The sequence below is a fragment of the Galleria mellonella genome, unplaced genomic scaffold, assembly GCF_026898425.1.
Source record: "Galleria mellonella isolate WM207_F2 unplaced genomic scaffold, CSIRO_AGI_GalMel_v1 utg35, whole genome shotgun sequence".
NCBI classification, from domain to species: Eukaryota; Metazoa; Arthropoda; class Insecta; order Lepidoptera; family Pyralidae; genus Galleria; species Galleria mellonella.
In genome coordinates, this window is record NW_026442082.1 from 2,015,057 (window position 1) to 2,153,057 (window position 138,001).

At 31.1% G+C, this 138,001-nt stretch overlaps 8 protein-coding genes and 1 non-coding gene across 10 annotated transcripts; 1 reads left to right on the forward strand and 8 right to left on the reverse strand.

Moving 5' to 3' along the window:
- Positions 1 to 2,917: 2,917 nt before the first annotated feature.
- LOC113514275 (golgin subfamily A member 7) lies at positions 2,918 to 9,851 on the reverse strand. Its single transcript, XM_026898315.3, has 3 exons — positions 9,483 to 9,851; positions 7,552 to 7,704; positions 2,918 to 6,644 (listed from the first exon to the last, which is right to left on the reverse strand). Exons 1-3 carry the CDS (start codon positions 9,639 to 9,641, stop codon positions 6,462 to 6,464), a joined length of 495 nt encoding a protein of 164 aa, XP_026754116.2. The 5' UTR covers positions 9,642 to 9,851; the 3' UTR covers positions 2,918 to 6,461.
- Positions 9,852 to 19,656: 9,805 nt separating this feature from the next.
- On the forward strand, positions 19,657 to 20,978 carry LOC113514541 (uncharacterized). The gene is made up of 3 exons (XM_026898630.3): positions 19,657 to 20,221; positions 20,296 to 20,442; positions 20,694 to 20,978. Exons 1-3 carry the CDS (start codon positions 19,714 to 19,716, stop codon positions 20,873 to 20,875), a joined length of 837 nt encoding a protein of 278 aa, XP_026754431.2. The 5' UTR covers positions 19,657 to 19,713; the 3' UTR covers positions 20,876 to 20,978.
- A 32-nt stretch (positions 20,979 to 21,010) lies between these two features.
- On the reverse strand, positions 21,011 to 24,329 carry LOC116412812 (uncharacterized). The gene is made up of 2 exons (XM_031908093.2): positions 23,977 to 24,329; positions 21,011 to 21,637 (listed from the first exon to the last, which is right to left on the reverse strand). Exons 1-2 carry the CDS (start codon positions 24,028 to 24,030, stop codon positions 21,011 to 21,013), a joined length of 681 nt encoding a protein of 226 aa, XP_031763953.2. The 5' UTR covers positions 24,031 to 24,329.
- A 276-nt stretch (positions 24,330 to 24,605) lies between these two features.
- On the reverse strand, positions 24,606 to 29,878 carry LOC113514517 (uncharacterized). Its single transcript, XM_026898607.3, has 6 exons — positions 29,823 to 29,878; positions 28,988 to 29,231; positions 27,871 to 28,116; positions 25,898 to 26,040; positions 25,630 to 25,774; positions 24,606 to 24,968 (listed from the first exon to the last, which is right to left on the reverse strand). Exons 1-6 carry the CDS (start codon positions 29,840 to 29,842, stop codon positions 24,606 to 24,608), a joined length of 1,161 nt encoding a protein of 386 aa, XP_026754408.3. The 5' UTR covers positions 29,843 to 29,878.
- A 4,654-nt stretch (positions 29,879 to 34,532) lies between these two features.
- LOC113514516 (uncharacterized) lies at positions 34,533 to 85,374 on the reverse strand. 2 transcript variants are annotated; one of them, XM_052896895.1, is made up of 12 exons: positions 85,262 to 85,374; positions 78,088 to 78,122; positions 60,360 to 61,118; positions 49,071 to 49,286; positions 48,220 to 48,473; positions 47,532 to 47,659; positions 46,848 to 46,948; positions 46,354 to 46,465; positions 45,406 to 45,487; positions 42,775 to 42,930; positions 41,261 to 41,433; positions 34,533 to 37,948 (listed from the first exon to the last, which is right to left on the reverse strand). In XM_052896895.1, the coding sequence occupies exons 3-12, from the start codon at positions 60,886 to 60,888 to the stop codon at positions 37,804 to 37,806; spliced, it is 1,896 nt and encodes a 631-aa protein (XP_052752855.1). In that variant the 5' UTR covers positions 60,889 to 61,118; positions 78,088 to 78,122; positions 85,262 to 85,374; the 3' UTR covers positions 34,533 to 37,803. The 2 variants fall into 2 exon arrangements, with proteins under 2 accessions (XP_052752855.1, XP_026754407.2); XM_026898606.3 differs by lacking the exon at positions 78,088 to 78,122.
- A 2,518-nt stretch (positions 85,375 to 87,892) lies between these two features.
- Trnae-cuc (transfer RNA glutamic acid (anticodon CUC)) lies at positions 87,893 to 87,964 on the reverse strand. Its single transcript has one exon. It is a non-coding gene; the product is annotated as a tRNA-Glu (tRNA).
- Positions 87,965 to 95,068: 7,104 nt separating this feature from the next.
- Positions 95,069 to 96,815, reverse strand: LOC113514515 (uncharacterized). The gene is made up of 2 exons (XM_031908341.2): positions 96,052 to 96,815; positions 95,069 to 95,480 (listed from the first exon to the last, which is right to left on the reverse strand). The coding sequence occupies exons 1-2, from the start codon at positions 96,620 to 96,622 to the stop codon at positions 95,191 to 95,193; spliced, it is 861 nt and encodes a 286-aa protein (XP_031764201.2). The 5' UTR covers positions 96,623 to 96,815; the 3' UTR covers positions 95,069 to 95,190.
- Positions 96,816 to 103,333: 6,518 nt separating this feature from the next.
- LOC113514550 (uncharacterized) lies at positions 103,334 to 110,959 on the reverse strand. The gene is made up of 2 exons (XM_026898641.3): positions 110,401 to 110,959; positions 103,334 to 104,015 (listed from the first exon to the last, which is right to left on the reverse strand). Exons 1-2 carry the CDS (start codon positions 110,900 to 110,902, stop codon positions 103,762 to 103,764), a joined length of 756 nt encoding a protein of 251 aa, XP_026754442.1. The 5' UTR covers positions 110,903 to 110,959; the 3' UTR covers positions 103,334 to 103,761.
- Positions 110,960 to 114,223: 3,264 nt separating this feature from the next.
- Positions 114,224 to 115,396, reverse strand: LOC113514570 (uncharacterized). Its single transcript, XM_026898674.2, has 2 exons — positions 114,922 to 115,396; positions 114,224 to 114,243 (listed from the first exon to the last, which is right to left on the reverse strand). The coding sequence occupies exons 1-2, from the start codon at positions 115,394 to 115,396 to the stop codon at positions 114,224 to 114,226; spliced, it is 495 nt and encodes a 164-aa protein (XP_026754475.2).
- Between the last annotated feature and the right edge of the window lie 22,605 nt (positions 115,397 to 138,001).

Here is a 138,001-nt window from a genome sequence, read left to right on the forward strand (position 1 = left end):
GCTTGCAAGCCGCAACTTATAGAACGCCGTTAGTACATTAAAGTTGTTACTATTATTGAATTCACGGTAGTGTCATTTCTACCTACATGTTTACTCCTATAAGAATTGTGACAGCAAGCGATGTTTAGTTATATGTTTACAGCAAAATTTAAGATAACATAATCAGATAGATATCTTTCTGTAGTGCAATATACCTACCTATAAAATTTTGTTACAATACAAAGTACAAATTGCATATGTATTTGTATTATTTACTCTATCTCGATACGCACTTTTTTGAATATTGTATTCCAAAAAATAAGCATGGATAATTTTTTTTTATTTACGCACTGAATCGAAATCCAACGTGTCTTATTATGTTAATTATATGTAACAGAACAAATAGCGTATTCTTATGTTGGATGCTCATGCTAAGAAAAATACAGTTATCTTGAGTATACACAATTGCAATTTGATTGTCAAACACCTAAGACAGTTTTCAAACCCCTTAATTTTTATAGCTAGCTACAGTTCATCCTTGTTAATGACATAATAAATTCAAATATACGTGTAAAGTGTAACGTGAAATGACCTTTATATTTTAAAGGCCTGTGATTAGATCACGGCATTGTTAACACGAATGAGCAGAGGTGTATCAATAGACATAACAAATGAGCGTCAAATCTAAGTATATATTAGAATCTAAGTTATTCAAAATATACACACATTAAATTCTCAAATCGACTTTGAAAAATGTCACTCAATAAATAAATTATTGACACACAAATACTAGTATAAAATACGATAATGAATTATATAAAACTATTATTCAACCATACATCTTATATTTCATAAATGCCGACTGTGTTGACCACAAACTAATCAATTAATTAAGAAACGAATATCTACTTAAATATTAATGCTAGTGATGTATATTTAAAGGTGCCATCTTGGAAATGTAAACTTATTCATATTGGGCAAAAATGGATACAATATTCGCTGGTGATCATCTTGTTACGTATTGGCTCTTTTTCACAATCGTTCGTAATTGTCGATGGGTAAGCAGAGCCGTTAGCGATAGGTCAAGTTGACAACCGGGGTATCGGGAAACAAGTTATCGAATATCGACAAGATTAGGGTTTTATCGATATTCGATTCCTGTAGGTATCGATTACATTCGGGATTATATAATTATCAATTTGATTCATGAAGGACATTTATCAAATTGACCTGACGTGACCTTTGGATGATTTTTAATTATGTTCGTGCTTTTTCGGTGAGGTGGTTGGAATATTGTGATGCACTATAAACATTTTGTCGTGAAGTCTTTTAGTAACGCCTGTCATGCTTGTGAACGGTATAGACAGCCATTATACAATTTAATCTATATTTCTAGCATTAGACGTATAATATTTTTCTGTTTTTCATCTGTCAAAAATGTTGTCAATTTTTAGTGAATGATATTAAAAAATGAATGTTATATTAACTTATATAAGAATTAATATTATATAATTTATATATAAATAGACCACGCCTTAACTACGTTTTGTGAAATTTACTATCATATACTTTGGAACGATTACTCGTACGTACTCATATAAAAACGTCATACCTACTAACTGTACATAAATCAATTAACTAACTATAATGGTTAATTTTAGATATTTCATTATTTTCTGTCTAATAAACATATATCGTACTGTCTATTTTCATTTTGTTTATTATGTTTTCTATTTCTAGTAAATTTGTTATAAGAGAGGAAAAACAAGTTACTTTTAGTAACTTATTTTTAGTTTTGTTAGTAACTTAATAAATTATATTCATGAAACCGATCATTCTCCAATTATATAATTGACATATGATTCATAATAAACTGGAACGAGATCACTGAGTTTGTATAAAAACACAAAAAATTACTGAGTTATGAAAAAGGTTTTCTAAAACCTTTTCCCTGGAGATAGTTACACAGCGTCATGAATATCACGAGGTTTTCGTTTTGTGTACTTTTCTTAATCACAAAACTAATTTTTAAATAAAAATACATCGTCATTAACATAGTACAGTATAATTAAACTATGGCAAGAAGTTTTAATGGGAAATCAACTAGTATAAGGTTTGTTATAATCATATTTTACGTTTCTCCTTATTATTTGGGTCTATCTTAACAATTTTAAGAGGAGAGATTAGTATTTGGCCCAGTCACTGTACAGTATCTCAAAAGTTAGGGAAACATACGAGAACTATAGGAAAAATAGAATAAAATTAATTTATTGAATAGTTTAATGGCATAAACATGTTATTTTTACGATTGGTTACATACATTGATTATTTATTATATAAACTGTAATAATACAAGACGTTTATTTTTAATGATGGTAAATTGTACGAAGCAAGAATATTAATCTCATCATATCATCATCATATCTGTCACGCCTGTCTCCCATTAGGGTAGGCAGAAACAATGGAACGCCAAATGCTTTGATTCAAACAAAGAATATACATCATCAATCTTGTCATACACGCTTATATATCTATGTTCAAAAGTTAAACTTAGTGACATTTTTAATATTAAGCAAACTCAACCAAATGACATTTATGTTCCGCCATGTTTGACTTTGTGGCGGAAATTTTGAATTGAGAATTTATTTTGTGCCAATAAACATAGCCAAATAATAAAAAAAGGATATGTTAAATTTTCTTTAGTATACATTGGCTGTACTTAAGTTTCTGAAATATCTCCTTTTATTTATATTGAATATAAAATTATATATACTTTTTCACTATATTGTTGATTGATATAGCCAACAATAGATATCAACAAATTTGTATTTACTATTTTATTGAGATTATGAGCATGAATTACATTAAACCTTTCATAATTATTGACTACCACCTACTCCTCCTGAGAAATAAATAAGACGCAAGTTATGTGAATGTGACTGTATATTGTGAAATGAAAGCTGGCCATGCGTACGTTACAGTATTTAAAACTGCGCCTTATTTCCAAATAATATGTATGAAATTAGAATAGAATAGTAATATGTGCTTATAGTGGGACATGGTTCTTCTGCTTGCCTAAAGATAGACTGATATCAAGCAAATATGTCATCAGTTTACCTCAAAATTTTCCATAATTCCATTCCATTCCATTATAGCCTTCGTCCTTTGCTCTTTGTTCCATTATCAAAATCCACCTTCAGGCGCTGTATCAATTGTGATAAAACTACTATAATAACTTTAATGAAATATCTAAAATTGTGCCATATTACAATCATATAATTATAACATAAATTACTTGAATCACAACGGCAAGTCTTCTCAACACACCGAGTTCTACATCTAACTACATTAAGATGTCCCCACATTAATTTTGGAAGAACATTTTGGCATAGGGAGTTATTTCATGCATGTTTGACAAACTTCAGTCGAAATTTAAAAGTGAGTCAACATTTGTCTACAAATAGAGGTGATTCAACGGAAAATTATACCTTTTTCTCATTAAAAATAATATAAATGTCATTTACTTCCCACGGACATATTAAATGTCAAAGATTTTACATATCAAATTATTTATAATAGAATAAATATTTGTAAATTTGCAAATTAATTCTCGTTGAGAAATCAGAACTAAGTGTAACTACTGAGTGTGATGTTGTATGCAGTGGAAAAATAGGCTTTAAGATTACAATCATAAAGATGATTTCCGCTTAACTCGCATTCATTGAATCAATAAAAGAAAAAAAAACCCCTAAATAAGAATCTCAAAGCCACAACTTTCTATTTTGTAATTGTTATAATTATTTTATGCTTTTATAGTTATGCTAAAATTATATACTAATTGTGTCCAGTATGAATATTATGTTTCCAATGGATATAACATAATGTAAAAAATTACTTCATGTAAATTGTCTCTAAATATTCACTGCAAACTACGACTTTTTATTTATACTACATTCAACATATATAATTTTAGTACGACTGTAAAATAAATAAAAAAAAAAACGTAAAGGTCTTACACAGTATAATTTAATATAATAATAATAATAAATAACTTGACAAGAAAACGTGTCATTGGTATTCATATCCAAAGGGCTTTATATGATATTCTATTAAGTTCCACTTATGAAAAATATGTATCTCAAATCCCATTGCAGACTTGTACAGTTTTTAAACATTTTTAAACTCGTTCCGTTTTCTAGAATACAGTTAAAATGGAAATAAATTACCTAACTCATCAACTCAGACAATATACAGTAAAATAGTTATAGCATAGTAAATTATTAATAATTTTCAAGTTACAGTTCTTATATACAATTACTTAGTGATGGTGCTTACAAAAACAATATTGCACTAAAAGAAAATAAAAAGAAATGTGTTATTTGTTCTTCTCTAAAACTTTATAATATAGACAGAAAGTACAAAGATTTTTCAGAGTATGCTGGGACCAACTCTAGGGTGTTATTTTCTCAAATTAGGTATCTCTTAAATATAGTGAATTTAGAGGTTTAGAGAATATTGTTTTAGAAACACAATTATTCTTTATTAATTTTACTTATAAGTAAGTACATTTAGTAGAACTTAATTGCTTAAAGATCAATTGAGTATCGTAATTAAATGTAACTCACTGTATACACTTAGTTGAAGAAGTGTACGGTTTCAGGTGTGATTTTCTATAAAAAAAAATCTCTAAAATTTAAAATTTTCAGAGAACATATTTTCACAATTGTTTCTATTAGGTCAAATTCGTTCTAAATAATTAAATTCACTAAATTTTAAGAAAGATATTTTAATTAATCAATCTGCTAATCGAATGATTGGTTGATTGAATGACATTTCAGAATCGGCTCAAACATTCGAATATGAGATCCATAGTGAAAAAATTGCAATACAATTCGAAGGTAAAAAAAACCTAATAAATTAATTGAAAAGTCCGATCATTGAAATGAAAAGGTTTGTTAAAATAAAAAGATTAAATATACCCAAAAGATACATAATAGATAGGATCTGTAAGCACCTCGATATATATTTTATCACAAATCATTTGATTACATTAGCTACAACTTTATACAATTAAATGGAAATTATATGGATACTAACAGAATACTATTTGGGTACAAAATTTACAAAATATTTTATAAAAACAACGATATAGGTGTCTAATTAGTTTGTTTTTAAGTATTTTTAAGCCATGTTGATTATGATAGTTTAAAAATAAAAGTATACCTAAAATAACATTACAAGTCTATATTTATTATGAGGCTTATATTTAAATACTTAAAATCAAACCAAACTATCAATTTGATGACAAACTGAGAGCTGAGTTCAATATTATATTGAAAAATATATACAATAAAACTTGTTTTATATTTTTTAGTTATTAACTGTAGATCTACTAAACTTATTATAACTTTATTTGCCAGTCTTTATGAACTATTAAAAAAATTATAAATTAAAAATATTGGCAGACGATTTTATATATCTTTTCTACTATTTTGACATTGCAAAAAATCAAAGTTCGACAGTAACAGTTGAAGTGAACGTATAAACTAAGTTGTAGTAATATAAATAAGTATAATTAATCAATTATTAGGAATGTATTTTTTAACTAGCTTAAAAAAGGTTTTTTTGTTTTGGAAGTTTGTTTGATTTTTTTGTCTCTCAATTAAAAGGGTTCCCTTTCAGAATAGTCGAGCATTAATTTGTTAGAATTGTTGTAGGTTTTTATGTCAAAAATAGTTATTATTTATTTGTCGTATCGATCTCAAGTCACAATTATTTGACTTACTAATTTAGACGGATAATGGCGTGGGGCATAAAAATAAATATTACAGAGAAGTAGAGAAGAAATCACGGCAAAAGTCAGTAACGCAGTTTTATGGATTGTTGCATTCTTTAAACGCATATTGGAAACAAATCTATTTACCGATATGTTTATACTATCATCCTTATTACCTATAACAGCAAACACTGCGCGAACAATTGCTAATTGCAAAAAAAATTATATTAAGTAGCACAATTGCTTCCTAAGCGCGCAATAGGTTAAATGCATTCTTTGCCAAACAGCGTCATTTGTGATCTAGTGGCAAAATATAGAATTAATGCATAATAGTAATTTTAGTTCCTTAATTGTTCTGCAGAGGCAGCATCAACATCATATCAGAAATGAAGTTTAACAGTAAATATTGTGCAATTTTTAGATGTCGCAATTGTTTGCGATTATAGGTAAATCCCCCGCCCGCGTATACATGAGAAGAAACGAGACAGCAACACCCCGCATTTATTCGTTCTCGTGTGTGATAACGTAAGTGTATTTAGAAGATTTGTTTGGCACTTCGCGCCACGTGTCACAAAGTGTGCCCGACCGGTCACCACATGTATGTTGGAGTGTTAAATATCAGCGTCTCACCCTCAGTCTCTCATCAAATGGCTTAGAACCAATACCGTGATTGTTACATGAAAAACTCCCTGTTTTCGTGTGGTGGTCAAGTGTGTCGCATCTGTGTGTTTGTTGAGTTACCCGTCGGGCTCTGACAGTTCGGTAGGTCTATCACTGTGATCTCAATAACTCTTAGTCCTCTCAGTATGGGATCCGTGATATGTACACCTCGAGGATTATACACCCTCTCGTTTTGTGTTGCTATGAATTTGGACACTTTCCGTAAGTGCTGAAATAAAAAAATAAAAGTAAATATATCAATAATTATATAAATATATGACATAATACTTTCTCAATATTATAAATGTGAAAGTTTGTTTGTAACAAACTCTTGAAGCCTAATGGTTAACTCAATTGTCATGAAATTTGGCATACATAAACTAATATTATTTAACGTTAACTGTCCACTGCTGAACATAGGCCTTCCCCATAAGGGGGAGCTTTCCCAGTACTTGCCGCACTTGACAAGACTGGCAAGTGCAGATAGACTTTTGGTAATCTTTTAATAGAGACGCTGCTGGCTATTCCTTGTACATTAAATTTCCTTAGTCGCCTCTCATGATACCCATGGAACTGAAAGGAGTAGCCTATTTTATGCCGAGACCACGCGTAATACATAAACTATATGGAATGGAAAAGTTATATAAATCAATTCACATATCCCGGTCACGCGACGAAGTTGTGGATAAAACCTTATTACGCATTGTCGAAAGTAACTTTTTTAATCTCACAAAAAAAAGATGGTTCCATACAAATATTACTAAACTTTAATTTAATTTTTATTGCACTAAACAAGTATTAAATTATTAAAGAACGTTACCGAAAATATAATTCATAATGAATGATGATTAATCATTCCATTATCACAATTATCAAAAAAAGTTTCCACAAATCAACCATTGGACATTTTATCTAATACAAATAGGGTACTACAAGATAAAAAGATAATGTCATTCCCATAGTATGTAATAACTATTACTATGTAACATGTTGTAGTAATTCACCAAAGAAAAAGAAATTTTTACTCGACGACTGACGAAAGAAGGGTTTTTAATCTTTAAAAATATGAATTTGTTATCTTATGGCAACTCTATGGGTGGTTTATTGGCTAGACAAAAAATAGACAACTAACAAACCTTTTCATAATGTGTTTCTGTACAAATGTAAATGAAGTAAGCTGTAAGACAAGCTAGGCATCCTTCGCAGTAAGTACTGCAGTCTGCATTTTCCGCCATCTCAAAATGTTCATTCAACCGTTCCATTGTATATTCAAATGATTGTCTGTCTATCTGTAAATGCCATAAAAATATATATTAATAAAATTATCTATTTAATGTCTTAAATAGTTATGGTAACTTTGTTCCCAGATTGGCAAATTCTATAACATTTACTAGTACATTAGAGTGAGGGTAGCTCCTTCTAATATCAAAAATTAAAGAAAGATGAAAGAATGACTTAATTATACCCAAAGGATCACCAATAAACTATGTCAAAGTTTGATAAATTGCCATATTACAGCTTTATGTTACAAGAATTTTTAAATGATATAAACGTAAATTCTAAAAATTCAGTGGTTTACATCAAGATCACTACAATTCTTTGAAAAAGTAAATATTTTATCATAATAATTGTAGATGATTCTTAAATAACTAATGGAAAATTAAGAGAACCAATGATTACCTGAAATAACAACTACCTTGAAAGAATGGTTAAACCAAATTGTTATTTGTTATGAAAACACTTGATACATCAGGAAAGGGCATGACCCCACACTGCCAACATAGCTACAATGATTTTTCATAGATTTTACAGTGGTGGTTTTATTAAATGTATAAAAATAGAATGTTATACTGCAGGAGAATAAGTTAGATATTAAATTTATATTCACCACATTAGCAATCCTTCCTAATTTATAAGTTTCGTTGTTTATACATTACTTCTTTACATTACCTTGAAGCTCTATGCTTCAATGGCTAAATCAATTACTATAAATTTTAGATATATAATGTGGAATTGTGAAGGAAATAGACTACTTTATATCCCAATTAGTGAATATTCCTGGTCACGCAGATGAAATGATGAAATCACAGGTAAAAGTTAATAGTCAATAAATATACCTAATGTTATTAATCTTCATAAAACTTATTGCCTTTTTATTTTCAACAATATCTTCAATTTTAAAGAAAGTAACAAAATATTCAAACCTTATAGAGTGTCTCCTACAAATGCTTCACCAAATATAGGTCAACTTTTTTATCCATGTGTGCATAAATTGAGTTAGCAATATTACAGTTATATTAACTATTAATATATATTATAAATGTAATTTATATTATAAGGTTAAATTGAAAAATAAAAATGATACAAAATTCTTATAAATATGAGTATATTTTAAAGACTAAGATAAACAGTGCATAACAATACATAAAGATATTTCTTTTTACTGAACACTTTGATTTTTATATTGACATAAAGTATGTTTTGTTTTAAAAGCCACCATTTTAATTTATAGATGTATATTAATTTAAAAACAACATGTACATATGTATATTTATATAATATCAGATAAAAAAACCTTGCCACATTAAAAAAAAAAGTTTTGGTCTAAAAAAATTTTAGTCAGCGAAACACCAAATTTGCTGAGTAAATTTTAACATGTTTTAATATTTGATGCTATCTATAAAATGTAAAAGTAAAAGAATTGGTTTTGTTTTTATAAAGAAGACCATTATTTTATTAAATACAATTAAGTACTACAAAAAGTTAGGTATGTCAGCTGAAAATGTACTTGGATAACACAATGGAATCTTTACTAGGTCATACACATTCACATGTTTCTCGTTGAATCTAAATTTTAATTGCACAACCTAATTTTAGTGTGCAACATGCCACACCTACTTTTTAATATAACCAATCTAACTAACTTAATCATATGATCTCATTTAGATTCTTATATTAAATAAAATTACAATGACCGTAATAGGTATAAACTAGATATATTCAAATTCATAGATCACCTCTACTAGAAGAAATCAAAACAAACGCCCAAAGATGCACTTTCACTTACCCTATCTTCTAATTCGGGGGGAAATCTTGTTTGGAACTTGACCGATGTACCTTCAGAATAGTCTCTCTGGATAAATATCTTTATACCTTGCTGCGTGGGTGTCTGCTGACTTCCAGGCGTATTAGGGCCAGAAGGTATACGATTGTTTGCCATTGTCATCAACTTTTAAGTCAAAGTCCAAGTTTATGTGAAATCTTCAACACTATACGTGTTTTAATAGTATATCATAATTTCTGCGTATTCAATAACCACAATAAAATGACGTGAGATATTTTATTTAGTATTAATATCACGATTTTCGATTTCTTCCTGTAAAAACTAAGCAATAGCGATACATACGTCAGCGTGCGTTATGACAGCTGTCGTCAGTGTTGCTAGCTCCATTTCAGATTTTCGGACTTAACCATATTAAAAAGGGCTAAATGACTCGTATGTCATGAACAAACGACACTTAGTCTATTTAATATAATTATTATTCAATGTTATATTCTAGAAATGTGTTCCAGCAACGACTTAAACAAATTCATATGTAATATAATATTACCAATAAACTAACAACGAAATTGACAAATAAATATAATAATTATTATAATTAATAGCTCAAATAGATCCAAAGGATTTAAAAAAAAATGAAAAACAATATGGATGGGAAATTGGCTGCTTTCAAATCTTTTTGGTGTAGTAAAATATTTAACTTGAATAAATCACCTCAATTTTGCGCTATGATATAATTTTTTTTAATAGATTTTGGGTCGTAACTAAATAAATAAATATGAAGCTAGATTAGAATTGGCTAAAACTTAATTAGAGTGGGCTAATTGGCAATAATGAAACTGTTTGTCGACCTCTTGGACCATAAACAAGTTCCGAAACATTTTAACGGGAGTAAGGCAATCAAAGTAGTTTTTAGTTATGAAGTTCGGCGACACACTCTCTAATCTATGAATACAATTAATTATTATTACCTAGGTAGGTACTTACATTACCAATGGATAAGACAGTTGACATGTTTTTACAGTATTGAAATACAACCTTCTTGGAAACCATCATGTTTAATTCCTGGAGAATTTATCACTACAGGTCAACTGACGTAACATCATCTTTACCTACCCTGTACAATATAAACATTTATATTCATAAATATGATATTTAATGTTGTTCTGAGTGTTGTTGTTGAGTGTCTATGTATAATTATGTACTTAATAAAAATAGTAACTAAAATATTTATGAATTAAAAATAAGTATTTAAATATTTCTATCATTTTCCTAGTGTCTGTAGTATAAGATTTGCTTAATTTGGGACTGGATGGAACTATTTAATATGCTCAATTGTATTAATTTATTATTAGCTCATGCTCGCGACTTCGTTCGCGTGACCGAGATATGTTCATTGACCGGGATAAAAAGTAACCTATATCCTTCTCCATTCCATGTAGTACGTGTATACCAATCATAGTGATTGGTTGATCCATTAAGGATCTATGAGGTAACAAATAAGAAACTCACTTTCACATTTATAATATTAGTAAGGAGTAAGGATTATAATAAAGGTTCTATATATATGTACCTATATACGTTATCTTTAGACATAATGTATGTTTGGCGTAAACATGAAATTAGATTATACACCTATCCCCCGATTTACACGGTACTTGTTTTACACGTTTTCGCTTTTACAGGGTTTTCCAAATAAGTTTTTTTTTTTTTGTTTTTATTGCACTCTACTAAATGCTACTGTGTTTGAACACGTGCGCTGTGTACGTGTGCATCTCACGGGGAATCCCGAGTTTATGTGCTGACTTGCTGCACATGCACACTGTGTCTGTATTTCTTCGCATAAAATTAAAGTTTTATCTACGGAAAGTTGTATTTGAGTGAAAGTTTCACAGTGTCAGAAAAATTTAATTTTTTAGTTTAATGTATTGTAATTAAATAAAAAAACAGTGTTTCCGTAATATATTACATATTTTAACCTGTCAATGCATTTTATTTTTATTTCTGTGTACATCTAAAAATATTGAAAAAAATCACAACTGTTAAATAGAAAAATTATGCATTTTCTGCAAGCTTTTCGATTTACACGGTTTAGACTTGAAAATTTTTAGTTTTCGATTTACACGTTTTTCTCAGGAACGTATCTACCGTGTAAATCGGGGGATAGGTGTACGTAATATCTACTATATCTGTTCCTGCGTAGAATTGGTCATAATAATTTTGTTTGAATACTATTGTGTTATCTCGTAAATAATATACCTATCTAATGTCGTAAACCGAGGGGAAGGGATTGTTAGTAATTCCTACCAGTTCCATTGCTAGCAATATACCCTGTCAGGTCGATCTCCACGTGGTCCCCCTGGAAACCATCATGCTAAATTTCAGGTGTATTCATCACAGTGGGTTTACTGACCTGCTTTTTCATTTCACCTATTATCCCTCAGTGGTGGAAATATAGTTACAGTAGGCGGGATTACTACTTCATTATCATCCATTAAAAAAAATGCCGTAAACAAAATTCATACGAAGATATTATAAGCTACTATAGAACAACAAACGAGAGTCTAATAGACTTCGTAAACATGATAAGGTGATCTATGTAGATAGAGTATAAAGTGTCAAAAAACGTTACGAAAATCAGTTTTTTTTTGATGGGTGAAAATGGTATGGTAGCCCCGCCTGCGCTAACGGGATACGCTGGCGGAGCACCAGTGAAGGGTGATAGATGAGAATGAAAACAGGCCAGTTAGCCCATCATCATGAATTCATCAGGAATTAACCATCATAGTTTCCAGGGGGAACCGCGAGGAGGTCGACCTGGTTGGGTATATTGCTAGCAATAGAATTCTCAGTCTCCATTACTAACAATCCCTTTCCCCCCTACGAAAATCAGTTCGCTCATAGTATATTTTCATATCTATTGAGTGTTTGAATATTTAATTTGTTATCAAGACAAAACAAAAGTTTGAAAATTCTTGCAATGAATCCTGACCGTTTACGATCACGGAGACCAATTTGACTCCGCTATTATTAATTAATTGTCTACATTTAGGGGGCCATTAGGCTATTTGTTGTTCGGGTTGGCGTGCTCGAATGTGGCTTATGTAGCTAATCTTTTTAGAAAAGTTTCTTTAAATATTGACAGTAATATTTAGACACTTGTATTAATTTTAGTATAATGGTCGAGAGATGGGCAACAGCGTCCCTTTCAAAACATCTGTAAAAGCCTAACTGCGGTTGCCAACCCACCTACCAAGCTTGGCAACTACTGGCAAAACTTCCCTTATAGGAAAGGGTTATGTTCAGCAGTAGACAGATAAGGGCTAGAATAATAACAAAAAAATTTAGACATATGTTATATTCTAGCAGTAAATAATGATGGGGAGGGGGGATTGTTAGTAAAGGGTTCTAACAGCCCCATTACTAGCAATATATTCTATGAGGTCGACCCTCATGCGGTTTCCTAGAAACCATCATGGTTAGTTTTTGTCGAATTGCCTTCATTCCTACTTATCGTCTATCACTAGTACCACCACAGTAAACCGATACGTAGACGGGGCTACCATTCCATTCTCGCCCATTGAAAAATGAAGAGTAAATATAAATAAAATGTCCGTTCGTGTATTAAAACTTTTTAAAAGTTATGAATTATATTTTATAGGTTTATAAAATTTGGAGATGTTTTCCCTTCCTTTTTTCCTCAATCCTTTCATCCATACCGCAGGTGGCGGAAACCACTAATAAATGCATTCCCAAAGAGGGTTGACGTCAGGCAGGTGGCCGGTCGTAAAACTAAAAACCAAATCTTTTTGTAATATGGATAAAACCATATTATGCCGAACCCAAATAATAATTGAGATAAGGGTAGGAAGATGATGATGATACAATTTGGAGGTGCGCGCTATTTTTAAAAGCTGAGCCGTTTTTGTAGAAGTATTTGTAAGGAGATATCATAGAACACTTTACATTCTTTTCCCAGTTGTATATTATTGTTGTCTGTGCCTGTACGCAAATATAAGACCGATTTATCACGTTTACTGCAGCTAAGTGTTTGATAGGGAAGAAATGCTCTTGAGTGGTGACCGCGTAGGTGCAAACGCAATGTAGGACGACCCCTCCCACTAGATGAAATGATGACCTCAAATTCTTTGCAGGGAGTCAGCGAATACAGGTGCCTTAGGCCGTTACTTATAGCAGTCTATAGAGGAGGCCTATGTTCAGCAGTGGACAGATAATGGCTGTTAATGATGATGATGAAGGAGTTGATTATGAGGCGTCATTTCTCTAAAATTAAAATTTCAATTTGAAATCACAGCGAAATCTTGATGTTTAGAACCAATATGAACTACATTTAAATAATGAATATATTTAAATAAAATTGTTATAAATTTAGTTTGTTATATTAGATTAAGATACAAATATAGAGAAACAACGCTTCAGAATCTAGTCCAGTGTCTCAAATAATTCTATAGTGCAAACAAAAAAATTCATAAAAATAAAAAGCTATAGAAATCAAAACTATGTATTATTGCATATCCATCGGCTACCGATGACAGCTATTCAGGACGATTTCGCTGCGAGTGTCCAGTGAATATTAAACACGGAACACTTTGACGTTATATCAATTAAACTGACGAATGTGTGTTGCAACACTTTTATAATGAAACTTATATCCGATCGTTATAACTAAACGAGGATATACTTTGGCCCTTTTTCTCCTGTTGGGTAGCAACAAACGTAAGAATTTTTTTTATCTCAGCGAGGACGTTAGAATCAAGCGAAGGTATAGTATTTTATATTATCTGTGACAAAACGCCTGATCAGCAGGACAAACTTTTGAAGAGATAAAAATGGAATGGTAACCGCTTGCGCTGTTGGAAAGCACTAATGTGGCGTGGTCAACTTCATAGGATTGAAGCTCCAAATATAAATTAAATTTTGAAATAGTAACAGCAATAACATGGTAATATACCTTAGAAAATCATAGCAAGTAAGGATTTCTTAAAAATTCATTGAAATTACGAGACGGTCTTTCCCTTTATAATTACTTTTAATATCTTTTCAAAAAGTCCCAAACTCCACTAGAGTAAAGTCACCGTAACAGCTAGTTCTCAACCAAAAAGGTTGCAACCAATAAATCAGCTGTTATGCATACCATAAACCTACCACCGTACACCGTCTGTACTATAGCGTTCATTTACTTTTATAAATCAACTCACGCGCACACGCATCCGTTTTGCACCGACATCTTTCACTTGATAATGTGTGAATAGAATGTAAAACATAATGAAATGTGCCCTGTATTACGTAAGGAATGCGAACAACAAAGTTTATCTTGGTGTTTTGTGGTATCACTTTCTTTTGTATGGGTGTGGGTTTGTTCGAAAAGGGCGCAGCAGGGGTCGGTTACATGCATAACATACACTCGGAACAGCCCTAGGGCTGCAAGCGTCCAAAGGCTGCCTCCTATTAAACAACTCGTATTTTATCCTACCATTATTGCAGTATAAAAAGAAATTGGTCCTAGTACTTATCTACTATGGTTACAAGTTTCAATCAGGTGAACCGTTAGCTTGTTTGCTTATCTAAGTCTCATAACTAATGAATGAAAAAAAAACAATGTAATAGAATTTGATCCTATTTATTGAAAATTAATATTCATCATCATTATCATATGAGCCATTAACTGTCTACTGCTGATCATAAGCCTCTCCCTTTGGGGATTTTGCCAGTAGCAGCCACGCTTTGCAGGCGGATTGGCAACTGCAGTTAGGCTTTGGAGATGTTTTAAGAAGGACGCTGCTGGCCAACGCTCGCCCACCTTTATTCGCCTCTTACGATACACACAAGTAAGGAAGGCCTATTCTATTCCGGGACCACATGGCTAAAGATGTATATTATTATTTTATGAAAATTATCATTAACTATTTATAATTAACTAAAACACCACGTAACACCCTCATAGAAAATATACGGAAACACTTTTTGAAGTACATTAAAAATACGGTACAATTGAGAGCCTCATAAAATTTTGGAATTATATAAAATCTAGCTGTATCTCACGGCTTCATCTGCGTGGATAAATAACATAAAGTATTCTATGTGCGAAGTTAGATTATAACCTAATTGTGTATCAAAGTTAATTGAAATCCGTTCAGTAGTTAGTGGCGGACTCTCGGAGACAGAAGGAGCAGCCCACCCCGTATATGATTTTAGGAGGCCTCCAAACACCTCCATTTTTCTCATCCATATTTACATTCTATGTATGTTTAAATTAAACTTCACTTACAAGATTTTAACTAAATAAACATAAAAACTTATACTTACAAATGTGAATTGAATAAAAAGCTTGTAGGTTTACATCAATTTCTTCAACTGGGGGTCTTATTCAGTTTTGCCGCCCTGGGTTTTTAACGGACTTAGTGGGCCATTGTTAATAGTTATTGTGTAAAAGAGTAACAAACATTCATACACCTTTTTATTAATAGGATATTATCATCATCATACATCCCCCTACTTTGCCAATAGTTGTCAAACTTGGCAGGCAGATTGGTAACCTCAGTTAAGCTTTGTTGATGTTTTTAGCGCGATGCTGTCGCCTATCCCTCAACCATAAGGTTCCTTTAGCTGCCTCTTACGACACCCACGGGAATGGAAGAGGTGGCCCATTCTATGCCGGAACCACAAGGCGACTTTATTAATAGAATATATGATGGTGATAATCTTTTTATTACCTTTTTATTACTTACCATCAGTTGAGTTAAGATCAAACATAAAATCACCTTGTAATAAATAAAAGTATAGCACAATTACGATTCGTTGAGTTTTAAAAGCGTATTTATATGTATTAATTAATGTTAATAAGGATAAAGTGAGATAATAAGTGATGTGAATGAAAATTATAGGTGTAATTATTATAGGTATTGAGTCAAAATTTATCTAGTATTTTCTGGTCATGGCAGAACATCTGTGTTTTACTCTTTTGAGGATAATGCCATGAATTGAGATGTAACTATTTGTTACCATAATGTACACACGATTTTACTTTTATGGCCTTTTTATATTATTTCTTTTTCTATGCATGTAAACGGCAATAAAAAAATTAATAAATTAACATTTTTGTTGTTAGGAGTACAAATAATTTGCTTCCATTCTAGTTGCATATTTGAGAATTATGTGGCCGTTGGTCAAAGTATAATAATACTTTTAAAAACGTGGTTCCTTTTATGGGCTGGTAGGAATGTTCGTCTGGTATCTTGCATATTGATATTATTTGTGTTATAAGTATTATGTCGACTTTTAGCATGTGTAATAGCATTTACAAATGTATTATATAAAAAAATTAAGAAAATGGTTATATTTAAGCCTATATATCGTCATAGTCGTAGAATACTGACGGATCTTTATATGTAATCTTTGTCAGATCCGTCAGTATTCTACGACTATGACGATATGTTTATAAATGCAGACTTCATTGATATATAATATATATACTTGAAGTAAATACATATTTTGATTCCACAGGCAGGTAGCACCGATTATCAAGCACTTCTATTTCCAATCCTATTTCTAATAGACTTTTTATAGTTAATGCAAATTAATAAGTTACGAGTATGAAGAATGCGACGTAAACTTTTTCAATGAAAGTTCCCAAAAAAACACGCATTATAGTGACCTATCACAATAAATGCGTAGCAAAAGAACAAAATGAGAAATTGCCACGAACGAAGCTGCGAACTTGTATAACTGTGTCTATAGGACGGCCATAAAATTTTAATGACCTTGCATTGTTACATAAACCGTATTTTGGTTCCTTTGCTCTTTGAATCCTAAATGCCTATATTACAATACTATTATAGTACTGAATGTTTTGACTGCTAAGATAAAATGCAATCAATTAAATAAATGTCTAGATAACTCAATTATATTCCTTATAACTTCCTTAAAATAATCATAATAAAGTTGTCTGATAAAATTACAATATATATATATATATATATATATATATATATATATATATATATATATATATATATATATATATATATATATATATATATATATATATATATATATATATATATATATAAGTATAAGTATGTATGGTGTTTATTTATATTGTATACTTTGAATTTAAGAAAAATAATAGACTAAGAAACCAACTAGCCCTTTAGGAAATCACATTTTTCAAAAATATAATTTTTAGGAGTTTCTATTATTGATCTATTTTAATACATAAAAAAAGAAGAAAAGTTTATTAAGTTCAAAAGAAAGGTAAAAGAATTATTAATTAATTAAAATTATTACACTATAAAAGAATTCCTAATAGATAAACTTTTATAGTTATCCGTTGGGTACTAAAATACAAAAACAAATTGAAGAATAGAGTGACCTTTCACTGCCACTTGAAATCTATATAAATTTATTGAAAATATTTATAATTATTTTAAAATTGTAACATACTGTCATCTGTCAAAATAACTTCACCCTAAAAATAGGGTACCTGTAATAATAATAAATAAATAAATGCCAGTGCTAAGAACGGCGTTTTATTTATTTTACGTGAAAATGAAGGAACGTTCAAGATTAGATAGTAGTGTAAGAGAGATATATAATTCAAAGAAAAAAATGTTATTGGAAATAAATTTAAAATCGCATCTAGCAATACTAGACATACTGCTGCTGGGAATTGCTACCATGGTGCAATGGTGCGCGGGGGGAATTTTAGAAAAATGCATGGTGTTCGGGATGGAAATAGTTTATGGAGGGTTGCACGATGATGAAAAACCGCAGCTGGTTTTAATCTGATTAATTCTTTACACTCCCCATAATATATATACAATCTTATAATTTTGCCATTTAGAAGCATTACGCACGATGTTTGTGTGCCTAATGTGATTTGTACAAAGATTTATGTTTCGATTGCATTCACATTTACGTCAATAAACTCGATATTGAAAAGAGAATTGCCTCCTAGTGATAGTTTTGAAAACTCAAGTTTCTTAATGTTTTTTTTTATACCACTGAGGTGGCAAACAAGGTGGCTAGCAAGTGGTACCTGCTGGTAAGCGGTTACAGTAGCCTATGAATGTTTGCAACATCAGGGCATTACGCGCGCATTAACGACTCTGAAGAAACCTCTTTATCTCCCTTTTTTAAAAAATCCCAACTTGTAATTTCTTGGAAAAATATAACGTTGAACTATACATAACTCACTTCAGGAACTCTAAAGCATACAATAAAAATTACCTTAGGAATGACATGGAAATGATGCATGAGGTGTAATCACAGACATATTTGGGTTTAACGGGTTTGTTTCATAAAAATAGATATCTGCCAATTACTAAAATATTTTTTTAGATAAAAACAACATATAAAAAAAAATTTGGTAAAAATGACATATTTTTAGCAGATTTAAAAATCGAGGATTTTTTTTTAACTCATTTTGATGAATTTCCAAAACTTTTTTATACGCATACTTATGAAGTGTATTTTGAAACATATTCTGATAGTCTTTTTTATTTAAGCCAGATTTGATGCATCTTAAAATGAAATTTCACTTTTTATTTGAAAACAATATACATATTTTTTTTTATAATTATTTACTTTTAGATTAATGTTATAATAATACAATAACCAAAATAATGAATTATCAGCCAATTGTGAGGAATGATTTCGTAATACAGAAGGATATACACCTACTATTATTATTATTAAATAATATATTATAATAAATGTATATTCGTAGGGGTTAATACCCCATTGGCTAGACGGTCTAGTATAGTATTTTACTGTAGGTTTTCTGCAACAATTTTATATTTTTTATTATTCGAAAATAAAATTAATCTAGATAAAGATTTCTATCTCTTACATGATATTATTAAAATTATTTGTACTTTATTTCACTATTTTGATGAAATACGTAAAATATTATTTTTCAATGTATCTGTTAAAAAAACAAATGAGTTCGTTTATTTTTATAATTTTCTGTAATAAATCTACAGATCTATCAAAGTGATAGTTTTCCAATACAATGTCACTTGCAAATACAATTAACATGAACCAGGGCTTACACAGTACCTACTCCCTCATAATATCGCCGAAGATAGTACTCCGGCGCATTCTGCCATCACGTCACGTATTAATGCTCGTATATAAACCAAGCCCTGACCCACCTTAGCATACATTGTGACCGTTAATCAGACGGCAGCAAGTCGTCTCTGCCGTCAACAAACACATGGTGAAAATAAAGTGCAACATGGCCAAACTTTTAGTGCTATTATCTTTAGCAGCTATTGCTAGTGCTAACTCATACTCCGCGAGTAAATTAGTCAAAAACATTTATAACGAATGTTTGAGCCAATATTCGGTGGAATGTGTGAAACCGAGGACCCTGCAGTGGATTTCGCAAGTTGCCAACGAAGATGAGATCAAGATTACAGAAGACCTCACCATTGTGAAGACCGGAATCATTGAAGATGATGCTGAAGTAGACCCTAGGATGGCTAAAGAGCCAATGTATGCGATGTTCGATAGTTTCGACAAGTTCCTTCAAACTCACACCCTGAGAGTAAAGGTCCCAGAAGAAGTTACAAACAGTGCTGCCTCTGAATATGTACCAAGGTCTCTTCTTACTGACCTTCCTTCAGAACTCAATATGCCTTTGGATGGCGAAGAAGAGGTTGAAGAGTTTGAGGGCAGGAAGAAGAAAATCAAGCTCCCCAAACCCTTAAGAATCAAGTCCAGTCAGTAGTTTTCATGCAATTTTAATTATTAACAATCCAAAGAGCTTTAGATTTAACAGTTTTGTTACTTGCAGAACACGGCTTCATCAAGAAGATTTTGCTGCCTTTCTTACTCGGTCTGAAGTTTAAGGCTTCAGTTCTAGTACCTTTGGCGCTGGCTCTCATCGCTCTGAAGACCTGGAAAGCTCTGACACTTGGCCTCATCTCCCTTGTCTTGTCTGGTAAATTTCAATTCGTATATCTCTAGATATTTCAATTATTATTAACATATAAATTTAATAATAAAAATAGATATATATATAATTATAAAATATATATATCATATAAAGTTCTTTAATAATAAAAATTAGAAAAAAATAAAATAATGTAAAAATATATATATTACATGAATAAATGATTTTTGAATTTTGAATTTTTTGAATTTTGACAAAATTTTCCAATTTATTAATACTGATAATTTTTTTTTCTCCAGGTGCCATGGTCATCTTCAAATTCACGAAACCCAAGGTCGTCAATTACGAGGTGATCCACTACCCACAGCACCATGTTGAACACCATGTTGATCACCATGCTCCAGGCTGGGATGCGCATGGTCCATATCAGGCACGGTCGTACGAAGACGCTCACGAAATCGCCTACTCCGGTCAAATATAAAGGGAAATAAGCTTTAACCTAAGATGGAACTACGACTAATTTATTTATTTATTTATTTAATTTCACTGTAAATAAAGTCTTTATAAAATAAGTTTCAATTTAATGGACGAGTTCTTTATTTAAAACCTGAAATTATCACATGATAATAACACCAGCTTCGGAGAATTTCATATTAAAATCTTTATTTAAATACTTCGTATCAGCTGTAATAGTAGTATAAATTGAACCATCGGTAGTTTTTACGTCAGTTTTATTTGTCATATGTAATTTATTTTTTAGTACATTTAAAGTTGACGTAGCCTTAATAGGTTTAAAAACAGAGTTACTGTCCTCATTACTTTCTGTGTCCTCGAATAGATAATTTAATTTCTTTTGTTTCATTTCCCTATCATGTTTATGACCAATATTAGCTACTAAATAATTAATTACATTATCATTAGAATATATTTCGGGACTAGTATCGGCTATATAGTCTGGTTGGTTTATTTCCGGTCGACGTGATTTTTCAACATGAATTATGTCCTCAATATGTTTAAGATTCCTATCGACTCGCATTTGCTTTTCTCTTATACTTTCATTTGAATCAAAATGCAAGGTGGCATTCGCAGCCCGATTCGTTAGGAGCATATTATTAGAAAACGTTTTAAATATATTTGAACGTTTCAATGGATTCATTTTATAAAGATTTAATAACACATTGAAGTTATCTGCATAGGACCTTTTATTTCTATGTTTAGGTGTAATAATGATGTTACAAGATACCTGAAAATGAAAAAAAATTAGTATGAAATCTAACAGAAAATGAACTTCAAATTTATTAAATCTATAGAAATACAATTATTTACAACTTAATATTTTTGATGTTTCATACTATAATAAAAGTTATTTCCATTTACTATGTTTGTAATGTAAAGTATTATAAATTGTCAAATTCAATTTGATGCTGTCTAATCGTATATATTTTTTATATTCTGTTTCCATTAAGTTTTATCAATAAAATTACAAAAACAGAAGCTATTTCATATATTAAAAATTGAAATATCTTATTATAAAAAAATGTACATTATTTAATATTAGATGTTAATTGCACACAGGTTTATTTATGGATCCTTTTCACAGAACTTTTTTATTTTTTATGATATTTGAAATGATAGCTTGTAAATATGCACCGTGGATATTACAGAAAATACTATTATGTAAATGGTATTCCCACTCCATTTTAAGATTGTATCGTCAGTTTAGGAAGTACATTGATGGATCAGTTAATCAGTAAACTAGATAGAAGTCTAGATCTTACGTATGCGGGTAGATATTTAGTTTAATATTTTTCGACTTGGATTGCCAGTGAGTAGACTGAGGGTTATGTGCATCAAGTTAGATTTATTTTATTAGAAATCAGATTAAAATATACAGTGATCCAAGTATTTGTTTCTGTTCTAAACATCCTGATAACCGTTTCACTGTTATGCTTTTGGAACACTCTCACTGTCAAATGGCACGCACAAAGAAATACCAGGACGTGTGTTTATCGAATACAAAATAATCACCCTGTGTGTTAAATGTGAGAGTGTGTCATTCATTATTAGTCAGTCACTTCATTTGCAGTTATAGCTGTTTTTTTTATACTTAGAATAGCAAGCAAGCAGACCCACCCGATAGAATGGTAATCGCCCATAGACAAACAACACTATGATGATCTTTTTCTTAAAAACATATGAATTAAATTTTGACAAAGCTATATTTATGTTACTGGAAATACGAGTACCATATTATATTATTAGTTAACAGTCCATTGCTGAAGATAGGCCCTTCCCCTATTGGGGAGATTTGCTAGTAGTTGCCACGCTTGGTAGGCAGGTTTGCACCGCCGGTTTTTTTTTAATGGGTGATAATGGAATGGTATCCCCACCCGCGCTATCAGTATATACCGGCGGGGCACCAGTGAAGAATGATAGATGAAAATAAAGCAGGTCAGTTAGCCCATCGTGACGAATTCAACAAGAATTGTTCACGATGGTTTCCAGGGGAATCACGTGGAGGTCGACCTAATAGGGCATATTGCTAGCAATAGGGCTGTCAAACTCCATTGCTAACAATCCCTCTCCCCCATGCACCCCCGGTTAGGTTTGATGATTTCCATATAATAACGGAATTAACATATAGATAGACAAAATTTTAAAAAAATATTGTTTTAGTATGTATTGGTCTTATTAAGACCCATTACATTATTTTTTCTTAAATATATAATATGTACATTATATTAATAAAATGTGACATTGAGTTTACTTTCTACTTCTTGGTATCTTATTGGCTCTATCAATCATGAAATTTAGCATATACGTAGAATTTAGGAGAAAAATGAACATAGGCTACTTTCTATTCCGTTCAATCAATATCAGTACCGATCACAAGAAAGGAGGTGCAATTAAAAACTAGTAAATTTCTTTATTTTATTGACATATAAAAATTTATATGACAATGTTCATACAGTATTTATTTATACCACGAAGGTGATAAATAAGCGTACAGCTCGTCAGCTGGTAAAAGGTTACTGTAACCTATGGACGCCTGTAATACTAGGGGTGTCATGTGTGCATTGCCGACTAAATGTATAAGTTTTTTTTGTATATTGCATATTTGCCGATACGTACTAATCTTAGATTATATACATAGTGTCTCCATACGTTTGTATGAAGACACTATTTTCAAGAAAAGCGGGTCACCTTTTTCATACACTTTTGCGTGATAAATAGTTATGAGTGTTTCCTTTATAACTTCTATATTTATTTTGTTTTATAATTTTTGTATCTTTTTAATTAATAAAACTTCATTTTATTTATTAATTAATTAAATATAGATTTATTAAAATACATGTGTGTAAGTATATAGAACACTGATAAAAAACGAGTCACCTAATTGTCCAATTAAAAGTTGACCCGTTTTTGCGACTCGATGTTCTATCTATATAATCTAAGGTACTAATATACAACAATTCCATAAATAAATATGATGAAGTAAAGTGCGCGATGATGAAGTGAAGTAATGATGATAAAATAAAATATAATAAAATAAAATTTCACACAAAAGGACGAGTTACTCACCATAGCCAATAAAGTTAATTCAGTAGTTAAACTAAAAGTCAAATGGTACTTCATAGCAGGTACTTTTTAGAAGTACCTGCTTGTGTGTTTAGTACAATGCCTACAATGTTTACTGCTCTAGGATTGCATTAGGATTGTTCGTGTTTAATTTCTCAAAATATTTAGGTTTCATTAAACGGTTGTACACAGTTGAAGTAGTTTGCGGTGCGTTGAATATTTTCTTCGTAAGAAGAAGTAGTATTATTGATAGCAAGCAGCTAATTTTGTTCTTAAGTATAGCTAGTGTTAGTAAATTAATATTTGGTGTCTTGTGTGATGTCCGTGGTCGTTCATGTCTATAGGCAACGGTTACCATTTTCTATATGGTGGGCCGTCAAATAGATAGATAGGTAGACACTATTTATTGTTTCCTTCATTAGATTATAATAGTAAACTATATTATAGACACAAATAATTACAAGAAAAAATCACAGTGAGAAAACAATGAGCGGCCTTATCGCTAAAAGCGATCTCTTCCAGCCAACCTTTGGATGGAGAGGAATAATTGTAAATAGTTTGCTATCTTAAGTATATTTAATTGATGACATTGTTAATAATCACAACGATCCCTTTATTAGTTTAACGAACCTCTATTGATGTGATATAGTATAGTACGATTCTTCTCCCCATGGATAATTCCACGGAATGTGGTACTCTGGTTTAGGAGCAACTTCTTTCTTAATTGGATCTTGGTAGAATCTAGTGTCCAACCATTCGTATTTCGCTTGTCCCATGTAAGCATCGTAGAGGAAATCTAGTACCGAGTGACGGTCCAATACACCAAAGTAGTGTACTATTTCGATTGAGCGAAGTCGCATCGATATAGCCCCTAAGCCAAGGAGTCCGTCATACCGCCAAGTTTTACCCTCGCCGACACGGTGCATAGCTGCTCCTGACTCCACTCCCAGCGGAGCCCAGTACCCTGGTACGCACAGAAACCAACCCCATTCGACCTAAAATTTTTTTGTTATTAAATAACGAATACTGTACTTGATTTTGTCTTGAAACAAATGCGCAATCGGGACTGCCAATCCATTATCATACATTTATAGAATAATTTAGTTCTCAGGAGTGACAGTGAATGAAGGGAATGTTCATTACAATCTTTTTCATGATATCTTTTATCATTATCTCAGCCATTACCTGCTTACGGTTGAACTTAGGCCTCCCCCATAGACGGTGTCTATGATACATTCATATTTATTGGAGACAGCTTCCATTTTCTATAAGGTAGCTCGTCAGCTTTTTTGGCATTTCAAGTGACTTAAAAATACTTTCGCAAAATCAATTTCTTTATTAATAAAACCACGAAGCGAGTTGTCCGTATGGGTAAAAGCAAATTCCTTATTAACAAAATTAAAAATAATTAATTCGAGTAAAGACGAAAAGTTTGCGTATTGCTATAACGAAGTCTAATATGTTCTCTCTGAATTTTTCTTTATGTAGAAATCATTTAAAATTAATTTACAATAAATTTACGTTTCGTGAATCGAAATACACGTAAAACTACATCAGAGGTCTTCATGTATAACGAAGGTAGCTTAAGAATTTTTATCATAAGATACCTCAATATACACATGTATAGTCATAGGATAAAAACAATAGGCTCCTTACCTTAGGACAAGGAACGATATGCCTTCTAGTACGTACGACATACTTAAACCAAGGCATGGGTTTTCGTTTATAAGCACGTATGAATTGAAATCCAATTACATGAGTCATTTCATTATCTAGAAAAGTTGGTGGAGAATACTCCCACCTGAAATAATTTGACAAATAATCTATAATTTCTTTGTTACAAAACATTTTTAACAAGGAGATGCATATAATCTTTAACTACATAATTTAAATAAAAAACAATTAGAAATAAAGTTGTTCTTACTTATGTGAGCTAGCTCGATTGCAAATATAAGCTTTAGCACCTGGCCAAGAAGATCCATAGAACCGATAAGTCATTGTCCATACTGATAGATCATACGTTATAGGAAATGGATGGGAACGATTCACATCTTTTGGATAAGTATACTGAAATAGTTATTAATACTGATAGATAAAGACTTGACAATTTTGTTGCGTATCACAACGTGCAGAGTATAAATTAAATAGACCGTTTTTTTTTTCCAAGGATTCAGAAATTATATATATATATAAATAGTTTAATAACAAATTTTCATATCGAATTTTCTCCATATTTTTCAATTAACTGAAAAAAAGAATCTTTTATTTTTTAAGTTCTTTACATCAGAATTCCGTCATTTATAAACCGACTTAGTTTTTTTTTTTTGTGGAAAAAGAGATCTCTGTCAGACCCTCTTTGGATTTTATCTGCAGTAAAATACAAACCATGGCCCACTTTCTATCTTGCCCTACCTGCCCCATCAGTTTTTCGTTGGAGGACTTAATGGACACCACAAAAAATGTAGTCCAGGTGCCCAACTTCTGGGTTGTGAATATCTAGCTCATTGTCTTGCCAACGATTCGTTAAGAAGATGATGATTTCTAATAACTGGTCTTACCGAGATTACTAAAGAGGGTACAAAAGTCGTTTGCTTGGGTACCTCTGTCCTATTCGTGTTTCTACCGTGAAGCAGTTGTGTTTGCATGGCTGTGTTTCGGTTTATGGTAGTGAATTTTTAAGTTCAGGAATTTACATCATGCTCTTATGTCCATGGTCATTATATAAACCGTTATATAGTTTTTATAAAATAAAATGTGCTTATTTATTAAATTTGAAATGTACTTTTTTTGGATGATAATGAATTTGTGCTGGAGTAGCATACAATGAACTGTTATAATAATTACCATTATGATCCAGACACCTAATATGTTCTCGAATGTTCTGAAGTGGATTTTATCTGCTGATGAAAAAATTGTTACAAACCAAAGGGGGTAAATAGGTTTCTTCAGGGTCGGTAACGCACGCGTAATACCTCTGGTATTGCAGGTGTTCATAGGCTACGGTAACCACTTACCATCAGTTGGGCCCTATGCTTGTTTGCCACCTCAGTGGTATAAAAAAAAATTTATTTAGTAATCAGCGCAATTACAAGACTCAGCCGTTTTCGCGGCAGTTGCTGTTGGAAATGGACACCATAAAAAAATGTAGTCCAGGTGGCCAACTTCTGGGTTGTGAATATCTAGCCCATTGTCTTGGTAACGATTCGTTAAGAAGATGATGATTTGAAAGGATATATTAAACCGATTCAGTATTTAATATTTTAATAATAATAACTGGTCTTACCGAGATTACAACGCAAGTTTCTGGGCACTCTGAGGGGAAAAAATGACAAAAAGTTTTCGTTTGCCACAAAACGTTTTAAGAAACAACCTTGGGTGATAGCGCCATGTCTGCAGAGGACAATGCCTATTCGTGTTTCTACCGTGAAGTCTTTCAGTTGTGTTATCGAAGCATGGCTGTGTACTGCCAAATTAAGACAGCCAATTAATGCTTGATAGGAATTAGACTCACCTGAAGATTTACAGTTTTGCATTTCAAACCTTTTTAACAAACTTTCAATATACGGAATGAAAAATAATTTTCCAACTCACATTTGAAGTTGTCAAATGTTACTTCATTTTTAAACATAGATCATCAACATGAATTTACAGGGTACAGTTTGAGTGAATAATACCCGAGTCCTCAGGAATGGCAACGCACGGGGGATATCATGGACGAAACAGTATATGCTCTTATGTCCATGGTACTGCTCATGTCTATAGGCGACGGTTACCACTTTCCGTTAGCCTAAAAAAAAGTTAACTCGAAGTTATATAGTTTTTATAAAATAAAATGTGCTTATTTATTAAATTAGTGAAATGTACTTAGAATAAGAATTATTATCAGGATGAACTTACCAATGGATGATAATGAATTTGTGCTGGAGTAGCATACAATGAACTGTTATAATAATTACCATTATGATCATACCAGACACCTAATATGTTCTCGAATGTTCTGAAGTGTCTACGCTTTCTCAATATTAACTCAGTAGAGGTGGCTGTGGTAAGAGCGTGTCTTGTTGTAATAACGGCACATCCAGCGATCAAGCGTAACCTTTTGAATACTGTGGTACAGTAACATCCCATCAAATGTGCCTGATCCTGATGAAAAGTTGAATTGTTCTAGTTTCAAAGGGGGGTAAAGAGGTTTCTTCAGGGTCGGCAACGTACGCGTAATACCTCTGGTATTGCAGGTGTTCAAAGGCTACGGTAACCACTTACCATCAGTTGGGCCCTATGCTTGTTTGCCACCTCAGTGGTATAAAAAAAATTCATTTAGTAATATGTGTAGACCGCAATTACAAGACTTTGTTATGCATACTAGCCGTTTTCCGCGGCGTTGCCCGTTCTAACTTTTAACCTTGATATTATTCCCATTGGAACTCTTTATGAATCCGGTCTTACATTGTATTATATACTTAAAAGATAATTACGTACCTAATATCTTCATAAAGTTTCAGCCAATTTAACTGATCGGTTATTTTATAGCATTTCATATGTGACTATTTAGATTGATATAACTTTTTTATTTATGAACCGATTGAAATGAAGCATACACTAAATGTCAAGTGAAGCAAACCGCAACGCATTAGTGAAAACCGCATTCAAATCTTTTAAGCCATTTCTGAGATTAGCAAGTACAAATGTACAGACAAATAGACAAACACAAACAGACAAAAACTTTAAAAAACATTGTTTTGGATTTTATTGCGTTCATAAAGCCCCCCAATATTAGCTTTTCTTAGATATTTCCATAAAGACAGCAACCAGTTACGATATTGTTATATTTATTGATATGAAAGTGTTAAGAGATATTTGGATGTTTGTATATTTATTCATCATCATCACCATCATCATCATTTTTCAATCTAATTTGAACGGCTGAATAGAATTCGATACATGGAATACTTAGAATACTGATTAACGCAGGAAAAGCTGCGGGAAATGGCTTTTATTATATTCATTTATTTACCTTTCCCCACCATTGTGACAGTTGTTTATGTGCTGGTGAAATGCGATAGGGCCTGTGTTCTTCTGTATAATAGAGACTTCTTGAGAGTAATAGTTGTTGTTCTACTCTGTAGTCTGGACTGTCTTTAGGCGGCGGTATTGTGACGCCATCCATACTGGTCAAAGGACTAAGGGTCGTTGTAGGAGGATTATGCTCTAATTCTATATTTGGATGGCCATTTATTACTGTAGCGATGTAGGTCATCCTGAAAGCACCAAGAGATAACAAATAATTAAGTTTTTATTATTAAATTTTTTTTGCTGTACCTGGAATGGCAAAAAAGTTAACGGCCCACCTGATGCAATATGGTAAGTATCGCCTATAGATATGAATATTCTCTATTATAATTTGGTTATAAACATACAAAATGTAAAAGTGTATTTGATATTAATAAACAATTGATTATAATTGATATATTTTATCATTAAGAACTTAATGAAAAAAATATTCCAATGGCCTTCCTATTCTAGCATTATTTTCAAATTATTACTTTTTTTTACAAAAAATGCATCTGTCACCTGATTATAAAATATGCAACACCAGCGGCATTGCAGGTGGTGGCCTTTTAAAAAGGAATATATTAAAAATATTGTCGTATCGGTTCAGAAATATAATTCCAAAGAACGTGGAAGAAAGTGCCTTGCAAAACGCATGGTGGAAGTGAATTATTAGTTAAAAATGTCTATCAATTATAAAATTTGCAAGAAAGAGTGGTGACATTAAAAATGCAATATAATATATTTTAGGATATTTTAGTGATTATAAAAAATAATAATAATAATGAAAAAAACAATACCATAATAGCAGTATATTCATTTTGATGTAGTTACAGAATGAATGTCACAGATAAAGGTGTAAATAATGGCTTTATAATCGTTTACATTTGACTTAAGCACACAATAAAAATGTTGCCAGTCCAATACAAAATTACCCAAGTGAGAAAAAATTATTATAAAGGTACCTAATTGTCTCTTTTTTATTGTTCTGCCTCACGTTGTATTGTTATTTGAGATTGGCTTTTTCAAATATTTTCAGGTCATCTTGTTCTCTTAAACTATGGGATTCTAGCGGGTATAAAACTTAACGCTGTGAAATTATGATCTTATATAGAACATTTGTCCTTCTACGTTTGCTATGGAAGATCATACAAAAGATTTGTCAAAAAAATATAAAGTACCCTACTGAAATGTATATATAATAGAAAAATATCATTTTACAAAATAAAATGCAAATACCGTGATTTAGAATTTAAATGAAGTCTTGATATTATTCCCAACAATAAGGCTAAAAAGTAATATAAGGTAACATTGATATGTCTAAACAAATATTTACTGTTCAGAAATACCACCATTGGAATTACAAAATAAGCAGCGCTGGACGTTGGTTGGATGTAATGGTAACAACAAAGTTTTGTCGACATTTTTAACCGATTTCAAATAGGGAGATTTAGGGTTAATCTTACGATATAAAGGTATTGAAAACATGTTTATAAATCTTACTACAAAATAGCTTTTAACATCTGTTTATGTTTAAATAAAAAAGTTTACAAAATATTATTATTATTATAAATAAAATTCTATTTATACAAAGTCTACACGTATTTAGTCCTCATAAATAGCAACGCATAGGACGTATCATGGGCGAAATAGTATACTCTGTTATGTCTAAGGTATTCTTCATATCTATAGGCGATGATACTACTTTTCATCAGGTGGGCTGTCAACTTGTTTGCCATTCTAAGTTGCATAAAAAAAAAGATATTTAAGGAGAATTTAGATAAGGGGTCTTTATAAAAGCAGTTGGAGACAATAATTTTTAGAAATGTCTGTCTGTAGATTTGTTCCGGCATTACGTAAAAACCATTGCACCAAATTGGACGTGGTTTTGACAGTTGTTTACCTAAAGGTTTAACTTAAAAACTGGTAAATTTTTTACCTTTATACGCCATCTAAAAGAGACCTATTTCATTGGTTTTTCATGCTTCTAAAATCCATGCGTACGAAGTAGTGGCGAAAAAATTAGTCAAAAACGAAAAGGTGTTTAAAGTATCAATTCTTGGGTGTGTGTCTTCCTTCACAGTAAAAAAAAATGTTTAAGAGGATACATACAAAAAAGAAAAAGAGGTAAATAGGTTATTTAGTCTAAATGAATTATTAAATGTATATCCGCTGTACATAATGTAGTCACGTTCATAACTATAATTGGTGTCCTAATAAGGATGTATATTATACCCACTGTATAATAATAATATTATACTTTCACTAATCAAAATTGGTATTCGGCTGATACCCAGTTTTTTTTTTATAATATAGGGATAACTGGGCATGCAGTTCACCTGACAGTATTCCGAGTTATTTCAAATTGAAATTATATCCTTTTATTAAATTTCATTTAATTCCAAAACTAAGACACTAATATTATAAACAGTAGAGATTATATTATTATTTTGTAATTGATAAACTCAAAAACTATTCAATCAATATTAAAAATTCTTTCACTTATAAAAAGCTATATTATCGTCTATTAAAAAGCTATATTTTCGAAAAGTATACTTTTTTAGGCGATGAGATGTATAACCGGCGAAGAAAAGATGATGAATGTGGAAGAAGCGAAAGAGGTTTGTTTGAATCGAAGCATTTGGCGTTCCATTGTTTCTGCCTACCCTAATAGGAGACAGGCGTGACAGATATGTATGTATGTATGTTTATCCTACCTGTGTGAAGCTGAGCTGAATCGCTAGTGTTTAATAAGAACAAAAATCTATCAATAACCTGTCTTATAGATTCATCATCTTTATTTATTTATTCTTTATTGTACACAAAAAATTATAACATATATATAAAATAAAGATGTACAACAGGCGAGCTTAACTCTGTAATAGTTCTCTTCCAGCAAACCCTGAGTGGAAAGGAGCATTAATTTCTAGCGGGCAGTATGCGTACAATAATAGAAGGAAACATTATAAATTATTCTATTAAAAAATTATAAATTATGTTGATATATATAAGTAATTCATACAATTAAAATCAAAATACATACATATCTGTATACAGTAATACATATACATATATCTTTCTAGCCTTATCCCAATTATTATTTGGGGTCGGTGTAATCTAATATTTTTATTATAGACTACTAAATAAAATTTTTTAATGAATGATAAGGATATAGTAAACCTGCCTGTGCTGTCAGCGTACACTGATACCAGCACTAGATTGAAGTATGTTTCTGTCAGATTTGTTTTCATAATGTAGGGGGTAAACGAGCATGCAGCTCATCTGATAGTGATTACTGCCGCCCTACATGCATAAATATACTTGGGACATATAATGCGGTACAGCAAAATAGTCTTCTGCAGCTTATAATACAGAGAAAGATCTAAGGTTGGTGAAGACCAGGCAGACGCCGATCCTCCTGGTTAAAGAAATCTAAGCTAGTAGTTCAAAATGAGCATCAGGACGCTTTTCAGGATGGCGGTGGTCAAAGTATGATAAGACGCCTTAAGAAAAGAAGAAACAAAAAATTGCGAGCCTTTTAAGAAGGAATAGCTCTACATATCTAGACTTTTATCATTTCTGGAATAATTCTAAGGTTATGGAGAAGTGTTTTTTTTTTAATGGGTGATAATGGAATGGTAACCCTGCTGTGCTATCGGTGTACGCTGGCGGGGCACCAGTGAGGAATGATAGGTGATGATGTAAGCAGATCAGTTTGCCCATCGTGACGAATTCTACTAGAATTAATCACGATAGTTTTCAGGGGGAAACACGCGGAGGTCGACCTGATAGAGTCAGTTAAACCCCATTACTAATAATCCCTTTCCCCTTTTTATGCGTGAAAATGGCATGGTTCTCCGCCTGCGCTATCGGTATACACTGGCGGGGTACCAGTGAGCGGATGATAGGTGACGATGAAAAGGCAGATCATTTGCCCATCGTGACGAATTCAATGATAAATTAACCACGATAGTTTCCAGGAGGAACCACGCGGAAGTCGACCTGATAGAGTCAGTTAAACCTCATTACTAATAATCCCTTTCCCCCTCTAGTGGAGGGTTAGGTTAGTAGTAATAAATACATTAAAATAAATAAGTTTTTAATTAAGCCTTAATTTCATTACTCATCGTTACAAAATTTTTAAGAATTAACAATGACTGTTTTCAGAGGAATAGCGTGGAGGTTAACCTGATACAGTATATGGGCAAATAACGAAGCCGTTAGACTCCATTAGGTACTAACAGTCAAACACTTTCTAGGCTAATAAATCCTCTGATCTGTGCTCGGTAGAACGTTGAGTGAATGAGTTGGTGTATGGTTTTTTTTTGATGGGTGAAAATGGTATGGTAACCCCGCCTGCGCTAACGGAATACGCTGGCGGAGCACCAGTAAAGGGTGACAGATGAGATGAAAACAGACCTGTTAGCCCATCATGATGAATTCATCAGGAATTAACCATAATAGTTTCCAGGGAGAACCGCAAGGAAGTCGACCTGGTTGGGTATATTGCTAACAATGGGATTCTCAGTCTCCATTACTAACAATTCCTTTCCCCCCTGGTGTATGGGTAAATGAGTTAGTATGTTTGTATGTGTATCCAATATTCCAAATTAAATCGGGATCAGGTCCACCTTCATTTGAAACTATTGGGTCAACAGACTTGACTTTATCTTCACTTATCATCCTTCATTGGTACCCCACCAACATAAACCTATAGCGCGGACCCCTGCCTACTAATAACTCCCTACTAGTAAATTTTATCAATTCAATTTATTAATAAAAAAAAGCTATGGTAAATTAAGGGTACGTTAGCCAGACGGTATATAGTTTCATTCGAGTTTACTTTACATCAATTTTGTCATTTTTGAGTGTAAAATATTTTTCTACGAGCATTTACTATGTGTATTCGAATGGCATAGTAGTATGCTAAGCAACGTTTCCAACGTTCCTAACGCCTAAATTGTCGCGTATAGGGCCATTTTAATCAAAAGAGTTTCAAATGAGCTCCCCGCCGAAGGTTTCAGGCATTCATAGGCTATAGAGTTATAATACTCTAGTCCATAGGAATGTTTTTTCTTAAAAATTACAGGGTACAGAGAAATAACATCTGAGTCCTCAGGAATGGCAACGCATCTATCATGGGCGAAATAGTATTCTGTTATGTCCATGGTACTGCTCATGTCTATAGGCGACGGTTACCACTTTCCATCAGGCTACAGAGGAATAACAGCTTGTTTGCCATTCTAAGTTGTATAAAAAAAAGAATGGCAACACATGAATAACGACACAGTATGTTATGTCTATTGTATTGTTCATGTCTTCAAATGACGGTTACCACTTTCCATCAGGTGGGCCATAAGCTCGTTTGCCTAAGCTACATAAAAAAGCCTACAGTGACCGTTCATCATCAGATATCAGACTATATACTTGTTTGCTACCTTAGTGGTGTAAAAATATCGAAAAGGTACTAATAAAAAATATATTAATCAACAAACAATTTTATTATAAAACATTACAACTGACATGTTTGTTGCAGTCATGGAAAATTGAAATGCACGATACGAGTACCTTAGTAAAAATAAATAAGTTACAATTCTAACGTCCTAGTGACTGGATGGTACTAATTCTACGTACCTAAATAATAATAATAAATTATTATAATAAATAATTACAATAAATCATATAAACCAATCTTGACTTACTTCGAGAGATTCATGGAGAATCATATACAATGATAGTTATAAAAAGAGACTCTCTTATGGCAATTTTGCATGACCAGTAATCCGTAAAGTGGACAGTTCAATCGTACCATAAAATAAATGCATAGTCAGGAAAAAAGGCAATAAATTCAGATTTCCAAATTATTTGTATGCCTTTGGAAATGAGTATATTGAGTTCAACTAGATTAACATTAGGATTGAACGCATATCATAAAAAATTTAAATAAGCAAATGCAACGATATATGTGCGTTAGTTAAAATCCTTTTAAATCTATGTCTATGATGTCAAACCTTGATTATATAGATAGAGTATCTCCATACAAATGCTTGGAAAAGCGGGTTAACTTTTTCATACAATTTTGCGTGACAAATAGTTATGTTTTCTTTATAACTTCTATATTTCTTTTGTTTTATAATTTTGCATCTTTTTAGTGCGTACATATATATACTCATTTTATTTATTAAATGATTAATACCATATATAGATACATCAAGATACATTATGTGTGTAAGTATTATAGATCACTGAAGAAAAAACAAGTCAGCAGCATTTGGAAATTAGATGACAAAAAGTTGACCAGTTTTTGAAACTCGATGCTCTATCTATATAATCTAAGTATAGAACATACATCAAAGCAATGGTCACCATTTTTCATTTTTCATTATGTAGCATAACTTGTTTGTCATTTCTAGTAGTAGAACATGCGTACAATCAAAGTAAGCGCATTCTTATTACTTTTCAATAAATGTTTGTTATATGTTCTTCTCTATAAGTTTATTATAATGCCCCTTACTTATTAAAATCGTGCTATTCGATTAATTATTAATTAATTTAGAATTAAATTTTAATTTATATAAAATAATGACTTTACACATGAATTAGTCACGGAATATATTAATTTACTTAAGAGAGAAATATAGTATCTGTCCAGTTTATTAGACTATCAATGCTTAATAACAAAATTTATAATTTGTATATTATTAAATTGTGTTACTAATCTAGGCATACCACTATAATGAAATACCCAAACCACACTTATAATAATATCTACCACTTCGGTGTACAATAATTAATTAAAAAATATATACACGGACATTTTATGTCGAAAGCCTCATAATGACACATATGTTGATGATCGATGGGATGGGGAGACAAACTAAATAGTTTCTTTTTTTTATAGCAGTTATAAGTAAGGGGATTATGATTTTTCACATAAATTGTGAATATTTTAAACGACGTTTATGATTTCCACAATTCATTAACAATGCAAAATTTAAATATTATTTGACAATTATATAAGTATAATTATGACCAAGTACTTGTTGTTGACTAAAATTATATTAAATTAACATAGAGAGTTTTAAAAAAATTTACTGGTTATAATTGTTTTCAATTTCCAATGTCTCGTAAACTGGGCTTGGTTTAAGTTTTAGATTTTAAAACTAAAGTTTTAAATATCTTAAAACTAATTATTATTTATTATATAATATAAATTAGATATGACAACAATTTATCTTATTGCTAGAAAATAAATAATCAATATTTCTCTATTACTGCTAAGTTTTGGACATAGCTGCAAATAAATAAATAATTTTCTAAATGCAATAAGAAACTCTTATAGAGTTATTATTATTATCATTTACATAATTCTCTTTAATAATTAAATAAATTTAAAATTTATACTTAATTATCTATACATTTATATATTTTTTGATAACTTTTAATATGTGATGCTTAATTATTTTCAATATTGTATTTTATTATATAAGATGTTGGTAATAAGTGTGTATACAAAATACAATAATGAAATCAAGTCTTGATAAAGAAAAAAATTAACGAAATGTCCAGAATCAAAAATTGTAAAATTTTATAAAATATTGAGCTCCCATACTAACTTAACAGTTGGACATACCGTGTTATTATGGGAGACTGGACATTTTTTCGATTCATGTTCCTTTGATTAATGTTAAGTTTCACTTGGTAGAATTATCTCTTAAAAGAATGATAACGATATTGATTCTATTTTTTAGAAGGGAGATTTTTGTATGACTCGAATAAGTACGTACCATTGCTTTACTTATTTATCTTTTGGCAGTGGCAGATTTACACATTTACCACAAGTAGGCTATTCAAACTTTACCGAATTCTATATTTTGGTACCCTATTTTACAATCATTTTAATAACAATTTATTTATCAATAAAACTGTAAGTCTAGTGCTAAACTAGACTTGCTGTTGCTTAAACCTGCTGCTCTAGGTTCCAATCTACGCAAACTGTTGGCAAATCCGCCACTAGCTTCGGGGGAAATAAGGATTACCCATTATTAAAATGGGCTATAAAAGATTCATTGCTAACAATAACTGATAAAAAAATCAGATCAACTTTCATATGGTTATTCCGAGAAATCATCGTGGTTAATTCTTGTGGAATCATTGCGATAGACTAACTAACCTGTTTTAATCTTCACCTATTATCTCTCACTGGTGTGCTGCCAGCATATACGGATAGTGCAGGCGAAGTTACTATTCCATTTTCATTGATTAAAAATACTGCATCAGCAATGGACGGAAATATAACAATATATTGCGTATTGTGCTGTAGTCCAGGATAGTTAAAAATATTTTTGTCTTTCCCGCCAAAACAAGAGAGGACAATGTTTTGTCCTAAGTGATGTTTCACTTAGTACATTCTTTAGCGGTACTGTGTATGTTGTTTTAGTATTTTTACATCTATAGACGGTGATTACAACTTTGAGTTCATGTTTTACATGTATATTCATTTGTTCCAGTCACATATGCGTAATGTTTAGTGTAAATTAGCATGTCGATACTAAACAGAAATATTTCGATTTATCATGTTCCCAACCTTTTCCCAATTATTTGGGATCGCCGTAATATGTTTTTATTCATATTAAACACAAGGTGTGTCGGTTATTGATTCCACGACCTGACACTGACACTGACGTTAACTCTGTTTGGGAATTATTATGGAATTATTTCGATTAAAAAAGAAATGTTGAGAAAGCAAGTCGATTGCAGGTCTATCGGTAAATTATAAGTTTATTTTTTATTATAATCTATACTGCAATTTGGGTATAAAGCTATACAGTTTTTCTGCTCTTGCCCATCTCTGGCCGCTTGGACGTATCTGTAGTAATGAAGAGCCATCTTGCTGTCTGCAGGTGGGACAAGCTCGCTGGAATCCCTACAAGAAATAAAAAAAATTTAATGTAATTAATATTAATTATATAATTAATGCCATCAGGCATTAAGTCCACCCTATAGATGTATTTTAATGTGTGCAAAAGTATACATAAATAAATAAATTTGTACAAACTTCAAATGTAAAATGAATGTCTACCTGTTAGCTTTATTTGTCTTTTATTACATTTCCATTTTTTTATTTTTATTTTATTTATTCATAAACAATAATTTGTATTTGAATACCATACTAAGTAAAATAAAATACTACTTTGAAAAATAAATGAAATTAAGTACAAATACAATGTTTTTAATAGCATTTCTACAAATTATTTCAACAAAATTTTCAATAGCATTTCTAATTATTTCGAAATATGTTTCTTAAAACCTAAAAGTAACATTATTTCTTAAATTGTACACACAATTGTAACATTGTAGGTATGATTTATCAATTGCTAAAGACAATTCACAGGACGAATAGACAGATTAAAAAATAAATAGTACCGAGTAAGTAAATTTCCGTGTAATTCCAGCCTAGAAAGGACCACCCCTTCCTTTTCTGTGGATGTCGTAAGAGGCTACTAATGCAACATAATGGTCGAGGGATGGGCAGCAACGCCCCTCTTAAAACATCATCAAAGTCTAATTGCGGTTGCCAACCCGCGTGCCAAACGTGGCAACTACTGGCAAATCCCAATAGGAGAAGGCCTATGATCAGCAGTGGACAGTTAACGGTTGATATAATGATGTTGAAATACTAAACATCAATTCCGTATGTAAAAAGTAAGATGGTAAATTGTATGAACGATGTCACCAATTACACAAATTACATACAATTATTCCTAGTACTAAGCGACAGCAGTCATCAAAATTGAATGAGAATATTCGTGTAATGAGTTTATTTATCGATTATTTATTATAACACAATAAGTTCAATAGTTATTTAGAAATGCCGCCGCGTCAGTCAACCGAGTGAAAGTGTTAACATTAATACTGATTACCAGGCGATAATAAATCGAATAGAGGTATTCGATAGCTCATTTCAATACCATAATAATAAACTTGTAGGTTAGTGAAATTTTCCGATGTATTATGATTGCTTAGTAGTTTTTATCCGAATATTTAAGTGACATCTAAAAGAACAAGCGTCACATTTTTTTTTCTGATAATAATTTTCATGCTTACAAACGATAGGGTTTACTATGTGTGAGTGAAAGGTCTGTAAGAAATACTGTGTCTTTAGACAGCTAATGTAATTATAAATATATATATACAAATCAGAAAGACGAAAAAAGAAGCGAACGAACAAAATCTAACAATGATTTAACAGTGTAATATATCTTCAACATAATAATCGAGTATTCTATTCGTAATTCTGACATTTCCCTAAAGTTGACTGTGAAAGAATGCTTTTAGCATTAAGTTCATCTTGTACATATACATGTATTAATAAATAAATAGAATATACCCGTAATACAGATGTGGACCCACTAATTATGTATTAAAACATCATTCGGCTCAAAGTCACCAACCGTGAAGAAAATTACTGCTAACACGGTTTGCGAATATAATGATAGTGCGCACGTGAGCTTCCAACCACTGTATGCATTAGTTTTTGTGTTGTATGTGTTTATTCGGAATGTTCACTATTATACTATGATTGATGCCTTGGTAATTACAATCCTATTCATCCATAGGTGAGAGTAATTATTACTCTCTTTGCTTCATTAATCTTGATGCATGAAAAAGGCATTGACAATCTATAATAGAGATGCAATTGGTGCTTTTGCTATTATATACTAATAAACATGTTCTCATAGTTTGTTAAAATAGTTTATTAATTTGTACAACTATTGTACAGGCATTTAATTGCTATTTATTGTAATAAATTAAAATAAGAGGTTATATAATTAATGAAAAAAAAGAATGTGGAAAATGTATTTAAATTTAATATATTTATATTAATAAAAATTTGCACACTGACATTTAGAGCAGAATGTATACGAGATATGAAAATCTCTTTCATCTAAAAATTACCTATAATGTAAAAAAAAAAAGTGTTATAATTATGTGGACAATTAACGTTTGTAATGCGTCCTACATAGTCGATAGAGAATACTCACACGGACAAGATATCTAAACTGTTGAGTGTAACAATTCGATCGAATTGAGGGATTCACATAATATGTGATTTTATAATTTGTTTTAATACAGCTTAAAGAGTATATAAACATAAAATTGCTCACTAATTAAATAAAAGATTAATTAATTAAACATAAACGATTAAGGTTGTCTGGAAGAGATTGCTTAGCAATAAGACCGCCTTTTGTACTACACTAGACGTATTGAAAATTGTTTAACAAATCATGTTATGTTGGTGCAATAAAGTGTTAAATAAATAAATAAATAATACGAAGCTTCGAGCAACGATCTACCAATTTGTTTATTTTTATTTTAAGTGTTGGCAGTTGCACGCATACTAATTAAAGTAAAATTAAATTAAATAATTCTAATCAGCTATCAATATAAATGGATTCGGCCATTAGATAGTCTGATGATGTCGAATAATAGTGAAATAAAAAAAATATTAAATAACTTTAATTTGTTACTTTACTAACTTCATTTTGAGTGAGTATCAATAATAATTAAAAAAAAAAAAAAAACTTAGTTACCTTTCTATTAAGTTTTGTTGAAACAAACTATACATACATACTAACTCATCTTCCGATGGACTGATCCCATGGCTGTCGTAAGAGGTGACTAAAAGAACTTTAAAAGACCTAAAGGTCTAGAGACAAGCAGCGGCCCTCTTAAAACATCACCAAAGCCTAACTGCGGTTGCCAACCCGCCTGCGAAGCATGGCAACTACTAGTCAAACTCACCTTATGGGAGGGGCTTATGTCCAGCAACCAGTAAATGGCTGATATGATAATGATGAAGTTTTAAGAAGTACTTCTTCGACATAGTGGGCAAACTGACCTAACTTTATCATCACTTTTCATATCTCACTGTGCCCTGCCAGTGTCAACCAATAGCACAGGCGAATTTCTATTATATCATAATTAGAATTTTATAATTTAATTAAACTTTATTATACAAAAACAATACAACAATAAATTAAAGTTAATATAAAATTCCTTAAATACTAATACTAATTATAAGTAATCCCCCAACGCACCACACCGAGGCAGCGTACCCAAGATACTGGCAGCATTTTATTAAATTTGGGATAAAATATTGGAACGAATGAATGGAATAAAAAATACAACGCCAGTAGAAGAAATCGTGTAGTAAATAAATACATAAAATACATACTTGCTAAGTTCATTTGAGACTAGATTGCTGTATGGTGCATGACTGAATGGATCCCTGTAGAGTGCACAGACGGCTCTGTCCTTACAGCCAGGATCATGGGCGCCTATGGTGTTAAGGATCTTGTCGACTCGCTCCATCAGGGCCCCATAGAATTTCTCCGCTGCCTGAGTTTCCTGTAACGAAGAGTGCTATCTATTAATTTTTAGTTTTAATTTTAAAATTATCATAAAAACGGGATACAGTAGGCTAACTACTTAGTTAGGGGGGAAAGGGATTGTTAGTAATGGAGACTGCGAATCCCATTGCTAGCAATATACCCAACCAGGTCGACCTCCTCGCGGTTCCCCCTGGAAACTATCATGGTTAATTCCTGATGAATTAATTCATGATGGGCTAACTAACCTGTTTTCATTCTCATCTATCACCCTTCACTGGTGCTCCGCCAGCGTATCCCGTTAGCGCAGGCGGGGTTACCATACCATTTTCATCCATCGAAAAAAAAAACTACTTAGTTAAAACCATTTGACTTGATTTGATTTGAAATATAATTGCAGGGTTTCATAAAATAATATGCTCACGACTGTAGTTTAACTATATTTGTTGTGGTCGATGTAACATGTAACAAGCTCACACTTTAGCGAATATTCTCGCATTTGAATATACTGTGGTAGGCGAAACATATCATGTATCACCATCAAAAATATATAATACTATATTTTATTAAAATCAGTTCAGCTGTTTCATTTTAATTATATATAATATACCTACTTTAACAAAAAACTTTGTGTCTACATTTAACATTCGAACCCTTATTAAAATTAATTATTTTCTTAGTGTAGTTACATTGGGACGGCTGGAAGAGATCTCTTTCAGAGATAAGCCCTCTCTTCCTAACAAGTTGTTAAACTAATCTAACTGATTATATATATATATATATATATATATAAAATCAGTTTAACTGTTTCATATGTTAATATAGTATCTAATAAAACTATAAAATACTATTCATTGTAAAAATTTAGCAAACATAATTACTTTCACATTTATAATATCTACTATCACGAATGTTTTAAAATGCAAAATGGTTATTGTTCTCTTATTAAGGATCTTTATAAAACCTTAGAAATTATCATTCAATTATCTTTCTTTTTTATTATACTTAGAAAGTTTTTTATTTTACATACAATCTGATGGTCCTCTTAATGGAAAGTGGTAATCGTCACCTATTTACATTATCACAGTGTATTTTATAACGTCCATGGTGTTTATTTATATAAACATTGCTGTTCCTGAGAATTATGCCAAATTCCACCATTCAAAATCAAACACGGCCATGGGAGATAGATATTTAGTATATACAGCCTACATATTATAATGTGAATATATAATTGTATACTTTAAGTTACTAATACATAGCCAAATAAATCCATATATACATATAAATATACAAATATATAGATATATGTTTATGAAATTTTTAACAATAAAATTATCCTATTATTTAAGACACTTACCGGATCGGTTGCAGCTATGATCTGCTGCTGTTGTTTGACCAACTCAGTTTCTGTTTTCACACGATTCGATTCTGTTAATTTCGCTGCTGAAACGCGCAATAATTCGTCTCTGATCGGTGACGGAGGTGCTCTGGCTGCTAAGGATGCTGCACGGATCTGTATAATTGAGGAAGTGATTAGAAAAGGTAATAGGTTCTTATTCTTAAATAGAGTATATAAGAAGTAGGTAAAAGTAGATGTGTAAACTAATAGAAGACATAGTTTATGGGATAAGTTTCCTATCGAAGTTTGATCTAGAAACTAAATCATGGAGTTCTTTAAAAACCGTTTATAAAAATTTTTTAGGGTCGGCAATGCTGGAAGCGTCTACTAAGTTTGGTTACCGTTTGCCAATAAACGTACAGTATTTTAGACTTGTCATATATTAAAAAAAAAATATTACAATTTTATTTATCTTCGGCATACATATTCAGTTACTAATTATACAGTTATTAATAATATACATAGTTTATTGTTTATCATAGTATTTTTGCATCATATATCTTATACTTTATATACAAACTTCATAGATACTTTCTACGTTTTGATTCTCAAGGTTAACTGAAAGAAATCCCTTCAAGGCCTAAATTAAAAGTGAATGTGCAAAATAATTTGTATAAATAAATAAATAAGAACAATATTTAATCAAAATTAAACTGTGACCTGGCTAGATTTTAGAGGGTATGTTTATTTTATTTCAATATCGTTATGTCAGTGTTTTCATTTTGACTCTGTCTGATAAGACGGAAAGAAAGGCATTGTTACTTAACGCCTCAGGCGTCTAACTTATAAGACTATTATTGTTTTTTTTTTTATTAATCTATTGAGATAATGGCAAACAAGTATTGAGAAACAAGTACTTTAACAAACAAGTACACACTCAGTCAAGTTACATAGAAACCTCTTATATTAATAACGGCAGCGTAGTACTCAAGTAAGTAGTAATTCTTTACTATTTCATCACAATAGTTTAATTGTTTCTTCATACAAACTGCTAAGTTGTAATCAAGATCTATTTATTGCTCTCCATTCTCCATGATACATATTAAAGATAGTAGGGAGACTTTGTACAAAAGTCGATTGCTTGGGTACCTCTGCCCCATTCGTGTTTCAACCGTGAAGCAGTTGTGTTTGCATGGTTGTGTTTCGGTTTGAAGGGTGGGATATGGCGTGAATTTACAGGGTACAGAGGAATAACACCTGAGTCCTCAGGAATAGCAACGCATGAGGGGTATCATGGGCGAAATAGTATACTCTGTTATGTCCATAGTACTGCTCATGTCTATAGGCGACGGTTACCACTTTCCATCAGGTGGGCCGTCAGCTTGTTTGCCATTCTAAGTCGTATAAAAAAAAAGATAGTATAGCATTATAAGAGAGTAGTCTTATGAACGCTAAAATGTATTCGGTTCTGAATAATTTGTGGCGCTATGAATGAATGAATGAATGAAAACTTTATTGTTCCCTTCAAAGAACGATACAGATTATAAAGATTAACAATATGTATACAAATAAAATGAAAACTTAATTACATAAAAGCTAGATAAAGAGTGCAATAATGGGCTACCTTCTTCCAGTTAACCTTAGGCTGGAGAGGAATAATTAAAATTGTATCTGGTCGTAATAATTGGCTGGCTATAATCATTTTTATAATTTAGTACGATTTTGTACAAGCTTTTCCATGCGACTTCGTCTGCGTGAACGGAATATGTTCATTGACTGGGAAAGTAGCCTATGTCCTTCTTTGTCCTAAACAGCGATGTACGAGTATACCAAACTTCATGGTAATCGACCAAGCAGTTAAGGTGCTAAGTGGTATGAATATAGTCGTGATAAAACAATCTCACTTTCACATTTATCCTATTAGTGAAGATAATCCGCCGAGTTTAGTAGTCATCTCGCGCAGGTGTGACACGAGTCTCAAAAATGGGTCATCTTTTCGTCAGTTAATTGTCAAATTAGCCGACCTATTTTTTATCGGTGTTCTATAAACATACGCATACAATGTATGTTGACGTATTATTTAATAAATAAAATGAGTATTTATGCATTAAAAAGATACAGAAATTATAAGACAAATGAAATATAGAAGTTATAAAGGAATCTCTCATAACTATTTATTACGCAAAATTGTATGTAAAAGTTGACCTGCTTTTCTCGAAACATTTGTATGGAGACACTCTATCTATATAATCTAAGGCGTGACAGTAATAAATTTCTGCATTTTCATTGGTAAATTAATTGAAATTATTCGTATTGTGGAGCGGGTTATCAAACCCCTGGTCTTCTAGTTATTTTTTAATCTATAGAATTTAATAATATTTTGCATTATTGACATGTTTAATTAAGACGAACATATTTCTTTTTTTTTTAATATGAATGAATGAATTAGAGAATTATAAAATTAGTTAGTTACACTTCTGGTGCCAAGTAGCTACAGTTTTTTTTTGCTTCCCCAAATCCAAAAATTGTCTAGAACTAGAGGTTGCTTTAGCAATAAGACCGCCTTTTGTACTTCAGAAATTATATATATCTTTGTATTATTCTTTAAGTAATGTAATAAAGAGTAAATAAATAAATAAATTTTCTTACCAGAGCTTCCTTCTCAGCTTGTAATGGATCTTTTGCTTGTGTTTTCTTATTTCGAAAATACGGGTTCGGTGGTCCGACGGGCCTGTAATTATTTTTTTAAATAATTTAGACACAATAGATAGTGTAAGTAAGAGCCTGTTATTTATATATTTCAAGACGACCACCATCAATAATTCGAAATTTTCGCTAAATACTTATACCTACATTACGTACGTACAAGTATTTTCAATATCATGCTAATTAAAGAAAGTTACTTTAATGTGCTAAGTAAAATAACATTTTTATTTCTTTCAATCACAAAAATTTGAAAGAAATATTGTATATATTCTTTAAGTGTTTGTATGTGTTTGTGTGTGTTTGTTATTATATGTTATTATCGTTGTATTGTCATTGAATCACAAAAACTTAAAAAGTATTTTATGTGTTTCTAATTAGTACGTTTATCGTAATGAAAATTTTATAATCGCTTATTTTTTTACTTTCGTAATATTTATTTAAAACTTGACATCTGGTTGTTTAAAAAAAATATATATATACTCGCTACTATAATCAGAAATGAGGTAGTCAGTGGCGTTTATCCGTTGTTCCATTGTGGTGAAGGTAATATCCTAAATGTCCAGAAAAAATGTTCGGGCTCACTGTACTTGCATAAAAAAATTGATCATTAAAAATTTGTTACCCGCGGATTCGGGTGGATTTTGGAAATAGAAAAAACATTGAAATAAATCACTTCTTGATAAAAAAAACTGCATCCAATTTAGCGTAGTAGTTTTAGTAGTTTACTAAAACTGCTAATAGATATAAATCTACGATAGACACACGAAACTTTAAAAAATATCGTTTTGGCTCTTATTGCTCTTATCAAGACTCTTTATACAAGTTTTTCTAAAATATCTCTTATGTACGAGTACAATTATAGTATAGTTTTTATTGTATGTATATACATACCTTCCAGCGCCACTAGGCCCCAATCTTTGACCTGCAATTTGACCCGTATTCGGAGCTATTACAGTTGGAATTGCATTGCTTGATGCATATTCACCGACATTCGGTGATGGACCTGTCAACAGAATGAATATTAAAACATATGATTATCTAATACTACAACGTCGAGAGGTTTGTCGATCGAGAGAAGAGTCTTTGGCTAGGAAGGATCGGTCGATTCATGCCGGAACCTTGCCATAATGTTGTAAAAATTAAATTAAATTTATAAACACTATAACGATGGACTAAATGAGAATAAATTGGAGTGTTAAAAGGTAAGTTGATGTACAATAAAGAATTATAGAAAATGGAATAAATACTAAAAAATATTATAAATAAAAACGGGGTATGATGCAATCAAAGGGGGATACAGTTAAAATATTATGGTATGTTAAAATTTTTTTGCGTGTATTCGATTTTATTCAAATTCGATAAAAGATAATATAAAAACACATTACCTGGAGGCATTCCCAATCCCCAAGCATTGATGTCATGGAGATCATTCATGTGCGGTTTAAAATTGGATATGGCGTTGCGATGAATATCCGCTGCTAGATATCTAAAAATTAAGTAAAGTTATTTTAAACCTTATATAATTTACCTCAAGTTCAATTTGCAGTAGGTATTGATGATAAAATTATTTTTTTTAAATTATAAACATTTGAAATTCGAGATGTATTTTAAATATTTTATAATAATTTTAATAATAATTCACTCTAACACTTTCATTCATAAAAAGTTCAAAATATATGCAATAGCCCCTTTATTCATAAAAACTAAAACCTTCTACAAAACTATTTTAACTAATACAGTGTTTTGTCATTTTTGTTCATATTGAAAATTAATACAAAAGAAAGGGACAAAACAGTTCAACAGCTAAAATACGATTATGAGAGATTTTAAGTTTTTATAAACAAGGAGGGAATTCTATAGAATTCCTCGTTATTCATAATACATTATAGATTTATTTATTTATATTTTTTATTATTTTCTGTTGTATTGAATAAGGCATTTGATACGTTGTTTATTTTTATAAAATATATATTTATATAACACAAATTGAATTATATGAATAATACAAATTAATTCGTATGGAAATCTGATGAAGTTCTATTTCTATGTTTTTTTTTATTGATACTCACTCACTGCCAAGTCCAGGGCCTGATAACTCCCAATCTTGAGGGTAGTGATCTAAAGACGGAGGACCTTCTGCATGGGGTTTGAAAACCACTGTTGAAGCAGGATAAGTACCGTGACCATAGTGAGGATTCTGTAATGTTAGCTTTGTTTACTGACACATACATACATATATATATATATATATATATATATATATATATATATAGTTTTTGAAGAATGAGATTTAAAATTACTATTCTGAACTGGGTACAGAAATCTCAAGTTTTTAGAGATTTTTTAATAAGTATTTTCCTTCTTTTGGAAAATTTATTATTTATTTTTCCAAATTGAGAAGGTTCAAAGTATGAAGGTACAAAATTTATATTGTCGATTTAACACTTAACGGACGGGCCCCGTAGGTTTACATTTTGCCACCGCATCAAGGTGAATATTTTACAGCATGTCACACGTTTAAAAAATACTAAACGCTTTAATAAATATTGTTATAATTGATTTAATAAAATTTTATTGTAGTTACAGCGCTTTAAATGCATGCATGTTTGTTTAATTCATCTAAAAAAATCCCGAAAACCAGGAAAGTCAGCAGATTTAACCCGTCCATTAAGTGTTAAAATAAAATACCTATTTTGTGAAATATTACAAGTACTATTTAGATAATTATTATTTTTTAAAATAAACTTATTAACAAACCTTATGGTGATGTGTGATCAAATGATGATGATGGTGATATTTGGTTGTGTGATAATTCTGGTGGTACCATGAGCATAATTTGAAAATGTGACTCAATGCGGGGAACAAGAACAGTAGAAACTTGAGGAACATCTTCTTTGCAGTCGTCACACCGAAGATTATAGGCATCACGAAGACCAATTTCAAAGCGATCAGTTTCACAACTAACACTATTGCAATAGCTGCCATTACTAATTTCCTTTTAATGTATTTTTCTGAAAGAATTTCATGTTATCTTTATCTCTGAATAGAACTTAATGAAAATTTAATTAAACGAATGATCGACTCCACCGTAACCTCCCATCAAACTATTAAATTATTTTGTCACTTTCTTTCAAATTGGGAATTTAGTATAAAAGAAAGAGATAGATAAGTTCAATAGCTGAAATAGGTTTATGAGATTAAATTTTTCGATGTTTACTAATTTAATTTCGGGAGTAGTTCTGTGATAATTTCGACAAATTTCATTAAAGTCGATTGAGCATTTTTGGAGATTTTTTTTTGTGGTCGACGGTCTACCTAATGGAAAGTGATGACTATCGCCTATAGATATGAACGGTACTATAGACGTTACAGAGTATCTCCTATTATACCCTTCGTGTGTTGCTATTCCTGAGGACTTTTATTACCATATCCCTCCCTTTAAACCGAAACGCAGCCATAAACACACGACAGCATCACGCCAGAAACACGAATGGAACAGAAATACTCAAGCAGACGACAAATGAAGTATATAAAGTCTCCCTTTGAAAGATGAACGTGGATGAACAGCTGGAGACGGGAACTGAATAAATTAATATTTACAAACTTACTTATTTTGTGAAAAAATATTCTGCCATGTTCCACAGAGTTTCTAGGTTCCAAATCTATATGTACCAACGCTCCAGTTTTAGTCAAAGCTCTTGGTGATATCTTCAATGTAGCACCATGAAAGAAAAACTCAGGAAGTCTTAATTTCATGTCGTGGGTTGCCATAAATTTAACTCCTTTATCGTATAATGCATCCGTTATCTCTTCTAGAGGAGATTCTGAAAAAAAAAACATCAATATCAGTACTGAGTATATTTAATTACTAGTGTGATAGTTATGAGGTTTAAACATGGCAAACATGTGCAGTAATTTAATTCAATTTTTTATCGTAAAACGAACTTGTTATTTTTTTAACAAATACAAAAATAATGTATCTCGTCAACTGACTTCAAAAAGAAGGGCATTCTCAATTCGGTTGTATTTTATTTTATGTTTGTTACCTCACGACCGATTTGGAAAAGCTTTTTTTTATTATTTAAGATTATACTTACAGGTTTGTTCCATACAATTTCTATTAAAATCAGTTTAATAGTTTAGTTTTTAAATTAAAATAACTGGTTTTGTCAAAATTGAATTTTTTTTTGTAGAACACAATTTTGTATCCTTCAAATTATTTATTTATTTTAAAAGATACATCAACAATGTAAATACAGACATTAATTTTAATTGATATAACTACAGTAGGGCTTACATCTTGCATTTACACCAATTACAGATGTACAGAACATTTTCTTACGTCATCGATTAACATATTAACAAAACTGATACCAACAAAACAATAAAAAAAAACATGCAAGTGATGACATAAAAATACTTAACCCTTAGAATTATTAAAACAGTGCACACAGAATTAAAATTATTAGTTGTGGAAAAATTACGATAGCATATTTAATTATTAATGTAATAAAACTGCAAATAAACAATGACTGTACATGGAAGATATTTAAGAAAAAATAAGATGAGAAGTCTTAATAATACCGACAGAAATATATATATATATATATATATATATATATATATATATATATATATATTATTTTTATTTTATTTTGTCTTTCCGTGTGCTTGGTCCGGCATCACGCAAAAACTATTTCATCAAATTGGATGCGATTTTCATAGTTGCGTCCCAGAAGATCTAACATAAAATGTGGCGTAATACATAGAAGTAGTGTATTTCACTGGTTTTCCTTTCTGAAATTCACTGAAATTCACAATTACGAAGTAGCGGGCATAAAGGTAACTAAATAATAATTTTAAACTATTTGTTTTATAATAATTATAATAACATAACGACAACAAATGATGTATACCTTCTTGGATTTAATATCGTTTATTTCCTATTCCTTTTCCGTAAGCGTCGTAATAGTCGACTAAGGGAATTTAACGATTGAGGGATAGGCATCAGCGTCCCTCTTAAAACATCACTGAAGATTAACTGCGGTTGCCTACTCTCCTGCAAAACGTGGCAACTACTGGCAAAACCTCCGCCCCCGCCCCCGGGGGAGACCTATGTTCAACAGTGAAAAGATAACGCCAGATAATGATGATGATGTTTGCAATTCGATAATTATTAGAATTAAATAATATACATTTTTATCATTTCAAATGTTAGAGACAACCTGACTATAATTTTTCTGTATAATATTTTATATCACAATATATTTTATTTACAAGCGAAATTAACTTGTAACTTTAACTATATGTGTATCTTTATCAAGTCTACCCTTTTGAGGGTTTTGCCAGTAGTTGCTACGCTTGGCAGGCGGATTGGCAACCGAAATAAAGCTTTGAAGATGTATTAAGAGGGACGCTTCTGCCAATCCATCACCTTCCTCTAGTTGCCTCTTACGGTACCCACGCTAAAGGAAGGGATGGCTTATTTTATGCCGGAACTATAACGGTAACGTTCTATATGTATGTATATGTGTATATTTATTGTCAAACCATAATACTTGCTTCAATGTAATCTTTTTTATACTACGAAAGGTGTTCGTTTTCTCTCTCATTGTTAAATGGTTAAAAACTCACGTTCCGATTTCCGCATACATGATATTCGATTCATTTCTATTTTCTAATTACTATTACGAGACAATATAGTTCCTTTGTTACGGGAAATGATCGAAGAATTACGACAGAGTTTCACACGATTTCCTGGTTACAATGTTGCAAGATCGGGAATAGTGAAATTACTAGTGACATGAGAAGTGATTTACATTGGGAATAGTAGGTTAAATTGTGGAAATGCTTGTGTGAACAGGTGGATACAATGATAAAAAAATCATTACGTGGATGTGGCAGAAACTTAACAATTACAATGTTAAGTATCATCATAACATACTTGAAGAACATAACTAGAAATAACACAACTGGCTCGAAAGACAAATGATTGATCTGATTACACACGATGAAGACAAAATAATTATTCTTCTTTATCTTATTTACCAGAGGGAGACTATGTACAAAAGTCGATTGCTTGGGTATCTCTGTCCCATTCGTGTTTCAACCGTGAAGAAGTTGTGTTTGCATGGCTGTGTTTCGGTTTGAAGGCGTATATATGGCGTGAATTTACTGGGTACAGAGGAATAACACCTGAGTTCTCAGGAATGGCAACGCATGGGGGGTATTATGGGCGAAATAGTATACTCTGTTATGTCCATGGTACTGCTCATGTTACAACGACGGTTACCACTTTCCATCAGGTGGGCCGTCAGCTTGTTTGCCATTCTAAGTTATATAAAAAAAAATCGCATCAGTCGTTATTCTCCTGCTGCTGAATATGGACCTACTTCATAGACCATCATAAGAAATAGGGCCATTTCTTATGGCAGTTTAGCATGGGAAGATTTTGCCAGCAGATACCACGCTTGGCAGGCAGCTTGGTTTTTGGTAATGTTTTACGAGGGACGCTTCTGCTCGTCTTATGACCATTAAGTTCTCTTAATCGCTTCTTACGACACCCTCGAGAAAGGGATGACATATTCTATGCCGGGACCGCACGGCAAAATCTTATGCATATATTAAAATATATGCTTAACTCTATAGTATGGTCTCTATATAGAAATGGGATTAGTAGATCGTGAGGAATACACCTGTTTACAATGGTTAACTCCTATAGTAAGCTAGATGATCAGCGAGTAATATAGGCTATATATTTATTTTCTATCTCCTCAAAAAATCCAGGGCGGGTCACTAGTAATATATATATTGTTTCAATTTACTACTTAGTCATTATAAATGACAAATGAGATCAGCGTAACTGGCTATATCATTGCAAGAAGTGGTTTCTAGTGGCTCTTTACTCTTATCAAATATTTGTGAAGCTTAGTATGTAAATATTTGATTTGTGAAAGTTATTTATTAACACTCCACTGTGGCATTTAACATTACATTTAACAGTATTTTTGTATGCAGCTTAGAATGACAAACAAGCTGACGGCCCACCTGATGGAAAGCGGTTATCATGGCTTATATATATCAATAGTACATGAACAGAGTAGACTCTTGATACCCGCCCTTCATGTTTTGTTATTCTTGAGGACTAAGATTTTATACCTCCGTACCCAGTAACTTCACTGCTGTATACCACGAGGAGGTCAACTTGATAGTATACATTACTAGTAATGGGGCTACTAATTACTAACAACCCTTATCCTCCTCTCTCTCTTGCCAATATATACTGGTGGTGATACAGGTTTACCATTCCGTTTTCATCTCAAAAAAACCTAATACTGCACAGGGCTGGGGGGAAAGGGATTGTTAGTAATGGAGTTTGACATTGCTAGCAATGTGCCCTATCAGGTCGACCTCCACGTGGTTCCCCCTGGAAGCCATCGTGAACAATTCTTGTTGAATTCGTCATGATGGGCTAACTGACCTGCTTTATCCTCACCTATCATCCTTCACTGGTGCCCCGCCAGTGTATACCGATAGCGCAGGCGTGGTTATCATTTCATTATCATCCATTAAAAAAAATACTGCACAGGCCTGGGGGAAAGGGATTGTTAGCAAAGGAGTTTGACATTGCTAGCAATGTGCCCTATCAGGTCGACCTCCACGTGGTTCCCCCTGGAAGCCATCGTGAACAATTCTTGTTAAATTCGTCATGATGGGCTAACTGACCTGCTTTATCCTCCCCTATCATCCTTCACTAATGCCCGGTGTATACCAATAGCCCGGGTGGGGTTACCATTCCATTATCACCCATTAAAAAAAATACTGCACAGGTCATCGATAACGTCATTAAAATGCATGATTGTTGCTTCGTCATCATATTAGCTGTTATCTGTCCACTGTTGGACATAGGTCTCCTCCATTGGGGGATTTTTGCTACTAGATGCCACGCTTGGCAGCTACCCTTTTGAAGATGTTTAAAGAAGAACGCTGCTACACATTCCTCAATCATTAAGATCCTTTAGTCGCCTTTTGTTGCTTAATCAATGATAATGGTTACAAATTTTACCATAACTATGCTCAAACACGCCTTTTAAGGTTTCACGGTATTTAAGCAATCTTGTGGTTTGGGTAATGCACCAACAGACGAACACAATGTGGTTTATTGGAATGATGGTTTATGGACATTTAAACATGAATACAATAGTTATTTTCTTCAACTTTCAAATAACAAATCTGTAGCGGAAAATACTCGATACAATGCTATGTTGATGCTCTTTGATTCATGGGTGAAATTGTTTTTTTTTTTTTTTATTTAACAAACTTTTAAAATATTTGTAATGTTATAATTCATTATAAACTTCAACTGTACAACTATGTTTAAAAAATATAATTGTGTATTAATATTGTATTATATTTAATGTTTGTTATACCTATATGTTATAATGCAATAAGCTGTTGGTGTTCCTTAAATAAATAAATAAAAAATAAAAGAAAAAATATTAGTTTGTAAAGATATTAAGATATTTGAATGTTTGTTAATCAATCATACTTAAATGGCTAAATGTGGATAAAATTTCGTACATTTTTATGTATTGCGTATATATGCAATAAATAGGATACTTTATATATTAGTCACGCACACACGAAGTTTGTAAGCTGGTGTGCAATGGTAGAGAATAAATTCTTTCTTGTATCTACATTGATAACCAGTTTCAAAATTAATATTTTTAGCAACATGGTCCTTTTTTTTTCATAATAAATATCTCGTATTTAATTTACTTTTATTATTTGATCTTTTTTACGTTATCGGTTTACCCGAGAGAGACTTTGTACAAAAGTCGATTGCTTGGGTACCTCTGTCCCATTCGTGTTTCTACCGTGAAGTAACTGTGTGTGTTTCGGTTAGAAGGGTGGGATATGGCGTGAATTTACAGGGTACAAAGGAATAACATCTGAGTCCTCAGGAATGGTAACGCATGGGGAGTAACATGGGCGAAACAGTATACTCTGTTATGTCCGTGGTACTGCTTATGTCTATAGGCGAGGGTTACCACTTTCCATCAGGTGGGCCGTCAGCTTGTTTGCCTATTCTAAGTTGTATAAAAAATAAATCTGCTCTGTATAAATTACTTGTATCTACCATCTTCAGAATAACTACTTCTTGTCATTTTTAACTTTTTAAAGTTATTTTTTAGATTTATTCTTAGTAAGACAACTAATTAGAGAAGATATAACTTCGATTTAAACGAAGTGAATAAATTTTTAATAAATACTGCAATATAAGTTGTTTCTTGTATTTTTAGTACTAAAAAATTCAAATTGTTTATTTTTTAGTTGCATAGCCCTGACTTCTTCACATATTGTGTTCACACGAATTCAACGATTCGTCCATATCATCCATTCAATTATTTATGCTACTTTCGGATTACGTTGTTTTGTATTTACAAATTTTTTAATGATTGCATTATTATTGCACTTATGTTTATATACATGAACAACGGGAATTTTATGTACTTACTAAATTTGTCGTTTCCGACACGTCTCGTCACGTCTCGTCTGTGACGCAAAGTACCATACACCCTTAAAGAAGACTTCCGAATGAAGTCGAAACAATTGCCGGAAATGACAAGCATAGTACGTTTAGAAAATTCCCGTTGTACATATATAGGTATAGAGATATATATTTAGACACATTTCTAAAAAAACGAACATAACAAAATAATATTATTTTACCTGTGCCTTTATTCTATATTACACATCTGGTCTCTCTTAAATATATAGATATTAGATATTCATTTACAACTTTACTGCCAAACATTCTGATACATAATAAATAGATTTCTGTGTTTTTTTATGCAACTTTGAATGGCAAAAAAGCTGATGGCCCACCTGATGGAAAGTAGTAACCGTCGCCTATATACATGATCCATGGACATAACAGAGTATACTGTTTCGCCCATGATATCCCCCCATGTATTGTCATTCCTGAAGACTTAGGTGTTATTCCTCTGTACCCTGTAAATTCACTGTCATATCGCACTCTTCAAACTGAAACACAACCATGCAAACACGACTGCTTCACGGTAGAAACACGAAAGGGACAGAGGTGCCCAAGCAAACGACTTTTCCCTAATATTTATTGAGTAACCTTGTAACTCATGTTCGAACTCTCACACTATTCGCTTTCAACTTTCATTCGTATCACTTTTAGCGGATACGTATGTATAATATATTATATCTGCTGATTTTCCGGTGAAAGCAAAAGAAAACAAATTGTGATTTTACTAAAGGCAATCTTATTAGTTTGCTGTAAGGCTCATAGTTAGTTTACGGTCATTCGATCCCATTCAAGAATTTGTTTTGAACGTTTTATAATCTTGTGCAATCATTACAATGTTATTGTAATCTTTATTTCGAGGTCATAGAGCTTCTTTTTGATTGCATCACAGTTTTGTTATATTTTACAACGAATAGTGTTCACTTTTTAGTGTTTGCGATTAGTTTTTGTGTAAACTGCGAAACTATATGTATGTAGTTGCATATTTAAATGATATAAATATAACTTTATAATATAAATATAATTATATATATTTGAAACTACATTTATAGCGGGAACTGATAGAGTTTCAAACAATATTGACATTAAGTAATTTAAAGTTTATTACAACATAATTTAATGAAAATTTAAACAGGCGAATAATTGTTCCGGCGTCTGCTGATGTTCAATAGTAATATAAAAAAATTCGTTTAATTGATCGAGTGTATCGATTTGTTACTAATTTCATTTAGAGCGTGTTTCTGTTATAATTTTAATGAGAAATTATTATATTTTCACAAAGTTTTAATAATCTAAAAATTTAACCAAAGTATATGTTTATTAATTTAACAAAAACAACTTGTTCTGAAGCTGCTATTCTATAAATATATATACTTTAATATTATAAATATATATACTTTATTTTATTTAAATTATATTAATTACACACACACGTATGTATATATATAAATATGGTATTGTATATTAAATCATTTAATGTGTCCAATATAAATGATGTACAATACAAATTTTTTAATACAATACAATATGTTATTTATCATCACGGCAGGTTCTTTTCGGCGTAGATAAAGATAACTCAGTACCAAAGTACGCTATTCTTTTATATACATTTATTAATACAACAATTTCTATTAAAATAATTACGAACTTCATGTGTCTTTTCTTAATGGATGATAATGGAATGGTAACCTCATCCACGTTAACAGTATATACTGGCAATGTAACGGTGATTACGGGCAATGATGGGTGAGGATGAGAAGGCAGGATTTGAAATTGAGCACGATGGCTTACAGAATGAACCCAAGAACGTCAACTTTGTCGAATTGGACTGCTAGTATTCATTATTATTTATTATTACTAAAAATCCCTTTTTTTGGGAGGGCACTAACTGCATATGTCATAAAAAAGTTATTTTTTTTTAATTTGACTATCTTGATTAAGGAACTAATAATTCCTTTTTGGGAAGGGCTCCAACTGCTTATGTCATTTTTTTTTCATTTAAGAGTTTCCTCTTGTCGGTGCAACTAATTCATGCATCTTCTTCCAGCCAGCTCTATCCCAGACCATATCCTTGATCTCCCTATACGACATGACACCTAGTGTTTCTTTTATCTGTCCCATGTAGTTATTCCTCGGTTTTCCTCTTCCTCTTTTCCGCTTATGTCATAAACAAGTAATTTTTTTTTGACTGTCTTGATTAAGGAATGCGTATTGTTTTATTGAAAATAAAAACTAAAAATGTAGACTTAACAATTTACAAACACATCGCTTCGGGTTGCTTCCAGTCATTCCTAATTAGGTCACAATTTCACAAAATGGTTAGCACAAGAAAGCGCACGCATATGAATAAATTAACATTGCTAAACAATAGTCAATTCCTTAACATTCTTGTCACAATACCGAGGTGTCATATTGAACGTAACCATTATAGTGAGACCTCTGGTTTCACTACATTACTTTCCTGACGAAGGTCTGACATATTTCTTTGCTACTTTCTTCTGAAAAGGTCCGGTCATGTAAAATGGCTGTTAAATTTATTTGTTAAGCTATCGCTGCATAATATTATAATATTTATTACTTACTGTATCCTGATGCTTTATGAACATTTAAATAAATAAGAATACATGTCCGTTTTAATCCATTGATGCTCTTTTCTACTATGTGCTTGCTTGAACTCTTGTAGAGTTAAGCTCGCCTTTGTACATTTACTTTCCACTGCCATATTTCTCTATGTATTACTGGCGACCACTCCCGGCTACCCAAGGATAGGTATAATTTCCAAAAATAATCCGTAGCCTATGTCACTTAGTGATAATATAGCATTCGAACGGTGAAAGAATTTTTGACACAGGGGGCAAACGAGCATGCGGCTCACCTGATGGTAAGTAATTACCGCCGCCCATGGTCACCCACAACACCAACGGCATTGCAGGTGTGCTGCCGGCCTTTTAAAAGGGAATATGCTCTTTTCTTGAAGGTTATGTTGAAGTATCGGTTCGGAAATACTGCTGCTGGAAACTGGTTACAATAGTATTGTGGTTTTATTTTTTAATGGATGATAATGGAATGGTAACCCCGTGTGCCCTAAAGAGATATGCTGGCGAGGCACCAGTGAGTGATGATAGATGAGAATGAAAAGGCAGGTCAGTTAGCTCATCGTGATAAATACACCTAAAGTTCAGCACGATGGTTTCCAGGGGGGACCACGTGGGGGTCGGTCTGACAGGATATATTGTTACCAATAGGACCGCTATTTCACATTGCTAATAATTCTATAGTCAGTAGTATTGGGTTAATGCGTTACAAACAAAAATATAAATCTTTCCTCTTTCTAATATTAGTAGAGATTTACAATCAAGTACAAAGAAATAAATAAAGATTCGATTGTTTGTTTGTAATGGATAACCTCAAAAACTACTTAACTGTTTTTAAAAATTCTTTCATGTGTTGAAAACTACATTATCCGTGAGTAATATAGGCTATATATTATTCGTGTAAATTCTATCTACCCGTGTAAAAACGGGCCTGATCGCTAGTAAAAATATAACATAAATTTATTGAATACACTACAGTAGTAGTATAAAAGTAGGCTAACAGGATTTTGTAACTAACAAAAAATATTAACAGATTTGATTTAAAAAAAAAATAGAATTGGTAGTATTTGATGTCACAACTAAACAGAATGCCACTTGATTTGTTTTTCAAATGGCTGTTCATGCGAAAGACATGAAAGTGGATGAAACAAGGGAAGTAGACAACGAGAGATTTTTGTCATGCAGATTTCAGTACCTACCCCGTAATCATTACTTGAAGATAGATATACTCGTAGGCGTCATTTAAAAAAAATATACTACCTACATATTAGTTTGAATTAATTTCATTGTTCAAACTATATATATATATATATATATTATAGTACATTTATAATTTTTATAACAGGGATGATATTAATAATTCAAATTTCCCTGTTATAACGGACATTGAACTTTATGAATATACATAAAGTAACTTATTTCCTAAAAGAGAATAATAACAATAATTATAAAAGTACTTTAACGAAACCCATTTTTTTATATTTCTATTTTAACTAACAAGATATGTAACTCTGTGTCTAAAAATTGCTAAATTATTAGGAAACAACTATAGTATTTTTATTAACTTATTTGGACGTTTAATTGATAAGCAAATTCGTAAATGTCGGTCAGATTCGAGTACATGACCTATAAAGGTTTATAAGATGAGAAATAAATTATTAAGACATGGTATTAAACTATACAACAATCCAATTTCTCATCGTCAGACCTTGATGAAAGGGCAATCATTTTGTTATTTTCTCATAACTGCATAAATGACTTGCTAGTTTAGAAAAAGAAAAAAAAAAACACGTTCACTATAGCGATGCGTATTAGTAATAAAGTTCAAAGTGTATTTAATATTGACCTGCTTTCTTTAAAAGCCGAGTATTTCTGATAATTATTATAATGCACATCTTTCTCCCTTTTAGTACAGACGGGTACAGATTAGTCAAATTAGTCGAAAGTCGTTTCACCTTCTTCATTTTATCATAATTTAAAATATTTTAAAAAATATTCAAATTATTGTATTCTTATGTATATTTAAAATAAAATTAATCCAGCGATAAGGCCTCTTTAGATCATTTTAAAAAAATGTAATTTGGTTTTGGACAAATATTAATTATTTGTCGAATTTATCTTATTAGTATTAACCAAAAGTGGTCAGTAAAGGATTGCTTTAACCATAAGACCATCTTTTGTACCTTTATGTGTATATTTCAATCTGTAGTTTATGCTATATTTACTGTATTTCACTTGAATTGTTTATATGCCATTGTTCATTTTTATGTTTCTGGTGCAATAAACAGTAAGATAAATAAATAAATAAATAAATAGTAGAATGTTTTCTAGTAGAATTTTCCAGAGATGCACCAATAACGGATGAACTAAAATAAAATAAACTTCAATGATGTGACCATATAATGAGAAAGGATGATAACTTCTTGATAAAAACTGTAATGAATTTCCTCACGAACCGTTATGGGGAAACGAAGACCTCCAGATACATGGGGTGGTCCAATATCGAGAAGGAGATGAAAGCACCTAACTTTTATAACAACCCAGGACTGTCCTGGCGCCACTGTACAAGAAGACACGACCCCTAATTGTGCTGAGATTAGGAGTTGGAAGAAGAATTAAAAGTATTACATGAAACACTTGTGTTATATAAATTGATATAAATAATAAATAAATAAATAAAGACGGCAACCATATTAGTAATAAGTGTGTAATTAAAATCTTATAGCAACAAAAAATGATAACCTTACCTGATTCTTCTTCATCGTCAATTTCATTTTCTTCATCAAAAGACCTTCCAATGTTATCCGACTCTTCTTTGTTCCCAGTGAGGTAGATCATATTAGCTTCTTTACTATATTTATTTATATCAACCTTATTTTTCTCGAAACACACACCACCACCTAAATTTATATCACCGGCGTAATTAAGTTTATGATCTATATACGAATAGAAGTTCTTCTGCAAACAAATCACTGTTGGATTCACTGTACACTTATTTAAAATATCGTCCCACAACATATTACCAGTTCTAAATGTCCCATTTCTGTACACATCACCGAAGAAATTTCCAGAAATAGCTTTAATTATCTTCACTCTTTTACCTATATCTATTTCGGCTGCTCTAGGATTGTCTTCTGTTTTATTTTGACTACATTTAATGTATTCTACATTAACAGCTAATATTAAAACTAATATTTTGGTTAGATCTACAAGTCTTATAGATTTTCCTCGCCTACATATTAGGCGAGATTTCGAGTGTGCAGTTATTCTAGCCATAGTGTAAGCATCACTGTCAAAAACAATAGGTTAACTTTGTTTATATATTTTTTACAATGCTCACAAAGGGCACACTTGTCATTGTAAATATTAATTCCATTCTTTTCGTTTCGCAGTTTTGAATTTTAATTTTCGAAAGTGACTTGAACTTTGGGCATATTGTTTGTTTTCTGTTGCTGTCTCTCAAATAATTACATTCACATCTGAAAGAATTTCTTCTTGTAACTCATCTGTAACAAAAGAGAAATTTTGTTAATAACATTGGCGGGAATAATGATCAACTTAGCATAATTTGGATTCGTGACATTACAAAGACCGGTAAGGTAATACCTAATAGGTGAATGAAGAAGTAGACTGTTGCAAATTAGGAAATAACAGATTGTTAGCAAAATAAGTACAGTTATACTTAAATTTGCTTAGAAATAATAAGATCGTTTAAGTATTAAATAAGAAGATATCCTCTTAATTTGTACAATTAAATTTTATTGCATTCTTAAATAAATTATGACGGTATTATGCTAAAATGTTTCAATTAAAGTCTTAAAATACGGTCGATGAGTTCTTAAAATATAATGAGCACCGAATAAGAGAACAAATCGAACCGATTATGATTTTTTAAAATCATTTTTAGTAATAAATTATATGGATGGATGGACAATTTTTTGCAACACATTTAATAATTGAAGAAAAATATGCCACGAAGGCTCTCAGAGATAATGATTGCCCAAATGCATTTACAGTACATTTTTACAAGAAGAATTAATATCCTTGACAATATCTCTTGATATGGTGAAACCATTCTTGTTCTCACTTACTATAGATGATTCAATATTTAAGGTAAATTAAATAAACCGAATTAATTGAATCTATAAATCGAGCACCAAAAATCTCTAATGTCAACAGCATTTTATAGAAATTTCTAGAAAGAAGTGTCATAAACACTGAACACTATGTTGTAAATATCAACACACAGCGACTAATTACCATCAGTAACATAATGAATTATACACTAGACGGAATTGCTACACGTACCGTTTCGAAAGTGACATTCTGGCATTCTTTTTTAGAAAAAAAAATCGCGTGACAACGCAAAAGAATAACCAACAAAATGCTCGTGTTTAAATTACTTGTCACGCTAATTAACGTTCCGAAGAAGATTGATTTTGAAATCGAAATAATGTTAACGTTAAGTGTTTTAGGTTCGGTAGTCTGATGAATAATCAATAAATTAAGATAATAAACTAATAATAATAATATAAAGTTAATAAAAAAACTTGATCCTATTATTATATTAATAAAATTACTATGTTATTATAATTATGCCACATATTTTTTACCAAATCTGCTCTTCATATGCTTTCTGTTTTAAGCTAATGGTTAGCTTGTAGAGAATGCCATATGGCATTAAGCTCACCACCTGTACAAAGTTTTATTGTGTAATAAAGAATAAATAAAATAAATAAATATTTTCTTCATAATTGAAATGGAATAATCATGACAGAAAATACTATCAGTTGTAAATGGGATTATTGAAATAAGTTTAAAATTGGTACAATAAAAATAAATAAATAAATAAACTTCCTCCTTTTTCAAGTAGCTTAAAAACTTTAATATAATTTTGCCATATCTGTGTGGTACAGCATCATAATTTTTGCATCTTATGTATAATTTTCATAAAAAATTACAAAAAGCGTAACACTACGAATAATTATTCGTAACCTAAAACACTATAATAAAATGAGTATTGTTAAAGAAACAATAGTAAAATTTTTTTTTTCGGCTTTTTTTCAAACTACATTTTTGTCTATATTTGATTAAAAATCGCTAACGATTGTAAAATTTCTTCACTTTTAGTAAAATATAAATTACTTATGTCTAACGATTACAATTTAAAAGTAAAAGTTAAAGACATTTTTCAAAAAAAAAAAAAAACAATATGTATATTACTAACTTTCATGAAAAAAGAATGCATTTACATTACATTTACATAAATGTTGATTTATTCTGTTACTCATTATGTTTTTTTTTTTTATAAAACTGTATGTTCAAATAGAAGTTTAGATATAAAAATATAAGTAAACATGTCTATTATTTGTTTTCGAAATATTATTGACAATAGGAAATAAGGAAAAGTTTATTTGTTGTTCGACGTTTTTAAAATTTTAGATACCGCTCCTCTGTTATTAACATATTTTATTAGTACCTACGATAATCCGTTATTGTGCTAAAATTAATAAACAAACAAAATTACTTTCACCTTTTTTTTTTTCAGAAAAAAATCGCAATAATGTGTCAATACGAGTATTCATGTAAATGGAATGAATAACAAATTTGCTTCGCTACAAGAATAGACATTTGAATGACAAACGTGCATAGTACGGGCTTTTTAATGACATAGTACATTTAAATAAATATATGTATACTTATTATTATTATATGACCGTGTGGTCCCGGTATAGAATAGACCACCCCTTCCGTTCCCGTGGGTGTCGTAAGAGGCGATTATGGGAAGGCGAAGGACGAGCAACAGCGTCCTTCTTAAAACATCTCTAAAGCCTGACTGCGGTTGCTAATTCGCCTGCCAAGCGTGGCAACTACTGAAAAGCCTCCAAGGGGAAGGCTTATGTTCAGCAGTGGACAGTTAAAGGTTGTTTTTTAAGTTAGACCATCAGGAACACATTTGTGCCGACTGTATCCAGTTTGGAGTAAGTCTTTGAGTAACGCCGGAATGAATAAACAGATTAGCAAAATTTCTAAAAATAATTGTTTTGAATTCTATTGCTCTTATTAAGACCCCTCATATAAAATTTTCTCAAGGGATGGAAGGAATTGTTAGTAATAGAGTCGAACTGTCCCCTTGTTTTTTTTAATGGATGGTAATAGAATTGTAACCTCGCCTGTGCTAATGGTATACGCTAGCGGTGCACCAGTGAGGGATGATAGGTGAAAATGAAAATGCAGGTCTGTTAGCCCACCGTAATGAATACACCTGGAATTCAGCACAATGGTTCCCAGGGGGATCACGTAGAGGTGACCGTCCCCTTGTTAGCAATATACTCTATTAGGTCGACCTACAAGTGCTTCTCCCTGGAAACTATCGTGATTAATGTTGAATTCGTCACGATGGGCCAACTGACCTACTTCATCCTCACCTATCATACCTCACTGGTGTTCCGCCAGCATATACCGATAGTGCAGGTGGCGTTACTATTTAATTTTCACTCATTAATTTATTTATTTAATACAAAATTCCACAGCTCTTAAAAATAACTTACACGCTAAGTGTTACAAATACAGCGGATTTATCTCTTAAAGAATTTCTTCCAGCCAACCTTGAGAATCTGAAAGGAAAAAGTTTTTTTTTTTTTTTTTTTTTTTTTTTCTGAATGTGTTTGCTGTTGGCCGTGTGTGGCCTTTACAGCTTCACCGGACGCGAATGCAGGGGCGAGTGCTGATGGCACTCCAAATAACGGATTCCAATTATATAAACGATAATTGTAATTATAAAGAAAGGTAGACGAGTTAAAGTGGATGTATGTAAGTAATGTAAATCTATGTATGAAAGAAACTACAACAATGAGTGTCAATAAAGTCAGATTAATTAATATATAAATTAAATAAAATCTATGTTGCTGCAGTTCAGACATCCACAGCAATGATTAAGTAATACAGTTCCATGGTAAATAATTGTAAAGAGGTATAGATGTATGAGTGGGTAGGGTAGTGTTAAACAAAAAATATTATTAATTAATATTTTAAACATTGGAAATGGCATGTTTACATTTGTAAAATACGAAACAAAATCAGCATGTTTCTCGGACTCGCGACAGTAATGTGTCTGACCACATGACCGGACCGGGTCTCTGTGACCGACAGACACACTTATGGCAACACTTTTATAATAAAAATGACACTAGTTTTCCTTTAAGATAAAACTAAACCGGTTATACACCGAAGGGTATAAACTGGTAGATCTAGTTTGACATGTTACATATCTTTATAGGTCTATAATTACTAGTATGTGTGTATATTGTTATTATTTCACTTGTATAATTATTTTAATAATATTTTATTATTATTAATATTATGAAAGTGAAAGTTCGTTTGTTTTTTTCCTTATTTTATTATATATATGCTTTTGTACATTCACTTTTATTATAGATATTAGATTATACTCGTTATACAAACGTACACAAACGGATTTATCTCTTAAAAGAATTTCTTCCAGCCAACCTTGAGAATCTGAAAGGAGAAAGTAGCTATAGGTTCATTAATATTTGTTTATTTGTCTCTCTCCTCTCCGTTTTACTATCTCAAGTAATTGTCACGCAATTTGATATACGTAATATTTGGGCGGAAGGACAAGCTACTGTTTTCAAGCTTTTATTTAAATTGCTTTTAATATGTCCTTCAAAATTTGCAATGCATTTACTACTCGTATTTACCAGAGGAAGACTTTGTACAAAACTTGTTTGCTGAGTCCTCAGAAATAGCAACGCATCGGGGGTATCATGGGCGAAACAGTATACTCTGTTATGTCCATGGTACTGCTCATGTCTACAGGCGACGGTTACCACTTTTCATCAGGTGGACCGTCAGCTTGTTTGCCATTCTACTCGTAAATTGCATAAATAAAAAATAATTGCCAGCATTTATTTGTGCTGAAATTTTATACACTTGTGCAGTTCGGTGACAATACAATATTATGGTATTACCGAGCTGGTCTGATGATAAAGGATCTAATGATTAATGGCCAAAGGAATTAGTAATGATATATCTGTCAGCTATGTGCTCGTTTGATTTGTATTGACAATTGTGTTCCAAAACTAACTTCAGTTGTGGCAAAACTAGTAGCATTGATTTAAAAATTAAACTATCGAATTATATATGATAAAATTTCTATGTTACCAATTTGTAAGTATATTTTTTTAGATAAAAAAAAAAGAATTTTCCAAATGGGTTTACAACTGACGAAGTTTGTGTAACGGGATTTTTTTTTTTAAGATTTTTGTTTATTTATTCATTAGTACATATATGTGTGCACGGCGGACATAATGCTAAAAGCATTCTTTCCCAGTCAACCATAGGGAAGTCAGAATACTCAAATGCGGTACTGGTAATAATTGATATACATACATACTAAACTTTCCATATATAAATAAATATATATAAATAACAAATATACATACATGTTTAATACTTTATAATCCTTTTTTATACTACTGAGGTGGCAAAAAAGCATACGGCTCAATCCAATTTAGCGAAATTTTTCTAATAAGAGTCTTTAATGCTATATTTAGCAGAAAATGAAAAAAAGATGTTATGTTGTAATAGAAAGTTAAGCAATTTTATATTACTGTTACTCGTTTTATGTAATACCAGCAATTAGCACTTGTGGAATATATTTTATAGCTTCATTAATTACACGCCATGCACCACGTTATGTTTCTTTTCAAGTTTTATGAGTATATTATATTATATAAAAAAAAATCTAAAACTGTTTAGATAATTTAATTCAATAATACATCCTAGATGTGTGGTCCCAGTATAGAACAGGCCACCCCTTCCTTTCTTGTAGGTGCCGTAATAGGTGTCTAAGAAAACTCAATGATGAAGAAATGGGCAGCAGAGTTACTTTTAAAACATCAAAGACTACGGTCGCCAACTCGCCTGCCAAGCGTGGCAACTACTGGAAAACGCCCCTAAGGGAGAGACATGTTCAGCAGTGGACAGTCAAAGACTGATGTGATGACGATGATATGAAGAATACACCTAAAGTTTTATAAGAAGCATACCTTAGAATTTCGTTTTCATTACTGTTCCTACTACATAATTTTTAAAATACTGGTATGTAGTTGCTCTATATAACAATAAAAAGTAATATTTTGTTATACAAAAACACGACTGACTAGACAAAGAACAGACCATTGTTAAAAAACATGTAACCAGTGTCATTCTGAACGATATAAGGATTCTACTAATATTTTTTTATGTAACTTAGAATGTCAAAGAAACTGACGGCCCACCTATGGAAACTGTTAAACGTCGCTTATAGAAATGAACAATATCGTGAACATAACAGAGTCTATTGTGTCACGCATGACATCCTTCATGCGTTGTCATTCCTGAGGACTAAGGCACTATTCCTTTGTTCAGGTCTTTACTTGTATACATCGATGTAATCAAATAGTTGAATAAAAATACTCACATACATGAAACCTAAAAAAGTATTAAGCTCTTTTTATGGACAGTCGTGTAATTATGATAATTGTTTATACTTCTTTTTATACTATTGAATAGCAAATTAACAGACGGCCGCTCAATGGAAAGTAGTACCACCATACTTAGATGCTGACTAAATGAACATCGTGATATCATGTGATATAATGTTGCTACATAATTTTATAACTTAGTAATTTATAAGTATTCTTAGTTTATGCCTTGTTATTGCCGTGTTTCAACCGTGAAGCAGTTGTGTTTGCATGGCTGTGTTTCGGTATGAAGGGTGGGATATGGCGTGAATTTACAGAGTACAGAGGAATAACACCTGAGTCCTCAGAAATGGCAACGCATGGGGGGTATCATGGGCGAAACAGTATACTCTGTTATGTCCATGGTACTGCTCATGTTTATAGGCAACGGTTACCACTTTCCATCAGGTGGGCCGTCAGCTTATTTGTCATTCTAAATCGTATAAAAAAAAACGTTGGTAGTTCGAGGTATGTAGGAGGCATGGGTAATATGGATACCCATTTTGATATCTATATATTGGGTTCCGCTTCCGCTTCACGGTAGAAACACGAATGGGACAGAGGTACACAATGACCACGCCATATTCATACCTGTATATTTTTTAGATTTCAACAAGAATATTATGCTCTCATCAATAGATCATAAACTCGTCTATGCATATGAAATTAATTGTATTACGATTCGTATGAAACAGCAATTTTAACCCCCCAGTTCTATGATATTAGACACAGCGTCCGATAAAATGCGAGCCGCCATCCGTTCCGCTTTCCAGAGATGGCGCGTGCGGCCACCGCCGAGATTCTCGTGATCACAAAGATATAGCGCTGCGAGATAATTATTTATTAAGATATTAATATTTTTAAGTGACTTCTCAAAACGACTTCTCAGCTTATCTGAATATTTTGGTGTGTCTATGTTATGCACGATAAATACGCTAGAAGTATTCACTTCTTTTAATAATTTTTCCTGCAATTAATTTAGATTAGTTTGGTATTAGTGTAATTAGTACTATATTTTTGCGATTTTGTATTAGTCACATATTTTTTTTTTACGTATATTCATATCAAAATAATATAAATAATAATTATATGAGAATTCGAAAAATATCTTTTTGCTACTTGTTATCTTTTTTTAAATACCGCAGACTTTTTTATATACTTTAAATTTTTATTATAAAAAAAATATGCTTTACATTTTTAATAACATACCCCTGTCGTGCTATTATGAGCCCTCGAAAAGGAAATAAATTTTACAGATATGTAAGCAACAAGAAATATTTATTTTCGATAAAGTATAAGATTTGCCGTGTGGTCTAGGTACGAGTATCGGCCACCCTTTACTTTCTCGTAGGTGTCATAGGAGGCTATTAGGCAACTTAATGTTCAAAATGGATGACGCGTCCTTCTTAAAACACCACCAAAGGCTAACTGCGATTGCCAACTCGTCTACTAAGAGTGGCAACTATTGGCTAAACTTCCCTTATGAAGAAGGCATGATAACGGCTGATATGATGATCGTAATATATATAGTAACATTGGTAACTAAGAAATATTATAAGCGACCTCTATTGGCCATACACGCCTCTTTTAATAAAATGTAACCCATGTTACATGCTGATAATCTAGGTTTCTAAGCGTGAAAGAATTTTTTAAATATATTAAATATTTTTTAAGTCAATTACAAACATTTGGTTTTTTAATCAAATCTTTTCTTTTATTCTCGTAATATTAGATTTTTTTTATACAACTTAGAATGGCAAACAAGCTGACGGCCCACCTGATGGAAAATGGTAACCGTCGCCTATAGACATGAATGTCACATGAGCAGTACCATGGACCTAACAGAGTATACTGTTTCGCCCATGATACTCCCCATGCGTTGCCATTCCTGAGGACTCAGGTGTTATTCCTCTGTACCCAGTAAATTCGCGCCATATCCCACCCTTCAAACCGAAACACAGCCATGCAAACACAACTGCTTCACGGTTGAAACACGAATGGGAAGAGATACCCAAGTAATCGACTTTTGTACAAAGTCTCCCTCTGGTTAGATTAAAAGATACTGAGAATTCCCACGGTAAAGATAAATATAGTTTCTATACTGATACTCGTACAGTTACGGAACTTGTTTCTAAACAATTTTCTAAACTTGCATTTTCTTGGCTTATTAATACTTTTAATTATTTTCATTTACTTTTTTTATGTCGCTTCTAGATAATGTAATTCCGTATAATCAAGAGACCGATCGACTTTTGATTTCGAGAGCATACTTAATAATATTAATAGTGAAATTATTTGCACTGTTGTACGTACATATGTCCGCTATAAAATGTTGTAATTCTATAACACGGTTACGCATCAGAGGTCATGAGTAAACAGTAGAATATGAATAGGAATTTAGTTCTTTATATTGTGGTAATATTAAGTATTACACTTATGCAGATAGCAAAATTTTAGCACTTCGAATTTTTTTAATTTCAATCAGTAGTTACTGTTAATTATAATCAACCATCATTTATTGACATGAGAAATGCTGCTATCAAGATATATAAATAAAAAAGTTGTTTACGAGAGACTTTGTAGAAGAGTTATTTGCATGGGTACGTTTTACCCTATTTATGTGTCTACTGTAAGGCTTGAACTTGCATATCTGTTCTTCAATTGGAAGGATAGAATATGGAAGTAAATTTACAGAATAAGATGGCATAATAGTTCTCAGGCATGAGGTAACATGAGTTAGCAGAAAATGTAAATTGTTATACAAAGTTTTTGGCGTTAGCTACATTTGAACTTATGAACTTTGCGGTCTATACACACGATAATCTGGGTTATTATAGCATAATATTATTTTTTGCCGTCTAATCCCGAGACAGAATGTGCCACCCCATCTTTTCCCATAGGTGTCGTAAGAAGACGACTAAAGGATCTTAATGAGCAAGGGAAACTTGATTATTTATTTATAATGGAGTACCAAGGAATAACTATATAGGACAGATAAAAGAAACACTAGGTGTCATGTCGTATGGGGAGGTCAAGGATATGGCCTGGGATAGAACTGGCTGCAAGAAGATGAATGAATTAGTTGCACCGACAAGAGGAAACTCTTAAATGAAAAGAAGAAGATTTATAATGGATAAAGTTTAAAATTACTTAACCTATTTAAAAAAATTCTTTCACCCATAAAAAGCTACATTATTATCGAATAATATAGGCTACATCTTTCTACTACATATCTACCCGTGCGAAGTCGGGTTGGATCGATAGTAATACTATATAGTTAATAGATTTTTTCTGTAGACATTAATATACTTATTGGGGGGCAAAGGGATTGTTAGTAATGGAGATTGAGAAACCCATTGCTAACAATATACCCAACCAGGTCGACCTCCTCGCGGTTCTCCCTGGAAACTATCATGGTTAATTCCTGATGAATTTATCATGATAGGCTAACTGGCCTGTTTTCATTCTCATCTATCACCCTTCACTGGTGCTCCGCCAGCGTATCCCGTTAGCGCAGGCGGGGTTACCAAACCATTTTTACCCATAAAAAAAAAAAACTTATAGAATCAATATACATAGATAAGGTTTTAAGTAAAAGTTATTTGTCGTTAATACAGGCACAAACAAATTGTGCAAGCAACACCACTTTCTCTAGGAAAACCGTTATTCATACACGGATGCGTTTCATAAAATCTACGTAGACACAATATATTACTCATTCATTTTATATTTATACATCTGTAATTTTGGAGTTCTGTGGATGATAATGAAATAAATAGAATAGCCTCTCTATACTCATTAGTTTGTCAGTCTATTTGCGTCATATCTAATACAATAATAATACTGGTAGCGTCATATATTTTGTAGTTCATTCGTCACATTTTAGGATTTTGTACCTCCAAAGGAAAAAATGGAACTTTTATAGGATCACTTGGTTGTCCTTCAGTCTGTTCGTCCGTCCATCTGTCAAGTTCCTTTTTCTTAGGAACGCGTGAAGGTATCAAGTTGAAATTAATATCATATACTCAGGTATGCGTTTTCTTAAAACAGTGAAAAAATTAAGCTTCTAAATTGACGCAATCAAAAGATACAGCCGTTTATGTTCCATTTATATCGCATATTTTGACATTTGCAAAGGGAATCAAAACCTATAGGGTACTTCCCGTTAACCTAGAATCATTATTGGCAAGAGACAGTATCATGTAGCACAAGTAAAGAAAAAAATCTGCAGACCCTAAATTGGTAATTAATTCACAAAAAATAAACTTGATGATTTTGTACAAGGCCCTCGTTGCGCAAGTCCGACTCGCACTTGACCGGTTTTTTCTTCTGAACCAGTAGATTTAGTTTCGCAAAAAAGAGCGACTTCAATCGTGACAAAATTAAAATAAGTAAAACACACCGAGATAGATGGCGAGACATTTTGTAGACACAATAGATTTTAAATATTTGAACATTATTGTCGTTGGTGCTTGTAGAAACTAGTGCTTGTGACCGTTGAGAATTCGAAATTTTGTCTCTTACTATCTTATACTTACTATTATATTTATATTTTATATTTATGTCTTACTTATATAATAAAATTTGTATTTAGACGACATACTACTCGTATATATAATACATTACAGTTTTTTTTTAATGGATGATAATGGTATGGTAACCCCGTCTGCACTATTGGTATACACTGGCGGGGCACCAGTGAGGGATGACAGATGAAGATGAAAGTAGGTCAGTAAGCACATCCTGATGAATTAAACTAGAATTAGTCACGATGGTTTCCAGGGGGAACCACGTGGAGGTCGACCTGACAGGGTATATTGCTAGTAATAGGGCTGTTTGACCCCATTACTAACAATCCCTTTTCCCCCCTATACATTACAGTTTAACAACAATAGACCTTACAGTGCCAATAATAGAATAATATTTTAAATATAGAGTTAGGCATTCATGAAATCGTATTATAAAAAGTGTAATAGTATTTTTTTTTTATAATGGATCGTAATAATAACTCCACCTGTGCTATCAGTATACGATGGCGGAGTACCAATGAGGAATAATGGTTAAAACTAAGAACAGGTTACTTGGCACATCGCAATAAATACATAAAAAATTAACCACGATGGTTTTCAGACGAAACCGCGTGAAGGTCGACTTGACATGGTATACTATTGGCTGTGGGGCTGTTAGTCCTCATTACTATCAATCCCATTCCCCGTATCGTATGGTATGGTATGCTATATGGCATAGAGGAAGTTACGCTATTAGTGAAATCACAATTACCAAACATCGATATGAGTGAAAGCGTTTGAAAGGCATCTGTGAACGAATGAAAATAAAAGTGTAGCACGAAATCGACGATACCGCTAGTTTAAATATTGCGAAGGATAGTGAAGCTTAAGTCAATAGTAAAAGAGTTCAAATTTGTGTGACGGCTAACTACATACTTAGTGTAATGAATGACACGTAATTGGCTATTTAATCTATTTGTTATTAAGTACTATATGAATAAGAAGTAGTAAGAAATTAAATATTAAATGTAAAATTATTGTCGTTATATATTATTTACTGAGCTTAGAAATGGAATTATAATAAGAGTTAAATATACATAATAAAGTGAATAATAAACGTGAACTTATCTCTAATAGAGATCTGTGCAAAATAAAAACAGAAAAATTGTATAATTTTTGTAAGAATTAGAGAGGCAAACGAGCAGACGGTCCACCTGATGGAAATCGTCTATGGATACCTGCAAAACCTAGTTCAATATAAACGTTTTCTCGTTTGGTAGATACTTTTATATTTGAACAGAATGCCTTGTAATTCAAGATATATTTTATATGTATGTAAAAATTTATCCAGTTTAAGAGTTACACACATACACACACACACACACACACACACGCACACGCACACGCGCACGCGCATGCGCACGCGCACGCGCACGCGCACCCACACACACGCACACGCACACACACACACGCACACGCACACGCACACGCACACGCACACGCACACGCACACGCACACGCACACGCACACGCACACGCACACGCACACGCACACGCACACGCACACGCACACGCACACGCATGCTCGCAGGTTTGCAAGCACACGAGTTGAACCCACCCACATTTAGATGAGAATTTAATTAACAATGGACAAAAACCCATAAATTACTTATTTATTTGTATATACATAACTATAATGCCTCTTACTTTAATAATTTCTTGTTTCTTTTTAGATCTACTTGCGGTTGTAACGTTTTCAGATAAATCTTTAAGACGCATAAAGAATATAAAGTACATTGAAATCTAGAGATTTTAGAAAGTGACACTTTAAAATATTCTTGGCGTATTTTTCCATCTGCTAAGAATATTAATACCAAACTCGTATGGATAAATATCAAGCATATGTGATATATTATGTATGTCATTGAATTCTTTACGATATATACTGAAAGTAGAATCTAGTTGAATATTAAATGCAAATTCGAAATAATTATTTTATAATGAATCTAAACTAAATTAAAGTAACAAAAAATGGACTCCCTAATATGCAATGTAATGCAGATAAATTTAATCTGCGACTTCATTAACGTGACATAGACAAATTGATTGGTCGGAATAAAAATAGCCTATGTACTTCTATGTCTCAGAGTACACACTCTTTTGTCAAATATTGTGACCATAGATTGGGTTTGTTTTTTATAGTATTTTATTTTTTATGCAATAAGCAACAATCACGTATACGGCCAGCTCGAATGTAAACCTTATAACGGCTTAACCAATCGCTGTGAAGTTTAGTATACACTACGTATATGGGTTGGAGAAGAATATAGGCTACATTTTAACCCAGTAAACTCTAGTAGGTATGTACAAAATATATTGTTTTTACGATTAAAATACTCAAAGGTTTTGATGAAAGAAATATCATTAGAACATTTCGTAATATCGCGAATGTCATCTTCTTTGAGAACTCATAACTTATTGTCAGTATATTTGCATGGAACCTACTAATTCCGATTTTTTTTTTTAATATTTGGAACCAACATTGGAGTTGATCTACTTCTATGTATAAAAAATAATTAATAAATTGGGGTTTAGAAATTGGCGTAAGTCGCCAATATAATAAAATAATTTAGAATAGAATAAAAATTATGCGAATGAAAAATTCAAGTTTATAGTATTAAAAATTGTATTCTACAAAAAAAAACTTTAAAATTGAAAAAAAGATAAAAAAGAATATTATGAATTGGTTTGTAACTGACGTAGTTATGAGGTAACGAGTATTAAAAAAATATATAACTTAAATGAGAACCTCCTTTGTTTTGAAGTCAAACCACTTCAAAAAGAAAGAAGAGAAGAGAGACGAATTAACAATTCCCACATATTGAAAGTCGTTTAAAAAATAATTAGTTGCTACGAGACTCAAACAAATCTTTAAACAAATTAAATTTTGTTTGAGAAATGTAATGTTTTAAGAAATACAGCTTAAACGTGAACGAAGTCGAATAAGGTGACAACTTTATGTAGCTTTCTGTGATTTTATTATTCACAAAGTCCCATAAACGAATCGATTTGACACACAAACCCACAGAATGACATTTCATGTATGTAGACTACCGCGCTGGGAAACTTTAGAAGATTCTAGAAACTCTTATTATATAGACTTGTAAGTTTGTAATAAATCAAGAATTGTTGGAGACAATGAAACATATTTCATAGGATAGCAGGATTTCTTGTGGTAAATTTTGTTTTTTTAAATATTGCTTTCAAATAATGCTTTTAGATGTTATTCGTCTAATTTCTAATAAAAAAGAATATCCTGGTCCTGGCTCGAAGGACAAATGATTGGTCTGATTACACACGATGAAGACAAAATAATTATTCTTCTTTATCTTATTTACCAGAGGGAGACTGTACAAAAGTCGGTTGCTTGGGTACCTCTGTTCCACTCGTGTTTCAACCGTGAAGCAGTTGCGTTTGCATGGCTGTGTTTCGGTTTGAAGGGTGGGATATGGCGTGAATTTACTGGATACAGAGGAATAACACCTGAGTCCATAGGAATGGCACCGCATGGGGAGGTATTATGGGCGAAACAGTATATTCTGTTATGTCCATGGTACTGCTCATGTCTATAGGCGACGGTTACCACTTTCTATCAGGTGGGCCGTCAGCTTGTTTGCCATTCCAAGTTGTATAAAAAAAATCCAAAGGTTGCCCAGAAATTACTTTTACTTTTAACGATAAGACTGCCCGTTGTTTTCTAAGTCTGATTATTTCTTGTAAATTAAACCATAAAAATTTTGCTGTACTAACTTGAAAGGTGATCGCGTGTTAGTATATAACACGCGATCAACTGTCAAGTTCATCATCATCACCATATCAGCTTTTAACTGTTTACTGCTAAACATAAGCCTCCCTCTAGGGGTTTTGCCAGTAGTTGCCATGCTTGGCAAGTGGATTGGCAACCGCAATTAGGCTTTGGAGACGTTTTAAGAGGGACGCTGCTGCCCAACCCTCGTCTTCTTTTAGTCATTTCATACGACACTAATGGGAAATTAAGGGGTGGCTTATTCTATGCCGGGACCACACGGGAAAGCTGTCAAGTTAGTATAAGGATTTGTTCTTTTCAATTGACCTCAAAAGGAAAGAGGTTCTCAAAGCGGTTATATTTTTTATGTTTATTGCTTCATAACTCCGTCAATTATAAACCGATTAGGAAAAGTCTTTTTATGTCTGAAAAGATATACTTGCAGATTGGTTTCGTATAAATTTTATTAAAATCGGTTCATACAAAGTAATATAACATGTATAGGAGGTGAAGATGTTAGGTTTATGTTTACTGAAATGCCTGTAGCCGAGGATAACTAATTTATATATATATATATATATATATATATATATATATATATATATATATATATATATATATATATATATATATATATATATATAATTTCATAACCTATTCGTAAGACGAACTTCATTCAAATCTGTTCAGTAGTTTTTGCGTGAAAGACTTTCGAACATCTATCTATCCATCCTTGCAAACTTTCGTATTTTAATTATCAATAGTATGAAATTTATTTTTAATTATTAGAAAAGTCTGTAGATAATATAATTGTTACATCTACACCAAAGACAGGTGATATGTAGTCTAATTAAAAAAAAAAAAAACTAAAACAATTGTATACCTGCCATAATTGTAAGTGTTACTGTTATAATACCACCGCCTACCACTACAATACCTATTATGAATTATACGCAAGAGCACAACAATGTCACTTGTATCCGTAACACACTTTTACGCATCTTTGGCGGTCAGGTTCACACTACGAACGATTTAGGGCGGCTGCAAACTGTCGATTGTATGATTCGAAAGGCGTATTTAGTAGGTATATATGATAACATGTGGAACAATTAGATTTATTGATACGCAATCAGTAACTCTGACGTATTGGAATCTTTGTTTAGGGATAATCGTCACTATCAATCTTTCAGTCGTTAATTGGCCTCTACTAAACATAGACGTTGTGTGGTCCCGGCATAGAATAGGCCACGCTTTCCTTTTCAGTGGATGTCGTAAGAGGTATTTAAGGGAACTTTATGGTCGAGGGACGAGCAGCAGCATCTCTCTTTAAACATTACCAAAGCCTAACTGCGTTTTCCAATTCGCCTGTTAAGAAGAGAACAAATAGGTAAGGCCATGTACAGCAGTGGACAGAAAATGACTGATATTTTTTTTTTACAACACAGGAGGCAAACGAGCATGCGGCTCATCTGATGGTAAGTGAATACCGCCGCCCATGATCACCCACAACACCAGCGGCATTGCAGGTGTGCTGCTGTGTGATATGATGATGATAAAAACGGCCAAAAAAATATAAATAAAATCTACTTCCACTGACTCTGTACAATGTTTAACAGTGATATTGCTAGTAATATACCCTGTTGATTTGACGTCCATGCGGTCTTGGAAATCTATATTATTAATTCCCCGTGAATTCATTACGATGGGCTAATTGACTTGACTTCATACTTGCTTATCATCACCTACCGGTATCTCATACGAATAATAAATAATAATAAATAGATTTATTTTCTGTTTACAATTTATCACAGTGAGATACAATGAGACATGCTTATATTAAAGTAATCAAATTATAAATATAACTGTGAGAGACTGGTGCCTGAGATAGGTATAAGAATACCTGTATTACATACTCATATACTCACTCCATATATACAGTCAGCGCATATAAAATTTACCATTACATAATCATGCTACAAACAACTAAAATCCCTTGCAATGGATCTGAGGTCATTCTACACTGAGTTACTGAGTAAACACGATATATTTAATATTTGGCGTTAGTAATCACACGAAAGACAAATTATCCGAATGGATGAGTTTCTCATTGCGTCAGTAGTTTTTCTATTTTTTCGTATATATGTTATGCGATGTCTTCGTCCGTTTTAAACCGATTATGAGAATTGTTTTTGCAAACGATATTATTCATTAATCTCTTAGTCTCTCATAAATTTTATGTATTTTTCTCAATGCCACTGTATGGTGAAACCGGTTAGCGTCCCATAAAATTTAACGATAATTTTAATCTATGGAAGCCTACAAGTGAAAGATAATTTCAAATTTCACCATGTGCTAATCAACGCTTGTTTTTGTTTATTTTATTAATCAACACACTATGATGATGATCACAAAATACTATATTTTATATTTATGCTATATACAGTGGAAACTAACAACCGATATTTTAGCAATTTTCATTAAATAATTTAAAATTGTTTCCCACAAAAAATAAAAGACTTCCGATTGGCAAAACCAGTTATTTTTATTTAAAAACTAAAATACTGAAATACGGCCAGCAGCACACCTGCAATGCCGTAGGTGTTGTGGGTGACCATGGGCGGCGGTAGTCACTTACCATCAGGTGAGCCGCATGCTCGTTTGCCCCCTGTGCTGTAAAAAAAAAAAACTATTTTGATAAAATGACTCAGTAATGAGGTAATAGACAAAAAATACAACAGAATTGCAAACCTGCTTCATTTTGAAATTGGTTAAAAATAAAATCAACACTCAGTAAGATTTTTTAAAGTAAACATCGATTTAATAATCAAAATTGATATGATCAAATGTTTTGTTGTATCTATAAATTCTGGTTTAAGGACTTTTATGGGCTTTATATAACCTGTTGTTTATCTCGTACCTACTACATTGTATAGATTATATTCATTATAAAAGGTCAATATATATTCCTTATTTGAATAATAACATTTTGTTATTGTTAAAAAATATGAGCATAATGGCGAACTTTCTGCGAGTGGGATTATCAGATATTAACCTAGCGTCTAGCTCACGTAAAAGTAAAACCAAATCCAGCGCCCAGGTCTCACTCGTGCTTGTTAACACAAAAGGGCCATTTGGGACACTTTCTCTTCCGACCCGAGTTATGACGTCAGACAAGGATAGCGTAAAACGACGATAGCATATTTATAATTTGGTAAGAAGGCCGCTCACTGAGACTTTCGGTTTTGGAAACCGGTATACTTGCAGTCACGCTACCTTTCCACATATTAAGGTGCAGCCGAGCTATTTTGTTCAGGTATTTCTAGTTGTTCATCTCTATGTGATGATAAGTGTAAAATTTATAAAATTGTTTTCTTATTTTGTTATTGCAATACAAAAATCTGTACAGTTAACCTTAGTGTAACTATAAATTTTTCCCAAAATTATTACTTTTTATTGTAGCTTGTTTCACATAATTTAAATTTAATGTTAAATTTTAAGAGGAGAAAAATGAAATATTTATTTTATATTAGTTATTTATTTTTCTAAAGTAACATCGATGGAGAAACAATAAAAAATTAAGATTCTTTTTTATTGTTTTTAAAAAATTAAATATTTTATAGCAACTAAACAGCTAGGCGCGCGATATATCAGAGGTTGAAATTGTTTTATATAATAATCGTAACAATAAAATAAAACAAACCCCAACTTGACCAGTTGTAGACATGTCATAAAACTAAAAATACTATTAAAAACAAGCTTTTGTAGTTCTTAAGCTTCATTAGAACGTAGTCCAGATAGCGCTCATAGTTACGGCCAACACAAAAGCAATTCTATACAAGCTAAGTGCCATTGTTTTTGTATTTTATAACCATTATCTTGTAACATTACTTCTTTCATTAAATTTAAGACAAAACAAATAAAACAGTTATACCCAATATATAATTTCATTATTAATTTTGTCTGCCACTTCATATGCGTTATTTCAAAAGTAGGAAAATCAAATTAGACTACTTCTAGATAGCTTAAAGTATACACTAGTTTTATGTTAATATATATATAAGTACCTATAGGGAATACAACTGTGAACCTGTATCCAATTTGGTACAGTAGTTTACGTGATGCCCGAACAAATAGACAGATAAAATTATTAAAAAATATTGTTTTGATATCTATTTTTCTTAAATATCATCCATGTACAGACCATCGTCCAGTCATAATTTTATTATACATGTATATATTAGTAAATTATCTATTAACCCTGATTTCCAATACAGAACATCATCAATACATATACTTTTAGAATTTTGTAACCATAAGAAACTAAATTAAAGTTTAAAATTGGAACTAGTTGTATCTACACTCTATTGCATTTCATTACAAAAAAGTATACCACGATTGTACAGTTGCACTTGAGTGGATAAATGCAGGAGAGTTTTGATCTAGATATTTGTAATCGCTCTTAATGATTGCACATCCAGATGACCGGTCTTATAATCTAGTATCAAATGTATTCTAAACTTCCGATAATAGAAGGTGTTGTGACATGGTGCTTGCGCGGGTTACTTATTTTTTTTTGTTTCGTTTTCCTTTATACATAGGGAAGGCAAAAGAACTAAGCCTATACAGCCATTGTCTTCAGTTTATATCTGCTAATCTCATTTTTAATTGCGTTTGAGTATTTCAAAGTTATTGCAATTATAAAAACAAGGGAAACGACACGATTTAAACACTATTCATTGGGAGATCATAAAACAGATACATACGATTGACAGAAGAGAGTACAATCTATTTTCATTACACTGAATGACAGATAGGAAAATTTGTGACAAGTAGTGGGTTGCCATTGTAAATTATTACGATAAGTAATACTATTACATGTCTTATAATATTTAAGCACAAGGCTGTTAAACCTTATGTTTAAAATTACTGTACGATTTTTTCATCTGTTAAATATGTAATATGCGGTATTCCTAGTTAATTCACTTTCTCGTTGATAACAAATAATGCTAACAGAATCTAACACTTAATCGAATTTAAAATAATACAAATGTAATGAAATTATATATTATATAAATCATCTATAACTGATTATCTGAAAGATTTATGTAAAAAAATACAGAAGAATATATTTTACACTGTTAGGCAATATGACGTTTTACCTTCATATTGCCCGGTTAACTAGAAATGTATTGTTCAAATATAGATACGAGTATAATGATTAATTATGTAAATAATTATTGTTGTTTAGATTTATGTTTTGCACTATTGCTGGCTGTTCATTACTTCCTATGTTATTGTTTTAGGTTGAATTAAATCTCTTTTAGAAATAACATCACTTTAGCTTACATTTTTTCTAATTTATTTTTTTACCTTTATTTTTTACTGTATGTTTTAGTAAAATAAAGAATATACAAAATTGTAAACAGACGATGCCTGTACATAAAGATATTTAACAAAAAATAATATAAGGGGTCTTAAGAGTAATGTCAAAACAGTAATGTTAAGAAATTTTATTTTTCTCTCTGGCTGCTTGTCTGTATATTTGTTCCAGCATCACACAAAAACTACTGTTTTGCTTATTATATTATATATATTGCTTATATGTTAAATTAGATACGGTTTTCATAGTAGTATTCTTAAAGGTCTAACTTAAAAACAGCTAAGTTTTCTCTTAATATACCAACTAGAAGTAGTTTATTTCATGGTTTTTTTTAACCACAAAAAACATAGGGGGTAAACGAGCCTGATGATAAGTGAATACCGCCGCTCATGAGCACTCGAAACACTAAAGGAATTGCAGGAGTACTGCATGCCTTTTAAAAAAGAGTTGAAAGTTACGATGTCGTATCAGTTCGGAAATACTGCTGTTGAACGTTGATTCCAAAGCGTGGAAGAATTCCTACTTCTAAAATCCATTTGTTAAGATATAACTTTTTCAAGCGATGTCTACTCGAAAACAACAAATATCGATGTATTGACTATTTATCACTCGGAAGAACATCAGTGAAAACATCTGACTGCACTCTGACAGTAATTTCATTAATTAATCAATTTAATTATACGAAGCATGAAAAATCTCATGTAGCACGATAGCACGTCAATTATTAATGAGCATATTATAACTTTCGGTTGACCAGATTGTGGTGCGGCGTTCTCATAAAATGAGACGTCGCTAAGAGAAATTAGGCTTTTACTTGACGGGCTAGCTCGTTGAGTACTTTTCTATTTATTAAGAAAAAGACAGTATTTATTTCTTTGTTTTCTTTTCTATCTTTCAAATCATTATATCATATCAGCCTTTAACTGTCCACTGCTGAACATAAGCCTCCCCTTTGGGAGGTTTTGCCAGTAGTCGCCATGCTTGGCAGGCAGATTGGCATGCGTGGTTGGATTGGCACTCATTCATTAATTCGAAATCGAAACTCAACAAAGGTTAAACTCATCAAATATTATGAAAGTTTGTATAAATGTGAATTTCCACAGTTTCTAATATTTATTTACTTATTTAATCGACATTAATTGTAGTAAAATTAGTTATTTTGAATTGAAAAAAGAACTACAAATGTTTTTTTTTTTTTTTAATTTTTGATAACATTTCTGTGGAACCAATCTGAAAGTATATCCTTTCAGATAAAAAAAGAATTTTCCAATTTGGTTTGTAACTGACGAAGTTATGAGGTAATAAACATAAAAAGCGACTGTATTGAGAATCATCTTTTTGAAGTTGATTAAAAAAGATTACATTATACACATATTATAGCATAATTATCAGAATTATATTATAATTATATAAATGTACTAAACATTTTGCTATTATAATATTATGCTTTAAAATATATCTCTAAAATAGATTACAAGAACGCAAGAACGGTTTGATATGTACTGAACCGAACTTCAGTTTAAATGCATAATAGCAATTAGAGATAAAAATATTTAGTATCATCAACATGATATCAGCTGGTAACTATCCACTGCTGAGTAAGAGTATAGGGGGTATTTTTTTTAATGGATCACAATGGAATGGTAACCCCATCTGGGTTGACGGTATACGCAGGCCAGGCACCAGTGAGGAATGATAGGTGAGAATGAAAAGACAGGTCAGTTAGCCCATCGTGATGAATAAATACACTTGGAATTCAGCAAAAAGTTTCCCAGGGGGAAGCACGTGGAGGTCGACTTGTTAGGGTATATTGCTATCAATGAGCCTAGTGGTTCGCATTACCTAATAATCCCTTTCCCCCTATAGGGGGTATTAGGTATACTTGTGCTTTATTTTTTAGATTACAGATAGATACAATTTTAATTGAGATATTATTTTTAGCACTGCTGAAACTGGAACCAATAATCTACGGTTTAATATAAAAAAGGGTTTACAAAGGTTGTCCTTTGTGCCAACTCTACTTTGAATAACATAAAATCTATGTCAATCATTTGAAAGTAGGATAATCAGTTCGTGTGATGTTTTAGGGCATCTATTTTATAAATTAATTATGTTAATTATTTTAACGAGAGGAAAAACACTTTATAGTTTGAGAGTCGCCACTCACGAGTTATAAGTGTTTGCATTGCGTTAGAGAAGGGCCAATGACGTTATTAATTTATTATGCTCATAGTTGTTTTTATATCTATAGGTCATTAATTTGGTGTTACCAGTTTTCCAATGAAACTAATAAGCATGCAATATGGTGTTTAGCTGTGTGGTCCCGGCATAGAATGGCCCATCCTTTTCTTTTAGGTAAGTGTCTTGTGAAGCGACTAAGAGTGCTCTTCTAACTCACCACCAAAGCCTATCTGCGGTTGCTAACCTGCTTGCCAAAGGGGAGAGGGATTGTTAGTAACGGGGACATTAATCCCATTTCTAGCAATATACCCTGTCCGGACGACCTTCACGCGGTTTCCTCTCGTGATTAATTCTTGTCGGATCCGTCACAATGAGCTAACTGACCTAGTTTCATTCTCAGCTATCATCCCTCACAGGTGCCTCGCCAGCGTATACCGTTAGCGCAGGCAAGGTTGCCATTCCATTATCATCCATTAAAAAAAACCTGCCTGCTAAACGTGGCAGCTATTGGCAAAACTCCCCAATAGGGGGAGTCCTATATTTAGCAGTGGACAAATAACGCCTGATATGATGATGGTGTTTACGACGACAATATCTTGGGTATCATGGAGTTAAGTGCTAGTGCATATTGGATTATTTTCCTAAAGACACCCACCGGGGGGAAGGGATTAATAATTAGTAATTAGTAATCGACCTTCCCGTGGTTCCCCCTGGAAACCATCGTTCTGAATTCCAAGTGTATTCATCACGATGGGCTAACTGACCTGCCTTTTCATTCTCACGTATCATCTCTCATTGGTGCCCTGCCAGCGTATACCGTTAGTGCAGGCGGGGTTACCATTCCATTATCAACCATAAAAAAAAGACACCAACTAACTTTGGTTACTGTAAAAATACATTACAACATTTTGATTCTAATAATTATTCATTGCGGTCTCTTAAAGGCAGTCGGTGTCGTGTAGGTGGTCCCAGCATAGAATACGCCACCCCTTCCTTTCCCGTGGGTATCGTGGAAGGCGACTAAGGGAGCTTATGGTAGAGAGATGGGCAGCGCAGCAGCGTTTAAGTATCTCCAAAAGTCAAACTGCAGTTGCCAACTCGCCTGCCAAGCATGGCAACTATGGTATTCCACCCTTTAAAGGGGGGTGGGGGGGAATGTTCAGTTAACGGCTGATACAACAACAAAAGCAATTTGGAGGTTTTCACAGTCAAGTAGATTATAATTAAAATTATTCAGTATCGGAGAGGAGGAACACCAGTGTCTTACCTTCTTTACATGGATGACTTGAAACTACTAGCACTGAGCATCCAGTAACTCTATTATTAGGATGGTGCTTGGAAAAGGTAGAAGTCATGTGATCACGGCATAAAATGGACCATTTCTTCCTTTTCCGTGGGTATGGTAAGAGAAGACTAGGGAAACTTAATGCTCAAAGGATAGACAGCAGCGTCTCTCTTAAAACATCACCAAAAGCCTAACTGCGGTTGCCAATCCGCTTAACGAGCGGGCTGGCAAATTCCTTCTTATGGGGGAGGCCTATGTTCCGCAGTTAACACTTAAAATTTGACATGATAATGATGAAATACCGGTTCTATTAGGTAGAGTTTGGAATAATAAGTCCTCCATGCACTGAGGGGATGAGTCCCTCAAACAGAATCTCTTCAGATCCTTCGAGTATAAAAACCCTTTTTGAGACTGAAACATACCGGTAAATATATACAGGTTTCACAGCCCTCCTCCCATCCTTATTATTTGGTTATCGTGTAATATTTATTAAACTACATGTAATTAAAATAAAATATATAGTTTACATCTATTTATACACTACGTGCAAGTAATTACTATGATACCGGATTCCGGATACAAATTATGGTTCTAGTAAAAACTGGGTATCGGTCTATACCTATTTAATTATTCCATTTACATTAATATCAATAATGATCATTGCAGTAATGACAAGATTTTCTATCTATCTTCAAGCTTGTTCACTACAGGGTAGACAGGAAAAGTAGAGTTCTAAATGCTGCTATCCTTATCTACTTTTATTTCCTATTTGCAGATTATTTTACATGTCTTACTTCACCCACATTCCAAACGTCACTTTCTAATTCATAATAAACCTTAAAAAAAGAAGTATAAATACATAAGCTTACTGATGTTGAAATCGAACCAATTTATCTAATTAAAATAGGCGAGTATCTAAATACGTTAAAACCATAGATTGATTGAAATAAAAAAATTAATTACCTTAATTTTCGTCATTCCATACCCGATAGCAGAAGGTAACACACATTCACAAACTATTTGTTTACGTGAAAATAAAGGTCACTCAATGAATTGGTATACATGCAACACGAGAGAACAACACTAGCTCACTGACTTATCTCTAGTGAGGAGCCGGGTGAGAGGGACAGTGTGAATGCCTCTCTATCGCACTTCGCCTCGATGGACAGTTGCGAATTTCTCGATATCGATAGATTTAACTTATTAAATTATTTAAATAATTTTAAATAAAGTAAAATTTTACTTTAAGGGGAAAGGTTGAAAGTATTGACTTACATAACATTTTTTGTGCAAGACAAATATTCTTATGTCATGAGTTGTTTACCGTATCAAACGCTCCTTTAATTAGAGCACTTGTTTTATTAAATAATATTTCGAATAGAGGTACTGATCTCTTTATATGTTCTCTGACAGAATTTACAAGGATTGGAACGTTTACTATTTGCTATAGTAAAATCCAACCAATGTTGTTTGTAGTACCATACGAATTAGGATGTATCCTGTAAAGACATGTAAACAAGGAAATAAAATAAATAAATAAATATCTGTTTTTGATGGTGATGGTTTGAGATGGTGTTGTAAATCGTCAATACACGAATAGGTCTTAAACAAGATACATTTTTTTTGTTTTTGATATTTGAAGTGGGTACTGTGAATTTCGCCTGGCTTCACAGAGGTAGATAAAATTTTCGTTAATAATACCTACCTATGTAACTTGATGAAAATATAGTTATAGGCGAAAGAATTTTTTAGGTTGAGTATTTTTTGTGTTTATCTATTACAAACATGCGACATATAACAAATCAAATATTACCTCTTTATAGTATTACAATAGATTTATTTTATATTTCTTTTTTTATAAAAAAATCCATATTGTAATTATAAGTGATAAACAAATATGATTCTTAGCATTTTTAAATTACACCAAAGTTGAAAAAAAAATTAATAAATAATTTAATTTCTTATCGATAAATTTATAAATAAAACTGCCCATCTTTAAAAACTGCCAAAGCGCATTCAAGAGCAAGGTGAAGATCTAGGTCTTTGACCGCAACCATGGAGCAATGACTACAGAATGGGTAAACTGGTCTTTAACTAGTAGTTTAATTTATTCAATGAAATATACATTGCATACAAATATTGTATCTTAATAAAAAAATTTAATGTGTTTAATGTATATTTAAGGATTATGTGTTTAATAATGTTGATACTAGTAGGTAGTACACAAAGTTATCAGCATAATAATACAAGGCCTATAATTATTGAGTTTAGTTTAACGTATTTTTATTTAAATATTTATTTCTTTTACTAATTAAAACTCATTTAATACTAAAAAAAAAAAACTACTACGGCTTTTACATTACAACACTCTAAACAAAACTCCTTTAGATTATTTTTGTTTAATGGGGCGATGTTTTAGAATGTGTCTTGAAACTGAAGAAGTTCGTTATCGGTTTTGGTGTTTCCAATTTTTCGATTAATGTGACCACTCACTATTTCACGTGCTCGATTCGTCGGGATATATGAATATTAATTAATATACAATAAAACTGATTCCGATATAAATATTATCTAATTTTTAATTTGGTAGTAGCCAAAGTATTAATACAATAACAATATTTTTTAATATCAAACTAAAGTTATCGATTTGGAGATAAAAATATGATGGTATTTTTGAATCTACATATTTGTCAACAATTTATTTTATAACTACGTAATTAATATAAAAACTATTGTGTGTGTTCATATAGAACATGGTGTATCTAAATAATTAAGTTATATTTAAATTCGCTCACCCATGTAAGTGTGATTTAGTATAATAATACCTCTGGTAGGATTGAATACGAAATATCCAAACATTTTCCTTTATAATATCAGCAGTAACTACCTAGTTTACGAAAGGAAAGTAGATTATTACGTTAAGCGTTAATCATCAGATAATCATTTTCTGTGCAACCTGTCCATTAGCTTTCGAAAGCGACAGCACAACCTTCTTTGGGTGTCGGTCAGCTTAATCGCCGAATCATATGACGCTACCGATTGCAAATGTTAAGTAAAATATAGTAAATATATTACAAACTAATAAAATATATAATTTTTAAAAATATTTTGATACTTTATTCCTGTAGGGGGATTGAAAATGGGCTCGCTCCTTTGAGGTAGCAAAAAGGTAAAGTAATAAATGTTTTAGTACCACTTTTATAAATTTTATGTAAAAATGTTACTTTTTAGCTTTTACCTGCGATTTCGCCCACGTGACCGGGCAGAAAGTAATCTGTCTTTATCTATCGCATATAGTACCTCTATACCAATTGTTATGTATCCAATTATTACAAGATGACTGAATAAGCCGTTACGACAAGAAGAGATAACAAACACACAAACTCATTTTCATATTGCATTATTTTTCTATTCTTATATCAATTATTTAATGTTGAAGTAATATGTTCATTTTTACATTTACAATATTGTTATGTAAGAATAGTAATTAAAATAATGGAATGGAAATGCAATCACCGTTTCTGCTATCGGTATAAACTGGTAGACGAGGAATGAAAAATGAAAACGATATGTTGAGAAAATTGCAAAAAGATATTCCCATACCGGGAATTGAACCCGGGCCTCCTGGGTGAGAGCCAGGTATCCTAACCACTAGACAATATGGGATAAAAATTTAATATTTAAAATAATCAATTACTTTCTAGGTATATGAATAACGTTTAAATTTTTTTTGTAATCTTATCGTAATGATAATTTTATTTAATGGAACAAAATAATCTTTTCCTAACCAAAGTAAATAGAATTTCAAAAACAATTTAATTCTGTATTAAAATTATAATACAGCTCCATCTATATTCATATTGCTTAATTGAAAGCAACTGGATACTTTTAACCAACATGCTTTCATACGGAAGCGCATTACTTTTCATAAAGGATTTAATTTTTATCTGTACCAAGAGATGGCGTTATTAAAAATAATTTGTTGTGAAATCTTTCAGGAGTAATATGGATTAAATTTGTAATAAATGTAAGTAAAGTAAAGTAAAAATAGTATACATTTAGATTATGATCCTAGAATAGTGCTTTTGCGAAACCATCCTATATATAATATAAATAAAATAAATATATGTGTGTGGTGGTAGGATAGATTAGAGAAATAGCGCTTCAAAATCGACCAATACCCGAGTATTAAAAAATGTAGGTACCGAATCAAAAAATGGATAGGTATTTTTCATTTTAAAAATGTTTAGTTTAATTTTAGTTTAAAGGTTTGTTTTCCTATTGTTATTCGTAATTAATTACATCTTGCTGAAAAGGGCAAACAGGCTTACAAATATGTACTGGTATGCAAAGCAGATAAATATGAAGAAGAAACATATTTTTTCTATTCGTGCGTGTGTAACAAAACGGTTTATATTTAAATCACACAAAATGGTCACAACTAAGTTTATTGCTTTGAAAGAAATAATTGCTAAAGAGCAAAACACTGTTATTTTGTTGTGGCCAAAAGCGAGTAAGGTAACAATAAAATAACATTATCAGTTATTTATACAATAAACAATAATGCCACAGTAAGGTAAATGGAATAGAAAGGTAAATTATTGAAATATCTAATTTGAATCAATTTTTTTATATAAAATATTATAATTAATGAGAGATATAGATTTGTAAAATAAGCATCATTTATAATTTGTATAAATAGTTTATTGACTCAATCGTTATACCATATTCTTTATGTATTATTATTAACTATTATACCTAGTTTACTTATTCGTACATTAATCTATTTTAGATACCAAACAAATTCTTACACAACATTCTTTAAACTATATGTATTATCTAGCAACTTACAATTTTCTAAAAAAACAAAAAAGATTTAAAGTCCGGGTCCACTATGTTTTCCAAAACATAGAATTTAACTAAATAATATAGTCATTGCCAAGGATTATCTTCTATAGTATCATTTAATGTATCTTTCATTTTGTTAAATTTCTTTCTATTCATTCTGCTTACTACTGCACCTTCGACTGTTTCTCCTTTATTAAAGTCATCTACTATTATTATAGGTTTAAATTCTTCATTATTTTTAATAGAATTGCTGTTAGGGGGCAATGGTGTTTTCAACTTATGACCTGTTTTATTTGGATAATACACATATCTTACGCCATTTATTAATTTGTATCTTGGATAATTTAGTCTTCTTTTAATGCTATTTCCTAATATGCTGTTAATCCAATATAAATAAGCATTTTGTATTACGTCTATTATTCCTCTTTTCTTTCTCGATTTCACTTTATCTACACCGTTATTCTTAATAGTTTCATAATTATCCTTGTGAGCAAGAATTGGCTTGTTATTGTAGCTGATGGTTGGTATAACGTATGATATTACAGGTTTATTTTCAATATCTGCATATTCCTTTTCTATTATAGATCGACTTTGCCACTGTCCGTTTGCGTCATAACCACCGCCGCCTCCGTAGTCTTGGCCACCTGCATTGAAACGATCTTTTATATATTTTATATCGATATTACTATAAGTATTTAGTTATATTGGTATAATACCTGCTGGCATCCAAGCTCCGCCGCCTCCGCCACCAGCGGCCCAACCCTAAAAATGCATTTATTTTTAGCGAACTCTTTAATAATTTATTTATTTATTACATACTAGCTTTTAACTGCGACTTCGACTGTATTACAAGAGACATGTTTACGGACTAGGATAAAACTCAGCCTATATCCTTCCCCATACATCCATCCATCCTATATAATACATGTTTACTAAATCTCATATTGATTGGTTAAGCTATTAAGGCACTATAAGGTAACAAACTCACTTTCAGATTTATTACATTAATAAGAATATACCTCAAGCCTGATTTCCATTGAGATAGACAGAAACCATGGAATACCAAATGCTCTCATTCAAACATTCATCTTAAATAGATTAATTAAATTTTGCATTTAAAAGATTTATCATATTATAATTATATTTGTAGGAGATGTTCTACTAGTGAAATTGAACATTTTGTCAGAAAAAAAACATGCACAATTTTTGATGGTCTTGTGCTATGGTAAATAGATACATAATCAAGTTTCAAGTAGCTCTTATGAGCAATTGCTCATAAATGTGCGACAGGCTTTTATACTACATATTAATTTTATACTCTCAAGTTTGTGTCGTAACCAATTCTTAATTTAAAAGCACTTGGAGCTTATCTTTTAATATAAATTAAAAATTATATTTTATCATTATTTACTTACGCCGTCGCCCCCTCCACCTCCGCCACCTCCGAAGCCGCCGCCTTTTTTCTCCAGAAGTTTCATTAAAAGCATCATCTAAATCACAAAAATACAGAATTGAATATGTAAAATGGATAAGAATGTACAATATTACTTAATCTAGTAATCAACAAAATATATACGTACATTTATGAAAGCATAATATGTACTATAAAATACTAATATTAAAAATAGTGCAAATTAAAGTAGGTAATCTTCTTTAATTTTAACGCCTTTCTTTAGTTTTATGACGCTGATATGGTTCACAAATCTCTTTACTAATTTATCTGTTATATTTAATAGCAATAAATTCCTCAGTTACATTTTGCAATATAAGTGCAGGTTTTAGTCTGAAACACCTACTGCTTTTAGAGACAATAAGAGATTAAATGTATTTTCAACGTTTTTATTTCACATTTTATTGGATTTCTCATTAATAAACCCAATTCACTTAATATCATAAATTCGTGCTCTTATTTTGATTGCTTATAAAAACTGAAATTCACCTTTGATAACATGAACGACATCATACTGAACATCATTCCTTTAAATGACATCATGCCCATCATTCCCATCATTGCAGGCATCATCTGAAACACAATTATATTTATATCTTAATAGACTAAATAAAAGATGAGTTTAAATCCCGTCATTATCGTTATAAGATTCTACTAATGTTTCTTGCCAGAAACAAGCCTGGACAAAGATTTGTTGTCATAAGTGGACCATTAGCCTACTATTATAATGCTTGCATTTTTATAAGATGGCTTTATTTAATGGCGTTTCATTTGAGGCATCGAGTTTTATTTTGATTTTTCATTCTCTTCATTTGATATGATGTATTTATATTAAATATCTAGTTCACTTTATATTTCATTTCACTTTTATTTGTTATAATAAATTACAATATATTTTTACTAATACTTATGTTATGTGTACCTTTCTGATATATATCAATTATATAAGTATACTTGAGTATACTTTATTTGCATTGTACAATATAGGAAATAAGCAAGACAATTTACAAACACAACGATACAATTGTATAAATACAGTAAGGCGGTCTTATTGCTGAGAGTAATCTTTTCAAGACAACCTTAAGGTAATGGACTAATTGTTGTACAAGTAGGTATGATAGTGCTATATAATTAAAAAAGCATCTTTTGCAAATTAAAAATATATAAAAATGTTCATGTTATACATGAGGATCTTGAAAAATACTTCAAGACGTTACTTTTTTTATTATTTTCAAAAAGAATTAGTGTCATAGTTACCATCATAAATTTCATCTTCATACACATCATAGCCATCATCATCATTTTCTTCTTAAAGAACTCCTCGTGTCCACCACCACTGTCTCCACCACCGCCACCTTTCCGTTTCTTTCTACCAACAAATTCTTCTGTAACATTAATTAACTTATTTGTGATCATTATTTACATAAAAATATATGAGTTTTGCGGTTTAGCGGTTTACTGTAATGAAGTAGCCATAGCAAAATGTGCTTACGATTATAAATGAAGATTTTTTTGTGACACTTAGGATGGCAAATGAGCTGACGGCCCATCTAATGCAATGGTAACCGTCGTTTATAAATATGAATTTGTGCTTCACGGTAGAAACACGATTGGGACAGAGATACTCATGCAGACGACTGTTGTACAAAGTCTCCCTCTGGTCTGTGGTCGTATGATAGAGTTTCAGAGATGTTATATTTGCTATGTTTATTATTGCTAAGCATAATTTATCGGAATTGAACATGCAAGAAGTGAGTATACTTTTGTCTGTTTATGATAATTACAGAATTAATTGGAAAATTTTGCCGTTGATTAGATTTCAAATCACTGTCGTTCACTCTTTTTTAATTTAACTTAGTGTGCAATCAAGGTATTTGTGTTCATTATATTAATCTAATATAATACATACCTGTATTTGAAAATGACAGATTTCTACCCAACGCATTGAATTTCATGATGTGGTTATTAAAGAATTGATCCACTGCTTTATCTATCATAAAGGATAGTTCTTCAGAGTTTTCATCATCAGACAATTCCTCTGATTGATAGCTGCTATCGTTTTCAGTGGTGTTAAGTTTTACTAAAAATAATTCAATTTTAATATTTTTTTTTAGAAAAATACTTGTACAATAAAAAAAAAAAACACGATCATTAACAATTTCAATGTCTGTATTAAATTGATAGTGATCAAAATATTTTATAAGATAAATTCTTGACGAATAAAATTGAATGTTTTCGAGATATTGTTATAATTTTAGCAATTTGTGTGAATATCTACGATGTTATTATAACTAATATCTAAACATTAAATAGTTGCCCGATTTCGAAAAATGAAGACTTATTTTTTTTTTTAATATTATTTTAAGGGCTTTTACCTTTTTCAGGTATGTATCTATTTTAATTTTCAAACAAAACTTTATCTCTTTCCTTAACGGAAAGAGAAGAATTATGTAATAATTTACAGAGGTGTTCAAAAATTTCTGGTTTAAGTTCAGCTAACATAGAATCTTTTAATTCGTCTTTAAGTAACATAGAATATGTAATATGCCATTGTTTAAATAAAAGTAAAAAAAAAAATAGAAGTCAAACCATTGTTATTATTTACTGCTATAATTATCTACTTACCAAATTTCACATAATCCCCTAATATAGGTACTTCACTTAACTTGTTTAATTCCTTCAAGTAACATAACGTTTTTCTTTGCAAACAGGAATACGATAGGTGGAGAAAACATTCTGTATATACTCCATCAAAGATATTCGATAAATTAGTTTCATTTTGCACATCTGTCACATTATGATTGTCTTTTTCTGATTTCACTAATTGTTTATTTTCTTTGCCAATGACTAACGAATCAACAATTGCAATTAATACTAGTTCAACGATAAATTTGTCTAAAATCATGTTCAAGTCATGTAACAATCGGCGAAGGAAATAAAATGAAAAACCAAGCACTGGGTGAAGGTTATTTATTATCTTTTGTTTTCTAGGATTCAAGGTTAGGAGTGAAGAGCGAAGGGTGAAAACGTATAATTTTATAGTTTAAAGTAAGTAAACAGTAAATTATTGCGGTGAATAAATTGCAGATCTAAAGGAAATCTTACAAGCATCTTTCTGTTTGTTTAGATATAGATAAATGAAGAGATAATCGTATCTTATTCATAAAAAATTTATACCACTAGTCAATGTAATCTAATTCTTAGTGTCTTTTTTAATTTATGTCAAATTTAGATTTTTTTGTCAGTCACTATGTATGTATATATTTCTTGTATTTTTGTTTATTATTATTACTATTTCAGCCGTTAACTGTCCACTGCTGAACATAGGCATCGCCCATAAGGAGGGTTTTGTCAGTTGTTGTTATGTTTGGCAGGCGGGTTAGCAAGCGCAGTTAAGTTTTGGCGATATTTTAAGACGAACGCTGCTGCCCATTCTTCGACCGTTAAGACCCCTTAGTCGTCTCTTACGGCACCCACGTGGTTTTAGTGGGAGAGTATTAATTTTCAATTTTCCAAGTAATTAACTCTTACTTACACACTTACTTACACTTCGACATTTATATTAAAGGATTAAGTATTACTTAGAGGTGAAAAGAAAACATAGGCATTAAAGATAATTATATTTTTCATAAAAGTAAATAGGGTTGTCAATTAAATATCTCAATGCTATTAGGGTTTAAATTTTTACATATCGATTTACAACGAGAAACTATAGTGTAAAAGTATAAATAAAATAACGTAAAAATATATTTGGTGTAGTATTTAGAAGCTTAAAGAATATCACAGTTATACATACCGCATATAAATTTATAAATATTAAGCAGATATTTAAAAAATAGAGATCAAGAAAAAAGATATAATTAAAAAAGTAATATGAATCTAAGTAATAATATAAGACGGAAAGCAATTAGTTTTAAGGTAGAATACAATTATCAAATAAAATGAAAAAATAAATTATCAATTTTAAAGTGCTTGTAAAAATGCGTGGTAAAGATATAAGAAATATAATAAATATATTCGATTTTTTATAAAATGAATTAAATAATTATTTGTTATAAATAAATACACGAAGAGAGGAAATAAACTTTAACACGTCTACCCAATAGACTGCAATAAATAAACATGCAATAACAACAAATAATTTATAAATAAATAAATAAATAAATAAATTATAATGTTTGTACATCTAAAATAGACTAAATTGAGCCCAAAATCGATGGGTTTAGAAGCAATCCACGTACCAGTTCAATTAGTAGACCAATTCGATGTTACCACTTCTTGTAATTACAAAGACTCACGAAACCAAACTTAGGATCCATTATTAGATACATTTACTAAAGTCCTTTAACTAATTCCAAAGATGTATTTGGATCTTGATTGAAAAGGCTTAACTATTAGTCAAGTTTGATAATTTCCTAATCTTACATCGTTATCATTACATACAACTCGAGAGTTCCAATCGATGACTACTATCAAAAAAGAGTAACATTCGGTTTCTTGGAGCACACATAGACATTATTAAATAAATCTAACAGAAAAGAAATAAATTACTTAAAATTAATGAAATAAATAAATTGCAGTAACATCTATGGTATTAGCTACTATTACTTGTAGTATCATAAGGCATGTAAGTATTGTAGTTTACATCATAGGCTCTTCTATATCCGCCATGGTGACCATGTTCGTGTTCGTGATGTTCCTCGTGACTGTGGGAGTGATGATGAGAGATCTCAGGTTTGGTGATGATTTCGTATGTAGTTGATTTGTGGCCTCCGTGGCCTTTGAGGCCAACCAATGCTGACAGCAATAGTGACATCAGGGCGGTCATTAAAGCTTTACCAGCTAATAATCCCAATGCTCCCAATGCGGCTGCAGCCATAGCACCTAAAAAATAATTTGGTATCAATAACACTAAAGGGACAAATGTAAAAATAAAATTGAAAAAAATCTTTAGTATCTTGTTATATCTTTGAATATAAAACCGAAGTTTCACATGCCTATTCAAAAGTTACATATAAAGATACGCTGAACTGTAAATAATGGATTTTATATACAAAGGATTAAGTATTTAGCATAGAATAATGAAAGTGTATCATTATATTAATATTGAACCTAAAAAATATTTCAGTACGTATATATAAATGATTGGTAATAAATGGATATATAATATGGGTGAATGTATCCTATTTAAAATACTGACGGATGCGTCTAAAGAAAATCTTCAATATTGTTCTGTATAATAAACTGAACGTCTACAAACTTTTTAATTTTGATCAATTATTTAGTTAATCTTTTCTTAATATTTACAGTTTACTAATTTGGGAATATGAATAATCGATTCAAATTAAAAAAAAATGGAAATTTTACATGCCTGTCTGACTAATAAATAATTTAATACTTGAAATAATTTATCTAATTCCTTTTTCGATATATGTATATTTAAGTAATAATTTACCTTTCATCATCAAAGCGGCCGCAAGTAAGGCTCCACCACCGCCTTTACCACCCCCACCAAGTCCTCCCCCTCCAGACTTCCTTCCCATGGCTTCTCTATCTCCTTTCGCCATACTCATAGCTTCCTTCGAAGTCTGAGGATCGAGTAGTTTGTACCTCAATGAATGCCCATCCAAGTAGTCTTGAAGGCGATAGAGTAGGTACCGGTTGAGTTTTTCCTCTGGTTTCCCAGGGAATTGGCGAGACAACTCTGCGGCCATTTCCTCTGGACTCAGAGTATTGGATGTGTGATTTTCCTTAACAATACTCAATCCGGGTAATAAATTAAGTTCATCCCGAGAACTCAGATCCTCCAGGAATGATAGCACGTGAATTTTCAAGCACTTAGCACTCAAAATACTACTGCAGTCCTTATGCAGAAATCTGCCAGTTCTTTCACTGCTGGAAACGTTTTTGCTCTCTTTCACGGGAGCAATTGTGTTTGGCTGACTTCCATCTTCGATAAGTCCTTTAGCGGTATCCGAGTAACACAATATCACTATGCATACAACAAGAACACTTTTCTTATACATTTTGTCACTTTTACACTTCACAAAGTCCGCTTCGTTTATTGGATGGTAAACATTTCGTACGTTAAACTGTACTGATTTATCTGTCGACAGCGCGATTTATTTATAGTCATAAGAAAACTAAAATAAGACAACGATAGATCGAGAAATGGTAAAACGAACAAAATAAGTTTTGGTGCCATTGTTAGCGGCGAAACTAGAGTCGCTTTCGAAAAGTAAACAAATGGAAAAGTATACGGTGGTTTGAAGTCTTTTTTTTACTGTCGCAGACATTACCTACGATGTTATTGATTTATTGTAATCGCAACCAATAGGTTATGTGATATAGTTTTTATCGACCTAAAGAAAGTTGAGTGACGATCTTCAGGTACTATATGGATATGGCAAAGTACTTACAACTTAAATCCAACAATTTAGGCTATAAGTACATTGTGATCAAACCTTTTCTTGCGATTTTGTCTTATTCACTTGTTTTTACTGAAGATTAAGTTTTTTGGGTCAAACATATATACTGCATCATTCTTTTTTTAAATGCCATTAGAATTAACAAGAAATTATTTCTATCACTTCGATTTATCTTAGACATTGCTAGAATCTATGACTGCCCAGTTTCTGCAGCATTATTACAAGTATTGTATCCAATCTAATACTAAGGGCCTCGGAGTAATTCGCTAAAATAGAGCTAAGTAAAAAATGTTTGTAACTATCTCCTTGTATGAACATAGCATGGAACATGTACTATCAAGTGCTCCTACATTTAGATATATAACTGTGTAAATTTATTTCTAAAATAATTTTAGCGAAAGCTTCTGTCAATTACGTTTATTATATGGATTACGCATGCGTGAAGACTGGTCGAGATAAAACGGTAGCTATTTAGTTAGTCTATTTTTATTATCTGTAAAAAGTTGACAATTTTATATATATATATATATATATATATATATATATATATATATATATATATATATATATAATATAATATATATATATATATATAATATAAATTAATATACTTACTTTATTATTCTTAAATACACTTTACATTCATTATAAATGAAATTTAATCATAAATTTTAATCCGTAATTGTATTGTTGTTTAAACTCTTAACAATTAATAATTATAAGTTGAATATAATAATAGAATTTGATGTTGTATATTTAAAATATGTATATTTAATTGTATAGTAAATTTTTTCAAAATTATATTTTAATTAAAATTTCGCACAATGATAGAACTTAATTTTCATATATTAATAAAGTTTTGCTTTAAACAAAACTGACTTTAATTTTTGGAAAAATAATTAAAGAATTGACGTGGTAGTAAATACTTTTGATTGAAAGAATCATGAAAGTCAATTCAGAATTGGTAAAGCAATTACGTAATATACCTGCGTAGAAAAAAAATATACAGCCGAAATTTTGAAACTTGTCCATTTTTAAGTCAGTTGGCAAACTAGCCAAGATAGGTATGTATTAGCAGGGTTCCGTGTCTGTGTATTTTTTTTTTATTAAGCTATAATTCAATAAAGGAAAACTCTATTTTGTGGCTTTATATTGGCAATTTCTTTTGCGAGAAAATATTTCGATAAATACTTAATCTAAGTAAAAGTGAACTTTTACTTTCACTCATTGTCTTAGCTGAAGACAGATTAGTAACATTTTTTATTATCACCAGGGTTCCGTAATGTCTAATAAATTTATTATATTATTATAATAAATTTGAAATTAAGGTAATTATGATTACCTTATAACCAATATACCTAACCTGTCCAGGAGTATGAAGAATAAATGTACCAAGTTTCGTTAAAATCCGTCGAGTAGTTTTTGTTTCTATAACGAGCATACAGACATACAGACAAAAATTTTACTGATTGCATTTTTGGCATCAATATCGGTCACTATGTTAATCACCCCTTGATAGTTATTTTGGAAATATATTTCATGTACAGAATTGACCTTTCTACAGATTTATTATAAGTATAGATTAATTGCAATTTGTGATGACACATCTGTTTAGAAAACATATAAACAGGTGTCACAGTATACACTGTGTCAACCACGAAGTCCACACGCGTTAACTTGCTCTTGAAATAGATCTTTTATGCCTTGTTGGAAGTCGAAAATACTAAAAGCAACTGTAACGGTTTATTTGTGAAACATTGTATAACTTTGTAAATAATATAGTTTTCTCTGTACGGTATAGCGTATCTCCTTTATTTATCTTCGTAACCGAGCAATTTTAACATTTATACTCTTAATTACGCCATAAAAATATCATCACAATGCGAAACTAAGATGAATGATAATACTGATTCAATGATACTGTAGAAGGAGTTATCTAAATACCATGCAACTAATTAAAAATATAACTTCAGTGAAAATTTGTGAAAGTATATAAGGGTTTAAATTTGAAATTATAATGATACAATAGGTATCATCAATTCAGCCATGAACTGTCCACTGCTGAATATAACTTTTCCCATAAAATGAGTTTTGCCAGTAGTTGCCACGCAGGCGGATTGGCAATCGCAGTTACGTTTTTAAAGATATTTTAATCCTTCTTTGCATAATAGTGGAAATTTCCATCATAACACTGAATGACCGAAAATTATATAAATTTAATCATACTTCGTCACTTTAAGTTGATCATGTCTGGATACCTTTTTAATGTCCATTGCAGAAAAAAAAATAGCTGTAATGTTTTTTTTTTAACCATTTTTCCTTTAATTTTGAACACGAATTATATCACCTTGATTTATTTCACCAATAAAAAAAATCATGTAAAGAAGTGTTAAAAGGGATGCTGCTACCCATTCCTCTATCATTAAGTTCCTTTAGATGCCTTTCATAACATCTATTCTATTATTCTATGCTATGCTGGGATCACATGACATTAGTTTTAAATTTGATTGTTACATTTTTAATAAGTAAATTAATACAACAAACTCTTGTAGGGTCTTATGTGAGTAAACTTTTCATCTATGTCACTATGACCGAAGAAAAGTTTTTTTTTTTAATATTAGGTATTTTTGTTTTCGAATATCCCATTCCACTATTGATGCAGATATTATGATTTTAGTAACAATCAAGTATTAATACTAATAATTAAATATAATAATATGGTTTATTTATTGCGTATCTATAATAAATGATTAAGAACTTAGATCTTTTTCCAAAATTTCTGCTACTAAAGAATACTATGGTTATTTGTTCGTTATAAAATTAGAGGGTTTATGAATTTAATTGAAGATCCCTAGAAAAGAAAAAAAGTACCAGCTAGAGCAACCAATCAGAGAGAGTAAGAAAGTTTGTGATAATACTTCTTTTTTTTTATCAGAACAGACAATACAGATTCACTTTCAATAGCAGTGGTTATCTTGATACCGTACTGGCAACGTTGTTTGTAACTTGTCGATTTAGGAACACAGAAAGATATTTTCAATATCATAGACATTTTTTAAGTAAATCAGTGAAAGATCTTTATTTTTAATATACAATAATCCCGTGTCACGTTGTTTGTTTATAATGAATCAAGTCACTTACCATCAGGTGAGCCGCATGCTCGTTTGCCCCCTGTGTTGTAAAAAAAAAAAGAATTAAATGTAATTTAATTTTAATGAAGTTTAAAAGATAGGAAAGTGTATTAATTATTTTAATTTGAGAGATAGGATATTGAAACTTTTTTGTGGCCATGACGTAAATTTAAGTCTGGCCACATATATATGTTGATATTATTTTTCTACACGGTTTTTGTTTCTATTCAAATGGTTGTCTCGTCTTGTATCTACACGTATTATATATATATATATATACATATATATATATATATATATATATATATATATATATATATATATATATATATATATATATATATATATATTTTTCGTTGTAACCCTCTACATAGGACATTTATTATTTCGATAAAAAAAGAGTCCGGTAGTGAGAAAATATTTCTCTGTTCAGCTAATTAATAATAATAATAATAATATTTATGTCTTTTCTAAGATTGAAGATGAATATTTATGTCGAACAATTAAGTTAAATTTTTTTTTTATAAAACTTAGAATAGCAAACAAGCTAACGGCCCACCTGATGGAAAGTGGTAACCGTCGCCTATAGACGTGAGCAGTACCATGGACATAACAGAGTATACTGTTTCGCCCATGATACCCCCCATGCGTTGCCATTCCTGAGGGCTCAGGTATTATTCTTCCGTACCCAGTAAATTCACGCCATATCCCACCTATAAACCGAAACACATGCATGCAAACACAACTGCTTTACGGTTGAAACACGAATGGGACAGAGGTACCCAAGCAATCGACTTTTGTACAAAGTCTCCCTCTGGTAATAATAAAACTATGGATCAAATTGTAACTCTATATACATATACAAATGATTTAAATTTTTAAATCTATTGAATGCACATTCTTACTACTCTGCTCTCGATAAATATAAAATATTTGTAAATTATATCCAGTAGTTTTATTGATAGTAGATTATATTAGTTTTTGTGTATTTGTATTCCTGTTACTCTATTAACTCGTAATAACCCAAATATCTTCACTTATTTTATTTTACATTTTTTTTTATTGATATAACAAAGATGGCAAACAAGCATACAGCCCATCTGATAGTAAATGGTTACTATAGTCAATGGACACCTGCAACACTAGGAGTGTCATAGGTGCGTTGCCAACCTGACCTCAACTGAAGTTTCAACTGAAGAAACCTTATTGTACTTTTTTGAAGAGTCCCATACTGTAGTTTTTAGGAAAAACCTCAGAAGGGAGCTCATTCCACAGCCTGAGCGTTCGCAGGAGAAAATTCCTTTGAAACTGTACTGTATGTGATCACGAGTTAATTCTATCACAACCTATTTAATTATTAAAATAATAACTATTCTTATTATTGTACATATATGTATATATATAAAAATATGAATAGTTATACCCTGAATTAGTACTTAATTTTTTTACCTGATAGTGTTTCTCCCTTAATTGATTTGTTAATGCATTTAGTACAAATATAATGTTTCCTACCTGGACCAGGTTACGTGTTTAATTGCTTTCATAAGATAAAGCAATAATGATTTTTATGCTTTGCGTAATGAGATTCCAGGTTCGATTCTTGATTGAAACTATTCTATAATTTCAATGGTTTAGGCGATCTAGATTGAAAGTATCACAACATCTCCTCGTATCTTATTATGTTATACTAGCTTTTACACGCGATTTTGATCACTTGATCGGGATATGTTCATTGAACCGGATAAATATGTCCTTCTCTATCGCATGGGTATACTCGTAAAATTCTATAACGATTGGTTAAGCCGCTAAGGAACCGAACGGTAACAAGCTAACAAACACATTTTCACATTTAATTATGATACTTTATGCTTCGAAGGAAATGCTAAGAAGCCTTTGTATATGATCAATGTGTTGCAGAAATTCTTGATACCAGAGGGCGACACCCATACATGGTTGGTCAAATGTGTTATTGGGTCCGATTCTGAGGTGCTAATTATGTAAACGTATTTTTAAAATTAAAGTTAAAATTTGATATCACAGTGAAATCTTTATTATAAGGACCAATGTGAAATAATTTTCTAAAAGATTTATGTGAAAATTATTATAATTTTAATTTATATTGGCCCATAAAACAGTGATTTTGTAAAATTATTAAATGAAAATATAAGGAGACCAGTTTAGAGAAATGGTAACTCAGAATCAGTTTCATTTTCTTTACAGGAGAAATAAAAATAGATTTTATGTTTAATAATTTATTTTATTTTTGGTATGACGAAGATTATTTTTATACATATATATAGTGTTATAGTTTCTAATTTTAATACTGTAGGAACATACACATAATAATATTTACCTAATATATAAATAAAGATAATAAAGATTTTATTTACAAAATTATATACTTCATTTACTAAACTTATACAGAATACTTATATAGAATAAGTTATATAAAAATACGTATAAATATGAATAATAATTTACACATTAAACAGCTAAATTTTACATATCAGCTCTGATAATTTTTGAAAAGATAAAAATTATATTTATATATTTTTATATAATTATATTTATATAGAAATATAATATGAAATTATTTGATTGAATTTAATTTTAAAACAAGTACGTATCATATTAAACAAATAACATAAAAGGTGAAATTTATAATTATAAAGATTATAAAATACTTTGTCATAACTTCTCTTGATGACTGTAATTTCTCTTTGGATAACAAATATAATTGTAATAAGTTATATACATTGTTTTTAATCATATATAATATTTATCAATACAAAAAAAATATCCTATATGTTATAAATATAAACAAAATATACTTAAAATAGACTTAACAGATAAAAAAAACAAACAGTTATATATTATTCAAATATATAAATATTCATAGTAGTGAGAAAAATGTTAAGTAAATTATATAAATATTAATTAGACCTATATTACAAATACAAAATACAAATCATAAAATGAATACATAATATCGTATATTAATACAATGTAAGTCTAATAAAATATACACAATATAATATACATCTCGTTATAAATAATATAAAGAAGATAATCAAACGATTGTATATAAATTTGATTATAAATATAATAAAGCAATACAAATACATGAATAACATATTGCAATACAAAAATATATATATATATAAAAGATATTGCGTGGTAGCGTACCTTAATCTAAAAATAAATAGGTTCAATAAATAGTCACTAACAACTCGTTGGTAGTTTGAGTAAAATAAAAATGCAAATATAATTGCATTATTACACCATAACCAATATGATATCTTAAAGACTTGTCTATGAACATGATCCAGTTTCATTTGACCACCTATATGCGAATTTTTGATCAATAAATAAAAAGTCGAATACGTTTAAATATTTGTACAATTTTTTTGTAAATTAAAGAATAAATATAAATCAATGAAAAAAAAATACAAAATAGATTATAAACAACAAAAATTAACTTAAAACAGTTGATTTTTGTTCTTTTAAATTAAATTAAACTTTTAACAAAAAAAATTGCCAATAGGTGATCCGTTTTCATCGTAAAGTCGAAAAATGCTTAATAACTTAATTAAACAGCAACTAAAATTATCGTCTTCTAGTATTTAGGCTTCTTCCGTACCCTGAATGACCGTATCCACCTACATCCTCATGAGCTGTCGAATGTGAATGCGAGTGGCTATATATCGGTTTTGATACGATCTCGTATGTTGTTGACTTATGACCACTGGAGAGGGACTTGATACCAATGATGGCGGACAGCAGGAGCGACATCATCGCCGTCATCAGAGCCTTGCCGGCGAGTAACGCCAGTGCTCCAAGACCCAGCGTCATGAGAGTTCCTGAAAATATACCAGATAATGTATGTTTAAAAAGTTACATTCGCATTTTGGATAGTTCTGAAAGGTAAATAATTTTTTTTTATTAATTTTATAATGAATAAAGTATTTATACAAATAGTATAATTAATTTTCTAAATGAAGAAATTAATTTGTTCCAATAAAAAGGATAGATAAAAAAAACAAAATGTACAATGGAATGTACGGAAAATAACAAAAGACCTAATTAATTTAAGATCTAGTTTTATAAAAAACAGTAACTTAATAGTGAAAAAATATATATAAGAAGTAAAGAAAAAATTAATTAAAGAAAAAAGAAACGACGAAAATATCGCCTAACGTGTGTATAAATAAATTGTGATTAGAATAGGTAAATAATGATTTTAAAGACTGTAATTTTATATAATCTTAAAAAGTGATAAAAGTCATTAATACATACATAGGTACATACAATACATATTAGAATTATTTTATTTATTTATTTGTTTATTCATTAGTACAAATATGTGTACATGGCGGACTTAATGCTAAAAACATTCTCTCCCAGTCAACCATAGGGAAGTGTCACAATACTCGAATGCGGTACTACTAATTATTTATATACATACATACTAAAACTACACATATAAATGAATAAATATATATGAATAACAAATATACTTACACATATATAACATATACTATATTATACACGAAATTGAGAATAATATAAAGCAATTATATTTTTACTATACATTACATGTATAAAAAAATAATTAGATGTATTAATCATATAATTATCATACAAGGGAGGACTTATTCTTAACAGATATATATTCTACTAGCTTTTACCCGCAACTTCGTTCGCGTGACCCGGATATATTCTCTAACCAGGATAAATAGTAGCCTAGTCCTTTTTCGTTACAAATAGTACTATGTACTAAATTTAACAGTGATCAGTTAAGCTGGTCTAGTTAAGGTGGTAAGATGTAGCAAACAAACAAACTCACTTTCACATTTATAATATTATTAAGGATTCCATTTTGTGACGGTTTGAAACAAGTTGTACTCTCACTGTATCAAATTGTAATTGCTACTTGTTTAATTAAAAATTAGAGCGGAGACTGTCTAGTCTAGGAAACAGTAACTATTGCTGGTTATTTGATTTTTTTTAATAGATGATAATGAAATGGTTACCCCGCCTGCGCTAACGGTATATACTGGCGGGGTACTAGTGAGCGATGATAGATGTGAATGAAAAGACAGGTCAATCAGCCCATCGTGAAAAATGCACCTAGAATTCAGTACGATGGTTTTCTGGGGAGACCGCGGGGACGAAAAATTCTAATTCACCATTTTCGTTAATAATGTTAAGCAGAGATAAGATAAAACTTACACCAGATTTTATATTCGACTTTCAGGAATATAACTGTAAAAAACTGTGTGTTATAAATTATTTCTCTCACATTAATTTTCCTTAAATATCTTTTATGTACAGACACTGTCGAGTTATAATTTTATTATATGTATACATGATTATATTATATTATTGTATATTATTATTTTTTTATTTGTTGTATCTGAAATTATTCACTATTAGTTATACCTGCGACTTTGTCCGCGAAACCAGGATATGTTCATTGACCGGGATAAAAAGCAGCTTAAGTCCTTCTCAATCATAGGTACGGTATAAAATTTAGTATGTACGAACAAAAGTACGTATATACTAAATTTTATACTGATTAGTTCCGCTGTTAAGACATTAAGAGGAAACAAACAAACAAACTCACTTTCACATTTATAATGTAAGGATCGTGTCTAATATAGAAACTGTCTTTTTATATATATAAACAGAGTTACATTAAAAATGCGTGTCAGACCACGTCGCTGCTCATATGCTCTGATTGCTGAATGAAGTCTAATTGCAGTATAAAATTATATAGCTTTTGCTTTCTTTCAACATTTTTATTGATAGAACTTTAATGTCACATATCCAAAGTAGTGATGGTGAAATGGACTTTATTCTCAAGTTACCGCTCTATTTCGTTCAAATTTATTCTCGCTCTATTTATTTTATATAGTTCTGTTTTTTTTTTTTTTTGTAGTTTCTCTATAATTTTAAGAAGATTTTTTTTTTATTGTATATAATATATACCTGTAGTATAAATATAAATTATTATATTATATAGCAAAATATAACTCTGTATTTAAAATAATTAATATAAAAATCAAGAAGTATAATTAAAATGAGATACTTATTAAAAAAAAAAAAACGGTAAATAATACTACTTATGTTGACGCCTTTGTCCAGTTATGGGATACCATGGACTATGACTGACTAAATAGTATTTATTAAATATGATAATATCTACATTAAAAAAAAAGAAGAAAGAAAGAAAGAAATATTTTTATTCAATAGTTATATAATATTAAGTATACTACTTAAATTAAAGCATTTTTGTATTGTAATTTTCATTACTCTATTTTTTATTTTGAAAGAAATTTCAGCTAAGAAGAACGGGCATAAAATACAGCTACTGATTTTTTTAAAAGACTTCTTTATAGAAATTATGAATTTGCATAAATATAAAATGTGAATTTTATTCGCAATGCCTAGTTTTGAATGTCAATTGTTTGTGATACGTCACTGGAATATGTGCAACTAGTACTACAACAGAGGTGTCGCCCTCTGTTATCAATGTTTCTAAGCCCTTTTATTCCTATACGACCTCTAACGTGTAATATACGAAACGTTTTATTATAAATCAACGGACATATTGTTGCATGCAATATTGAATTTGAAAGCAATTTTAAAATTCTTAAAAGCGTACTTATTAAAATGTAATAACGATTGAACTTATTTAAATGTTTCAGATTGATTATAATTATTTATAATTTACACATCATCAGAGTACTTTTTAATATCTATTGATATTATAAATGCGAAAGTTTGTAAGAATGGAAAGATGGATAAATAGATAGATGGATATTTGTTATTTACCAATGCAATAACTACTGAATGGATTTAAATTAAATTCAGTATACGATTCGGCTATTGAGGTGATAAACAAGCATACAGCCCACCTGATGGTAAACGGTTAACACAGCCTATGAATGCCTGCAATATCATGAGTAAAAATCGATGAGGTAACAAACGTAAAAAAAAATGTATAACCGAATTGAGAACTTTCTTCTTTTTGAAGTCGGTCGAAAATGCAAATATTTATAAAGATTACTTACTACGAGTACTATCGATTTCAGAAAAAGAATCAGCAAAATCGCTCGGTGAAGATTTGAAAGATTTACACAATTAAATAGACGGGCTATATACTTGTTTGTTATCACAGTAGTATAAAAAAAAATTGTTACTGTTAAATTAAATCGAGAACCTTCTCTTTTTTTAAAATGATTAATTATTAATAATTACTATTCGGATGCCCTCTGATGTTAAATTTCTAAACTAGCGTCATTATTATGAGACTTATTATAACCATTGTATATCTTGTTGGCTTATATTAATCGATATATAGATATTTGTTACTCTTTTACGTAAAAATTATTGACTAAAATGCAATATCTTATCTACAATGTTTCTAGCAAATAATTTCAATTTCATCTCAAGAAAGGGTTTAAATGAATTTTGGTACACGAGTAGGTTATATCTTAACTTAGCACATATCATACTGATTCACGCAGGTAGAGCTGCGGGATACAGCTAGTAAAATAATATAATTAGTAATACTAGTTGAGCATTCTCGACTATTCGATAGTTTAGTCAATTCTGTGAATTTGATTATTTTTGCAATTAAAATATAATATGTAACTATCTGTAAAAAAATTAACAATCATTTTACAATTAGAATTATCAATGTGACATATGTATAGGAATAAGAGACATGATTTGCATGGCGAGAAACTAGTGGGAAATAATGATTGTCCAGCGACAGACTTTGTACAAAAGTCATAAATTGACGATTTAAAAGAACTTGTAAACAAGTATATTTGAATAAAGTTTATTTCTGTTTTATTCTGTTCTATTCATATTAATGGGTACCTTTGTCGTATTCGTATGTTTCTGCGGTCAATAAATTGTGTTTGAATGGCTTACTAACTGTATCCCTCAGCTTCGTCCGCGTGAATCAGTTACATTAAGTATCCTACATGCTAAGTTAGGATATAATCAATCCATGTACTAAATTTTATTCAAAATAGTTGAGTACTTTTTGCTTGAATGAGTAACAAACATCTACAGTATCCTATTAATGTACGAAATGGAAAATGTTTTAAGGATGGATGTATATCCTTAAAACATTTTGCATTTCGTACATTAATAGGATACTATTTTGAAGGATGTTATATGGCAGTGAAGTACTAAGATATATCTTAGCTTTCAAAAATGACAACGTATTAAGGATACCGTGGTGTCATAATCTATACTTATAATAAATCTTTTTTTTTATACAACTTAGAATGGCGTTTAGAATGGCGAACTTAGAAATGGCCCTTCAATGCTCTACTCCTATTGATTGTAGCGTGATGAAAAGTATACTATAACCTGCCCAGGAGTATGAAGAATAATTGTACCAAGTTTCGTTAAAATCCGTCGAGTAGTTTTTGTTTCTATAACGAACATACATATAGACAAAAATTTTACTGATTGCATTTTTGGCATCAGTATCGATCACTAATCACCCCCTGATAGTTATTTTGGAAATATATTTCATGTACAGAGTACACCTTTTTCAGATTTTACCAGATGGAGTTAATTATATAATTGTTTAGTTGATTAGAATTATTTTGTTTAATTCCGCTACTATCAGTATGTGTGCGACTGCTAACACAATACGTGTCGCAAAACATGGGTGGATTGAATAGCGGTTGGAGATTAATGGCTAATATGGAAGGCCATCGTTGTACACTAAGGGAGGAGAGAGATGGGCAGCAACGTCCCTTTTAAAAATCTCTAAAGTCGATTGTTTGCATGGCTGTGTTTCGGTTTGAAGGGTGGGATATGGCGTGAATTTACTGGGTTAACGGAGGAATAACATCTGAGTCCTCAGGAATGGCAACGCATGAGGGGTATCATGGGCGAAACAGTATACTCTGTTATGTCTATGGTACTGTTCATGTCTATAGGCGACGGTTACCATTTTCCATCAGGTGGGCCTTCAGCTTGTTTGCCATTCTAAGTTGTATCCACAAAAAAAAAGTTCCGGATTTGCATGAAGATAGTATTTACAAAAATAATATATAGCTTATGTTCTAGCTGATAATGTTTTCTATATGTGAAAGAGTTTTTAAAACTCGTTGAATAGTTTTTGAGTTTATCTGCTATAAACGATCAATCTGTTCTCTTTATAATATTATTATTAGTATAAACATAGATAAAATAATGTGAAATCAGTATAGAAGTAAACTTCTCCGCTACAAAAAGAATCATCAAACTTCGTACAGAATAGATATTGCGTAACATAATATCTATGAAACATATATAAGTCCCTCTTTCTCAAGTTGTTTAAAAAAGTGTGTACAACAAATTTTACATACGAGTACATTGACAGATAGGTTTGTCAGATTGGTAGATTACATAAATGTTCATTGAGATCATATTACACGTGCACGTAACTAATATCAAAGTAAAGTGTTTGATTGAATTTTTTATTATGTTTTAATATTATTATTTTAGGGAGTTTTAATTTAAATCTAATATATAAAATTCTCGTGTCACGGTGTTTGTAACCAATCTCCTCCGAAACGGCTTCACCGATTTTTATGAAATTTTGTGTGCATATTGGGTAGGACTGAGAATCGGCCAACATCTATTTTTCATACCCTTCAATGATAAGGGTGACCCACCCCTAAATATTATTTTTTATTTTTTTGACAAAGAAATTTATTTTTATTTTATTATGATTTAGCATTAAAAAATACATACAAATTAAAATTTTCATGCTTTTACGATCAACCCCTGTTTTTAATCGCGATTTTTATATGCCGCAATAGGATTGAAATATAGCAATAGAATATAATAATTGTAGTACGAGAAAATTTCATGTATAATTCTCGAAATAATGTATATGGTAAAACAAAGTTTGCCGAGTCAGCTAGTATATGTATAAATATGATAGTACCATTTTGTCACAAATACTAATTTTAAAATTTTTTTGAATATTCTCTCTGTATATTATTTTAATCTTCTTAATTAATTTTATTGTTTTTTTTTTATGTGTATATTGTTTATATTTTTTTACGTTTTTTTTTGTGTATGAATTTATAAAAAAATATAATATTTTTAAATAAGTGGAAACAGTCTAGTTACGTTTAGATAACAAGGCTATACCTTGTTTAGTTCAGAGTTACATGCCACTGTGTTTATTTTTTATTTTTGTTTTTTTTTTTAATAACATACCTTTGAACAACATTCCAATAGCTAAAAGTCCTCCCATGCCACCCTTCTTCCCACCTCCAAGGCCACCCTTAGCTCTTGCATCTCCAACCAACGCTCTAGCTTCTTCAGTGGCACTCTCATCCAGCAATCTGAGCTTCACTGTATGCGTCTCCAAATAATTTCCAAGCTTATATAATAAGTACTTGTCCAATCTCTCGTCAGGTTTCGACGGTAGCGACCTTGCCAATTCAGCAGCGAACTCCTCAGATTTACTATCGTTCTCTCTGGCCTCCTTCACTAAACTTATTCCAGGGAGTAACCGCAATTCGTCTTTGGCACTGAGTTTCTCCAGCATGGATATGGCTTCGATTTTCAAACAGGTCGGACTGAAGATCCCACTGGAGCAATCCTTGCCCATCGCCCTGGCTGCCGACTCAATTGTATCCACTTTGTTGTCACGAATATCGGGACTTGGCAACGCCAATGCCGACGTCACTAATGTCAAGTATATAACACTATACATTTTTAATTTTGAAACGTGTGCACGGGATCGAAGCCTGTTACAGTTTGATAACACGATTGTTTCGCTCACCTTTTATATGACTCAGTGTGGAGCTTATGTCAATTATATTTTCATAGAAGGCTGATTGCAAAAAGTATATAATGAGGCATGCTAATATGTGTTGTGTGTTGTAATTATAAGGTCGGTTTTTGTTTGATTTCTTTGTGAATTTTGATTTGAAGAAGACGCAACCAACTGATGGTTTTAGATGTAGATATGTATTAACTTTATGTGTTTTTAATAAAATTTAAATTGATCATTGCTGTAACTACTAGCGACAATAATTTCTTTGTGCGAAATTTGCAAAATCAGAAATGGGGGAAATTGCTTTTTATGAACATAGAAACTAATTTCCATTGGCAATTTAAGGTATTATGAAATATTAATTTATATTTCATCTCTTCGCAAAGTAAAAAGAAGAAATATATATATATATATATATATATATATATATATATATATATATATATATATATATATATAAGAAGAAGTGGGGTCAAGTATATACAGTAATTTCAATTAATTATTTAATTCTTCATAAGTATATATAGTAGAACTGACTGAGGATATAGAAATTAAACCATTTATTTGATTTTAATCCAAATTAGGTATCCCATATAAGGAATTTCCAAAATTATTCAATTTGGAATATTTAAGTACTTGCTTCATACTAGTATATCAGTTTTAATAATTTAACCAGAAGCCCTTTATCGTGGTGACTAATATCACATCAGCCGTTAACTGTCCATAGCCAAGTAGGCTTCTCCTATAAGGGAGGTTTTGCCAGTAGTTGCCACGTTTGGCAGGCGAATTGGTAACTGCAGTTAGGCGTCAGAGATATTTCAAGAAGGACGCTGTTGCCCATTTCTTGCCCTCCTTTAGTCGGGTCAATACTTTTAATGAGAAATGATAAAATAAAAATAATACTGTTTATATATTAAGATTACAGGGAACTTATTAAGGTCGCCCATTACCTTATTAATAAAAGCCATCTTTCAATTATGGTTGGTTAACAAAGACGCGTAGAGAGCAGCAATTTGGAAAGGTTTATTCAGAAGTGTAACGAAATATATAGTATGGTACACAAGAGTTTAAGAAAAAAATTGGCTTTTATTGACAAGACCATTTATTTTGATTTTAAAACTAAACTACTAAATCGATATTGATCAAATTTATGTGAGATTAATCTGTAAGCATATCCTTTAAATAAAAAAAGAATTTTCCAAATGGGTTAAGAAATGACGGAGTTATAAGGTAACAAATATATATAATACAAACATAATATAAACATGTTTTTTTAGGGTTTGAAATGCGCACTTGACACCCCTAATGTTGCAGATGTCCATAGGCGTGATCGTTTACCATCAGACGGGCTGTATGTTTGTTTGCGATCTTTGTAGTATAAAAAAAATATGACCGAATTGAAAACCTCTTTTGTTTAGAAGTCGATTTGAAATACAAAACATAGCGTGAAAGCAATAAATTGTTGCTCATGCTGGCATTATTATAATTATATTAACAAACTAGCTGTTGCCAGCGACTTCGTCCGCGTTTCCGTCGTTTTTAGTAAAATAAGTAGCCTATGTCCTTCCTCACGGTGGTTTTGATGTAATAGACATATTTCCCTTCACTGCTCTGCTCCTATTGATCGTAGCGTGATGAAAAGTATACTATAACCTACCCAAGAGTATGTAGAATAATTCTACCAAGTTTCGTTAAAATCCGTCGAGTAGTTTTTGTTTCTATAACGAACATACAGGCAGACAGACAGAAGTGACAAAAATTTTACTGATTGCATTTATGGCATCAGTATCGATCACTAATCACCCCCTGATGGTTATTTTGGAAATATATTTCATGTACAGAATTAATCTCTTTACAGATTTATTATAAGTATAGATTACGGTACACCCACCTGTAAATTTAATATCTCTAGGTCCTACATAATTTTATTACTTTTTTATTTAGATTTCTTACAGCGGAAATGTTCAGATTTATTAGTAGATAACGCCCTAAAAAGGAGCTAATGTTTTTATATCAGTTAGTGTACTATTAATATTTAATGGCATATTATTATAGCTTTAATTGTTGTTTTTTTTTTAATTTTTTATTTGTTTTGATTGACAAAGAAGAATTGAATTCTTCATTTATTAAATTTACATTTGATTGGTAATTGGTGGTTAGCAAAAAATACGCTCACTACAAAATGATCTGCATTTTAATGCGTGTCTAGTGACTGAAAGTTAGACTATCTCTAAGTCCAAATATTATGTAATGTAATTATTGACTAAGTATAGATTATTGTGTTTGTTCTATTCTTATTTCCGGTCATTCTTTATTTAATAAATTTTTTTCCTGTTTATTTCCTTTTCAATTATTTCATAATCCTTCTTTATATATATAATAATGACATTGTTGCTTAGAGATGTAATGGTTTAATTAAATGTATCAAACTATGAAAAAAAAATTTGACTAAGTGGAAGGTGTCGAAGTAATCGTATGTTTTATCACTTATAATGACTGTGTAATCATTTAGACAGGATTGATAACATTTACCTCTCATGCTTTGCCATTTCTGATGATTAATTTTGTTTTCTTACCCTGTAAATTTATTACTATATTCCACATTTTACATTTTGAAACCTTTGTCCCATACACAGGTACCGAAACAAACGACTTTTGTACAAAGTCCTCTGATAAAATTAAACCTATAAACTTTGTATTAAAATATATATAGAAACATAAATTACTACTTTATATGATCTTTAATAGATTTTTTTTATACTTCTATAATTTTTGTAGGGATGTATTTTTTTAATAGCATAGCTTATGTTACTCACAGGTAATATAACTCTATAGATGAAATAATTTTTAAAATCAGTTGAGTGGTTAGTTGGAAAGATAACTTTTACCAAAAATCAAACCTCTTTTCACTATAATACTCAAATTAATAAATAAAAATTAAATTACATTAAATTTCTAATGTTCGTAATAGGATTGATATGTTTTTTAATGACAAGGATAATAATGTTAATCAAAATTAAATAAGTTTAAAAATATTTGCATTTTTGTTTCTCAATCACCATTAAATGGCTGAACAAATTTGAATGACAGTTACTGAATAGATAGATTATGTACCAGATTACCTTATTATTATTGTTATTATAGGATACATAATTTTTATCCTAATTCATGCGAATAATCACAATAAGTACCCATTAATGATAAAGTAGTAATTGTTAGGTCGTAGACCAGATTTGTATATTATAATTGCTGAGAAGCTTATGATATTATATTTGTTACTGCAAATGAATCTATAGCTTTATTTTATATTATTAAATTAGCAGTTTGAATCTGGCCATTATCCTTTAAAAAATATTTGCACATATGATGGGAAAGTCCTGGTCGCCCCAGGACTGATACCGCTGGTTGTGGTGATATCATCGATGATGTGCAATATATAACGTTAGACTGTCATATAAATTCGATGAAAAGAGAAGTATTCATGCGCTATTTTCAGGTAAACATATTAAATATTGGTATTATTCAATTTATATTAGCTGAATCCAAATCAGATTTTTTTTAATATCTCTGTAAATTAGTTTAGGGTACGATAGGACTGATATACCTGAAGAAGTTAAGAGCCATTAAAATAAATAAAAAGTTTACTTTTTACTTTCAAAATCCAAAATATTTTTCGTTTTATTATTTCAAATTAGTTCCAGTCTCATTATAACTATTTAATATTTAATTGTATTGTTTTCTAACTTTAATTAGGTATCTAAACTCAAAACAAAATCCTTATACTACACTACCATGAGTATAAGAGTGGTAATATTATCTTTTTATGAGGAGATGGTAGTGGCTTGTTAGTGAATTGGTATGGTATTTTTCCATTTTTGAGGAAAATATTACATACTTTTTCGCTTGTTTTGAAATGATTTCCTTTTTAAAATAAAATAAATTTATAAAATACTGACCTTTCATCATCATCGCCATGGCCAAAAATCCACCCATTCCGCCTTTCTTCCCTCCCATTGATAACGGATTCTTCGCTCTACCTTCGCCAACCATACTTCTCGCTTCTTCTATTGCAGCGTCATCCAACAATCTAAGTTTCACCGCATGTGTATCTAGAAATGTTCCGACTCTGTACAGTAAGAACTTGTTCAACCGCTCCTCGGGATCAGAAGACAGATTCCTTACGAGTTCAACTGCTTTTTGACTCTCACTTCCTTCTTTCACAAGACTGATGCCGGGAAGCAAAGGCACTTCATCTTTATTATTTAATTTTTCTAACAATGCTAGAGCACCAATTTTGAGGCACGTTGGACTAAAAATCCCTTTACTGCAGTCCTTTTTCAAAATTTGACCGGAAGCCACTGTATCAGAGTTCTCCAGATTTGGCATAGCATAAGCATATGATGTAAAATAAAGCACAAAAATAAGGAACATTTTAAAACGCGTCTACGTTGTTATCTGACAGCGTTAATACTATGGTCATTCATTTGTAGTCACCCTTTTATATTTTGCGTTTTGTGGTCAAATTATTACTCCTGGCTAAAGCGTGGTTTGGTCTGCTATTTCGTTTAAAACAAAATTATCTTTTCCATTTTCAAAATCACATTTAGTATCATTTTAATCTTTATTATCAGGCACAGAAGCTTCAAATTGCAGAAGTGTCCATTGATCATTGTCTAAGCGTATCTAAATTTGTTGGTACTCGCATTTTCATAGGATCGTTATAGTAATGAGTGTGGCAGTAATGATTGGCACGGAAGACGATTTCCTATGTTTTGCGTTTATAGTCTATTTTTCATTGAACTTTTTGCCAAATTAGTTTTGATTTATTTCAACAGATGTTCAAAATGCATCTACGTATGCAGCTTTGATGATGTATATTAGGCATCTTTCACTAGTTTCGCCTTTGTTATCTCTGTACTTTTTAAAGATTTTGCTTTTGTATATTCTTTTAATGAAATTTTTATACAATAAATTTATATTTTTTGCTGTAGATACTAAAATTGATGTCTTTAAATTGTAATTATTTCATTATGGGAATTAAAAAATAAGAAGTCGTACTTCTTTCACTGTAGAAACAACATTGTTTTTCGGTATCTGTTTGTCAGTTCAGGTTTATTATTTTATTCAGAAACTATTATTATTATTATGGCGCAGATTTTAGACATTTTATGTCTTTTGCCAAGTGGCTGTGTTTACTAGGTAATACTAGGTCTGAATAGTGGGAAGTGAAAAGTACGGATACCTACCTACAGGAGAATAACACCTTAATCCTCTATCAACCGTGATATTACAGTACGGTACTATGGGCAACACGGTGTATTTACATAATGGTGTTAATGTCAATAAATGACGGTTTACACTTTCAGCATTTGTCAGCAAGTTGCATAAAAATATATCACTAAATAATATTTTATATATTGAAATAAAAAATAAACAAAAAGTATCTATCTATTTAAAACAAAAAAAAAAAATCCTTTTATTTTAAAAAATATAGTGGAACACAAAATCTTAAGACGTAGAACTTTTTCTGTCGTTTAAAAATAATGAATAAAACAATACAATTTGGAAATTAAGAAAATATGCGAATATCGATATAACAAGCATATCAATAGAACCGTAATGGCGATGAGACAATTTCTCTGTTTCCAAGTCACATTAATTATAAGTTATAACAGTAGGTTATAATGATGTTTCTATGTACAAAAGAAAGTAATTACACCATTAAAATGAAACCATTTATTGACAGAAACCTGAGAACACGGGAGAAAGATAGAATTATATACTTTTTCCATTGCACGTTATAATACGACGTTGTTAAAGAATATTATGAATGAGTTATGACTTTTACTTGTCGATATTGTGTCGCTGGTTATATTACGAACGTTTCTTAAGTTCATTAACATTTGCTGGATCTGTAGTGATATTATATTTCAAATGGAATACAAAACAAGCAATGGAAATAAACAGTATGTGAATAACATACTACATAAAACTCATAAACGTTTTATGAATATAGTTTCGCTTCTAGGTTTCTATGATGCGACAGACTTTTCATTTTTAGATTAATATCAGATTAATCAATTATCTAATAATTTTATAATTTACCAAATAATTCAAAAACTGGAATCAACTGACTTTTAAAAAAAAATCAATTCGTATGTATGATTCATGATATTTTCGTCTACAATTTTTTAATCAATAAGAGTAAACCCTCAAATCAATTTATTGAAAAAAATAGTCATCCAAATCGGCAAAAAATTTATAATGATATCGTATAACATATACATTTAAATAATCTAAAGAAAACAGTCTATTCTACAAACTCAATCCTTTTATAAGTTGGTTCAAAGAAAGAACTTTCAAAACCATTTCTTTATTGGCAATTATATATTGGAAATCTGGAGACAAAAAAATGTAAATGTGAGCCTTCTTTCTCCTTTTGTAAAATCGATTAAGTACTATAAAGGTATGGAATACTTATCTATTGCATACGTACAGCTTATTAATATTGTGTATGGTACAGGGGATAGCTAATAAGCTGATAGCTGATCTGATGGAAAGTGGTAACCGCCATTGTGCTGTGACGTCAGACCATTACTATGGCGACAGACAGTCTACTTTGAATGTTTTGCTACTTCTTTTTATGATAGCACTACATAAGAGGAGCGATTATCGTATTGATTTATCATTTGATTTTTCATATCAAACCACTGATCATATGTTTGTGCGTGTGCGTGTGTGCGCGTGCGTGTTGTGTGTGACAGCGTGAGCACGCGCGCGCGCATGTGTGTGCGTCTCTCTCTCTGTGTGTGTGCCGATTTTTAATGTCTTTTGACTTTAAAATTTTAAAATCGACTTTTTTTGTAACCGTATAATTGATCATATCATGATCAGTTTTGAATCAATATTGATATTCTTTACCAATCCATAGTTTTGACCGTGCTGCTTCCGTAGTAACAGAGATAATATAATATGACATAAATTTTCAAATTTTTTGAATTATTGCTTTTTACGGAACATAAAAGTATTAATTTTTTGACTTGTTAAGTTAAAGTTTTTTTTCACAGAAAGTAAAACTGTTCATTGCGTCATAAATCTATCTGTAAGTGTACGATTTCATGCTCCAAATTTAAATATTTTTATTATAATGTGTTAAGTAGGCATTTTGTTATATTTAAAGTTTTTTTTTTAATAACATATGTATACTTATTATACAAAAAGACGGCTCGCTACAATTGATCAATGCGGTGAATTTCTCGCTGAACATTTGGTACAATAAACATACAAAATATGTTTACAAACTATCACATAATATTATCAATATTAATTACCTAGCTTTTACTTACGACTTCATCCGCGTAATCGGGATATGTTTACTGACCAGGATAAAAAAAAGCTTATGTCCTTCTACATCCCATATAGTACATGTGTACTAAATTACATTATGATTGGTTAAACCGTTAAGGTATCCTAAGATAGCAAACAAACAAATTCACTTTCACATTTATAACATTAGTAAAGATGTACATAAATTAAGAAAGATTATTAAGTGATTTTAAATTAATATTTATTCATTACTCCATATATTTTATTTGATGTATGATAAAGGTATAGTAACTCTGCCTGCGCTAACGATACACGTTGGCAGGGCACCATTGAGGAATGATAGGTGCGAATGAAGGCGGGTGAGTCAGCTCATCGTGTTAAATACATCTGGATTTCAGTACGATGGTTTCCAGGGGGATAACGCGGCGGTCGCCCTAATAGGGTATGTTGCTAGCAATGAGGCTGGTAGTTCGTATTACTTTTTTTTAGATTACAAAAAAAAAATGTAATAAAATAAAATATTAACAAATACATAAATATTTTTTGTTAATAAATAATTACACAAAAATTTTTCATTAACACTTTTACATTTTAAAAAGAATAGAATCTGCAAATTATGAAAAACAAAATATAAGCACGCATAACGCGTAAAAGTGGTATATATACAGACATGTAAATTGGTTTTAATGTTTCTCGAAGTATAAAGTAAGCTGATCTTATCTAAAATTCAATTACATTTACAGTCTAGGTTCTACTTTTTAAACACAACTTTCTAGCAAAGATTTTGCTCAGTAAAATTAAAGTTCCATGTTTTATTCTCGTTTAGGTTGTTCCTAAAAATAACTCTTTGAAATTGCTCATATTTTGACAAGACGTTTATTTTTGTTTATGTATTATTTGTAGTGTTATTTAAAATGCAAATAATTTTGATAAACGGATACATAAAATAACGAAAGTAAAACACATACAACAAAAATACCTGAAATACTTTCAGACGTTAGTAATACTTTCACAAATATGATATAAAATATAATTAGCTAGCAAATACACAGAATGATATTTTTCTTTTTAAACTTTTGCGTTGTTTAATAATAATAGCTTTTATTTAACAATCTTACATTATATACATGTTTTTTCTTTAATATTAATTTTTGACACCATTGTCGCGAAGATTTCCTTCCTTCAGAGGCCTCTAAAACTTGCCACAAAATGCGATCTTGCATCTTCCTTCTTCACGTAATGCCTGCTATTTTTTTATGTCATCCTCGCACCTACGATGCTGTCTCTCTTTCTTTATTTGGTTTTGTTTTGGATACCACTTACTCAGTTACATTTTTAGTCCATTTATCTTTTTTAATCATCATCATGTAACCGGTCCATATTTATTTTAGTTCTTTTATTTAATTCAGTATGCTACATCCATAACTCCGGTTTGTTTCTGAATTGTCTTAAGGTTTATTTTGTTTCTTATTTTAAAATTGTGCATGCTTCTTTCTGTATTATGTTATTAGGTCTCTAGTTTGCATAAATTGTGTTTCGTATAACTGTAAATTTATATTTTGGCATTCATAACAGACAGAATACGTGAATCAAATATTTTTTTATTATATATATTTATTATGTATAAATTTAAATGGTATGAAGGGGTGGCCCCTTGTATATCGGGGCACAACGATGGCATATTACTTATGCGTAATTTAAAATCACGATCGGGATTTAACGCGTTACAGGTACATATGTACGAGCAGATTCTATTTATCTGTAAACTCATCTCGTTAAATTCCGATCATCATCATCTTCCTACCTTATCCTAAATATTATTCGCAGTTGCCATATTATGTTTTTCTCTTCTATTCTTCTCTATTCGCAGTCATTTCCATATTCACTCCCATTCTGACCGTGTTATCTTTCACAGAATTCATTCATGTCTTTTTAGGTCTTCTTCAACCCTTATATCCATTCACATTCATATTATGTTCGGATCGTAAATTTAAATAAATAATATTATTTTAGGGAAGGATTTAAAATTTATAATTTAAGAAGAGTAAATAGTAAGCTCTTAAATTCTGTACTGTATAAATATACAACGTTTGCGGATATTCGAAAAAGAAGTAACTGCAAACTGAAGTGGTGGAATAAATAACTTTTGACGAAGGTACTGTGAAAGGTAACAAGATAAATATATAAAAATGTATAAATACTTAATAGACTTTATATATGTTTATCTTAGCTCAAGTTCTCTCATTCATGGCTCCTCCGAATGAACGGAGTTTTCATCATGCACATTTAGTAATATTATTCTATAATTATTTCAGCCGTTAACGGTCCACTGCTTAACATAAGCCTTCCCCATAAGGGGAGTTTTGTCAGTAGTTGCCACGCTTGGCAGGCGAGTTGCAACCGCAGTTAGGCTTTAGAGATGATTTAAGAAGGGACGCTGCTCATTAGGCAGCCAAGATTAGGTTTAATATCTATTCTAGTTATAATTCGTAAAATAAAAATAAGCGCCACATCACGCTGTCTTTTCCAATTTATGATTTTTTTTTTTATCAAACTGTATGTATTTTTAAAAACAAAACATTCAATTAGAAAGTGTTGTGCTATTAGTAAAACGTGATATTATCATATACGACAATTTGTTATGACGTCAATTCATGGTCCGGGGTTTAGTTTTGGGTACAGAAAGCGGGAGGCCGTGTGTGTCTAATGATTGTTTGTTCCACCGTCACGATGTTCTTGAAGCGTGAATATTGTAAACGCAATTATTGTGGATTAGGTATTCTTGTTACTGTCATGAGATTAGACTACAATAGTTGTGCGGTAGCGGCGCTTACTGGGTGACCGTTGGATGTATGTAAATATCGTAAGTATTTAAATTGTTGATGGTGTAGCTTAATTAAAAACTGGTATATAGATTTGAACTGTATATTGGAGCCGTGTGGTCCCGGCATAGAATAAGCCACCCATTCCTTTCCCGTGCGTCATAAAAGGCGACAAAGGGAGAGCAAGGGATAGGGCAGCAGTGCCCCTCTTAAAATATCCCTAAAGCCTCAGTGCAGTTGCCAATCTGCTTGCTAAGCATGACCATTACTGGCAAAACCCCCAAGGGGGACGTTTATGTTCAGCAGTGGACGGTTCAAGGTTGATATGATGATGATCATGATATAGATTTCAGTAGGTACCTATCAGATAAAACCTAATAAAAAAGTGATATTATATCACATGTTTTTATTTTAAAATCAGTATTATGTTCAAATAATAAAAACATTTTACCATAGAAATCACTAATTAATATCGTGTTACATCACATAATCACATCAACTGTTAACTGTCCACTGTTATACATAAGCCGCTTCCTATAAGAAGGGTTTTTCCAGGAGTTGCTACGCTTGGTAAGCAGGTTTTTTTTTAGTGGATGATAATGGAATGGTAACCCCACCCGCGCTATCGGTATACACCGGCGGGGCACCAGTGAAGGATGACAGGTGAGGATAAAGCAGGTCAGTTTGCCCATCGTGACGAATTCAACAAGAATTGTTCACGTTGGTTTCCAGGGGGAACCACGTGGAGGTTGACCTAATAAGGCATATTGCTAGCAATGGGGCTGTCAAAATCCATTGCTAACAATCCCTTTCTCCCCTGGTAAGCAGATTGGAAACCGCAGTTAGGCTTTGGCGATGTTTTAAGAAAGATGCTGTTGTCCATCCCTTAACGAGTAAGTTCCTTTAGTCGCCTCATATGACACATATAGGACAGGGAGGGGCAGCCCATTCTATGTCAGAACCACATCTCAATAATAATTGGTAATAAATATATTTATACCATTTTTTATGTAAGCTAAAGTATCAAATACAACGACAGTAATGGAAAAGGTACAAAATAATAGCAAAAAAAGAAAATCATCCGTCATTCATGACGCTAACTATCGGTTTACATTATGAGCACACCACTGTTCCTTTCTTCGAAACTGTCACAAAATAATGTCACAATTTAACGTTTTTTTTTACAATGTACTAATATGTTAGTTATATAACTCTAGTGATATAACTACTACCAATGTATAGAATTAAATTATGATACTAAACTACATAGTTTCGTTTTCGTTTTGCCATTACATAAAAATATGTTAAAGCTATGTAGATAATATGCTTGTTTTTTTGTACCACTGAGGTGGCAAACAAGCATATGGGCCGACTGATAGTAAGCAGTTATCGTAGTCTATGAACGCCTGTAATACCAGAGGCATCACGCGCACGTCGATCCTGAAGAAACCTCTTTATCCCTTTTTTGAAGGATCCCATGTTGTAGTCTCTTGAAAAAAATCTCGACCTCTTGAAAAAAGCTTAATCCATAACTTAAGCATTCGTGGAATGGGAACATCTTGAACCATATAGGGTTTAAGTTATGAGAAGTTCATCCCCATTATAGCTTAGCAAGGTACTTTTAATATTATTATTAAATGTTCTGCCAATATTAGGAAGTGAGTTTTGTAATCTAATTTGTATAAAACGCATAATAGTTATTATTTTACTGATAATTTTACGAGTTCAAGTTGCACATTTTTAAGTTTAAAATATCCTTTTTTTTTAATAATAGTTTCCTTTTGTCGGTTCAAATAAGTCATGCATTCTTTTCCAGCCAGCTCTATTCCAGCCCATATCTTTGACCTCCCTATATGACAAGACCACTTTTTTTTTTGTATGTCCTATATAATTATTTCTCGATCTTCCGCTTCCTCTTTTTATCCTTTACTTTTTCATCTAGTTTGTTCTTTAAAAATTTTGTCCTGTCATATAAAGCGGCCCAGTCTCTTGGCTCTTCTATTCTGTATTGTTTTTAATTAATCTAAAGATCGTAACATTTTTGGTTGGATATTTGTTATTCTTTCACGCAAAAATTACTGAATGGATTTGAATGAAATTTGGTCTACGGGTAGGTTATATTATTATAATAATATTATAATTTAGCATATGGTATTTTTGTTTTGAATCAAGCGAGCTGAGCCGTGACACACCTAGTTTAAAATAAAACCGGTTAAGTACAAGTTGGATTCATTCTTCCTCGAGTTACATAGTTCAAATTATTTAAAAATGTAGGTTTTCTTATATAACATCACTAATATAAAACAAAAGTAGTGACTTCAAAGATTATCAATCATTACTTGTGGTATTTTTATTAGTGACCTTATCTTGTACAAATAAAAAATAATGTAAAAAGTCCGAAACTCAGTTATGAGACTATAAATAAACAAAAAATTGGGATAGAACTAGTATTATAGTAAATAACTTTTAATTAAAAATAATAAAAATTTAATTATAAACATACGTATAAAACATGTATATAAATATGTATAATGAATTGAATAACACAAAATATGTACACAATAAATGCAGACGAATTCAAAACTTTTTTCTTATAAAGTCGGTTAAAAAACGGGGCGTTATTACTAAAATGCAGTTTAAGGTTAATAAGTTACAACTATGACAATGAACTTGCCATTAAACAAATGTTACGTCGGCAACTCTCTCCGTTCGTGAACTAGTACTGTGGTGTTACGGTAACAAGCAATAGCGTGGTCTCACTTTAAGCGGCTATCGGATGACGGTAGGGTCGATTATAAAGTGCAATTTTTTAAAATTAATCTCTGAAATTAACATTTCATCTTTATATTATAGCGAATATATATAATCGTATTGTTATATTAGTCATTATCTGTCCACTAATGAGCACAGCCTTTCCCCAGGGTTGGGGTTTGCCTGAAGTTGCTATGCTTAGCAGGCGAGTTGGCACTCGCAGTTTGGCTTTTAGTGATGTTTTAAGAGGGACGTTACTGCCCATTCCTCCTGTATAAACTCCCTTAGTTGCCTCTTATGACACACAAGGGAAAATAGTGGCCTATTCTATTCCGGGATCTACACGGCAATTATACACTATATAGGATTAATATGTTATCATTAAATAACATTTTAAGTGTTGTTGTGAGGCCTTTTGCCTTAGGTCAAAATTACTTTACTGAAATAGGTTGTGTTGTAAGCTGTATAAATAATGATAGTTTTTGAACTATCCTACGGGAACTCTTTACTTGAAATTATTATTTTATTATATAGAATTTAACGATTAAAAGTATCTAAAATATTGACCCCTTTCGTCGTCATATTGACGTCAATATTTTAGGTACCACCATGTAAGGTACCAACTTGCAAAATTTCATTTAAATCGGTTCAACAGTTTCGAAGATTATTTCGTATATACACACACGTGTATTTTACTTATCTTCTAATATCCCCCTGATTTGATTTTTGGCTTTTTATTTCTATGTACAGACTTTCGACCTCTACAATTTTATTATATGTATAGATATAAACTTTTCTTTTAGTACAATGTAATTATTTATATTTAATTATGTGTATTTATTACGTTTCTTTATGTTCAACCGTTATTTTTTATCGTCGTTATGTAATTGATGATCTTCCTAAATAACACTGGTCTGGCAATTAATTTGAGCAAATTCAGTTTTTATTTTATCCGCTCTCAAACAAACCTCATCTTTACTCAATTAGAGCATAAATATACCAAATTGTTTATCTGCCTTATTTTGTTTTATTAAACATTAATACATTAAAACAATAAAATACGCATGCATGAGAATTGTTTTGAATTTCATACATACATACATACATATCTGTCACGCCTGTCTCCCATTAGGGTAGGCAGAAACAATGGAATGCCAAATGCTTCGATTCAAACAATTTCATCATGTCTAAAATCACAAAACTGTTATGAATAATTCACTAGCTATTGTAGAAGTATCAAATCTTATTCTTGTTCAATACACAAAACAATAAATCCTACAGGAATAAACTAATAAAAATAAAAATTACATTTTATAATTTTTATATTTTTAATTTAATTATAAAAAAGAAAACGTATTCCGTTTGATATCTTCTATTATTGAAAAATGAGAAAAGCAACGTCACGGCACTAAAATTATACGAGTATGTTAATCAAGTTTACGGCTCGCCTGATGATTTGTAGCCACAGAATACTTCAAGCGATTACATGAAGACAATATTATCACTAGCATGTTTCCGTTCCTTACGATATGAATATCTTGGATTACATTATCCAGTAATTATACTGACACATCTTGTTATTTCGATGGAAATCATTCGTAAAAGTGAGTTTATATGTTTGTTTGTTATCTCTTGACACATTAACGTAACTTATGTTATGACTTAACCAATCACTTTGACATTTTGTATACACATGTGTTCCGTATGGTCCCGGCACAGAATAGGCCACCCCTTCCTTTCTTGAGGGTGTCGTAAGAAGCGTCTGTGGAAGGGCGAGAGATGGGTAGTAGCGTCTTTCTTAAAATATCTCCAAAGCCTAATTGCGGTTGCCAATCCGCCTGCCAAACGTGACAACTACTGGGAAAATCCCCCTAGGTGGAGGCTTATGTTCAGCAATGGACAGTTAAATGCTGATATGATGATGATGATATTACATATGGAATGAAGAAGGATATAAATTACTTTTCATCCCAGTTAATGAACGGGATATTCATGTTGACGAAGTCGCGGGTTACAGCTAGTACCTAATAAAGCGATTTCAAGGGGAAAGGGATTATTAGTTATGCGGACTACTAGTTCCATTGCTTTCAATACACCCTAATAGGTCGATCTGCACGCGGTCCCTCTTGGAAACCATCGTGCTGAATTCCAGGTGTAATCATCGCGGTGGGCTAACTGATCTGCTCTTTGATCTCATCTAATATCTCTCACTGATTTCTGCCAGCGTATACCGTCAGGGCAGGTAGGGTTACTATTCTATTATCATCCACTGAAAAAAATTAAAAAATAAAGCTATTAAAACAAGATAAACATACAATTAACTAATTTAATAATTGTATCACTTTATAAACATAAGAGTATGTATAGGATCACAGAAAGTGATAGATTATGATCTGTTATTCTCATTCTATACAAAAAAAAAAAAAACTTCAGACCAATTCATTTTCTAACCACTCGTCTAATCTGTATTATATAATCATTGTAAAGCTTTTATTGTTACATTATGTATTTCAACATACTCTATTTTTATTTAAAGTGACTGGCCACTTTATTTCTCTTTTTAATGTCTTGTAATAACAATTGGAAGGAAAAAAATAATAAAAAAAAAGCAAAAGAGCTCTCTCTACCGGTTATCATGTGTAACGAAAGTTCTCTTTTTTGTTTTGTATTCATCGATAGCGAGTATTCTGTTTTTCAACAGATGGCGGTAGTATTTACAAGTTTGTAGACCTTGATCAACGATAGATGGCGTTAGTAGTATCAGAATAATAAAAATAAGAGTAGAGATCGATGTAAGTAGAGCTGCGTTACTTATAAATTTTTCTTTTGTTTTTACGGTCTGTGGTAAAAGTTTCATTTTTTTAATTGAATTATTACTAGACATGTTACAAAACACACTATAAACCTAATAAACTCTTTTTCCTATTGTAGTATTGAGATACTCGTATTTTAAAATAAATATGTTTATGACTGTAACATTAGATGAGATGTAACATTAGATCATTATTATAGTGAATGTAGCATTCGACTTGGTTATTTGTTAAATTAAATATTTTTTTCGTATTTTAAATATTATTATAGTTAACAAAGTTTTCTTTCTTAAATATAGAGACACTCGAAGTTCAAGTGTTTGTTATTTAGTCACGCTTAAACAATTAACTCTTAAACAATGCTAAAAATTAAGTCTACTAGAATTACTTTTAAATCACGTGGTGGTAAATTACAGATAATATGGAAATTTGTTTATTACTGCATTCATATTAAAATGAATAATATTTAAAAATTAAAAAAAGACAAAAAGATTAAAATTTACAAATATTCATATGGCATTAATATCAGTATATTTATTTAATACTTTATTGTAGCTATATTACAAGAATTGTTGAAGATCTTTCAATAAGCATAATGTAGTACAAAAGTATTTAATATTTTTAATTAAAAACTAATAATGATTTTTCAGTAATTGACAATTATATATATAAAAAAAAGGAAAATAAATACATGTTGAAAATTTTTTCTTGTATTTATATAAAAATCAGTTTAAATAAAAATACATTTGTATTTATTTTCGAAATAATATTTTCTCAAGACCTTTCGCTAATTCGAAAAAGGTGGGACTTAGTAATAATAATAATAAAAAAGAAATGTCTGTGGTTATACAACATTTTTTCTAAGTGTCAAAAAAAGACAGACCAAAATTTACAATTATTACACAATAGGTACTTACATAAAAGTCTAAACGCCTTATTAATCATTGTAGGTAGATTTTTTCTTGAACCTTATGTTTCAGCAATAAAGTTAAATATTGCTTGACATATCACTCATAAGTATAAAGTTGGTCAGAAAAATGAAAGTTACGTGAAAGTTGACACCTGTGTCTGTGTGTCACTTATATAACCGGTATATTGTATGGAGTTAAAAATATATATTTATGATTTTCAGATACATAATGGCATGAAATTTTTGAAAATGGTTTATTAAAATTGGTATGAATACATTCGTTAAATTAATTAAAATAATATCGTAGTTATTTTACATTAACTAAAATAATTATACAAAATGAACAAAATTATTTCAATTTATTTTATTTTCGCCAGGTATGTTACAACGTATTAAACAGAAACGACTCGATCAGTATTATATATTAATAAGCTATTATTTGTAAATAACAATATGAAAAATGTAAACATTTAGATATATTTTTACAGTAAGCTAATTGAATACTTGAATAAATTCAATAAATAAAGGTCTAAATATGATTTAACAATAACTAATGTTTTAAATGTAAAGCTTATCATATAAAAGACATCAACGAGCGACGTAGAAATAGATTTTTTCAGAAATAATATATAAAATTAAATTTAGGGTTTATTTTGTTATTGGAATATGCATTGATGTAAATTAAAGAAGGCATCTGGTACATTGTATAGCGCTAAAAATATTAATTTCTTGCAAATTATTACAGAATCATTTCAAAATATTGTTGTATTCTTGAAAACAATTTATCGATTTTAATGATTGATCGATAAATGTTAATAATTATCTATTAATTTACTATGATTTCAATATATTTGTTTTATCATTATTTTCATTAACGAAGTGTATACGTCTCCAAATTAATTTAATAATATGATACATTTTTTATAACATTATTTTGTGTTTGTAAGACAAAATAAGATATATATTTTTACTAATGCTTTAATATAAAATATATTAAAGATTTAAAATTAAAAATAAATAAGTACATTGATATAGCTATAGTCCTTTTATTATGATATAATAACATTTCAGCATAATATGGATAATATATAAATCTAATCGTTTCATATGGTCTTTAGACAGAGCAATTTTAGGATGATAATCCGATATTTATTACATGTATTCTTGAGATATTATTTCGTTCGTAAAGCTGAGAATTCAAATCCTATTAATATGAAATTATTCATAAATTCTTCATAAATTCTTCTTACTAATATTATAAATGTGAAAGTTTGTGAACTTGTACAAATGTATGTTACTTAAACACACGTAAAGTTTTGAATGTGTTTAAATGCCATTTTATAGGCGGGATATTTTTATTTTAATTCTTAGTAAACTACTCAATACTCGTATACACGTCACGCCTATCTCTCATTGGTTTGTTGGGGTAGGCAGCGAGAATATGATCCATTGCCTTTAAAGGAAATGAGCACGCATACTTTCTCAATGGGATCGCGTGCTATTAGAATTCACACACAAACACAAATACCTCTGATACGTTATATACACAACCTGATTTTCCATCCCGTTGGCTGTAGAAAATGATATGTATTTATGTATTTGGGGTAAACATTAGTATGTCTATATAGTAACGAAGTGACAATACAATATACTAGAGGAAGTTTTCGTATAAAAGTCTGTTTGAATACCTCTGTACCAATCGTGTCTACCATGAAGCAATTGTACTTGCATGACTGTATTTTGGTTTGAAGGATGGGACCACCCTTTCAGACATTATCTGTCAACTGGGCAGGCTCTAAGCCACCTGCATCTATTGAGTCCCTGTAATGCATTTAAAATTTTCACTCTGTCTAGTGAGGGGTCATCATACACTGCATTTGCCTGTACGGGTTTGCCAGTAAAGAACATTTCTTCCCCATCGATTGTTGGTTCTTTGAGCTATCTGAGCAGCTCATTATCACTTCAGCTTGTTTATTCTGCGGACTACGATAGTGACTTTGGTTCTTTTGTGAATATCCTCATTTCGGATTCTATCAAGCAAAAAAAGATTGAAAGATGGTATATGACAATGAAATTACAGGATACGGGGGCATAACACCTTAACCTAACTGCAGTTGCTAACTTGATTAATAAATGTGGCAACTATTGGCAAAACCCAAAAGAATAAATAAACAAAGTAGGTATAAAGTAGATGTAAATTTTTAGCCATTGATTTATGTTGTAATAAACGTCAGGTGTCTTTATTAAAACTAATAATATAACAAACAAGTAGTTAAAAATAAACATAGGCAATTAGAAAGAGAGAGAGAGAAATATCTTCTATATTTAAAAGATTTTTATAATTTTATTTTACTTGTTTTTATGGGTATTTTATCTGCAAGAATGAATTTCAAATACAGAAGTTAGAAATAAATAACCAAGTATTAATTAAAAAAAAGAACATAATTTTCTGAAATACCTAACATAATATTTTACGTGTCGTGCCGAGCCATAAATTTATTATAGTAATATTTTCTTTCACAAGAATCCGAGAATCAATTTCTCGTAACGTCCAATGTCTGTAATTGAACGCGGAGACCAAAGTATGCCGCCCGGGTTCAACGTCCGACTTTCACGTCGCCATCTTGGAGTGCGTCCGTGTGACATAACCTTGCAAAGGATGTTATCCGAACGTGATGTCATTGGCCCAATGAAAGTTTCTTCGTTTAATGGACACTTTAAAATTATTTGTTCTTACATTCGATTTATGTATAAATTTAAGTAGGTTTCAGTACTATTTTCATAGTTATTTATTATAATAAACTTCAAACTGAGAATGTTCTAAAATTTGAGTTTATTTTTTGTCTGTGATAATTTCTAGTCTTATTTTTTTTTTAATTAAGATGAGTTTTCTTTTGTGAATATATTTACTGTTTGAAGCTTTATTTATACACTAACCCCTTATTCATAAAAATTAAAATATTTTACAAATCTATTTTTACTGTTACACTGTTTTGTTATTTTCTTCCAAATTGGGAATTTAATTCAAAACGAAGAAACAAAACAGTTCAATAGTTAAAATAAATTTATGAGAGGTTTTTATGAAAAATTTTATAAATATATTTAGTCACTAATTACACCTTTGATTTAGATGATAAATGTGATGAACAAAATTGGTTTAATTTTACTGCGTAGTATATTTTTCCATTATATATATATATATATATATATATATAATGGAATATACAATATATGCAGATCGTATGACTGCCTATTTTTATTTTTAAAATAACACAATTAACATGGAAAGGTTTTGCTGGAAGAAATCTCTTATTAGAGATAAGCTCGCCTTTGTACATTATGTTTATAATGAATTGTAATTAACAGTATGTTTTGTGTACATACATATATATACATATATGTATATATATGTATGTATATATATATACACTTGATGTATTTAAATATACCTAGACAAATCTTTATAAACAAATTAAAATTGTGAGGGAATCAAACACACGACCACCGAAATGTTTAATATTACGACAGCAATACGTCTACTTAAGAGGCTAAGTATATAATTAACTACATATGTACATTTACCAAAACAAAACTCACACATAACAATTCACTTTCACGACTTTCGACTTTCCGAGTGGTCTTGCTTTCACCTTCAAGCAAAAACGAACATCCGGTTGGCTTTGGACTGTTGCGAAACCGCCTCACCTGATATGAGTACTACGTTACACGTAATCAGATATTTAGGTACAACTTTTTGGTAGATAGATAGATAGATATATCGTTTATTTGTTTGTTACTAATCACACACAACATGTACATAAGAATAGATAATACATAAAACAACATAAGATTTATAAAATTGTGTTATTATGTGTGATCTGCAGCAATACAAAAAGGTCGAAGCTCAGCGTGTAACATTGTTCAAGGAACAAAACACTGATTTTCAGCTTTAACCCATTTGAGGGCACGTGAAAATAATAATTAAAATAAATATAAAATAAAAAGAGCAATGTTTTTGGTGATTGTCTGTGCAGTGTGTGTATAATAAAAATAATGTAAATAGTTCAGAGTATAATTTGATATAATTTTAACTGAGTGGTAAGGATAAAGCGAAAAAAAAAAAGAAAATATTAATAAGAGAAACATGGAAAAAAAAAATTAAACATCATTACATGAGATTGCAACCGCTAGCCAAGAAATTTCTGTGGAATGCCTAAAATTTGTTTTTTTAATAAGTATTCTTTGGTATTATATTTTGGTATTATAACAACAATGCGTATATAATATGGTATATATAAAAATCTCCTGTTACGATATGTATAGTCGAACTCCTTCGAAATAACTAACGAATTAAAAAATTATATATATTTAGATAGATAGATAGATCGATTTTTTATCACTAACAAGAATAATATAAATTATCCCAACTAGACTGGAACCACATCTCAGACGGTTAGGATTTCGAGGCGGCACACTCCCAGGAAAGATGCTGAAAGTGGTGCTCTTAGATATTGCCCGCATTGTACCGCTGGTTTCTCTTCCTGGGGCTCTGAACCCCGGCCGACTGTGCTTCTGCTGGGGTTTGGTTTGCCATCTTCTCTCCCCTTAAGAGTAGAGATGTGAATTTTTGATATTGTGAATTTTTTGTGATTTTTTGAATTTGAAAAGAAAGAAAGAAAAAAAATCTCAGTACATTTTGTTGGTAATAGGAGCCGCCTCAGCTGTTGCTATATTATGCACAGCTCCAGCGAGATGTACCTATATAGTACTGATTTTCAGACCTCTTAACTTATTTAACTTTAACATTTACTAGGTATGAGAATAGGTCTTTAAGTATATAAGTATTGCTAAGTAATTAGGCTATCCCTATCCAGAAAAAAATATTTACATTGCAGAACAACGTTTGCCGGTTAAACTAGTAACATTATATAGATATATATAGTTCATGATATCTATGTTCAGCAGTGAACAGTGATATGATGATGATGATGATGATGATTATATTATGAAGAAGAAAGGTTTGTTTTTTTATACTTGTTTGTTTATAATGGACAAACTCAAAAACTACTCAACAGATTTTGAAAATTCTTTCACTAATAGTAAGCTACATTATCTGCGAATAATATAGGTTATATATTTATTTTAAAATAGAGAAATTTATGAATTTTACAAAAATTGTAGACCAAAATATAAAAAATATACATATTCAACACTTTTCTTAGTTGAAATTGTATTTCGAATTGGTAATGCAGTTTTCGTCTCTTTGTTCAAGTTAGTCGCTCTAAAAACATCTCTAAAAGTCTAGCTGCAGTTGCTAACCCGCCTGCCAAGCGTGGCAACTACTAGCAATTCCTCCTATTAGGGAGAGGCCTATGTTAATAATTGAATAATTAGCCGCTGATATAATAATAATAGTAAAATATATAAACTAAAATATACTGAAACTCATAATATGTAGATTAACTACAAACTGAGAAAAATAAAAAATAAAATGGGCTGAGGTGTTCAGAATCCCTTGTAAGGTTCTAGGGTCAATAAAGCTTATTTGGAATAGATATAGCCTTTGAAGCTTCTAATTCGACATTATTAAGGTCATTAAACAGCCTACATAATATCGTAATGTTAATGTAGTTTAGCATATTTTCTTTTTTCCTTTTATTACCAGTTACCTGTCTAAATAAGTGACGTTTAACTGATGTCCGTTTTTCCCTACTATCTTCCTTAGAGAAATTTAACTTTAATAAAATAACCACAGGTCTGGTAAATCTGGGATGTTATTATAGTTTTAATTGCCATAAAAAGGACTTAAGATTACTTTCATCCCGATAAAACAATATAGCATGGCCACCCGGACGAGGTTGTTTTTTAATGGATGAAAATGGAATGGTAACCCCGCCCGCGCTATCGGTATACACCGACGAGGCAGTGGAAGATGATAGGTGAGAATGAATGCAGGTCAGTTTCCCCACCATGATTTCGAGAAGAATTAAACATGATGCTTTCCAGGGGGAACCGCATGGAAGTCGACCTGAGTCAATATATCCTATATTGCTAGCAATGGGGCTATTAGACCCCATCACTAACACGTCCTTTCCCCCCACCCGGACGAGGTCATGGCTACAACTAGCATTAGGATAAATTACATATAATCAATAATAATGTTGGGACAATCAATACATAACCAGTTCCACGGGGAACGCATCTGTATTGAAATAAAACTCATCTCCACCTATCACTACGAGCACAGGTTGTGAACACCTCTCAAGCTATTACGGACTTTAAATAAATAAGTTTTGAATAGATTTTTAATTGACTAATACGACGGATATATGTTCTTGTGAGTTAGGTAGTTGCTCCATCGAGGGCACTATGTTTACGCGGTCTCACGCCGTGAAAGCCGAGAGAAAGCTATGAACGGAGTCTGCCGAGCCCAAATTCCAATGTCGGTGAAAGATAATTTTTACAAGTTAATAAGTGCAGGTGGTTTAAGGTTATCTATTTATTACTGACGTACTGGAGAACAGATGTATTAGTTAGCATATTGGTGATATATATATACTACACGCTGAACATAGGCCTCCTTTTATTGGGAAGTTTTGCCACGCTTAGCAAGCGGGTTGGTTTTATTTTACTTTTGATGACATTTTAAGAGGATGTCGCTATCCATATCTCGACAACTAAGTTCTTTTAGTAGCCTTTTACAATACCCATGAGAACGAAAATCTGAAAATATTCTATGCCGGGAGCACACTCCATAGAATGGGCCATCATCGACCTACCTAGATTACCTACCTAGAATACCGACTCAGATTTACCGTAATTCGGATTTTTACAGTAAAAGACATAATATTTTGACAAAATTTTGTAAAAAATATTAAAATGACATTGAAACTCATATTGAAATCTATTGAGGTTTAGATATAAGTGAAGACACAGACAGACATGACAGGCGAATTTGTTTTACTATTTAAAGGAAATTAAAAAAAAAGGATATATTTATGCATTTGGTAGCCAAACGGTTTACAAAAAAAAACAGTCTAGTTAAAAAAAGTCCTTACACATACGAGTAATTCTTACTTCAATCACATTCATAACCCGTTTTTTACGCATCTTGAAATGGTTAATAAGGTTAAGGCAAGAACACATACATCACATATTATACTGTGTTGCCCAGGTGGTAAGAAGGTGGTTAACAAGCATACAGCCCGTCTGATAGTAAACGATTACTGTAGCCTATAGACACCTGCAACATTAGGAGTGTCACGTGCATGTTGCTGACTCTAAAGAAACCTTATATCCTTTTCAAAGAACCTGATACGGCACTTTCTAAGGAGCACGTGCTTCTGCCGGGGGTTAGTTTGCCATCTCCTCTCCTTAAGAGGGGAGATGTGAATTTTTGTAGAATTAAAAAAAAAATGGAGGAGGTTGAAGGTATATTGCTAACAAGAGGGCGGTTAAACAGCATTACCAGTAATCCCTTTCCCCCACGATTATGTCAGGTTAGTTTAAGTCACCTTTAGTGCCTGCAATATCTCATTTTCGCGTTGTAAATACGTATGTACCTACATATAATGAGAAAGTTGAAGGCAGGTCAACGGATCTCAGTTGAATGGATGACGAAATACTCTTCGTCATTCATTGAACTAAAATTCTTTGCGTCCTAGCCTTAGAGGGTATTCTAAGTTTATAAATATTATGTGTATTATATGTAATGTTTGATGCGTGGTCCTGGCATTTGGTTTTCTGGCATCTTCCTTTCCCGTGGGTGTCGTAAGAGGCTAAGGAAATTTAATTGTCAAGGGATGGGCAGTAGCGTTCCTCTTAAATCAATACGAAATTCTGCTTATGGTTGCCAAGCCTAGTAATTACTGGCAACCCCCCTTATGGGGGAGATCTATCTTCAGTAGTGGACAATTAACGGTTGATATAATGATGTTTATAATGAGTGATGATATTTATTGTGATGTAATCAATAAATTTAGAAATACGCTTTATATAATTTAATACATTTTGGAAAGGATATTAGATAAAGAATAAACATAAATGCGTCTCATTCTTTCTATATCTAAGAAAAGAGAGAAACTGTTAGTCGTTAAATTTGATTGTATATTAAACTGAATGTTTTAAACAAATTATCACTATTGCTGTAGTATTTCTTTTTTTTTTTGTTTCCATTCTTTTTTCCTTATGTGATTTCATAAATGGTTAGTTAATTAAATTGGAATTCAACTTACACTTGTAACATTGAATGTTTTTATTTTAAGTACAAATCAAAATGCAGTCTATTTAGTTTTGTTTCTTATATATATTTACTTAAATTGTTTGGTTAAATTGGTTATAGCGCCTACACACACACACACACACACACACACACACACACACACACACACACACACACACACACACACACACACACACACACACACACACACACATATATATATATATATATATATATATATATATATATATATCTTTAATAAGCAATGACAAGGATATTTTTTAATTTTTTATATTAAATATTTTTTTTAAAACGTATGGTTATTCTAAATCTAATTGTATTAGGCCATTGCTTATTATTTAAAATTTTGGATAGAAAAAGTGTTTATCAATCTGTATCAATAAGTATCTGTATTATTCTTAGAGAAACATTTGATTTCATCAAAACATATATAATATAACTTAATAAAAAAGTAATCAAATTTTGTTGAAATTTCATTTAGAGTGTTTCTGTTCTTCAAATGAAATTAGTAACAAATCGAAACATTCAAATAATTAATCGATTTTTGATTCGGAGATTCGGAGAAATCTATCATAATACTGATTCCAAAAATTCTTAAATATTTCCTTTATAGATAGTCATACTTTATGAGTAACTCAGGGATAGTTACACTATCATTAATTTAAAGGGATAGTCTAGTTATCCCTGACTTATTACTCAAAACTATTTCTAAGTTATTACTCCTTGGTACAGGCTATATTATTATACAGTCTGTATTTCCTACAGAAGTTCGTACTGGCATGACAGTATTTTTTTTTTTAAAAACAGTTTCATATTTTAACGAAACAAATCATAATTATATACAGTAACAGTCGATAAAACATTCATACAACGTGACGGCCGTAGCTCATTTGAATATAAGAAATCTAAAGAAAAATACAACAAACACGCTGGCGAGTGAAAGTGCCACGCACACTGTAACAAGATGTCGTTGTAGTGGTGGTGAAAGTTCGCCGCGTTAGTAATTGTAACAGGAAAATTCATGGAGTCGGTATCAGATATTTCTTTTTTATCTATTCACGTTGCTGTTAAGATTTTATATTTAATAATTATCACATTAATTTTATTATTTTAATAAAGGAATTATAATAAGTATATATAATAATAATTAAAGTTTAAATTACTATATTACTTACTAGATTAACTAGTAGAGATACAGAATGATTTTTAATTGTTTGTCATGTATAATCTTAATGGAATTCTTTAAATGGATATATTCAGAACGTTTCTTAACGTATATTATATATTATTTTGTTAGCATTTAGAAAGTTAATAATAATAATAAAAAATATTAAGATTTATTAATAATAAAAAAATTAATATATAAAGTTGTATCTCAAATTTTATTGCTTATAAACGGCATAGTATATAGCGATACAAATCAATTAAATAATCAAGCTTTGAATACGTAAACATTACTGTAATATTAGCATAAGAGACATACTAAAAAAATATAATTCCTTATATTTTTATCTACTTTATACAGTTTAAATAATATATATTTATTAATTTTTGTGTTTATTTAATTATTATCATTATTAATAATAGATGTAAAAGAATAAGACACAATAAATTTTGTACTCTCCATATCTTTCGCTGTTCTACGATATTCTATTACAGTGTGGGTGAGTGAAAGGCATGTACGTATACGAATATACCCACGCACTTTCTTGTTTGTACGAGTGAGGATGGTATGTAGTTTTTTTTACGCATTCTATTCTATTGAAAACTAGTATAAAAGTGGGTTTGTGCGTTTGTGTCACTTAGTTTCTAAATAGAATTGGCGGCGTTATGATGTTCATGATTTTTATGAGTTTTAAGTCTTGAACAGATTCATAAATGACTATTTTCACACCATGACTTCTTTACCTATGTATAACCTTTTTCTTGTTCAACATTTTTAAATTACAAAAGAAGGTTAAAGAGAACTCGAGTTTTATCACTAACACATTGAATTAACATAATAATGTTCATAAAAATACTATTAAGGATCCAAAATTTATATGCTTATGTATAATAAAACATGTACTTATGCTTTTTATATGTAACACCTTGTATCTCATGTTTCAAGCGGATAATAAATAAATATAAAATATTTTTAGTAATTACAATTAATTACTAAATCTTTATTTTTAT

Coding starts and splice junctions, on each gene's coding strand:
- LOC113514517 (XM_026898607.3), bottom strand. CDS start 29,842: ATGAATATACTGCTATTATG. Junction 28,117..28,987: donor TGTCACAATGGTGGGGAAAG/GTAAATAAATGA, acceptor ACTTTTCATCAG/GATCAGGCACATTTGATGGG. Junction 24,969..25,629: donor ATATCGTTCCTTGTCCTAAG/GTAAGGAGCCTA, acceptor AAAAAATTTTAG/GTCGAATGGGGTTGGTTTCT.
- LOC113514275 (XM_026898315.3), bottom strand. CDS start 9,641: ATGACAATGGCAAACAATCGTATACCTTCTGGCCCTAATACGCCTGGA. Junction 7,705..9,482: donor CCCCCGAATTAGAAGATAGG/GTAAGTGAAAGT, acceptor TGGCATTTACAG/ATAGACAGACAATCATTTGA. Junction 6,645..7,551: donor CAGAAACACATTATGAAAAG/GTTTGTTAGTTG, acceptor TTTTTATTTCAG/CACTTACGGAAAGTGTCCAA.
- LOC113514516 (XM_026898606.3), bottom strand. CDS start 60,888: ATGGCTAGAATAACTGCACACTCGAAATCTCGCCTAATATGTAGGCGA. Junction 48,474..49,070: donor AATATTTTTTCACAAAATAA/GTAAGTTTGTAA, acceptor AAATTCTTTCAG/AAAAATACATTAAAAGGAAA. Junction 47,660..48,219: donor TGATCACACATCACCATAAG/GTTTGTTAATAA, acceptor CTAACATTACAG/AATCCTCACTATGGTCACGG.
- LOC113514550 (XM_026898641.3), bottom strand. CDS start 110,902: ATGTATAGTGTTATATACTTGACATTAGTGACGTCGGCATTGGCGTTG. Junction 104,016..110,400: donor TATTGGAATGTTGTTCAAAG/GTATGTTATTAA, acceptor GTATATTTTCAG/GAACTCTCATGACGCTGGGT.
- LOC116412812 (XM_031908093.2), bottom strand. CDS start 24,030: ATGAAGTACCATTTGACTTTTAGTTTAACTACTGAATTAACTTTATTG. Junction 21,638..23,976: donor AATTAACTTTATTGGCTATG/GTGAGTAACTCG, acceptor TTTCATTTTCAG/GTATCTTGTAACATCATTAT.
- LOC113514541 (XM_026898630.3), top strand. CDS start 19,714: ATGGTGAAAATAAAGTGCAACATGGCCAAACTTTTAGTGCTATTATCT. Junction 20,222..20,295: donor ACCCTTAAGAATCAAGTCCA/GTCAGTAGTTTT, acceptor TGTTACTTGCAG/AACACGGCTTCATCAAGAAG. Junction 20,443..20,693: donor CATCTCCCTTGTCTTGTCTG/GTAAATTTCAAT, acceptor TTTTTTCTCCAG/GTGCCATGGTCATCTTCAAA.
- LOC113514570 (XM_026898674.2), bottom strand. CDS start 115,396: ATGTTCCTTATTTTTGTGCTTTATTTTACATCATATGCTTATGCTATG. Junction 114,244..114,921: donor CATGGCGATGATGATGAAAG/GTCAGTATTTTA, acceptor ATTCATTTGCAG/TAACAAATATAATATCATAA.
- LOC113514515 (XM_031908341.2), bottom strand. CDS start 96,622: ATGTATAAGAAAAGTGTTCTTGTTGTATGCATAGTGATATTGTGTTAC. Junction 95,481..96,051: donor GGCCGCTTTGATGATGAAAG/GTAAATTATTAC, acceptor ATTATTTTTTAG/GTGCTATGGCTGCAGCCGCA.